This window comes from Bubalus kerabau, chromosome X, assembly GCF_029407905.1.
Source record: "Bubalus kerabau isolate K-KA32 ecotype Philippines breed swamp buffalo chromosome X, PCC_UOA_SB_1v2, whole genome shotgun sequence".
NCBI classification, from domain to species: Eukaryota; Metazoa; Chordata; class Mammalia; order Artiodactyla; family Bovidae; genus Bubalus; species Bubalus kerabau.
In genome coordinates this window covers 61,710,790-61,831,321 of record NC_073647.1, presented here as the reverse complement: position 1 = coordinate 61,831,321, position 120,532 = coordinate 61,710,790, and the positions used below count along the sequence as shown (strand labels likewise).

Genomic DNA, 120,532 nt, shown 5'->3' with positions numbered 1-120,532 from the left:
GGTCTCCCACATTGTAGACGGATTCTTTACCAGCTGAGCCACAAGAGAAACCCAGGAATACTGGAGTGGGTAGCCTATCCCTTCTCTAGGGGATCTTCCTGACCCAGGAATCTAATCTGGGTCTCCTGCACTGCAGGCTGATTCTTTACCAACTGAGCTATCAGAGTTTAATAAGGTCATACCAGAATTGCCTTCCTAGGCCCCATTCAAACTCACTCTGATTCCTCCAGGGATTGATGGCTGGCCTACCTCCCCTGCTTCTCCCACTATGTCCATCCTGAGGGTCCACTTCCCTTCCTCCTATGTATGCTCACTCCTCCATGATAATAGAGGCCTTTACAATAAGTAGATACATCTTACTCAGTTAGCTTTGTATCTGTCTGAAGCTCCGAGATCCAAGCTGAAGGAGCCTTAATCAGATACTCCCTGCTTTTTATAGCCATAGGAGCTATACGTTGTGACAACCAAACAGTGATTTGGAAGCAATGTTCAGTGTTGTCTGTTCTAATTCTGCGAGGTCATGGAGGAGGGATGTTCATGAAGAGGGTGAGCGGTTTGGGGTCATTCACTCTCTCAGCTGAGCATTTCTGTGACAGTGGTGGGCTCCTATGTAAGTTATATTTTCTGATTTTCAGCCAGTGAACATGGTAACAGTCAGTTTAGGGTAATCAGAGAATCTGCTGAGGCTATTCATCTTGATTTTCTCCAATCCTGATCATTTTGCTTGATCCACAGTAGTTGCTTAGATAAACACCCATCTTTAGATTGAAGTAGTAAGTCCAGGGGAGAAGGCAATGGCACCCCACTCCAGTACTCTTGCCTGGAAAATCCCATGGATGGAGGAGCCTGGTGGGCTGCAGTCCATGGGGTCGCTAAGAGTCGGACACGACTGAGCGACTTCACTTTCACTTTTCACTTTCATGCATTGGAGAAGGAAATGGCAACCCACTCCAGTGTTCTTACCTGGAGAATCCCAGGGATGGGGGAGCCTGGTGGGCTGCCGTCTATCGGGTGGCACAGAGTCGGACATGACTGAGGCGACTTAGCAGCAGCAGCAGCAGCAAGTCCAGGATAGAGCAGAATTTTTGGACAGCAGCACCACCCAGTGTCTATGTTGGGGAGAAAAGTGAGGATCTGGTAGTTACTTGCAAGAACTCGGTCTTCAAGGTGATTTTGTGTATATTCACCCAGAACCTTAGAATGTTAAGATAAAATGGAGATAGGACTATATTTTCAGCTTGTACTCCATATTTTCTATATGGCTCTTGTATTGTGGAAGAGATCTACATAGATCATCAATCACTCTCTCCTCAAGCATTTCTTCCACATCTCTTCCACCTCCTCCACATCTCTTCATTTATTTTTCTATGCTCTTGTAGCATGGGGTGCAAACTTGAGAGTTTTGTGTGTTTGTTGGGTGAACTTGTAAAACAGAAAAACAAGCTCATTCAACAAACGACATTCACTGAGTACCTACAATGTCCCATACATTAAATATAATAAACACCAGTGTTTCTGCCACTCTGATTTGGATGTTGTTGATATTTAGGTATATTTACTGTCTTTTTTTTTAAAGGAATAAAAACATTACAGAAAAATTCAGGTTTTCTTAATCTTCACCCCATTTCCACTCCCCTCTCACTTTCCCAGGGGTACTCTTATCCTGAATGTGATATGTAGTTCCTAGCCAAGTTTTCTATCATTACAGATTTATATGATCTGTTTCCAGGAGCAACATGGACAATATTTTCATCCAGTGCTCCAGGTGTAAGACTGAATTTCCACATCTCTTGGGTTGACAGGAAGCCCCAGACAGGCACCTCCCCACTCCTGCCCCAAACTCCAAAGTCTATCTTAAATCTATCCACCTCAAATCCTCAGAATTCCTCTCACATCCACCCTTTCATGTTTCCATACAAATTGTAAAATTTTTCGTGCTTGTTCTGTGGAAAATGTCACTGATAATTTAATTTTAAGTCTGTAGGTTGCTTTGGTAGTGTATTCATTTTTACAATATTTATTCTCAATTTTTCACCATTGAGAATGACGTTTGCTATGGGTTTGTTGTATATGGCCTTTATTGTGTTGAAATAGGTTCCCAAGAATGTTTTAAGAATAAGAAATATAACAGCATGTTCCAGCTGCTGGAAAGGTAACTGATTACAATGAAATAAACATAATGAAATGTTTTTGGTTATGATATATGTGTGTGTGTGTGTGTTTATACACACAGGTTGGCACTGATACAAGTCTGGAATATTATGTACCAAAATATTAGTGGTATTTATCAGTGTTAGGATATAGTATGTGTGTGTGTGTGCCAGTCACTCAGTCATGTCTGATTCTTTGTGACCCCATGGACTATAGCCCAACAGGCTTCTCTGTCCATGGAATTCTCCAGGCAAGAATACTGCAGTAGGTAACCATCCCCTTCTCCAGGGGATCTTCCTGACCCAGGGATCAAATTCAGGTCTCCTGAATTGCAGGCAGATTCTTTACCATTTGAGCCACCAGGGAAGCCCCAGGATATTCTATACTTTTCCTAATAATTTTTCTTATATTTACTATTTTTTCTACTATGAGCATATACAACTTAGGCAATAAAAAATAAGTTAAAGGATTGGGAAAATAAACATTCCCAGAAAGTTCAATAGAAAAAAATTGTGGTAGAAAAGAAGTTGAATTATTTTCAGAACAAAGTACATTTCTAAAGCAACATATGAATTCAGTTAACAGTATGATCATGAGAACTATCTCATTGTTCTTTGTTTCTTCCAATGGAAGGGCCAAAATCTGGGACCACCCTAAAAGAAAAAAGATGCCTAAAAATAGAAAGCTTATCTCCCATAATCATTATTTTCAACAGCTATCATTTCTTCTCTTTAGATGTTTCTTGAGTATCAAGAGTGCTGTTTCACATCATGCTTTTGTGTGGATTCAGATACAGTCTCCTCAATGAAAAGCAACATTATCTGTAATAGTAGTAGCAGTATCTTTACAGCATTTATTATGGATTTACCCAGTAAAATAGATTGTGACTCTCACAGGAGAATGTGTAGTTAAGGGTGTCTTGGAAGCTTGTTCTTCAAATCTGGAGGATAAGCCATCTACCCTCATTAAAGCCATTTCAGAACTGGAAATTGCTAAGCCAACCAATGGGCCTTTTTCACTGTCTTTTACTAACATGGTGGCCCATCTTAGAGTCCAAGTGTGTAAGTCTGAGAAGTTGGAGCATTTCTAAGAATATGTGTTGTGTTTTAAATATCCTCTAAGACAGGCTCATACAAGTAAGTCTCCAAGTCTCTTTCACATCTTTGACTGTCCTCCAAAAGAGATAAGCCACCAACAATGCATAAGAATGCCAGTTTTCCCACCTCTTCTCCATTCCAATGTCTCCAAACTTCTTGTTCTTTGCCAATATGATTGATGAGAAACAGTATATAATTCTAATTATAATTTGCACTTCTGTTATTGTCAGTGAGGTGAAATATTTTCTCGTATATTTGAGAAACATTGTCTTTTGATGAACAATGTTTTACCATTTTTCTACTGGGTTGGTGGTCATTGGTCTTTTCTTTATGAATTCACAGAGGTTTGCTATATATTGAAGACCTTAGTAAGGTACAGTTTCAAGCATGAAAAGAAGACAGAAAAGGATAAAAACCTTTATCAAATGTGTCCCCCCAAATGTTCATTGCAATACATGTTATTAAGATACTCAAGATTTCTTTCCAAAATATATTAAAACAAATTCTTTGCTTCCTTCCTCCACTGAAAATTAGAGAGCATCTTCAGTGTGGCAGACTCTAGGCAAAGCCTTTGGTTTACAGACATCAAAGTGAAAAGTGAAGGTGTTAGTTGCTCAGTCCTGTCGGACTCTGTGATTCCATGGATTGTAGCCCACCAGGCTCATCTGTCCATGGAATTATTCCAGCAAGAATACTGGAGTGGGTAGCCATTCCCTTCTGCAAGGGACCTTCCTGACTCAGGGATCAAATCTGGGTCTCCTGCATTGCAGGCAGGTTCTTTACCATCTGAGCCACCAGGGAAAGACAAAGACAAACCTAGAGACAGGTCTTGATCTGCAAACAGTAGAAGGTACCACGGAATTTTCATGACTAAATGGCCTCTCGCTTGTTTCAACTTGAAAAGAATATATACATTCAGGGAGAATGAGCAATGCATTCATTAGGCAGGACACAGTGGTGAGAGAAGAGGAGGAATCAGGAGAGCAGTTCAAGGATCTGCCATGAGAAGTGAGTGGGTAGTGTCCCTTTTCCTTAGAGAGAACATTGTAAGAGGAGCCAGGACTGCCCCTACATGGTGCCTGACCCCTCGCTGTGGGGTGAGAAACAGGATTGTCTGAGCAGGTGCGGGTCCTGTCAGGGAAAGGTCCTCTTTCCTGGGCAACCGTGCGGACAGTGAAATGGTAAAGTGTGCCACCACAGCGACTGAGAGAACAGCAGTGTGGCAGAAAGAATGACGACACTGGCGCAGACAAGTGGTTTGTCTCCTCAGCCAGAGGTCTATCAGGGGCTGCCTTCCCTTAGAAGAGGGGCAGGGGCTCGGCCGCCACAGGTGCGCCTTTCCACCTTCCCTCCCATGGCCCCAGAAACAATGAAAGCAGAACTGCAGAGGGCTGCCCAGAACCTCTGGGGTGTTCTGGCCTCAAATTGCTTCTCCTCTCCTCCTTTTCTGATATTTCCTCTACCTCACCTGACTTTTTATGCTGGCAATATGGTTGGTGTAAGAAGGCCTTAAGAACATCCAAGAAAAGAAGAGAAGTTAAAGGCAAAGGAGAAAAGTAAAGATATAAGCATCTGAATGCACAGTTCCAAGAAGCAAGGAGAGATAAGAAAGTCTTCTTAACAGAAAAATGCAAAGAAATAGAGGGAAAAAATAGACTGGGAAAGACAAGATATCTCTTCAAGAAAATTAGAGATACCAAGGGAACATTTCATGCAAAGATGAGTGCAATAAAGGACAGAAATGGTATGGGCCTAACAGAAGCAGAAGAGATTAAGAAAGGTGTCAGGAATACACAGAAGAACTGTACAAAAAAGGTCTTAATCACCTGGATAACCAGGATGGTGTGATCACTCACCTACAGCCAGACATCCTGGAGTGTGAAATCAAGTGGGCATCAGGAAGCATCACTAAAAGCAAAGCTAGTGGAGATGATGGAATTCCAGCTGAGCTATTTCAAATCCTAAAAGAGGATGCTGTTAAAGTGCTGCACTCAATATGCCAGCAAATTTGGAAAACTCAGCAGTGGCCACAGGACTGGAAAAGGTCAGTTTTCATTCCAATCCCAGAGAAGGGCAATGCCAAAGAATGTTCAAACTACCTCACAATTTCACTCATTTCACATGCTAGCAAGGTAATGCTCAAAATCCTTCAAGCTAGTCTTCAACAGTACATGAACAGAGAACATACAGATATTCAAGCTGGTTTAGAAAAGGCAGAGGAATCAGAGATCAAATTGCCAACATCCGTTGGAGCATCAAAAAAGCAAGGTAATTCCACAAAAACATCTACTTCTGCTTCATTGACTACACTGAAGTCTTTGACTGTGTGGATCACAACAAACTGAAAAGTTCTTAAAGAGATGGGAATACCAGATAACCTTACATGTCTCCTAACAAACCTGTATGCAGGTCAAGAAGTAACAGTTAGAACCGAACATGAAACAACAGACTGGTTCAAAACTGGGAAAGGAGTATGTCAAGGCTGTATATTGTCACCCTGCTTATTTAACTTATATGCAGAGTACATCATGCAAAATGACAGGCTGGATGAAGTTCAAGCTGAAATCAAGATTGACAGGAGAAATATCAGTAACTTCAGATATGCAGATGACACCATCCTAATGGCAGAAAGCAAAGAGGAACCAAGAGCCTCTTGATGAGGGTGAAAGAGGAGAGTGAAAAAGCTGGCTTAAAACTCAACATTCAAAAAATGAAGATCACAGCATCCGGTCTTATCATTTCATGGCAAATAGATGGGAAAAAATGGAAACAGTGAGAGACTTTATTTTCTTGGGCTCCAAAATCACTGCAGATGGTGACCACAGCCATGAAATTAAAAGACTCTTGCTCCTTGGAAGAAAAGCTATGACAAACCTAGACAGTGTATTAAAAAAGCAGAGACATAACTTTGCTGACAAAGGTCCATATAGTCAAAGCTATGGTTTTTCTAGTAGTCATGTATGGACGTGAGAGCTGGACCATAAAGAAAGCAGAGAACTGAAGAACTGAGGCTTTAGCACTGTGGTGCTGGAGAAGACTCTTGAGAGTCCTTTGGATAGCAAGGAAATAAAATGAGTCAATCCTAAAGGAAATCAATCCTGAATATTCATTGGGAGGACTTATGTTCAAGCTGAAGCTCCAATACTTTGGCCTCTTGATGCGAGCTGACTCATTGGAAAAGACCCTGATGTTGGGAAAGATTGAGGGGCAGGAGGAGTAGGGAGCAACAGAGAATGAAATGGCTGGATAGCATAATCATCAAGTCAATAGACACGAGTTTGAGCAAACTCCAGGAGATGGTGAAGGACAGGGAAGCCTGGAGGTCCTTCAGTTCATGTGGTTGCAAAGATTCTGACAGGACTGAGCAACTGAACAACAATATGTGGTGAGGCATAAAGAGGGGCCCACAACGATATAGTTTGGCATTTAACCCATTCTTATTCAGTGCTGCTTTCTTAACTCTTCCATTTCATATTCCATTTTAGGTGATAAGGAAACCCTGTGGTGGGGGTATGGGAGTGTGTGTGTGTGGGGGGGGGGGAGGGAGGTATTTAAGGGTACAAAGATATCTGAGTACTCATCCTCTTCTATGAGTACAGAATTGTTTTCCACATATCCATAATCAGGCCCTTGCATATTTAGGTGTAGAAAATATTGTGGGCATTCAGAGGGGAGGCAGGGCATAAGAATGGCATATGTACACACCTGCCTAGTATGGTATTAATATGCTTCTCTCCATACATCTGTGCTTTCCCTGTATTCTCTACCCATCTTATCTTCAACTATTTCTGTGCAAGAAATAAAGTAGGCAATAAGGGCCAGAGACTTAGAGAAGAACAAGACCAAGGTGTTTGACATTGATCAGTACATCCGATCAGAGCAGATTTCCAGACTCCCTAACCCATTCACTGGGCAAATGGATTGCTGGGAAGGACGGTTTGGAGGGGCTTGAGAAACCTGTATGCAGGTCAGGAAGCAACAGTTAGAACTGGACATGGAACAACAGACTGGTTCCAAACAGGAAAAGGAGTACGTCAAGGCTGTATATTGTCACCCTGCTTATTTAACTTATATGCAGAGTACATCATGAGAAACGCTGGGCTGGAGGAAGCACAAGCTGGAATCAAGATTGCCGGGAGAAATATCAGTAACCTCAGATATGCAGATGACACCACCCTTATGGCAGAAAGTGAAGAGCAACTAAAGAGCCTCTTGATGAAAGTGAAAGTGGAGAGTGAAAAAGTTGGCTTAAAGCTCCACATTCAGAAAACTAAGATCATGACATCCGGCCTCATCACTTCATGGCAAATAGATGGGGAAACAGAGGAAACAGTGGCTGACTTTATTTTTCTGGGCTCCAAAATCACTGCAGATGGTGAGTGCAGCCATGAAATTAAAAGACACCTGCTCCTTGGAAGGAAAGTTATGAGCAACCTAGACAGCATATTAAAAAGAAGAGACATTACTTTGTCAACAAAAGTCCGTCTAGTCAAGGCTATGGTTTTTCCAGTGGTCATGTATGGATGTGAGAGTTGGACTATACAGAAAGCTGAGCGCCAAAGAATTGATGCTTTTGAACTGTGGTGTTGGAGAAGACTCTTGAGACTCCCTTGGGCTGCAAGGAGATCCAACCAGTCCATGCTAGAGGAGATCAGTCCTGGGTGTTCATTGGAAGGACTGATGTTGAAGCTGAAACTCCAATACTTTGGCCACCGTGCAAAGAGCTGACTCATTTGAGGCTTCCCTTGTAGCTCAGTCAGTAAAGAATCTGCCTGCAGTGCAGGAGACCTAGGTTCAAACCCTGGGTTGGGACGATCCCCTGGAGAAGGAAATGGCAAACCACTCCAGTATCCTTGCCTGGAGAATCTCATGGACAGTGCAGCCTAGTGGGCTGCAGTCCATGGGGTCGCAAAGAGACGGGCACGACTGAACGACTAATACTTGCTGCTGCTAAGTCGCTTCAGTCATGTCCGATTCTGTGCAACCCCACAGACTGCAGCCCACCAGGCTCCCCCGTCCCTGGGATTCTCCAGGCCAGAACACTGGAGTGGGTTGCCATTTCCTTCTCCAATGCGTGAAAGTGAAGTCGCTCAGTAAGTGTCCGACTCTTCATGACCCCATGGACTGCAGCCTACCAGGCTCCTCCGTCCATGGGATTTTCCAGGCAAGAGTACTGGAGTGGGGTGCCATTGCCTTCTCCGGACTAATACTTACTAATATTTACTGATGCTGGGAAAGATTGAGGGCAGAAGGGGACGACAGAGGATAAGATGGCTGGATAGCATCACCGACTCAGTGGACATGGGTTTGGGTGGACTCCGGGTGTTGGTGATGTACAACCTGGCGTGCTGTGGTTCAGGGGGTCGCAAAGAGTCGGACGCGACTGAACTGAACTTTCATGGAAGGGCTTCTCTTATGGAAGGGATGCATAGTTTCAGAACAGACGAGAATTTTCCTTCCTGTGTCAGTCTTGAGCCTGTCGGTCCTGAGCCTCTTTCCCGACCTTTACCCACACCCATAACCCCACCCATAGCTGCGGACCTCGGACTTCGGACAGCGGAATGTGTAAATCTACATTTTGGTACCTGTCTGCCTCATCAGGTCAGAGCTGATTCACTGACGCCACGTCCCGAAACCCGTACACATTTCAGTTCAGGGGAAAAGACTGTAGGTTTGCGGTAGGGGAGCTCTCTAAGAGAAAGGAACTAATACCAGATCCTTTCATTTAGTCGGCTTCTCACCGACCAGCGAGGCTTTCTCTATATCCAAACCTCGCCACCGCCCACTCCAGCAGCGTAAACAGCCGGGCGGGTGGGACCGGGCTCGCCGGAAGAGGAAGTAGCGGCGCTATGCAAAGCGTGGTATCACTCCGCTTCCCTAAAGCCGGATCCTCTTCAACTCCCCTCTAGCAGCTCTGGTTGTCTGTGTTGTTTCTTGGGATGAGGCGAGACAAAGTCTGCGGAGAAAATGGTGGCTGTTAAAGAGTTACTAGGAGCGGGTCCCTGAGGTGTCCTCGGGACAAGAAGAAGGAAATACCAAAAAGTGACAATCGTATGCCAATTGCGGTCTTTCATCTGATAAAGTAGGTATCTCGTCCTGAGTCCCAGGTGCCGGGCCCGTCTCCAAACAGTCGGCGCCATTGTCTCATGTCCTTGAGCTCATCTGACTGTCTGTCCCTCTTTCGTAGGTGTCTGCACCCCTTCGAGGCAAGGAAATGAGAAAGCTACTTCTCGTCCGAGCGGAGCAGGTCAATGAAGAGGTGGGCACTGTTTGGGAGTGTGGATACGGGTGTCAGAGGTGAACGTGGGCGATGTGACTTGGTCCTGGGGCGAACGGGGTTGGTGAGAGGGAAAGAGGGACAGTGGTCATTTGCATGGCATACAATGATAAATGAATTATCTGCTTCTTGCTAGCTTGACTTCCAGACACTGCACCCCGCCACCATGTTTGGGGAGGGAAAGGAGAGTAGTAGCGGCCTCTAGCGGAGGAATGGTGGATTACAGTAATAGGAGGAGGGGCTCCTGCTGTTCGTGAGAGCAGTTGTCTGGAGAGCCCTAGGGAGAGTGTGAAAAGAGGTTGTAAGTGTTTGGCCCTGTATTAGAAGACAGCCTCCTGTCCTGATTACTAGGCTGAGTATTAATAAAGTCTCTCCCTCTGTCTTTTCATTGGGTCGTTGAGTGTGTATCATGCGTTTATTTGTGTAGGTCTGTTTCTACGTTTGTGGTTCTCCATGTTTCTGTAAACATGATCTGTAGGGGGCAGTGAACCGCAAAAGGAGGAATAAGAAAAAGAAAATTGGCATAACCTCTGTAGAGAGGGCAGTGCTTCGGTGTGGTAGGTGGCTAGGACTAGAGCAGGTAGGGATCTAGGGCTAACTCCTTTCTGCTGGCTTTCCAAACCATCCTCCCTTTTCCTATAGTGTTGAAGAAAATGATAGGCTTTGGGGAGAAGAAGCAAACATAAGAACAAGAAAATAATACTTTTCATTGATTTCCAAAACAGTTTCAGTGGTTTGAGCATTCCATCCTTACTACCAGCAGCACAGTCTTGCAGCGATTTTTGAGTTGTCTCTGCAGGGGAATTGTCAGACTGAGAATGGAGCAGAGGAGCTTGGGGCTTGAGGGAGGAGAGGAAGAAAGAAATTTTCGGCAGTCAGGTGCTTGTATCCAGAAAGGATCAGTGTTTTAGGTTCTGATATCTACCAAGGACTCAATCTCCATTGTCTTCTGTATCTGTATTTATTTATTTATCTCTGCACTTGTGAGTCTTTGTGTGTAGATCTGTCTTTAGGTTTGCGGACCTCTCAGTTGTTGTGAAGACTTGTAAATGGGAACTCAGCTTGAAGCTTGGAAATAAGGAGGAAGAGAAATGTGCCCTATGTCTGTTTAGATTGGTGGGAGGGTAGAGTGATTGAGACTAGGGAATTATCTGTCTCTTCTGTTTTGTCAGTTTACTAACCTGTTTGGTCTTCTGCCCGGAGAAGGCGATGGTACCCTACTCCAGTAGTCTTGCCTGGAAAATCCCATGGACGGAGGAGCCTGATGGGCTGCAGTCCATGGGGTCGCGAAGAGTTGGACACAACTGGGTGACTTCACTTTCACTTTTCACTTTCATGCACTGGAGAAGGAAATGGCAACCCACTCCAGTGTTCTTGCCTGGAGAATCCCAGGGACGGGGGAGCCTGGTGGGCTGCCGTCTATGGGGTGGCACAGAGTCGGACACGACTGAAGTGACTTAGCAGTAGCAGTAACAGTTGGTCTTCTGGCAATTTAGGTGGAAGCCTTCCTAAGCTTTAGAGGTATAGAAGGGTAATGCCTGCTTTTGTTACTTCCCACTTGGTTTTCCTCGCCCAGTTCTGAAACAGGGAAATGTTAGGGCAGTCTCTGAAGAGGAATATGATGGGAAACGGGGAGGAGGAGTGGTACTGAATGAAGCAGGGCAATGGGGGAAAGGGACAAGAAGGAGGGAAACACTAGACACACTACAAATGTAGGGACCAGGGACCAAGGTCAGTCTACCAAGAGATCAGTTTTCATATCTTCCTGTTTATTTGTCCATAGATCTGCCTTTTAGGTCTGCTGTGAGTCTTATCATCACTGGAAACAAGGAAAGGAGGAGGAAATTACTGCAGATCAGTGAAGGTTTGTGTGTGTGGAGACTTCCTCAGTAGACCTGTAGGATGAAGTAGTGGAGATCTGCCTGGGTGCAGCAGAGGTAAAGAGTCAGCCTAGGGATTCTTCAGCCTCTCTCACTCCCATCCAACTTTTCCACTCTCAGTGCTCTTGTTTTGTGTCTGGAAAAAAGATTGATTTTACCTGCAATAGTAGGGAACATGAAATGGAGGAAGAGTTTGCTAATTATCTGCCTTTTACACTTAGCCCTGAATTTCCATACTTTTTTGTTTCCATGTTGAGATAATCAACATGGAAAAAAGTTAGAAAAAGACTTAAAGTCCCATTTCCTTCCTCCACTCCTAGGTCCAACTTCAGTGGCAGATCTGGTGGCCTTGGATTGGCTGAAGACCACCACCCTCCACAGGGCTGTGCTCAGGCACACAGCCATCCTTCCCTTCCCTGAGTGAGCTTCCTCTGCACGTTGTTTATATCACTGGCAGAGCCTGTAGTTTGAAAGGGGGCTGAGTGACAACTGGACTTTGTATGAAAACACCAACCTGGGAGAGATCTTCAGTCAAGGCTGAGACAGGGGTGCTGATATATAACTTGGCCTCGCCTGTAACTTGGATCGTGATTGACTTTGGTGCTGAGGCAAGGGCAGAGGAGGGCCTGGGGCTGGCCTGAAAGCTGGCATCCGTGGCCCTGCCAACACTAAAGCCAAGGCTAAGATCCAAGCCAAGGCGGTGGCTGAGGCAGAACTGAAAACAGGACTGGTGACCCAGGCCAAGGCTGGGGATGGAGCAGTGGCCAGGACACAGTGACCTATGCTGAGGCCATGGCTCTGACAAGGCAAGTGAGCAAGATGAATTCTAAGACTAAGACTAGAGTCATGGCTGAGACCAAGGCAATCCCCCTGACAGAACCTAGTGTAGTGTCCCAAACCAAATCAAAGGCCATGCCTATGTCCAGGCTCAGTGCTGTCACCCATTATAAAGTGAAGGCTGGGGCTGGAAGTGAAGCCAGTATCGGTTCCAAAGACAACATTGGGTCCAGGTCCCAGAGAAGGAGCAAGGACAGCATCAAGTTGAAGGCTGGGAACAGAGCTGGTACTGTAACTCGGTTCAGTGATGAGGATGGAGAAAATGTCTGTTCTTGGTTTTGGACTGGAGAAGAGCCTAGTGTAGGATCCTGGTTCTGGCCTAAAGAAGACAACCCATTTCAAGTGTATAAGCCTCCAGCTAAGATCCAGGAAATGCCCAAGCCTACACCCAAACCTGAACTCACTGTAAAGCAAAAAGCAAAAGCATGGTCAAGGGCCAGGTTTTGTGTCCTAGTTCCGGTAAATGGAGGGGAGCAATCCTTACCTCCAGCAGGGAATTGGACTCTGGTTGATACCTTGATTGAAACTCCTCTAGGGATTCGACCTCTGACCAAGATCCCACCGTGTAATGGGCCTTACTTTCAGACTTTAGCTGAGCTCAAAAATCAGGTTAAGTGTAGGGAAAAGTATAGGCCCAGTCCAAAAACCTGTCGCTGCAAATCACATGTTTTTAGTTTAGAGCCTAAAGAGTTTGATAAACTTGTTGCCCTACTTAAATTAACTAGGGATCCTTTCATTCATGAAATAGCTACAATGGTAATGGGTATCAGTCCTGCTTATCCATTTACCCAAGATATAATTCATGATGTAGGTATTACTGTTATGATTGAAAACTTGGTCAATAATCCCAGTGTTAATGAACACCCTAGAACTTTAAATATGGTGGATGACAACTCTGAGTCTTCTGGAGAACCACAAATAGGAGAGTTGTACATAAATCAAGTTTGTAGGGACATAATCTCTTATCCTTTGAACTCCACCATGCAGCTGGATGGACTGAAATTATTAGTGCAGCTGAGTGTAAGGTTTGAGTACCACCATATAATTGTCAATTACATTCTAGATTTCCTCACTTTGTTAAACAAGGGAAGTGTTAAAACCAAGCTTTATGTTTTAAAAGTGTGTTTGCACTTGTCTAAAAATCAAGCCAATACAAGAGAACTGATCAGTGCCAAAGTGTTGTCATCACTGGTTGCACCCTTTAACAAAAAAGAGTCAAAGGCCAATATTCTTAATATCATTGAAATATTTGAGAATATAAATTTCCAATTTAAAAAGAAGGTGAAGCTATTTACCAAGGAAGAGTTCACTAAATATGAACTTATTTCCATATTTGAGGGTGCAAAAGAGTTTGGTCAGAAACTACAAGACTTAGCAGAGCACAGTGATCCTGAGGTGAGAGATAAAGTTATAAGATTAATACTCAAACTCTGAATAGCTGTATGTTCTCACAAAACCTTTAGCAGTTTTTTTGGTATTGTAGCTTGAAACCAATGCAACTTATAAGTTCAGTATTTATGCTATCCGTGCTGATTGAAGGAGCCAATTTTATGGATACCAAATGATCTTGAGAGCTTGAATGTTTGTTGGTTTTCATTGTGCTATATAAGTTCAGATATTTTTAGTATTTTTGCAATATGACCTGATAATGAACCTATTCATTCTGAGTAAGTTATACTTCTGTGCTTTATATTAACATAAGTGTATTCATTTAATATTTCAATTACATGTGAATAAAGTTGCATGCTAAAACTGGTGAAAGCATTGTCCTAGTTCTTCAGTTGAAATCTAGTCAAAGCACAAATAACAGGATTATAAAGAGCACAGTCCATGTCTGTAGCAGGGTACAAACAACAAGTTTATGTTGACAGATCCTTTAGTTTCAACATGTTCAAGAAGGAGAATCACTCTACACAAGAAGACAGGACTGTGCTACTAGCTGCCATCTGGGCAGATCTGGGAAAAGGGGTGAAGACATAGACTTTAGGAGTAAAGGAACACAGATGCTTTCTTTCTTTCTTTTTTTCTTTTTCACAGATGCTTTCATTCCAGTCTGAGTTTCAGAACTTGTGCTTAGCCTTTCACATATGATGTCTCATCAGGAAGATTTATAACCTTCAAGAAAATTCCTGGTTCTCATCCCCAACTAGCAAAGCCATGGTAGTGTGGTTCTAAAAGGACCCAGTCTCATTGTGTCCTCAACATTCAGGTGCTCATCTTTGGGGTACCAAGTTTACTGCTTCATCTGAGGCTCCCTCCCCCTGTATTCCTGGGTCTCAGAGGAGTGCCTTTCTAAGGTCTAACCACAGAAATTGCTTCATGGATAATCTCATTTGCCCCATCTTTATGACTGTTCTCATATTTGCTTTTATTTGCTGCCCAGTGCTTTGGACTTGGTGATTTACACCTATGCTTGATGACAGTACCCTGTTTGTGCTGATCCCTTTTGATCAGAGCTCAGCTCTGTGAGACAGCCACAGCGTACTGAAGTCCTTTAGGAGTGTGTGGTTAGGAAGAAATTAATTCCCCTAATCCCACTATTTCATTTATTTGTACAGTTTACAGAGCTGAAGCCATGTTGTCCATACTACCTCAGCTCCTCCTGTTTATACCTAACAGAACCTAGGTTCTGGTTAAGAGTTTGTGGCATAGAATTCCAGAGTTTAGATTGGGATCTGGGGTCCCCTTTGCCTCTCCTACCTTCTATCTCCTTTGCTGTTATCATCCTCTTTCCTTAACTGCCAGCATTGGAATACTGAGTATTGTAAAATGCAGTGTACAAATACTGGTCTTCCTATTGAATTTTCTCTCTCTCCTTACTTTTTATGTGTTTGAGGGGAAGGCTTAAACTGAAAAATCTCTACAAGATGTCATGCGCCCCTAGTTTTAGCAATTATCTTTAATTTCTATTAAGATCAAATCTGAATCTACTGTATATCTAGGAGTTGAAATGAAGGACAGCCACATATGTGCATTAAGGGTGAAAAAATGCAGGCTGGCTTTTTGCAACATACGGTAGATGATATTTGAAGTTCTTTATAACTTGTTTTTAATCCACAGAACTCCCATAGCATGGGGTTCCATCTGTGGGTGCTGCCTTCAGAATTGGGGATCTTCACAGAACTGTTGGACCAGACCCTTTGGAAGTATTCTGTGTCTCAAATGCCCTATGGAGCACACACTTAAAACAGTTGATAGGTGTAGAATTTTCCATCAGCTAAAGAGAAGGGTGAGTGTAGGGTGTATAGGTGTATCAAAGGAAGAAGCTGATGGTTTCTCCTTGGGTGGGAATTATGGAAGGCAGAATCAGTTTCCCACTTGTTCATTGCTCGTCTCTTGTTTCATCTTTCCTGGAAAAATAATTCAAGCAAACCCATGTAGTATCAGGGCTGATCCAGATATTACTTATCTCATTATGTTGCTGGCTGGGGGTAAAACCCAGTGTAGAATTCTCATCTTCCCTGTCATTAAGTAAAACAAGAACTCTTCCTACAACACAACTGGATCATTAGCATCTACTGACCCTTTGCTGTGCCCTTAATTTTAAAAGAGGAACTTTCAGAGGAAATCCATCTACATATCACCAGATTCCCTAGCAAGGCTTTCAAGGCACAATATCCTTCAGGATCTTGCCATTGTCTGCATTATATGCCACTACGTGACCTGCATTCAACCTACAGGGTACTTCAGGTTCTCTGAAACACCTTAGGTGAGAAATCCTGGTCCACAACTAACAGTTCATCCCTCAGTGAACCAGTGATCAAGCACTAAAAAGCTTTTAGAGAAGAGGCACACTCATCCTTCAGTTTTCATAACAGATTATTTCTTCTGAGTTAAAACCAGTCTGATATGAAAAACAAAAACTTCTGTTGCTGTCATCCCTTGATATATAAATCTCAAGTGGATAAAAAACCAAAGGAAATGACTCAAAGGTTGTACCTTTTCCATTTGAGATTCCTGTTAAAGTGATTTTTCTGGTATACCAAGAACAGTGGTAGGAACTTTTATGATTTACATAAATCCATTATGTTGTTATATATGTAGTAAAGTTTCAAAATATAATATTAAAATTCCCAAAGATAGCCTAGATGAACAACACAGTTAATTCCCTCTTTCTCTTCATTCTGCAAGAAACATGGCTCCATTGTACAGAAAAAAAAGTATTTTCTTTTTGGGGACTGTTGTGGCCACCCCTCAGAGATGAAATACATTATCACTCTAGATTTTGTTCAGATGCTGGTATTGATAATGTCACACATGTATACACACCAAGAGAGTATAAAAAGTTATTACTCAATAATGAGGCTTTCTGGGCAGAGCAGGGTAGCTCCCAGGCAGGTCTGAAAATGGCTTGAGAGAATAGGGCAAGAATATGACCTTTGGGTTTTATGGTAGCTAAGAGATGGGTTCAGATTGAGGGTCCTGCAGATGGTTTGAACTTTTGCCAGTGCCTAAGGAGGGAGCACCTTGGCTTTCTGATCAGCTTGCCCAGATGTGGGGCAGAGGGGGAAGATATCAACTTATTCATATGTGGAGCAGAGGAGAGGGAGGGGTGAGGCTTAAAACCTATCAAGTAGTCAAAAAAATGAAGTCAGCCTTTTTATTATAGGAACTGTCACATATCAGCTTTTTTTTTTTTTTTTACCAGTCATAACTTAAAGCATATACAGATAAGTTTCTATTGTGATTGAAGCAAAAAATCATTTTTGGTTAATCAAACTTCCCTGAAATAGTTTTGTTCTGGCATCTTTGTCCCCAGAGCTCAATCTACCAGAATATCCTAAGAGTTACAATGATTTAGTAAACCAGTGACATGGATATCTTGAGTAACTTAAGTGTTGACTCCACTACATCCGTAACAGGATTTGATGAATAATATAATGAATAAGTATTCTCCTTAAACACTTCTCAGAGCAAAACCATGAAACTTACTCAGTTTGGCTTTAAAATTAGCAACATGCTTCAAATGATGGCATTGGTAAATTAGAAAGACAACTCATAGGATAGGAGAAAATACTTGCAAATCATATATATGATATGGAACTTGTATCCAGAATATATAATGAACTCTTGCCACCCAATAAAGACAAATAAAAAGCAATTAAAATGGCAAAGGATTTGATTAGACATGTTTTCAAAGAAGATATGTAAATGTCCAATAAACACATGAAAATATGCCCAACATCTTTAGAGAATTGCAAATCAAAACCACAGTGAAAGCATTTCACACCCACTGGATGGCTATAATTCTTTAAAAAATGGATAATAGTGTTGGCAAGGATGTAAAAAGTTTGGACCTCTTGAACCTGCTGGTGGAAATGTAAAAAGTTGCAGCCAACATACAAAACAATTTGGCAGTTTCTCTAGTGTGTGTGTTAGTCGCTCAGCCATGTCCGACTGTTTGGGACCCTATGGACTGTAGCGCACCAGGCTCCTCTGTCCATGTCCAGTATTCTCCAGGCAAGAATACTGGAGTGGATTGCAGTTCCCTTCTCCAGGGAATCTTCCCGACCCAAGGATCGAACCCAGGTCTCCTGCATTTCAGGCAGATTCTTTACTGCCTAAGCTACCAGGGAAGCCCAGTGTACCGTGTCTTAATTACGTAACACCCAAGTTTGAATTAATATCAGCTTAGTTTCAAGAGTAAAAGTCTGCCCTTACTGCTCAATTTCCCTCTTTATGTTATTGTCACAAGTTAGATCTTTATACATCATGTCCATTAGTACAGATTTTTAGTTATAGTTTATGCATTTGGCTTTTAAAATACAGTATAAATTTATCCATGTTGTGACAAATGGCACAATTTCATTCTTTTTTTTTAATTAATTTATTTTTTACTGAAGGATAATTGCTTTACAGAATTTTGCTGTTTTCTGTCAATTTCATTCTTTTTTAAGGCTGAGTAATCTGTGTGTGTGTGTGTGTGTGTGTGTGTATCTTCTTTTTCCATTCATCTGTTGATGGACATCTAGGTTGTTTCCACATTTTGGTTAATGTAAATAATGCCTCAGTGAATATAGGGTGCATATATCTTTTAAAGTTAGTGTTGTTGTGTTCTTCAGTTAAATTATCAGAAGTGGGGTTGCTTGATGGTATGCCAGTTCTGTTTTTGATTTTTTGAGCAACTGTTTTCCATAGTGGCTGCACCAGTTTATAGTCCCACCAGCAGGTGCATAAGGGTTCCCTTTTTTCCCACATCCTTGCCAACATGTTACTTCTTGTCTTTTTGATAATAGACATTCTAACAGGTATGAGGTAATATCACGTTGTGGTTTAAATTTGCATTTCCCTGATGATTAGTGATGTTGAGCATCTTTTCATGTGTCTATTGGCCTTTTGTATGTCCTTTAGAGAAATGTCCATTCAGGTTCTGTGCCCATTTTTTAATCTGATTGTTCATTTTTCTTTTCATATTGAATTACGTGATTTTTTAATATTTTGGATATAAACCCCTTATCAGATATATCATTTACAATTATTTTCTCCTATTCCATATCTTGTTCTTTCATTTTGCTGATGGTTTGCTAGGTGAAATAAGTTAAAGAAAGACAAGTACCATATGAGCTCACTTTTATGTGGAGTCTAAAAGATGAAAGAAACAAAACGGAAACAGGGAGTTCTCTGCTACCCTAGTGATTAGGATTCTTGGCTTTCACTGATATGGCCCAGGTTGAATTCCTGGTTGGGAACTGAGATCCCATAATCTGTGCAGATGAAAAACAACAACAACAACAACAAAAACTAGAAAACATAAACAGACTTACAGAGAGCAAACTTATGGTTTCCAGAGGGGAGGAAGGTGGGGGGTATCATGGTGCAGTAGGAGAACAAATCATACAATATTTATTATTTGTGTCTGGCTGCTTCATATATTTTCAAAGTTCATCCTTGTAGCATGTATCAAAATTTTATTTCTTTTTACAACTGAATAATAGTTCGTTGCTGGTATATACCACATTTTGTTTATCCATTCATCTGTCAATGGACATTCTGGTTGTTTCCAATTTTTGGCTGTTGTGAATAATGCTAAGAACATTGGTGGCACAAATATCTGATTCAGTCTTTGCTTTCAGTTATTTTGGTTAAATAACTAGAAGTGGAATTGATACATCATATGGTAATTCTATGTTTAATTTTTTTTGAAGAACTCACATACTGTTTTCCACAGTGGCTACATCATTTTTCATTCTCATCAGCAATGCACATGGGTATCAATTTCTCCACATCCTTGCCAGCATTTGTTATTTTTCTGTATAGTACCCATCTTAATGTGTATGAAGTGGTATCTTGTGGTTTTGCTTTGTATTTCCCTAATGACCAGTGATGTTGTGCATCTTTTCATGTGCTTATTGGATATTTGCATATCTTCTTTGAAAAAAATGTCTATTTGAGGCCTTTGCCCTTAATGAGGGCTTCCTTCATAGCTCAGTTGGTAAAGAATCTGCCTGCAGTGCAGGAGACCCCGGTTTGATTCCTGGGTGGGAAAGATCTGCTGGAGAAGGGATAGGCTACCCAGACCAGTATTCTTGGGCTTCCCTTGTGGCTCGGTTGGTAAAGAGTCCGCCTGCAATGCGGGAGACCTGGGTTTGATCCCTGGGTTGGGAAGATCCCCTGGAGAAGGGAAAGGCTACACACTCCAGTATTCTGGCCTGGAGAATTCCATAGACTGTGTAGTCCACGGGGTTGCAGAGTCGGACATGACTGAGCAACTTTCACTTTCACTTCACTTTGCCCTTAAAAATAAACTCTTAAAAATAGGGATGTTTGGTCTGTTTTGTTATTGTTGACTTTTAGGAGTCCTTTAAATATTCTTGATATTAACCCCTTATTATATATATGACTGGCAAGTATTTTATCCTGTTCTATGGCTTGCCTTTTCACTGTCTCGAAAGGATCTTTTGATACACCTAAGCCTTTAATTTTGACAAAGTCCAGTTTATTTTTTCTTATGTTTTGGTGTTCTATCCAAGAAATCATTGCCAAACTCAATGCCATTAAGTTCTTCCCTATATTTTCTTCTAAGAGTTTCAACGTTTTAGCTCTTGAGTTGGTCATTGATCCACTTTGAATTAATTTTAGTACGTGGTATGGGGCTTCCCTGGTGGCTCAGATGTTGAAGAATCTGCCTGCACTGTGAGAGACCTGGGTTTGATCCCTGGCTCAGGAAGAGCCCCTGGAGAGGGGAATGGCTACCCAGTCCAGTATTCTTGCCTGGAGAATTCCATGGACAGAGGAGCCTGGTGGACAGACATGACTGAGTGCCTAACACTTTCACTCTCACATGTGGTATGAGATAAAGCTCCAAATCCATTCTTTCGCATGTGGATATCCAGTTTTCCCAACACCATTTCTTGAAAAGAATGTTCATTCCCCATTGAATGGTTTTGGTACCCTTGTCAAAACTCATTTGGCCACATATATGCAAGGGATTATTTCTTGGCTCTTTATTCTGTTTCACTGATTTGTTTGTCTATCTTTATGCCAGTACCATACTGTTGAGATTGCTGCAGTTACTGTAGTAAGCTTTGTGTGGTATTGTGATTTATAAGGAATATAATTGGTCATTCAGATGACCAAGATATATTTCTCATATATATTTGGTCTCTATCCACTGTCCCTGGCTCACAGCTCCTGAAACCCTTGAAATTTCCTGAAAAAGAGCAATGAGAACACCTTTTGTGATAATGTTTGGTCTCTTATCCTCAGTTCCTGAAATCCACTTCAGAGCCATTATGGTGAAACACATGTTTTGTTATTCATTTGTTGTTCAGTTGCTAAGTTGTGTCTGACTCTTTGGGACCCCATGGACTGCAGGATGCCAGGCTTCCCTGCCTTTTTCCACCACAACTAGGTTTATGTTAATGAGATGACTTTTGGAAAGCACCAGAGATAGTAACCCATTGCCAGAGGAACCAACCCTGTGATGAGAAGTTGTAATATTCAGTCCAAACCCCTCCTATTACTTCCTGGGAAGGGAGAGAATGTAGAAGTTGAATCAACCACCAGTAGCCAATGATTTAATCAATCATGCCCATGTAATGAAGCCTCGATAAACATCCAAAAGGATCGGGTTTGGAGAGCTTCAGACTTGGAGAACACATGAAGATTCTGGGAGAGTGGAGCACTACGAGAGAGCATGGAAGCTGTGCACCCATTCCCCATACCTTGTCCTGTGTAATCCAGCTGGCTGTTTCTGAATTACATCCTTTGATAATAAACTAGTAATCTGGTAGGTAAAGTATTTCTCTGAATTCTGTAGGTCACTCTAGAAAATTAATTAAAACCAAGGAAGAAGCCACAGGAACCTTTGATTTATAGCCAGTTGGTCATAAGTACAGGTAACAACCTTGGCTTGAAATTGACATTTGAAGTGAAGGCAGTCTTATGGGACTGGGTCCCTAACCTGTGGAATCTGATGCTAGCTCTGGATAGATAGTATCATAATTAAGTTTGCCTTGCTGACATTTGAGAATTACTTGTTGGTATAGGAAACCACCTCCCCCTCCCCACCTTCTGACACATACACGTTGGAAATGGGTTCAGAACTACTTTAGTTAGTATCAGAGAAGTGGGATTTGTTAGAAAGCCCTGGCTCACGTAAACATGTAGTTTGGGAAAAGAAAGGATGAAAAGGTGGGGGATGAGGAACCTTTGATTCATGATCATACATGGTATGGAGCAACAGCTGTGCTACAATCTGATACGAAGGGTAAAAGTTACCAATGGAATTTAGGGATGGATCTGTCGATGAGAAATTAGTAGTCAATCTAAGAAAGGCATGAAAATTTTATTCGAAGCAACCTTATAACTATGGAGGCAGACTTTCAGAAAGTTCTGAGGACTGTCCCATTTGTTAGAGGTCAAAGCACAGTTATATAGTTTTTGAGACAAAGGATTATATGTCAACTGACATATTGATACAATCCAGGTCTGCAAGTACAAAGTGAGTAGTGAGTGGGTCACCATGACTCCTTACAAGGTTAAGAAGGAAGGTTATATCCTAGAGAGATCTGATTAGTGCAGATGCACAATACACACTAAAGGGAAGGGAGGAGGCCCAAATGGTCAGAGAAAAATTTTATGTTTACATTTTCTTGTCTTGCCATAAAATTAGAATTTTATTTCATCAGATCCAACTCCTGGGGAGTTGTCTCACTAGATGAATAAGGAAGTGCAGACTAATAAGAAAAAAGGTAAAGATACAATCTTGGTAATTATCTGTTAATAGCTAAAGTAAAAGAGAGTGTTAGATCAGACCCTGATGTTAGACCAAGCTCAGATTTCAGTGAATCTGATCTTCAGTCACTAGCCTCACAGCTGCCTCCACCCCAAGGTAAAAATTATGCAGAGGCAACAGAAAGTACCTCTAAAACCTCTAGTTACTAGGAAGGTAGTCATTGTAGGGGGAGGGCAAAACCAAAACACTGTTGAAACCAGGGGACATTAGTGTGAAAGAGTTGTTTTATTTTGTAGATCAATATCATCAGTCTCCTGAGGAACCTTTACTGAAAAGTATTGTGAGAGCGACTAATTTAGGAGCTGTGTCTTTGGTTTTGAATGCTGCAGAATGAAAGAGCATGTTTGGGTTGGCACAGGACACACAGACTACTATAGAACAATCACAGATGGCTATATGTGATCCAGACACACAGGAGGTTATTCCTGAAGGAACAACTAGCCTGGTAGATGGGATAAAAGTCACTGTAAGGTCTGTTTACCCTGAGAGGGGGACTGCCCATCTTTCTGTATGAATGGAAACTGGATTACCCCCAGATGAAGCAGCTGATATGCTTTGTATGCAAACCTTGTGGGACTGGCTTTATGAATACCAGGATATTCACCCAATGAATATACTTGTTACCCAGTCTTGGTAGATGCTATGTTAAAGTGCTCCTTTTGTATGGATACTCTATTGTAACCTTACTGCCACAAAACTGAGGGACAGTTCAAAAAGCCTTATGAAATTTACTGTCTCAGCTTCCTCTCATGGTCTTATTGATGCTAGTAAAAATGTTAAGTTATTAACAAGAGAATGGAGAAGGCAGAGAAGAGAATCAAGAGAATGGTTTTATCAGGGGAGAAATCTTAAACAGTTAAGGAATAAGGTGAGTAAAGCTAATGTTGATAGGAGTGGAGCGAAGAAGAAAGAGTCATGGAACTCATCCTAGCAGAATAGAAATCTTTAGATAGTAATTAAGGATTGGAATGACAGAGATTTTAATACAGCACTACCAATGGACTTACTGACCCCCCAGCATTAAATAGCCCCAGATAAGTCAGCTCTGTTTACCACAATTTTGAGAAAATTTGAAAGCCAGAAAACAGAAATTACAATGAGAAATCTGACCAATCACTTAGGGCAATAGTAAGACAATCAATATAAGATGGACAAATCTCATATAAGATTTAAGACATATAACATTTTATATGTCTTATACATAAGACTTTATGACTTATAGAGTCCCTTGGCTCTTGCTAAGGATCTAAAGTCTTTTGCATAAGCTTGGATAAAATAGATGGTGGAGAAAAGATTCCAAGACTCCTTGATACAGGAGTCTACAAACTGGTACCAAAATCCATTGATGAAACCTTGACTCAGGCTGCAGTTAAATTGAGAGAACATATAAGTGTAAGGGTTAATTAAATTATGAAAGTTGGAATGGAAATTATGTCTGACTGGGGGAACGCTTCCCTTACATAGTATTGTAAAACCAAAACCCATTGATGAAGTCCTAATGGAGGCTACAATTATGAATGTAAGGGTTGATGAAGTTAAGGTAAACGTTTGTAGGAGAACTGATATATTTTAACAGGTTTCATGTGAAGTGATTGCATCTTTTTTTCCCCTTTTTACTTGATTGTATTATGGGGATGGACATTGTATCTGACTGATGAATATTTCCCATACCTAGTAGTGTAAAACAGAAGGCAGGTAAATCCACCCTTCAAGCAGTGTTAATTGGTCATGCTAAATGGGAACCAGTAAGATTGCCTGAGCCAAAACAGTGTAGAATAGAGGCTGAGGTGTTGGTAGGCTGTGTGATAGCCCTATATGAGGCATATAAGTTGTGTCTGACACTTTTGCAACCCCATGGACTGTAGTTCACCAGGCTCCTCTGTCCATAGGATTTCCCAGGCAAGAATCCTGGAGTGGGTTGCCATTTCCTTCCTGACTGGGGCTTATAGCAAGAGTCTGTGAGCACCTCACAGTGACAATTACTGGCACTTTGGACTAGAAGATTTCCATTTGAGGGGCATTTTACTACCTTGCAATCAGATGAATTGAAGCTACCCTTATGACTGACTGAAGGGCATAAAGTGATCTTGAAACTTGAAATAGCCATAATGTCTAGGATAATGGGACTGGCAGTACCCAGAAGAGTTCCACAGTAAAATGAAAATGGTTGGTAAAAGAACAAGCTGCATGAGTGATGCAAGGATGAGGTACTCCTGAGAGCAGGGGGCCTCTTTTCATTAAGGGCTGACTCTGAAACTGTGAGGTGCTGCTGGATTCTGTTGTAATGTGTACAGTGCCATAGAAAGAGCCCTTAACTGACCAACAAAGAGCTGCTCAACTTGTGGATGGCCAGTTTCATGGGAAATGGACAATATTTTAGAAGTGTTTGGGAGGCCAGCACTCCTGATTGAAGAAGGCAAAAATAGATCAGCCTGGTGTGCTGAATTGCATGCCGTTTCCCTAGCAGTGCTGGAATTGAGAAATGGCAAAATCCCTTATGTTTGGGTTTTTACCTACACTTGGGCAGTAACCCATGGCCTGGCCATATGGTCAGGTAGATAGGCAATGGAAAACTGGACTATTAAAGGGATGACCATATAGGGCACAGCTCCATGGAAATCACCGGGAATTTAAGGGGGTACATTAAAGTAGGACATATTGATGCTCATCAGAAGAACCCCCTTCCAAGGTTCAGAAGGTGATTGGAACCACCAAGTGGACCTTTTGGTGTGCTTCCTTGAGTTTGCCACCTGGGTCCATGAAATGAGTGGACATGGGGGAAGGGCAGCAAGGCAAAGATGGGCTGAATCCAGATATATTTCTCTTCCACCACCTGAGGCAATGCCGATAAGAACTGCTCTGTATGCCAGCAAAAGAGACAGACTGCAGATGGCTATGTGGCAGATTCCCTGGGGGTAGGGGGAGGCCGTGATTATAGTTGACAGACTAATTATAGTCAGACTAATGCTGGTAGCCCTGGGGGCTACAAATGAGTCTTGATAGAAATGCAGGACTAGATATTGACTCTTTACTGGGTTTTGCCTACCCAGTGGTAGATGGCAAATGCTCAAAGTACTATAAGAAAAGATGTTGCACAAGTTTGGACAGTTGAGCATCACTTCTTTAGATGAAGGAACATAGACTTTACATCACATGATGTCCATCAATGGTAAGAAAAAAAATAACCTCTTTAGAGTCATAGTTTGATAGAGAATTGAAATGGGCTATTAAAATATTGGTTATTTAAAATGTGGGGGTGGGGGCTGGGTAAAGGCATGAAGGGCTGGCTTATGTCCCTTTTCAAGTATGTACTCATTCTCAACTTGAATATGAGTGGGGCTAAAAGAATGTTCCCACAGGATAGATTTGTGTTTTTTTCTGGTGGATCCAGGGAATAAGGAGTGGGGAAAATACTGGTATTCTCTCTTCTCCATATCACCTCACCTTCTTCTTTTCTGCACTACTTGTTACAATGGTTTCAGGACCAGGGCTGCAACTACAAGGGCCTGAAACAGGGAAGATTCCTAAGCAAGAAAATGTTTGCCTTTATGTCAGAATTCCTAAGGATATTAGGAGGATATGCCTTCACCCAATCTAGTAAAATTAGGGTTAACAGTGAATACAGCTATACTGCCTATTGATAGCTCACCTATGTAACTTGTGCTCATGTGTAGCCTTACTTTATCTGACTAAAAGTGAACTGAGGGAGTAGGACTTGCTAGACTAGTATTGCTGCCTACCATTTATACTAGTACAGTGACTGAACCTAACATCCTTTCCAAAGATGGAAAAGTTTGGGTTTCAGTGAAGAAAATGAAAAATATTAGTAACTGAGGGTTAGAAAATGAATAAATTGGTTATGTAATCAGAGAAATTCTGTATTACATGAGCATCTCAAAAGAGGCCCAGAGCAAAAGATCTCTTTTGTCTCTCGGCTCAATTATGCTGAATGCCTGAAATGGTTTACCTATATATTGCTGATACCACTTCTGCTTTTGGAACCTGACAGGATTGAATAGAAGCCTGCAAACCTGAGTAACCTTGCACTGGGAGACATTTTCATAAGATTTGATAATGGACTGGATGGTTATTAGTGATTGAATGAGGTTCTAGTAATATGCTGTATTTTTAAACATTTTTTACTGTTTTTCTATAAAGGATCTGTGATATATTTGTTATTAAGATGATCAAAATCTATTTCTCATGTATATTTGGTCTTCATCCATGGTTCCTAGCTCACAGGTCCCAAAACCCTGGGAATTTCCTGAGTGATAAGAGCAATTGGAGCATCTTTTGTCATAATATTTGGTCTCTTGTCCTCAGTTTGTAAAATCAACTTTAGAGTCATTAAGATACAATGGGTGTCTAATCAGACTTTTTGCCCGTTTTTAAAATGGATGTTTATTTTTTAATTGTTTTAGGAATTTCTTGAATATTTTAGATATCAGTCCTTTATTATATATGTATTTTAAAGAGATTTATTCCCAGTCCCTGCTTTGGTTTATCATTATCTTAAAAAACTTTTTTTCAGGGAAAAGTTTTTAATTTTAATAAAGTCCTACATCACAGGTTTTTCTTTCATGGATCATGCTTTCTATATTTAAGAACTTATTGCTAGAAGTGTTGTTAGCAACATGCACAAATCAGTTCAGTTCTGTTCAGTCACTCAGTCATGTCTGACTCTTTGAGACTCCATGGACTGCAGCAGGCCAGGCTTCCCCGTCCATCACCAACTCCTGGAGCTTGCTCAAACTCATGTCCATCAAGTTGGTGATGCGATCCAACCATCTCATCCTCTGTTGTCCCCTTCTCCTCCTGCTTCAGTCTTACCCAGCATCAGGGTCTTTTCAAATGAGTCAGTTCTTCACATCAGGTGGCCAAAGTATTGGAGCTTCAGCTTCAGCATCAATCCTTCCAATGAATATTCAGGACTGATTTCCTTTAGAGTTGCCTGGTTTGATTTCCTTGCAGTCCAAGGGACTCTCAAGAGTCTTCTGTAACACCACAGTACAAAAGCATCTATTCTTCGGCACTCAGCCTTCTTTATGGTCCAACTCTCACATCCATACATGACGACTGGAAAAACCATAGCTTGACTAGATGGGTTTTTGTCAGCAGAGTAATGTCTCTGCTTTTTAATATGCTGTCTAGGTTTGTGATAGCTTTTCTTCCAAGGAGCAAGCGTCTTTTAATTTCATGGCTGCAGTCACCATCTGCAGTGATTTTAGAGCTCAAGAAAATAAAGTCTGTCAATCTTTCCATTGTTTCCCCATCTATTTGCCATGAAGTGATGGGACTTGATGCCATGATCTTCGTTTTTTGAATGCTGAGTTTTAAGCCAGCTTTTTTACTCTCCTCTTTCACTTTCATCAAGAGGCTCTTCAGTTCCTCTTTGCTTTCTGCCATAAAGGTGGTGGCATCTGCATATCTGAGGTTATTGGTATTACTCCAGGCAGTCTTGTATCCAGCTTGTATTTCATCCAGCCTGGCATTTCTCATGATGTACTCTGCATATCAGTTAAATAAGCAGGGTGACAGTATACAGCTGTGACGTACTCGTTTCCCAATTTGGAACCAGTCTGCTGTTCCATGTCTGGTTCTAACTGTTGCTTCTTGACCTGCATACAGATTTCTCAGGAGGCAGGTAAGGTGGTCTGGTATTCCCATCTCTTTAAAAATTTTCCACAGTTTGTTATGATCTGCACAGTCAAAGGCTTTGACCTAGTCAGTAAAACAGAAGTAGATGTTTTTCTGGAACTCTCTTGCTTTTTTGATGATCCAACAGATGTTGGCAATTTGATCTCTGGTTCTTCGGCCTTTCCAAGAGGTTTCTGCCTTCTAAGAGGTTTCCCTTGTGGCTCAGATGGTAAGTCGTCTTCCTGCAATGCAGACCTGGGTTTGATCCCTGGGTTGGGAAGATTCCCTGGAGAAGAAAGTGGCAACCCACTCCAGTACTCTTGCCTAAAAAATCCCATGGACGGAGGAGCCTGGTAGGCTACAGTCCATGGGGTCACAAAGAGTCTGACATGACTGAGCGACTTCTCTCTCTCTCCTGCCTTTTCTAAACTCAGCTTGGACATCTGGAAGTTCTTGGTTCACGTACTTTGAAGCCTCACTTGGAGAATTTTGAGCATTACTTTGCTAGGGTGTGAGATGAGTGCAGTTGTGTGATAGTTTGAGCATTCTTTGGCATTGCCTTTCTTTGCAATTGGAATAAAAACTGACCTTTTCCAGTCCTGTGGCCACTGGTGAGTTTTCCAGATATTCTGGCATATTGAGTGCAGCACTTTTACAGCATCATCTTTTAGGATTTGAAATAGCTTAGCTGGAATTCTATCACCTCCACTAGCTTTGTTCGTAGTAATGCTTCCTAAGCCCACCTGACTTCACATTCCAGGATGTCTGGCTCTAGGTGAGTGATCACACCATCCTGGTTATCTGGGTCATGGAGATCTTTTTTGTATAGTTCTGCGTATTCTTGACACCTTTCTTAATATCTTCTGCTTCTGTTAGGTCCATACCATTTCTGTCTTTTATTGTGCCCAGCTTTGCATGAAATGTGTCCTTTGTATCTCTAATTTTCTTGAAGAGATCTCTAGTCCTTCCCATTCTATTATTTTCCTCTATTTCTTTGCATTAATCACTGAGGAAGGCTTTCTTATCTCTCCTTGCTATTCTTTGGAACTCTGCATTCAGATCGGTATATCTTTCCTTTTCTCCTTTTAACTTCTCTTCTTTTCTCAGCTATTTGTAAGGCAGTGCCTGAAGAACTATGGATGGAGGTTTGTGACATTGTACAGGAGGCAGTGATCAAGACCATCCCTAAGAAAAAGAAATGCAAAAAGGCAAAATGGACAAGTAAGACATTCTTTGAATATATACCCGGGCTTCCCTTGTGGCTCAGCTGGTAAAGAATCTGCCTGCAATGCAGGAAACCTGGGTTTGATCCCTGGGTTGGGAAGATCCCCTGGAGAAAGGAAAGGCTACCCACTCCAGTATTTTGGCCTGGAGAATTCCATGCACTGTTTAGTCCATGGGGTCGCATAGAGTCAGACACGACTGAGTGACTTTCACTTTCAGTAATAACAATTTAGCATCTATCTACAGACTTGAGTGGGTTTCCCTGGTGACTCAGTGGTAAAGAATCCTGCAATGCAGGAGACATGGGTTAAATCCCTGGGTCAGGAGGATCCCCTGCAGGAGGAAATGGAAACCCACTCCAGTATTCTTGTCAGGAAAATTCTATGGACGGAGCAGCCTGGCGGGTTATAGACCATGAGGTCAAACAGTCAGATGCAACTAGAGTGTCTAAGCACACGGACAAAAGTGCCTTTGTGAGAGCTGTGGGATCCAACACTATATATCACAGGACCTGGATGGAGTCTCACCCACTCATGTCTTAGGTGATACACATACAGATCTCAGTCTTGGCTTCAGACCCTGCAGTGGCCCATGTTCTGGCCCCAGTCCTTTTCATCCATGGTCTAGGAGCCCCTGAAGAACACTGTCAACCATCTGTGGAGGAGATAGTCACCCATTGACATGAAAGCTGTTATGGAATTCAAGGTTTTCAGCAGAGAAGGTCCAGCATGCTGTTGGAGAAAGCAAACACACACACACACACACTGTGTGTGTGTGTGTGTGTGTGTGTGTGTGTGAGTTTGGGTTCATTGGAGAGGGAAAGAATAACATTTTTACTTTACCTGTACCACCGCACCCCCAATTAATACGCCTCAGTTCCAGGAGACACTTTCTTGGCCAGTGATTTCTCCTGCATGGTCCAGGGGTGCAGGGTTAGTGAAAGGGTGTTAAGGAGTGTCTGGCTTCCCCAGCATGTCAGGGACCCATTTCTCTCTCATTCCATTCAGAGTACCGCATTGTGAGCTGCATGACTGGGAGTACAAAGAGGCTGAAAGAGTAACATATAGGACTCTTGGAGGGCACTAATGGGACATAATCCTACTAGCTGCTTCATGGACTCTCTTAAGAAGCCATGAATTTGAGGCAGTTGTAGTGAGGTGGATGAACCTAGAGCCTGTAATACAGAGAGAAGTAAGTCAGAAAGAGAAAAACACATGTTGTATATTAATACATATATATGGACTCTAGGCCTGGAGAAGGAAATGACAACCCACTCCAGTATTCTTGCCTGGAGAATTCCATGGATAGAGGAGTCTGGAGGGCTACAGTCCATAGGGTCACAAAGAGTTGGACACAACTGAGTGAGCATATGGAATCTAGAAAAATGGTACTGGGGAACCTATTTACAAGGTGTGAATAGAGACGTGGATGTAGGGAATGAACTTGTAGACACTGCAAGGGAAGGAGAGGGTGGGACCAACTGAGAGAATAGCTTTGAAACATATATTACTGTATGTAAAATAGATGGCTAGTGGAAAGCTGTTGTATAACACAGGGAGCTCAACCTGGTGCTCTGTGACAACCTAGAGGGGTATGGCAGAAACTAACACAGCATTGTAAAGTAATTGTCCTCCAATTAAAAATAAATTTTTTACATTTTTAAATAAAAATTTTTTAATTTAAAAAGTTTTTTTTTTTTTTTAATTTTTTTGGCCACACTGTGTGGCTTGTAAAACTTCCCTGACCAGGAGGACCAGGGATCAAACCTGTGCGCCCTGCAGTAGAAGTGCGAGTCTTAACCACTGGACCACCGTGGATGTCTGAGTTGTCTGACTTTAAAAAAAAATAATTTATTTAATTGGAGGATAATTACCTTAAAATATTGTGGTGGATTTTGCCACACATCAACATGAAACAGCCACAGGTGCACATGTGTTTCCCCATCCTAAACCCCCTTTCCACCTCACTGCCCACCCCATCCCTCTGGGTTATCCCGGAGCACCGGCTTTGAGTGCCTTGCATCATGCATTAAACTTGCACTGGTCCTCTATTGTACATAAGGTAATATACATGTTTCAAGGCTATTCTCTCAAATCATCCCACCCTCCCCTTCTCCCACACAGTCCAAAAGTCTGTTCTTTACATCTGTGTCTCTTTTGCTGCTTTGCAATAAAGTCATCATTACCATCTTTCTAAATTCTATATATATGCATTAATATACTGCATTGGTATTTCTCTTTCTGACTTACTTCACTGCCGGGGTCCAGCCCCGGCTAATCCAGGGTATTCGAAGCGGGGACGGTGTCGGCGAGGATCAGGATACAATAGCTTCAATTAGATATTAATTAGAGATATAAAGAGTAATAGAATGAGGATAGCTCAGTAGGAAAATTCAGTGGAGAAAAGAGGCTGAGTAGCTTGGTTTATGTGGGAGACCAATAAAACTTCAAGACAAGAAGTTTGCACCACTTACGTAGGCCGCAGGCGTCCTTCCCTTCTCCCGAAGGAGAGGAGACACTGAGGCCTCCCCGGTCGGATCTTAGAAGCCCAGGCATAATTAGTAAGCATGGCGGGTTCCGCGCTCCAGATGGAGACTCAGCCAGAGTTTGAGAGAGAGAGCGACATAGGGAGACCAGTATTTTCCAGAGTCTGTTTTTATACACTGAGATGTTATGCAAAAGTCACGCGGGGACAGCAGTCCTGACTTTTATTAAAGTCAGGTGCTTCACACAAATGTATACAGAGGTCTTAGGGGTGTTACATCATCTTCTGGCTGGGGGGCCTGCTGACAATTTATGACCCTCTCCTTGTGACAGCGGTCAGTCAACACTTATTTCTCCAGGGGTGATTGTTCTTAAAACAGACATCACTCAAATAAAGTTACATTCCTATAGGGTGAGGGTGTAGTGGGTTTTAGTTAAGGAAAGAATTTACTTGACCTAAGGTCTAACGTGATTTATATCAAAGGTTAATACTTACTTCTTCTATATATTCATTAATGTGTATAAGGGCAGGGGATGTGGAGACTTAGCAGTAAACATTGGCTCAACAAATGAAAAACCCTTCACCAATACAATTTCTAATCAGCCCACTATACTTATACTAATAATTTTCTAACTTCTCTAAGGAACCTATTTTTAGAAGGTTTAAAGCATCTTGTGCCTCTCACGGTTGGGAGGCTGTGAGCAATCACATGTGGCCAGACAAGCCTGTCAGGCAGGCTAGAGAACCTTCAGAGGAGTTTTTAGGTTAAAACACTCTTGTCACGCCCAGGAGTTTTTATTAACTGGAGCTCTAAGTTAACTCCTTCTCCGAAAGAGGTGGTGGGGGATAGCCCCCTGTAAAGTCAGAGGTGTAGGTGAGAGCACAAAGTAGCAAAGTAGGCAGGCTCTGGTTATGGGGCTAGATGCTTGAGGATTTCCAGGGGGACTCCTGAGGCTCGATCCCACCTTTGCGTATGTCGAGCCTCCTTCCTCATGACCTTTGCCACGGGCGGGGTGCCTCACGCTGGCCCCCAACACTTCACTCTGTAGAATAGGCTTCAGTTTCATCCACCTCATTAGAACTGATTCAAATGCATTCTTTTTATAGCTGTGTAATATTCCATTGTGTATATGTATCACAACTTCTTATCCATTCATCTGCAAATGGACATCTAGGTTGCTTCCATGTCCTAGCTATTGTAAACAGTGATGCAGTGAACACTGGGGTACTTGTGTCTCTTTTAGTTCTCAGTGTGTATGCCCAGCAGTGGGATTGCTGGGTCATATGACAGTTCTGTTCCCAGTTTTTTAAGGAATCTCCACACTGTTCTCCATAGTGGCTGTACTAGTTTGCATTCCACCAACACTGTAAGAGAGTTCCCTTTTCTCCACACCCTCTCCAGCATTTATTGTTTGTAGACTTTTTGATGGCAGCCGTTCTGACCAGCATGAGGTGATACCTCATTGTACCTTTGATTTGCATTTCTCTAATAATGAGTGATGTTGAGCATCTTTTCATGAGTTTATTAGCCATCTGTAATGTCTTCTTTGGAGAAATGTCTGTTTAGTTCTTTTCCCCACATTTTGTTTGGGTTGTTCGTTTTTCTGGTATTGAGCTGCATGAGCTGCTTGTATATTTTGGAGATTAATTCTTTGTGAGTTGTTTCATTTGCTGTTATTTTCCCATTACAAAGGCTACCTTTTTACCTTGTTTATAGTTTCCTTCATTGTACAAAAGCTTTTAAGTTTCATTAGGTCACATTTGTGTATTTTTTTTTTTTAATATTTCCATTACTCTGGGAGGTGGGTCCTAGAGGATCTTGCTGTGATATATGTCAGAGAGCGTTCTGCCTATATTTTCCTCTAAGAGTTTTATAGTTTATACAAAACTATAGTTTTATAGTTTCCTCTAAGAACTATAAAACTATAGTTTTATAGTTCCTCTAAGAGTTTTATAGTTTTTTATAGTTACATTTAGATCTTTAATCCTTTTTTTTTGAGTTTATTTTTTTGTATGGTGTTAGAAAGTGTTCTAGTTTCATTATTTTGCAATGTGGTTGACCGGTTTTCCAGCACCACTTATTAAAGAGATTGTCTTTTCTCCATTGTATATTTTTGCCTTGTTTGTCAAAGATATGGTATCCATAGGTGCGTGGATTTATCTCTGGGCTTTTTGTTTTGTTCTGTCGATCTATATTACTGTCTTTGTGCCAGTACCATACTGCCTGGATGACTGTAGCTTTGTAGTATAGTCTGAGGTCAAGACGTTTGATTCCTCCAGTTCCATTTTTCTTTCTCAAGATTGCTTTGGCTATTCAAGGCTTTTTGTGTTTCCATACAAATTGTGAAATTATTTTTTCTAGTTCTGTGAAAAATACCATTGGTAGCTGATAGGGATTGCATTGAATCTATAGATTTGCTTTGGGTAGTATACTCATTTTCATTATATTGATTCTTCCAACCCACAAATATGGTATATTTCTCCATTGATCTGTGTCATCTTTGATTTCTTTCATCAATTTTTATAGTTTTCTATATAAAGGTCTTTTTTTTTCTTTAGGTAAATTTATTCCAAAATATTTTAGTCCTTTCATTGCAGTGGTGAATGGGATTGTTTCCTTAGTTTCTCTTTCTGTTTTTTCATTGTTAGTATATAGGAATGCAAGGGATGTCTGTGTATTAATTTTATATCCTGTAATTTTACTACATTCAAGGATTAGCTCTAGTAACTTACTGGTGGTTTCTTTAGGGTTTTCTATGTAGAGGATGATGTCATCTGCAAACAGTGAGAGTCTTACTTCTTCTTTTCCAATCTGGATTCATTTTGTTTCTTTTTCTTCTCTGATGGCTGTGGCTAGGACTTCCAAAACTATGTTGAATAATAGTGTTGAGAGTGGGCACCCTTGTCTTGTTACTGATTTTAGAGGAAATGCTTTCAATTTTTCACCATTGAGGTTAAGGTTTGCTGTGGGTTTGTCATATATGGCTTTTATTATGTTGAGTTATGTTCCTTCTGTGCCTGCTTTCTGGAGAGTTTTCATCATAAATGGGTGTTGAATTTTGTCAGAGGCTTTCTGTGCATCTTTTGAGATAATCATATGGTTTTTATCTTTCAATTTGTTAATATTGGTATATCACATTGATTTGTGAATATTGAAGAATCCTTGCATCCCTGGGATAAAGCCCACTTGGTCATGATGTGTGATCTTTATAATATGTTGTTGGATTCTGTTTGCTAGAATTTTGTTGAGGGTTTTTGGATCTATGTTCATTCATGATATTGGCACATAAATTTCTTTTTTTTTTTTTTTTTGAGGGGCCACAAGAGGCAAAGTATTTTATTCTAGTGTCCCCTAAATTGACTGTGGAAGTAAAAAGTTTCTACATTAAAAAAGTTTATATAAATTATATGAACAGTAATTTTCATAAAAGTCAAAATGAAACGTTCTGCATAGGACAAAAGATATGCCTAAGCAACATACCATATTTGCACAAGGCCACTGAATGTCATGGGCACTGCTAACAAATTAAAAAGCTTAAGTCTACGGCAGACTGAGCGAAGATTTCAGTTTGGTATTCTATAACCCTAAGACTATAAACTACTCTTACTATACAAAAGCTCTAATGACATACAGAGTTTTTTGTAGGAACTCTTGTGCTTCTGGTTGGCACATTTCTACTCTTTAATATGTGAAAGTAACACAGACAGTTGTGAGAGGTTGTGCAAAACTATTGTATTTACAAAAATGGCACAAAAGTGAATTCAACAGTCGATGCACATGCACACTTCATTCACATCTTCAATGACAAAAGGTATTCTGAACACTATAGAACTGAATAAGAATACTAGCTTCAACAGCAGCTGTTAAGCAATAGAGTCACGTAAGTTACACCAGAATGGGCAAATATTGCCCAAGTAAAATTCTGTTGTTAAAGCTGAAACAGATTTAAGGCCGTTCACGTTCAAGCACAGGATACAAATCTTTTGGAGCTCTATTTATTTGTGTTTGAAATATGTGACCTCTCTTCTAACTTGTGGTCTTAAACTTCTGTTTACAAAACCCAAAAGGAAAATCCAGAAGAAACAAACAGTAGAGGTTATATTAAATAAGAGTAACATACAAAGCTATAATTAAGATGAATTAAAGAAAGCCAACATTAAAACTGCAAAACTTGTTAGTTACTTGTTGGATCCAGCCCTACGCTAGGAGTTAGGTAATATATACAATTATTTTCAAGTAGATTACTTTATGTTGCTCTAACATGTTCTTTTCATCAGTGCACTGTTAAACTAATCAAAAACTCTACACATGTATATTCCCTTAAAATAGCAGCACACACTACCGCTACCTGCAAAGCCATCACTCTCAAATGACATAGGGAGTAAAAGGAAATAAAAAGCAGAGGAGTAACATATTAAGGAGAAATAATGGGAATTAGAAGATTCATGAAGTTCAGCTCTTTTTAATCAGCCAGCCAGTTTGCTAGCAACAAGAGATGGTTTCCGTTGAGGAAGGTCCTGTGGAGTGGGAATGTGGTCACCAGTGACCTCTGTCTTATCCGGGGTTGCAGTAGGAAGTTGCTTGTTCTTCATTTTTGCTTTAGCCATGTTGTAATCCCCAGAATCAAAATATTTTTGCCCTTTCTGCAATCGTTTCCTTAAAAAATCGGAACCTCCAGGTTTTTGTCCCAGATGAGGATACCTTGCTTTTAATTTTGCTCCTTCAGCTTTCTCTGGACTAGTCACTTATCTTCCATTTCCTTCTGCTCCTCCGCGGAGGCTGCCTCGGGGACTTCCGCAGACATACTGCTCCCTCTACGGACAAGAGGCCGAGAAGAGAAGCGATTACCGGGTGGCCGAGGCCGCCCGACCACCGCGCCATCGCAGGCCCACCCGCCTCCCGCCTCCCGCCTCCCGCCAGCTCCCCGAGCGCCCGCCCTGGCCGCCTCCGCCCCCCTCCCCATAAATTTCTTTTTTTGCAGATCTTTGTCTGATTTTGGTATTAGGGTGATGTTGGCCTCATGGAATGAGTTGCGGAGTTTACCTTCCTCTGCAATTTCTGGAAGAGTTTGGGTAGGATAGGTGTTAGATCTTCTCTAAATTTTTGGTAGAATTCACCTGTGAAGCCATCTGGTCTTGGGCTTTTGTTTGTTGGAAGATTTTTATTACAGTTTTGATTTCCTTGCTTGTGATGGGTCTGAAGATTTTATATTTCTTCCTGGGTCAGTTTTTGAAGGGTATACTTTTCTAAGAATTTTTCTATTTCTTCCAAGTGTTCAATTTATTGGCATATAATTGCTTATAGTAGTCTCTTATGATCTTTTGTATTTCTTTTTATCTGTTTTGATTTCTCCATTTTCATTTCTAATTTTATCAATTGGGTTCTTCTCTCTTTTCTTGATGAGTCTGGCTGGGGTACGGTCTATTTTATTTATTTTCTTAAAGAACCAGCTTTTAGTTTTGTTGATTTTTGGTATAATCTCCTTCATTTTTTTCAGTTATTTCTGCTCTGGTTTTTATGATTTCTTTCCTTCTAGTAACTTTGGGGTTCTTTTGTTCTTCTTTTTCTAGTTGCTTTAGATGTAAAGTTAGGTTGTTTATTTGATGTTTCTCTTGTTTCTTGAGGTAGGCTTATATTGCTATGGACCTCCCTCTTAGCACTGACTTTACTGAATTCCATAGGTTTTTGCTGTCATGTTTTCATTTTTATTTTTTCCTGTGCATATTTTGACTTCCTTTTTGATTTCTTCCTTGATCTGTTGGTTATTCAGAAGTGTGTTTTAGCCTCCATATGTTTGTGTTTCTTATAGTTTTTTTTCCTGCAGTTGACATCTAATCTTACCATATTGGGATCAGAAAAGATGCTTGAAATGATTTCAGTTTTTCAAAATTTACCAAGGCTAGATTTATGGCCAAAGATGTGATCTATGCTGAGGAATGTTCTGAGTGCTGCTGCTGCTGCTATGTTGCTTCATTCGTGTCCGACTCCGTGTGACCTCATAGACAGCAGCCCACTTGAGAAAAAAGGTGAAACCCATTATTTTGGGATGAAATGCCCTGTAAATATCGATTAGGTCTAACTGGTCCATTGCATCATTTAAAGCTTGTGTTTCCTTGCTAATTTTCTGTTTGGTTGATCTATCCATTGGTGTGAATGGGGTATTAAAGTCCCCCACTATTATTGTTTTACTCTTAATTTCTCCTTTTATACTTGTTAGGATTTGCCTACGTATGGAGGTGCTCCTATGTTGGGTACATATATATTTATAATTGTTATATCTTCTTCTTGAATTGATCCTTTGATCATTATGTAGTGTCCTTCTCTGTCTCTTACCACAGTCTTTATTTCAAAGTCTTATTTTGTCTGATATGAGTATTGCTACTCCTGCTTTCTTTTGGTCTCCATTTACATGAAACATATTTTTCAAGCCCCTCACTTTCAGTCTGCATATGTCTCTAGGTTTGAGGTGGGTCCCTTGTAGACAGCATATATAGCAGTTTTGTTTTTGTATCTATTCAGCCAGTCTTTGTCTTTTGGTTGGAGCATTCACCCTATTTACATTTAAGGTAATTATTGATAAGTACAATCCTGTTACCATTTACTTTGTTGTTTTGGGTTTGTTTATATAAACCTTTTCTGTGTTTCCTGTCTAGAGAAGATCCTTTAGCATTTGTTGAAGAGCTGGTTTGGTAGTGCTGAATTCTCTCAGCCTTTGCTTGTCTGTAAAGCTTTTAATTTCTCCATCATATTTGAACGAAATCCTTGATGGGTAGAATAATCTTGATTGTAGGTATTTCTCTTTCATCACTTTAAGTATGTCCTGTCATTCACTCCTGGCCTGGAGAGTTTTCCTCCAGTTATCAGCTGTTATCCTTATGGGGATCCCCTTGTGCATTATGTGTTGCTTTAACCTGGCTGCTTTTAATATTTGCTCTTTGTTTTTAATATTTGATAGCTTGATTAATATGTGTCTTGGGGTGTTTTGCCTTGGGTTTATCCTGTTTGGGACTCTGGTTTTCTTTAACTTGGGTGGCTGTTTCCTTCCCCATTTAAGGAAGCTTTTGACTATTATCTCCTCAAATATTTTTTCATGCCCTTACTTTTTGTCTTCTTCTGGGACACTTATGATTTGAATGTTGGGGTATTTAACACTGTCCCAGAGGTCTCTGAGTTTGTCCTTATTTAATTTCATTCTTTTTCTTTTTTCTTTCTGCTTCATTTATTTCCACCATTCTATCTTCCAACCACTTGTCCTCTCTTTTGCTTCAGTTATTCTACTGTTGATTTCCTCCAGAGTGCTTTTAATCTCAGTTATTGCATTGTTCATTATTGACTGACTTCTTTATTTCTTCTAGGTCCTTGTTAAACATTTCTTGCATCTTCTCAATCCTTGTCGCTAGTCTTTATCTGTAACTGCATTTTGTTTTCAAGATTTTGGATCATCTTTACTATCATTATTTTGAATTCTCTTTCAGGTAGAATCCCTGTCTCCTCCTCTTTGGCTTTATTTGGTGGGTTTTTATCATGTTCCTTCACCTGCTGAATATTTCTCTGCCTTTTCATTTTGTTTAGATTACTGTGTTTGGGGTGCCCTTTCTGCAGGCTGGAAGTTCGTGCTTCCTCTTGATTGTGGAGTCTGCTCCCTCTGGGTTGGGTTGGACCAGTGGCTTGTCAAGGTATCCTGTTTGGGGGAAGTTGTTTCTGTGTTCTGGTGGCTGTAGCCGGATCTCTTCTCTCTCGAGTGCAGTGAAGTGTCCAGTTATGAGTTTGGGGGTGTCTATAGGTTTGGCATGGCTTTGGGCAGACTCTCTTTTTATGTTTAGGGATGTGTTCCTGTTTTGCTTGGAAATTAGCATGGTGTGTCTTGCATTGGGTCTTGTTGGCTCTTTGGTGGTGCCTCGTTTCAGTGTAGGTTTGGAGACATTTGGGTGAACTCTTGTCTATTAATGTTACCTGGAGTCAGGAGTTCTCTGATGTACTAAGGTTCTAGAATTAAGCCTCCTGCCTCTGGCTTTTGGTCCTTCTCTTACAGTAGCCTGAAGACTTCTCCATCCATACAGCATAGAAGGTAAAACCACTAGGTTAATGGTGAAACAGTTCTCCACAGCCAGGAACACCCAGAGAGATTCACAGAGTTATATAGAGAAGAGAAGAGGGTGTACCGTAATAGAGGTAACCTGGAGGAGAAAAGGGAGGGTCAAAAAGGAGAGAGCAATCAAGCCAGTAATCAAATCTCTAAGTGGAAATGGATACTGAAGATTAGATTCTTAAAGGTACAAAATTGATCGCAAATACCATAAAGCAAAGACTAAAAACCTAGAATACAGGTTAGACTCTCAAAAAATACAATATAAAAATACAAAAAAGTTGATCACAAAAGTTAATAAAATATGTATGGAATTTATTTAAAAATAGGGTTTTTTAAAGGTAATATTAGGCTATAAAATGAAAGTTAAAGGAGTAATAAAGAACTAAAGTTTTTAAAAAATTAAAAAGTATTTAATTTTTAAAATATTTAATTTTTAAAAAATTGAATATCTAGGAATTTCTCTGGAGTTGTGGGCAGTGTGGGGTCAGTTCAGTGTCATAAAGTCCCTTGTTCCAGCTTGTACTTGTTCTCAAGGTCTAAAGTTGCCCCTCAAATGCAGTCTCAGCATTAACTGCAGGGTTTTAATCTGTTGTACCTGTCACTTCCAGAATGCTCTTCCCCCTTCTTTGTTTATTCTGCCTTACTTTGTTTGCAAGTCTCTTTAGTGTCTAATTTCCTCCCTGACATGAGGGGGTGATGGTGGCCCTTTATTTATCCTCACTTGTTCAATTGTGCTGTGGAGAGGGAGGCACACTGCAAACAAATACCACTGGCATGTGTGGGAAGTGCTTGCAGTGGATGGGCCACACTGGGTTGGCCACAGCCCAAGGCAGCGTGTACTTCCCAGGTCCACACTGCTCAGGCTCCAGGGTGCTCTGCAATGGCACTGTTCCACGTGGGCCCTGCAGTTCATGCACTTCTCAGGTCTGAGTTGCTCATGTTCTTGGGTGCTCTGCAGGGGCACAGACCTAGATGGGCTGTGCGTTTGTGCCCTTCCCAGGTCTGAACAGTTCAGGCGACTGGTTGCTTGGTGAATGCACTGTTCCAGGTTGGCCATGCATCTTATGCACCTCCCCCATCCCGGCCACTTGGTTTCCCTGGTGCCCCAAGAGCACAGTCCCAGGTGTGCTGTGTGTCTCCTCTCGGGAGCTGATCTCAGGCTGTGACACTCCTGGCAGATGTGATCCATCCACAATCCCAGGAAGATGTGATTAGCAACTGGCAGCCTGCTCACAGTTTGGTGGAAGATGCGGACTCTGTGACTGAGATTGCAGCAGCCCCTTGCCTTCTCATTCTGGCTGTCACACACCTGCCTCTCTGCTTCAGGGAAGGGAGGACCCTAAATGGCAGCCGGCTTGCTCTCCTTTGGTATTCACTGGGGCACAATCCTTTGTTCTGTTAGCATGCCAGGCATCACCACAGGGCATTAGAGTCTTTGCAGGAAAGGTCTTTTTTTTTTTTTTTTTTTTGGTCTCTCTGGCGATCTCCTGGTTTGGGTTGCTATGTCACATTAGCTCCCTCAGATTGTCCTTAGGGCATTCAAGCCTGGTCCTTACCCTAAGGAAGGACGATGCAGCCTGGGCCTCCCTATCCAGTCCCCACTCAATGGTGGTGGATGTGAGCATCTGAGCCACTTCTCCACTGATAGTTATTATTAGGTGCATATTCTGTGTGTGTGTTTTTTTTTAATGTTGCCCTCTGTGATTCTGAAGCTCCCCACTGACACGCCTGTGAGAGGGTTTCCTATTGTGTGGAAACTTCTCCTTCATGACTCCCTCCCCAGAACAGATCTGCGTCCATAAATCTTTTGTCTTCTGTTTATGTCTTTTATATTTTGTCCTACCTCCTTTAGAAGAGATTGGGCTGCCTTTCTGGGTGTCTGGTGTCCTCTGCCAGCATTCAGAAGTTGTTTTGTGGAGATCGCTCAACATTCAAATGATCTTTTGATGTATTTGTGGGGGAGAAAGTGTTCTCCTTGTCCTATTCCTCTGCCATCTTGGGGCCGCTGCTCTGCCTGGTTTTTTTGATGTTGAGTTGTATGTCCTATTTACATATATTGGATATTAACCCCTTACTGATCATATGATTTACATATATTTTCTCCCATTGTAGGTTACCTTTTTGTTATGTCAGTGGTTACCTTTGCTAGGCAAAATCTTTTATGTTTAATTATGTCCCATTTGTTTATTTTTGCTTTTATGTCCTTTCCTTTAGAAGAGAGATTTTAAAAAATGCTACTACTATTTATAACAATTATTCTGCCTATGTTTTCCTCTAGGAGTTTTATGGTTTCTGGTCTATTCTGTTCATTTTGATTATGAGGCTTTTTTTTTTTTTTTTTTTTAGCAAGTTACACTGTGAAAGATGCATATGAATCTGAGATTCTGGTGATAAACACAGTGTGGAGACTTCTTAACCTCATCACTTTGGTACACTCTGTGTATCAGAGGTCCACAACCACCATATTTATATATTAGTTGGAAATAATTTATCATCATTAATACATTCAGGGAAAGATACCATGAACTGAATGTTTAGGAAATGCTATTATAGTTTGTTATTCACAGGACACTGGTAGTTACAGCATCTTTAAAGACTTTGATAATATCATATATGCTTTTCTGTAACTTTTTGAAAATTACAAATAACTTTTTCCAAGAATAGAGAGGCCAGTCAGGACTTAGGAAAAGAAGGGATGTTGCTACTCCTTTAAGGATTCATTAGACATTAGGGAACATACTAGTTAGTAATCATATACTTGTAGATAATATGTTGAGTTTTCTACCTGCTTTATTTTTATCTGCCACTGTTATCACAAAATCATAATTATGAGTTCACCTTTCCTCACAGAGCAGTAAACAAGTTTGAGATCTTTAAGCCTGAGAATAGGCCTTGGTACTCTTCCCTAAATTCTAAGTAATCCCCTTAAACTCCAGAAAGATCTTCTCAGCTGTTGTCTTAAAGCATTCAGCACTAGGGTTAGGGCAGATTTGATAGAGACTTTGCAGTGTGCTTAATTTCAATATTCTCAACAATTCACCTAGGTAATTCCCTAAAGAAGAATTCTAGTATTTCTCTTCTGCTTAAAATCAGAGGCAACTTTTCTTATAATAGTTTCCTATTGGTCCTGTGAAAATTACTACATATATAATTGCTTAAAACAACATGGATTTATTATCTTAGTACTATGGAGATCAAAAATTCAAAATTAGTCTCGCTTGAATATAGTGAAGATATTGGCAAGGCTGGTTCCTTCTAAAGGCTGTGAAGGGTGAGTCCATTTCCTTGTCTTTTTTCAGCCTCTAGAGTCTGCATACCTTCCTTGATTCATAGTCCTTTTCTTGTATCATTCCAAACTTTGATTCCTTTGTCCCATCTCTTCCTTCTGTGTTTGACCTTCTTGCTTCCCTCTTTTAAGGATCCCGTACTTACATTTGCCCATCTTCATAATCCAGGATAATCTTCCCATATCAAGAACCTTAACTGATTTTTATTAGCATATAAGTTAACATACTGACAAGTTCCAGGGATCAAGATACTGACATCTCTGGAGGGAAAGGGCCTTATTCAGTCTACCATACCACTTACAGTAAAGGCAGTGGTCACAGAAACAGTAAAACAAGTTACAAATGTGTCGATACTGTGGTAAAACAGGCTATTCACATAATTTGAGTTTTGTTATATGGATATCTTTGACAGACATCCATCCAGTCATTATCCATGAATTCACACAAGAGCATATTATGATAAGGTAAAAACAGATGAGTGATAAACCCCTCAGGTTTCCTTACCAAAGTGGGGTTGTGAAATTTTACCATTCTATAAATTTCACCTCAAAATGAACAACTTGGAAAACTGTTCTGTGATGGACTTCCAGTACATATGATAGGGGTTCATTTTAACTTTGTGTTTATCATGATGACCCTCTGTTATAGGCTAAATTGTCCCTCTTTTCCTAAATTAATATGAATTCCTAACCCCTCGTACCTCAAAATGTGATTATATTTGGAGACAGGGCATTAAAAGAGGTGATCAACTTCAAACGAGTCCATTAGACTGGTGTCCTTATAAGAAGTGTAAATTTTATCAGGGACACATCAGACATGCATGTGCACAGAGGAAAGACCACACTAAGGTACAGCAAGAAGGTGATAATCTGAAATCCAAGAGGAGAGGCCTCAAGAGAAACCAAACCTGCCAACACCTTGATCTTGACCTTCTAGCCTATGCACCGGAGAGAAATAAATTTCTATTAATAAATTAAGCCACCCAGTCTGTGCTATTTTTGTTAGGGCAGCCCCAAGAAACTAATACATCCTCAAATTTCTGTTCATTGATTTGGCATCTAACATCCATTTTAGGAGACAGAAGACCCATATTTATGCTTAATATATAGAATTTTGTGCACGTTTCTTCAAAATTCCAAATTTTATAAATCCTAGCAAACCAATAGCCCCCCTTTCAGTATTATATACAATTTCAGTGTAATAATGTATATGCATTAGTTTTTTAATCTGTTTTAGATGGCAGAGTAAAAAAAAAATGTACTGGGTAGAATACTTTTACCTTTACAAACAAAAAATATTATTATCTCCAACAAACTAATGAGTTTAAAGATATTTAATGGGGTGCTTCTTAGTTTGGCCAATGATTTGTTGTTGTTCAATCACTCGTTGTTGTTCAGTCATGTCAGACTCTTTGTGATGCGCATGGACTGCAGCTCTCCAGCCTTCCATGTCCTTCCCTATCTCCCAGAGTTTGCTCAAGCTCATGTCCATTGAGTTGGTAATGCCGTCCAACCATACCATCCTATATTACCCCGTTCTCTCCTGCCCTCAATCTTTCCCAGCCTCAGGGTCTTTACCCTTGAGTCAGCTCTTCACATCAGGTGGCCAAACTATTGGAGCTTCAGCATTAGTGCTTCCAGTGAATATTCAGGGTTGATTTCCTTTAGGACTGACTGGTTAAATCTCCTTGCAGTCCAAGGGATTCTCAAAATGATGTCTCTGCTTTTTAATACACTGTCTAGTTTTGTCATAGCTTTACTTTCAAGGAGCAACTGTCTTTTAATTCCATGGCTCCAGTTACCATCCACAGTGATTTTGGAGCCAAAGAGAAAATAAAGTCTGTCACTGTTTCCATTGTTTCCCCATTTACTTGCCATGAAGTGATGGAACTGGATGCTGTGATCTTCATTTTTTGAATGTTGAGTTTTAAGCCAGCTTTTTCACTCTCCTATATCACCTTCATCAAGAGACTCTTTAGTTCTTCTTCACTTTCTGTCATTAGGGTGGTGTCATCTGCATATCTGAGATTATTTATATTTCTCCTGGTAATCTTGATTCCAGCTTGTGCTTCATCCAGCCTGGCATTTTGCATCATGTGCTCTGCATGGAAGTTAAATAAGCCAGGTGACAATATACAGCCTTGACGTACTCCTTTCCCAATTTGAAACCAGTCCATTGTTCCATACCTGGTTCTAACTGTTGCTTCTTGACCTGCATACACTTTCTCAGGAGGCAGGTAAGGTGGTCTGGTATTCCCGTCTCTTGAAGAATTTTCCACACTTTGTTGTGATCCACACAATCAAAGCCTTTAGTGTAGTCAATGAAGCAGAAGTAGATATTTTTCTGGAATTCTGTTACTTTTCCTATGACCCAACGGATGTTGGCAATTTAATCTCTGTTTCTTCTGCCTTTTCTAAACCCAACTTGTACATCTGGAAGTTCTCGGTTCATGTACTGTTGAAGGCTAACTTGAAGGATTTTGAGCATAACCTCATGAGCGTATGAAATGAGTGCAGTTGTTTGGTAATTTGAACATTATTTGGCATTGACCTTCTTTGGGATTGGAATGAAAACTGACCTTTTCTAATCCTGTGGCCACTCCTCTTTTCCAAATTTGCTGGCATTTTGAGTTCAGCACTTTAACAGCATCATCTTTTAGGATTTGAAATAGCTCAGCTGGAATTCCATCACCTCCCCTATCATTATTCATAGTTGTGCTTCATAAGGCCCACTTGACTTCACACTCCAGGATGTCTGGCTCTAGGTGAGTGACCACACCATAATGGTTATCTTCATTAATGAAAATGAAAAGACCTTTTTTTATATAGCTCTTCTGTGTATTCTGGCTACCTTTTCTTAACCTCTTCTGCTTCTTTTAGGTCCTTGCATTTCTGTCCTTTATTTTGCCCATTTTTGAATGATATGTTCCCTTGAAAGTGAAAGTGAAAGTGAAGTCGCTTAGTCATGTCTGACTCTTTGCGACCCCATGGACTGTAACCTATCAGGCTCTTCTGACCATGGGATTTTCCTGGCAAGAATGCTGGAGTGGGTTGCCATTTCCTTCTCCAGGGGATCTTCCTGACCCAGGGATCGAACCCAGGTCTTCTGTACTCCAGGCAGATGGTTTACCATCTGAGCCACCAGGGGTATCTCTAATTTTCTTGAAGAGATATCTAGTGTTTTCCATTCTGTTGTTTTCCTCTATTTCTTTGAACTGTTCACTTAAGAAGACTTTCTTATCTCTCCTTGCTATTCTTTGGGAACTCTGCATTTGGTTGGGTATATCTTTGTCTTTCTCCTTTGACTTTCAGTTCTCTTTTCTCAGCTATTTGTAAGGCATCCTCACACAATCGTTTTGCCTTGTTGCTTTTCTTTTTCTTGGGGATGGTTTTGGTCACTGCCTCCTTACAGTGTTACAAACCTCCGTCCATAGTTCTTCAGGCACTCGGTCTATCAGATCTAATCCCTTGAATCTATTTATCACTTTTACTATATAATCATAAGGGATTTGGTTTAGGTCATATCTGAATGTTTGAAGTCACTCAGTCGTGTCCGACTCTTTGCGACCCCATGGGCTGTAGCCTACCAGGTTCCTCCATCCATGGGATTTTCCAGGCAAGAATACTGGAGTGGGTTGTCATTTCCTTCTCCAGGAGATCTTCCCAGGGAGATTGAACCCGGGTCTCCCGCATTGTAGGCAGACGCTTTACCATCTGAGCCACCAGGGAAGCTCTACTCCAAGTCCTAACTCTGTAATCAGGCTTTTTCTGATATTCTAATATTGTACAACCAAAAAAAAAAATTAAGATAAAGAATTGGAAGCAGAGGTTGGTGTAAATAAGCAACTGTCCTATTCATTCTAAGTTTCAGAGCACTTAACTGCTTAATAAGTATATCTTATACATCTGAAATAATAAAATTTAGAAGTTTATGTTGTAAATATTGGACTTTGGTGTAGATACCTAAAAAAATAGTTCTGCTGCTGAAACATTTTAAATGATTAGCTAGTCTAAATTCATCATGTTATAGATGAGGAAACTGAGGTGCGAGGAAGGGAGAAGTGGGCTGTGGACAGGGCTGTGATAGGAAGGCACCTCTGACAAGCACATCCTGCCCGAGCCCTGAGAGCAAAGTTTGGCCCCAGGTTAGGCGGGCGCCCTGTTTCTCAGGGGACTGGTAGGCTGCAGCCAGCAGTGTCGCTCCTAGGAGCCACCCGCCTCTTGCTGCAGGACAGAAGCGCAGCTGCCGTGCCCTGGCCTTGCATCATGCTGTCTGAAGCAGCTGTACTTCTGTCCAAACCTGAATAGCCTAGTAGTTTTCTCTACTTTTTTCAATTTAAATCTGAATTTTGCAATAAGGAGCTCATGATCTGAGCCACAGTCAGCTCCTGGTATTTTTTATGATGACTGTGTAGAGCTTCTCCATCTTTGGCTGCAAAGAATATAGCAATCTGAATTGGTATTGACCATTTGGTGATGTCTATGTGTAGAATCTTCTTTTGTGTTGTTGGAAGAGGGTGTTTGATGTGACCAGTGGATTCTCTTGGCAAATCTCTGTTAGCTTTTGCCCTGCTTCATTTTGTACTCCAAGGCCAAACTTCCCTATTTCTCCAGGTAGCTCTTGACTTCAAAGCATGTAAAAGGATAATAACTCTCCTCAGATTTAAAATTATAGTGTAAACTGATACGATTTTTATAATCAACAGAAAAGGTTGATTTTCCCAAGGATTTATTAAGCAATCTATTATATGTCAGGCACTGTTCCTAAGTCCTGGGAATAGAGCATAGAAAAAGATAAATTGTTATCCTCATGGAGCTTACATTTAGGATGAAGTAAAACAGATAGTAAGAAAGTAAATATATAAAATATGTAATACAATATTTAGTAGTGATAAATTCTATGAATAAAAATTGAGAATATGAGGATAAAGGATACTGGAAGTGAGGTACTATTTTTAATGAGATAGAGAAATTCTCTATAAACACATAAATGAATGAAATGAGGGATTGGGGCATGAATCTATCTGCAGAAGAAATATTCTAGGCAGTGGGAACAATAAATGTAGAGCTCCTTGGGTAAAGAAGTGATTAGCTTGTTAAAGAAATAGCAAGGAGGCCAATGTAGCTCAAATAGAGTAAGCAAAGAGGTTGGAAAGACATGTGAATTTGTAGCCAGTGGCTGGATCTTGTGAGATACTGTAGGCCATGGAAAGAAGTTTAGATAGAAGAAGTTTTATGGGAAGCCATTAGATGATTTTGACAAGGGGAGTAGTGTGATACAGCTTACATTTTTTAAGGGATAATTCTGTCTGCTGTGTAAAGAATGGATCTTAGGGGAATAAGAATGGAAAGCAGGGAGACCGATTGGAAGCTGGGAAGTAATTGCAGTGCTCTAGGTCAGATAGTGGCTTGGACTAGGGTGTTACCTATGGAAATGGTGGTAAGTATCCAGCTTTGGCATATATTTTGTAGGTAATGCCAATGGATATTATAGATGGATTGAATGTAAAGAGAGAAGAATTGATGATTCTGATGCTGAGCAACTGAGTGAATAATGGTATCATTTACTGAGATGAATGAAGACTGGGAAGAACAGGTTTTAGGGGGAGGGTCATGAGCTCAGGTTAGGGCATGTTTAGTTTTAGATGCCTTTTATACATATACATGGAGATGAAAAGTAGGCAATTAAGTGAAGAGGAACTAAAAAGCCTCTTGATGAAGGTGAAAGTGGAGAGTGAAAAAGTTGGCTTAAAGCTCAACATTCAGAAAACGAAGATCATGGCATCCGGTCCCATCACTTCATGGGAAATAGATGGGGAAACAGGGGAAACAGTGTCAGACTTTATTTTTCTGGGCTCCAAAACCACTGCAGATGGTGACTGCAGCCATGAAATTAAAAGACGCTTACTCCTTGGAAGGAAAGTTATGACCAACCTAGATAGCATATTCAAAAGCAGAGACATTACTTGGCCAACAAAGGTTTGTCTAGTCAAGGCTGTGGTTTTTCCTGTGGTCATGTATGGATGTGAGAGTTGGACTGTGAAGAAGGCTGAGCGCCGAAGAATTGATGCTTTTGAACTGTGGTGTTGGAGAAGACTCTTGAGAGTCCCTTGGACTGCAAGGAGATCCAACCAGTCCATCCTAAAGGAGATCAGCCCTGGATTTCTTTCGAAGGAATGATGCTAAAGCTGAAACTCCAGTACTTTGGCCACGTCATGTGAAGAGTTGACTCATTGGAAAAGACTCTGATGCTGGGAGGGATTGGGGGCAGGAGGAGAAGGGGACGACAGAGGATGAGACGGCTGGATGGCATCACTGACTCGATGGACATAAGTCTGAGTGAACTCCGGGAGTTGGTGATGGACAGGGAGGCCTGGCGTGCTGCGATTCATGGGGTCGCAAAGAGTCGGACACGACTGAGCGACTGATCTGATCTCATCTGTGGGACTTTTAAACGAGTTCCAGATTAGAGATAGAAATTTGAGAGTCATCAAGATGCTTGCATGCACGTTCAGTTACTCAGTTGTGTCTGACTCTTTGTGAACCCATGGACTGTAGCCTGCCAGGCTCCTCTGTCCATGGAGTTTTCTAGGCAGTAATATAGATGGCAGTTAAAGCCATGAAACTGGGTGAGATCACTAAGGAATATAAATAATGCAGGTAGTAAGGGAAGAAGTCCAGCGGTTGAGCTTCTGGGGCTTTTCAATATTGAGATATAGGAGATGATAATGAACTAGCAAAAGCAAAATTGAAAAAAGAAAGTTAAGAATGTGCAGTCATGAGTTGCCAGTATAATGGGAGAAAAACCCGGAATGTATGGTATCCTGCAAATTAAGATGTTTTTCTTAAGTTTTCAACCCTGCCTAACACTGCTGATAGGTAAGGTGACAGAATACCCCTCCTTTCCCAGGACAGTCCTAATTTATGTCTGTTGTACAGAAATAATTGTCAACAGAATCCTTTTTCACTCTCAGAAATGTTCTGACTTGAATGGTAAATTGTATTGTAACTGGGATTGTAGGTCACAGTGAGGATTGATAACTGATTATTGGATTTACCAACATGGACATCATTAGCAATTTTGACAAGAGTAGTTTCAGTGGTGCAGTGAAACTCCATTGGATGGTGGAGATGAAAGACTAACAGGATTTCAAGAGAAAAGGAGGAGACAGCATTGATACAGTACCTGAAAACCACAGTTTTAAGGAATTTTGTAGCAAAAGGAATCAGAGAAATGAGGTAGTAACTACTGAGTGTAGTTATAGTGTAAAGGGAGAATTTTATTTTGAAGATAGGAGATAGTACAGTATGTTTGAATATTGGTGAGAACATTCCACTAGAGAGGCAAATGTTTATGATAAAAGAGAGAAGAAAATTTTGGAACAATGACCTTGAGTAGAAGAAATAGGATATCATCCAATGGACAAATGAAAAGGCCAGCTTTAGATAACAGGATGAAGAGTTCATTGTGAGAATACCAGAAAAGGCAGAATTTATGGGCACAGATGCAGGTAGATATGGCAGTAGGAGTTTGTGGGAGTTCTCCTCAAATTGCTTTGATTTTTTCAATGCAGGAGTCTTGCCTGGGAAATCCCATGAACAGAGGAGCCTGGCAGGCTACAGTCCATGGGTTTGCAAAGAGTCAGACAACTGAGCAACTGAACGTGCATGCAAGCATCTTGATGACTCTCAAATTTCTATCTCTAATCTGGAACTCGTTTAAAAGTCCCACACATACATCCAATTGCCTACTTTTCATCTCCATGTATATGTATAAAAGGCATCTAAAATTTAACATGCCCTAACCTGAGCTCATGACCCTCCCCCTAAAACCTGTTCTTCCCAGTCTTCATTCATCTCAGTAGTTGCTCAGAATCAGAATCATCTATTCCTCTCTCTTTACATTCAATCCATCTATAATATCCATTGGCATTACCTACAAAATATATGCCAAAGCTGGATACTTATCACCATTTCCATAGGTAACACCCTCCCAATAGTTCAAACTATTATATACAGAATGGATAAACAACAGGGTCCTACTGTATAGCACAGCGAGCTGTATTCAATATCCCCTGATAAACCATAATGGAAAAGAATATGAAAAAGAATGTTGTATATACATGTTTGTGTGTGTGTATCTGAATTACTTTGCTGTACAGAAGAAATTAACACACTGTAAATCAATTATATTTCAAAAAACTAAAATTAAAAAAATATGTATACACACACACACAGTGGAATACTACTCAGCCATAAAAAAGAATGATATTTTGCCATTTGTGACTGACAACATGACTGAACTTGGAGGCTATTATGCTCAATGAAATAAGTCAGATAGAGAAAGACAAATACTACATGTTATTACTTATATGCAGGATCTAAAAAATAAACTAGTGAATATAACAAAAAAGAAACAAACTCACAGATACAGAGAACAAACTAGTAGTTGCCAGTAGGGAGAAGGAAATGGGGAGGAACAAGATAGGCGTAGGAGATTAAGAGGTACAAAGTACTATGTATAAAATAAATAAGCTGCAAGGATATACTGTATGGCACAAGGAATACAGCCAATATTTTATTGTAGTTGTATAACTGGAGTATAATCTTTAAAAATTGTGAAGCACTATGTTGTACACCTGAAGCATATAGTATTGTAAATCAACTATACTTCAATTAAAAAAATACAGAAAAGTTTTTTAATTAATTCATTTAATTGGAGGCTAATTACTTTACAATATCATGGTTGTCTTAGAAGTGATTTCTTGGTTACAGCACGAAACTCATTGACAACAAAAGTAAAAATAGATAAATGAGACTGTATCAAACTAAAACTAAAATGTTTGTGCACAACAAAGGAAATAATCAATGGAATGAAAAGGGAGAAAATATTTGCAAACCATATATCTAAGGGACTCATACCTAAAATATGCAAGGAACTCCTATAACTTCATAGCCAAAAAAGAAGAAAAAAAAAAAGGCAAAGGACTTGAATAGAAATTTCTCCAAAGAAAACATACAAATGGCCAACAAGTATATGAGAAGGTGCTCAATTTCACTAATCATCAGAGAAATGCATCAAGGTTTTCTCTTATGTTATCTTCTAGTTTTATAGTTTTGCATTTCATATTTAGGTCTGTCATCCATTTTAAGTTGATTTTTGTGAAAGATGTAAGGTCTGAGTTTAGATTCAGTTTTTGCATGTGGATGTTCATTTACTCCAACACTATTTGTTGAAAAGACCATCTTTGCTCCATTGTGTTGTCTTTGCCCCTTTGTCAAAGATCAGTTGACTATGTTGGTATATTTCTGGACTCTCTGTTCTGATGATGTTTCATTGATCTGTTTGTCCATTCTTTCACCAATATCACATCATTATGATTACTGTAACTTTATAATAAATCTTGAAGTCAAGTGATGTCAGTCCTCTGACTGTTCCTCTCCTTCAATATTGAGTTGGCTATTCTGGGTCTTTTGCCTCATCATATAAACTTTGATATCTTTTGATATCCACAAAATAGCTTGCTATACTTTGGTTTGGGAAGAGCTGGTTAGGAAGAACTAGTCTCAGTGAGTCTTCCTATCCATGAACATGGACTCTCTCTCCATTTATTTAGTTCCTGTATGATTTCATTAATCAGAGTTTTGTAATTTTCCTCATATAGGTCCTGTACATACTTGTTAGATTTATACCTATGTACTTTATATTTGAGGGTGCTAATATAAAAGGTACTGTGTTATCAAACTTCACTTGCTCATTGCTAGTATGTAGAAAAGCAATTGACTTTTTAATATTAACCTTATCCTGTAACCTTACTAGAGTTGCTTATTAGTTCCAATTTTTAAATATTCTTTCAGATTATCTACATGGACAATCGTGTCATCTACAGACAAAGACAGTTTTATTTCTTCTTCCCAATCTGTATCCCTTTGATATCCTTTTCTGGTCTTAATGCTTTAGCTAGGAATTCCTGTACAATTTTGAAAAGGAGTGGTGACAGAGGACATTCTTGACTTTTCCTTATCTTAATGGTAAAGCCAGTTCCTAACCATTATGTGGGCTTCCCTGGTAACTGTATGTTTCTGTATATTTCTTTATCAAATCAAGGAAGTTCCATTCTATTCCTAGTTTGCTGAAGCAATTTTATTCTTTTGCATGTGGATATCTAATTGTCCCAGCACAGCTTCTGAATGGACAGCACTCTCAATGAATGGTGATTGAATTCCAGTCAATGAAATCTAAGTGTAAATGATGTGGACATTCTTTATTAAGGATTTTAGGAAGCAGGTGGAAAGTTACTTTGACATTCAATTAACTGCCAGTATTCGGTGGCATTGTGGAAATTCAAGATCTCTTCTCCTTGCAAAGTTAATAACCATGAGCTCACCTCACCAGTCCCTTTAGTTCTAGAAATCCTCAAGGGGTATTTCCCATGTCCTGAATTTTGATGGTTTTCACACGATTTTTCCGTATGTGGTTGGCACAGTATGCTTTACTGTCAAGCACTTAAGTCCCTCCAATTGCTCCCTCTAATTTGTCCAACCACTACCCATACCCAGAGTTCTCATGATGTTAGAATTGACTACTATTCTAAACTTTAAAACCATGTTGGAGAACAGACACTTTCTTCTCTTTAGGTTATACTTTATAGGTGGAATCTGCACACCAGAATGTTACAGTTTCTTTTCAGACAGTTATTTTTGGGATAACTTATGAACCTGCCTTTGTTTTGATAGACATACAGTTGAAGATATATGTTACAAGAGGCAAAAACAAGAGTCCTAATACCAGTGCTACCTTTACCAATAGAATAGCTAAACTTCCCTAATGAAAAGGCATTGTTCCTGGGCTGAGGTCATTGTGCCTGGCTTTGTTTTCCCTAAGGATAAATTCTCTTAAAGAAGAACCCACTGTAAATGTAACCTGAAAATATTCTTGGGTCAAGACTCCCCATAAATTCTTTAGATGTGCTTTGTCTCAAGTAGCAGACAGTTTAGAGCTTTCCTAGAGGTTCTGCAGTATCTACTGAAAGTAGACAACTGTTGAGCCAGTTTCATAGTTTACAAGAACCCAACCCAGCCTGGAACTCAGGAACAGGAGAATGGATATATTCTAAGAATACATAGGGTTTGGATCAACCTTGAAAAAAAGGGAGATACCAGAGGGAAAGTTTGTCTGAGGCACATGAAGGACAGAAGAAAGGTAAGTTAAGTAAAATGGGCAAAACTAGGTCCATGACCATGATGATTGAGAGAGGCAGGAGTAGATCACTCAAGCTGCACAGGCAAGGTATACAAGGTATATGTTAGAGTTCACGTGCATGGATATGGGAGGTGGGGTGGGTGTAGTAAGGCAGCACAACTGCTTCTGTACCCCAGGCTTACTGGTTTGGGGATTATTTGGGGGTGTGGGGAGAGAGACAGAGAACATGAAACTGGGGCTCTTGTTTTATGAGGGTCCCAGCATAGGGAGCCTAGGGTTCCTCAGGTTGTCTTTATTTACTAATTTAAAGCACAAGAATAGATAGTAGTCTCAAGAGTGAAAAAATAAGGATCTCTTAAGGACTCAGTTAACTAGGTTAACCAAGGCTTTCTGAAAGAGAGAGCTTCATGAGTGAGAGTGGCCTAGTTCCTTCTCAGATCCATTCTGTAGCTGTCTTACAACCTATATGTTTATTTAAGATGGATGTCTTTTGAAATTGATGCCTTTGCAACTCAAAAGCTTAATGTCAGGCACTTAAAATAAAATCAAAAGGTGTAATGCCCAGCATTTACACCACAGAAATTTAGATTTCAGAGGCTGGTCAGGATTACACAGGTGCCATTGGAGACACTGGAAGGTGGAACTGTGGGTGTTGCATTCACATGAGAATCCATTTTACAAGGAAGTAAATACAGTATTTTTAAATACAGGGAAGTAAATACACTCTTCTGGCCTGGAGAATTCTATGGATTGTATAAACCATGGGGTCGCAAACAGTCGGACACAACTGAGTGACTTTCACAAATACAGTATTTACCTGAAAACGAAGAGGAACTAAAGAGCCTCTTGAAGGTTAAGAAGGAGAGTGGGAGAGCTGGCTTAAAACTAAATATTAAAAAAAAAACAAGAAAAAAAAAAAAAACTAAGATCATGGTATCTGGCCCCATTACTTCATGGCAAACAGAGGGGGGAAAGGTGGAAGTAGTAACAGATTTCCCCTTCTTGGGTTCTAAAATCACTGCGGATGGTAACTGTAGCCATGAAATCAGAAGATGTTTGCTTGTTAGCAGGAAAGCTATGATAAACCTAGACAGTGTGTTGAAAAGCAGAGACATTACTCTGCTGACAAAGATCCATATAGTCAAGGCTATGGTTGTGAGAGCTGGACCGTAAAGAAGGTGGAGCACCAAAGAATTGATGCTTTTGAACTGTGGTGCTGGAGAAGACTCCTGAGAGTCCCTTGAACAGCATGGAGATCAAACCAGTCAATCTTAAGGGAAATCAACCCTGAATACTCATTGGAAGTGTCAGGAGACTGTGTAATTTCCTCGGTTCTGTCTCATCACAACCAAAATTTGAAGTGATTGACGTTAAAGCCCTTGGGGTATCACAGCTCTCGGACAGTTTTACAGCTGAGTTTTATTTAGAAAATAAAGGAAAACACATCCTCAAGGCATGAGAGCATGCTGACCCAAAAGATGCAAAGAGAGAGAGAGAGAGAGTGTGTGCAGGAGAGAGAGAGAGAGACCCCCGGCCCTTTGGCTCCTCTTTTTATATGTTTTTTACTCCCCCTGGGCCTGCCCTGTGTAAATTGGGCTAGCCAGGAGTGCTGTTTGTTCTACCTGAGGTCCTCACTCCGGTCCTCGGACCTTCCTTTGTTCTATTTTCGAGGGCTTTTCCCTTCCTTGTCTTTTAGCCAACACCATTCTGGACTCCTTTTTCCTATTCTAACTACCTAACAGAAGGACTAATACTGAAGGTGAAACTCCAGTATTTTGGTCATCTGATGTGAACAGCTGACTCATTGGAAAAATCCCTGATGTTGGGAAAGATTGAGGACAAAGGAGAAGAGGGCATCAGAGGAGGAAATGGCTGGATGGCATCACCAATGCAATGGACATGAACTTGGGCAAATTTGGGGAGACGGTGAGGAACAGGAAGGCCTGGCGTGCTGCAGTTCACAGGGTCGCAAAGAGTCAGACATGACTGGGTGACTGAACAACAACAAATCAATATTATTTAACAGTCAGACAGACATAGGTCAGCATCCTGTTTAAATCTTTTATTTGCTCTTTGATTTTAAACATGACGGTCTCTCTGATACACACACATATAGAACTAACATAAGAAGCATGAAATAGGACTCCTCTAGTCCAATAAATGTTAACAGCAATAGTGTCTGTTCTGTAAGTGAATTTAGAACAAATTGTCCAAAATATATTTCATAGTCCCACAGTATCCACTCCCCTACCAGTAAATGTTTTGGAGATCAATATCTCAGCATCTGGAAATTACCAGAGAAGTTTGCATTGATATGAACATAAAATTTTAGGTAGGAATCTAAATAAAATAGAAAATACAAGTAAATGTAAACTGAATATACATATATATATGTATATGTATGTATATATATTTTACTGCATGTCTAGTGCCTAGGATAAAGTAGACACTCATATATATCTGTTGATAAATGAAAGGCACCAGACACTTTAACAACAAGAAGAAACAGTTCAGAGAGGCAAAGAGCTTAACACACACCCACAGATCCCAGCAGACCTCAGATACCCTTCTTTAAACCTGGCATTCATCCAAGAGAGTGTAAACTTTAGAACATAGAAAACATAATCCACAATTCAGCTAAGGTAATTGAAAGAGCACAGTGAAAGACTTTCCTATGGAAACTGACATTTGTTTTGTCTAGATACATTATAGAATCATCTCCAGATTTTTTTCCTATCATTGAAATATAGTGCAGTTACAATAAATATCCAATAACAAGTAAAAGCTGATATGAAAATATATGAAAATTTGTGATATGATTTGTTGTTGTTCAGTCGCTCAGTTATATCCAACTGATTGTGACCCCATGGACTGTAAAACACCAGGCTTCCCTGTCTTTCACTGTCTCCCAGAGTCTGCTCAAACTCATGTCCATTGAGTCGAATGATGCTATCCAACCATCTCATCCTCTGCTGTGCTGTGAATAAGGTTCCCTTTCCATCCTGGTAAGCATCAGTGATTTTCAATGAATAGGGACCTTCTCCAAGAGGAACCTCAAAGATGATTGCAAAATTTCTCTTCTTTAGCAAAGAGAGTAGGCGCTTAAGAGGGTAGTTACAGTGGTGAGAGATGAGCCCTCAAATTGATCCTCCTGGGGGCAGAAGTCCAATTCAAGAAAGTGAAGGGGAATGGACTTTATCAGGATGGTGATAGAATTTGGTTCCCATATCACCAGATGGTCAACACCGAAATCAGATTGATTATATTCTTTGCAGCCAAAGATGGAGAAGCTCTATACAGTCAGCAAATCAAGACCGGAAGCTGACTGTGGCTCAGATCATGAACTCATTGCCAAATTCAGACTTAAATTGAAGAAAGTAGGGAAAACCACTAGACCATTCAGGTATGACCTAAGTCAAATCCCTTATGATTATACAGGGGAAGTGAGAAATAGATTTAAGGGACTAGATCTGATAGATAGAGTGCCTGATGAACTATGGATGGAGGTTCGTGACATTGTACAGGAGACAGGGATCAAGACCATCCCCATGGAAAAGAAATGCAAAAAAGCAAAATGGCTGTCTGGGGAGGCCTTACAAATAGCTGTGAAAAGAAGAGAAGCAAAAAGCAAAGGAGAAAAGGAAAGGTATAAGCATCTGAATGCAAAGTTCCAAAGAATAGCAAGGAGAGATAAGAAAGCCTTCCTCAGCTATCAATGCAAAGAAATAGAGGAAAACAACAGAATGGGAGAGACTAGAGACCTCTTCAAGAAAATTAGAGATACCAAGGGAACATTTCATGCAAAGATGGGCTTGATAAAGGACAGAAATGGTATGGACCTAACAGAAGCAGAAGATATTAAGAAGAGGTGGCAAGAATACACAAAAGAACTGTACAAAAAAGAGTTTCACGACCCAGATAATCACGATGGTGTGATCACTCACCTAGAGCCAGACATCCTGGAATGTGAAGTCAAGTGGGCCTTAGAAAGCATCACTACGAACAAAGCAAGTGGAGGTGATGGAATTCCAGTTTAGCTATTTCAAATCCTGGAAGATGATGCTGTGAAAGTGCTGCACTCAATATGCCAGCAAATTTGGAAAACTCGGCAGTGGCCACAGGACTGGAAAAGGTCAGTGTTCATTCTAATCCCAAAGAAAGGCAATGCCAAAGAATGCTCAAACTACCGCACAATTACACTCATCTCACAGGCTAGTAAAGTAATGCTTCAAATTCTCCAAGCCAGGCTTCAGCAATACGTGAACCATGAACTTCCAGATATTCAAGCTGGTTTTAGAAAAGGCGGAGGAACCAGAGACCAAATTGCCAACATCTGCTGGATCATGGAAAAAGGAAGACAGTTCCAGAAAAACATCTACTTCTGCTTTATTGACTATGCCAAAGCCTTTGACTGTGTGGATCACAATAAACTGTGGAAAATTCTGAAAGAGATGGGAATACCAGACCACCTGACCTGCCTCTTGAGAAACCTATATGCAGGTCAGGATGCAACACTTAGAACTGGACGTGGAACAACAGACTGGTTCCAAATAGGACAAGGAGTACGTCAAGGCTGTATATTGTCACCCTGCTTATTTAACTTATATGCAGAGTACATCATGAGAAACGCTGGGCTGGAAGAAGCACAAGCTGGAATCAAGATTGCAGGGAGAAATATCAATAACCTCAGATATGCAGATGACACCACCCTTATGGCAGAAAGTGAAGAGGAACTAAAAAGCCTCTTGATGAAAGTGAAAGAGGAGAGTGAAAAAGTTGGCTTAAAGCTCAACATTCAGAAAACTAAGATCATGGCATCTAGTCCCATCACTTCATGGCACATAGATGGGGAAACAGTGGAAACAGTGTCAGACTTTATTTTTTGGAGCTCCAGAATCACTGCAGATGGTGATTGCAGCCATGAAATTAAAAGATGGTTACTCCTTGGGAGGAAAGTTATGATTAACCTAGATAGCATATTCAAAAGCACATTACTTTGCCAACAAATGTCCGTCTAGTCAAAGCTATGGTTTTTCCTGTGGTCATGTATGGATGTGAAAGTTGGACTGTGAAGAAAGCTGAGCGCCAAAGAATTGATGCTTTTGAACTGTGGTGTTGGAGAAGACTCTTGAGAGTCCCTTGGACTGCAAGGAGATCCAGCCAGTCCATTCTGAAGGAGATCAGCCCTGGGATTTCTTTGGACGGAATGATGCTAAAGCTGAAACTCCAATACTTTGGCCACCTCATGCGAAGAGTTGACTCTTTGGAAAAGACCCTGATGCTGGGAGGGATTGGGGGCAGGAGGAGAAGGGGACGACAGAGGATGCGATGGCTGTATGGCATCACTGACTTGATGGACATGAGTTTGGGTGAACTCTGGGAGTTGGTGATGGACAAGGAGGCCTGGCGTGCTGTAATTTATGGGGTCATAAAGAGTTGGACACGACTGAGGACTGAACTGAACTGCACTACTGTAACAAATTACTGCAATGTTGATGGTTTAAAAAAAAAACACACACAAAACAAAAACAATAAAATAATATCTTACAGTCCTGAAGGTTGCAAATAGGAAAAGGGTCTCTTATGTCTCCTGCATTGGGCAGGTGGGTTCTTTTCCATTAGTGCCACTGGGAAGCCCATGGACATCATTGGGAGATCTTTATTCAGCCTACCACAATGAGGGTGCCATTTAGTTGGGTTTTAAAACGGGCAACAATGCCAACAGGTTTGTGTTCAACCAGAGATGTTCTTAACCATGGTTGCTCTTTGCCCAACGGAGCACAAATGAAGGGGATGGAGAATAAAGGGAGGATGTAGAAGTGCAGGAATCAGAGGATTCAAGAAACAGCAGGTTTCTTTCTTAAGTGTTTGGTGGGGCCTTCTCCAAAGAATGGCTGGGGGAAGTAGACTGGTGTGTATGGCAAGCGTGTGAGATCCCAAATGGTTCTAATCCTTGGCATATTCCTACCCTGCCAAAATGATGAGCCCTTGGAATACCCTGCAAGAGATGACCTGACAGACAGAAGCCAGGAAGAGCCAGGACTGTCCCTACATGGTGCCTGACCCCTCGCTGTGGGGTGAGAAACGGGATTGAGCAGGTGCGGGTCCTGTCAGGGAAAGGTCCTCTTTCCTGGGCAACCGTGCGGACAGTGAAATGGTAAAGTGTGCCACCACAGCGACTGAGAGAACAGCAGTGTGGCAGAAAGAATGACGACACTGGCGCAGACAAGTGGTTTGTCTCCTCAGCCAGAGGTCTATCAGGGGCTGCCTTCCCTTAGAAGAGGGGCAGAGGCTCGGCCTCCACGGGCGTCCCCTTCCCAGTTTCCTCCAGCCCATGGCCCCTGAAGGTGAAAGCAGCCCCCCCAGCCACCCGCGCCCAAGAAGGATGGCCGGCGTGATGGGGGAAGGGAGGGGGCGGACACCGAACACTCTGCAGGTACACACACACACACACACACACACATCCACACATCCACACCCCCCTCCCCTCCCCCCCCCCCCCCCCCCGGCGGTCTGTATCCATCCGCCGCTCCCTGCAGTGCGACCCGTCCCGACCGGTCCGCGCCGCGCCGCCCGTGACCCTTCTATGCTGCAGGACCAGAAGCGTGGCGGGGGGCTCACCCCACGGGGGGGCAGTGGAGGGCTGGCTTGGCGGGCTGGCGTGGCCCCGCCCCTCAGGCAGGCGTTATTCCCAGCCCCGCCCCCTGTGGGTCGGAATTACACTGGGTCTGGCGGGGGTTGGGTGCGGGCGTATCAAGCCCATTCGTGCTGTATCCCTCCACCCCCGCTTTCCGACACCCTCGCCGCGAGCGGTCGGTGCTGCAGTTTACACATCTTCTGCCTGGTTTGGCGCAGGGGGCCAGACGCCTCTTTGCTGTTCTACCCACACGGAGAGCGGTGGGAAGCGAAAGAGGAACTGCGACTGGAGTTGGAGGATGAGCATCGGGACCCTGCGCCTGCGAAGGCAAGTGAGGGTGTCGCGGGGCGACAACCGGCTCACAGCTACCCCTGGCAGCCTGAGGACGGGAAGGCTAGCGGGTCGGAGCGGGAATCCTTAGAGAAGTGCGCAGCGCCAGAGGATCCTTGGCGCTGATACAGCAGCGACTGGCGCGGGCGGGGTGGTGGTGGGAGGGTTCCCTCGGATGCTGGGGAGGCATACGGCGCGGACTAGTCCCCGCCGGGGTTTCCGGGTGCCTGCGCCCCGCCCTCGACCGTGCCTTTGCGGGGAGAGGGCTGTGCGGGAGGCTGTTATGGTTGAAGTGGCAGAGGGAGCCGGGACGGGAGCAGCCCGGGCCATGATTCCGCCAAGGTCCCTGTTGGGCCCCACGTGCCGGGTGCTGTCCCTTCCCACAGGCACCTCTTTGATGCCAAAGTCTCCCGTCTGTGCAGTAGGTCTGGCAATTTCAGGCCATGGGGTGCATCTGTAGAGGAGAGGCTTGAGGAAAACAAGGAATGGGAAAACGACCTGTTTTTCTGAAGGTGTGTGGGGAATGAAGGGTTGAGGGTGGGCAGCAACCATTGACTGAACATCTAAATCAGGGTGGGGTGAGTGCGACCAGCGCAGGTCAGGCATCCAGGAATACTTTCTAAAATTCTTCTATCTACCTGGTTTCTACACACCTCTCTTGCCTTCCTCTCTCTCCTCTATCCAGAATTGGAGGTGGAAAAGCTGGACTGGGAGATAAAGGTACGAGAGAAGTCATAAATACAAATACCACTACACAACCTAGAATATGTGGGTGCTCTTCCCCCAATTTGTTGTGCAGCACAAAGGAGGTGAGCAACAAGTGGTGAATCTTCAGAATTGAAGAAGAGAGTAAGAGGAGGAGTGTGATATGATGTTGAGTGGTTATCCAGAAATCTGATCCAGATGGCCTAAGTTAAAAGGAAATATTCTACCTAATGGGACTCTTAAATGTTAAAAGGCAGGTAACTTGGGAACTCCTATGTTTGTGGTGTTTGTCTGTCCCCCAAGTACTCAGTTGCTGCTATTATTTCTTGACTGCCTTACCTTTTCATCTGTTTTTCCATAGACCTGCTTTAAGTCTGGTCACTTCTGCAAGGAAGAAAAGGCGGAGGAGTCCGGTTCAAATCTCTGGAGGTTTGTGCAAAGAGGGGCAATACAGGAGACAGCTAGAGTAATATGGCAGATATCTTTGATCCAAGTGGTTGCAGGGCCTTCTCTACCTCACCTACTCCATGTCAAATTTGCACACTGCCACAGAAACCCTCGCATTTCCTACAGGGTAAGGAAATGGCAACCCACTCCGGTATTCTTGCCTGGAGAATCCCAGGGATGGGGAAGCCTGGTGGGCTGCCATCTATGGGGTTGCACAGAGTTGGACATGACTGAAGCGACTTAGCAGCAGCAGCAGCATACCAGGAATATTGGAGTAGGTGTGGACTGGGCTGTGAATGGGAGGGAAAGACTTGAGAGTAGAGACCAGGAGACAGAAAATATTAGGCACATTAGACCTTTAAAAGAGTAAGATGTTTGTATCAGGGTCAGGGTTCTTGCTTGTCTTTTTAGCAGTCAGGCTCCATTCTCTCTTATATGTTTACTTGTTCTCAGGATAGCCTATAGGCTGCTGTAGAGTTTGACACCACTGGAATCAAGGAAAGGAGCAGGAAATTGTGCTACATCAGTGCAGGTTGGTATGGGAGTGGGTACAACTTTTGGGTGGGGTAGAGGAGACCAACACAAGTCCAGCAGTGACTAGAGTCTGGCCTTGGGGCTCCTCAGCCTCTCTCATTGCCAAGGTAGTTTTCCACCAACTTCATACCTATTTTATAACAGGCAAAGTAATATGGCAGCTCTGGGGATAAAAACTGTAAACAAAATGAAAGTGATAGACTTTAATAGCCTAACTTTCCCACCAAGCATTTAAGGTGTAGTCTCTCTGTGTGAGTTTTTGCATGAAGTGAGACAGTTGGAAAAGACTCAAACCTCCATGTCATTCTCACTTCCCAGATTGACTTCCAGTGGCAGCTCTGGTGGTGTTGAAATTGCTGCTGAGCACCACCTTCAACAGGTGTGTACCCACCCAGGAACCATCCATCCTCTCCCAGCTTGGTTGTGTTTTCTCTTCACTCTGACTGTAATATTGACTGAGGCTGGGATTGGAAAGGAGGCTTATTGACTGCTGGACTGGTGATTGGCTCTAACTTTTCTTTCCAACTGTATCACCTGAATCATCAAAAAATTAGAGTGTGAAGACACAAAACTGTGAGAAATCTGTGGTAGAAGCTGAGACTGGGATAGTTGTAGTTATTCAGGTCTCCTCTGTAACTGTACTATGACTGGGGCTGAGATTGAGACTGGTGTCCAGGCCAAGCCTGAAAAGAAGCCTGGCAAAGAGGTTGCTGGTGGGACTGAAAGAGAGAATGAAGTCCCAATGGTGGTCAGACCAAAGGTTAGGACCCAGGCCCAGGTAATGCTTGGAGCAAGGCCCAAAACTGAGACCGTGGCAGTAACTGAGACACATCCTAAGAGTGAGGCCAAGGCAATCACTGTAGAAATGTCCATGAATGAAACCTATTCATGGGCCAAGACTGAGTTTGATGCTGAGGTCCTACTGAAGACAGAGGGAGTGTTCCAAAACAATGCTGTAGCCTGGCCGCTGATCAGTACTGAGTCTGGGTCAGTTGCAAAACCTAAGACCTCATCTATGGTTAGGGAACTGGCCAGTATGGATGCTGAGTCCTTTCCTGGCACTAAGGTCAAGTCCCAATCAGGAATCCAGCATTTGCTTGTGTCAGAGGAGGAGACCAATATGGGGTCTTGGTGCCATCCCAGGCCTACATCTAAAAAAGAGACCTTTCACAATTGTGATTTCAGATGGGTGGATAGATCCTTTATGAACTCCTGGTTCTGCAGTAGAGAAGAGGTCAGTACAAGGCTTCATCCTAGAGATAGGGTAAAAGCTAGTACTAGGTCTAGGCACATGACCAAAGAAGAGGCTATGTCTAGGCCCAAAACCAGTTGGGAACTCTATGTTGCCTCCAGTTCTGGTTCTGAAGATGAATCTATCAAGAAATCTTGGTTCTGGGTCAGAGAAAAGACCAGTATCCAGTCTAGGCCTAGGGAAGAGACCAATAGTAGGCCCTGGTTTAGGTCTAAGAAAGAAGTCTCTGAATCCAGTTCTGGGTCTGAATGTGAAGACAATGTCAAATCCTGGTTTTGGGCTGGAGAGGAGGGTAGGTACAAACCCAGAGCCAGGAAGGGGGCCAATGTCAGCGCCAGGCACAGGGCCAAGCAAGAAACTTCCATTGATTTCATGTCTGAGTCTATGGATGTAGTCAAAAAAGAGCCCTGGTTCCTGCCCGGAGAGAAGACTAATAACTTGGCCAAGCCCAAGTCCAAGAAAGAGGTCAGGGCCAGAGCAGTGGCAAAGGAAGAAGCCAAAATCAAGGCCAGAGCCAGGGCCAAGCAAGAAGCCAGGCCAGAAGAAGAGTTCCTCACCGGGGCCTGGTTCTGGGCTGTGGAAGACTCCAGCATAGTTGGTGGGGCCACTGTCAAGTCCGGTTCTCAAGTGGAGGATGAGTCCATTGTTGGCAGTTGGTTCTGGACTGAAGAAGAAACCAGTGATACATTCAGACCACAGGCTGAGCAGGAGCCTATTGGCAGTTCTGTGTTTGGAAGTGGGGAAAAGACCAGTGTGGAAACTGAGGCTGATGCCACTTCCAAATCATTGCTTACAGATGACAAAGAAAAGGTCATTGCCAGTTTTTGCTGGGCTAATGAAGAATCCAACCCAGAGGCTGAAGAAGAGCCCATTTTTGGGTCTTGGTTTTGGGTCAGTGATGAGGCCAGTGTAGAAGCTGGGGTTGGGGCCAACTGTGGGTCCAGGCCAAAGTCTGAGGAAGAAGAGGTCATTGGCCCCTGGTTTTGGGCTGGAGAAGAAATCAGCACAGTGGCTGAGTTCAGAGAAGAGGCCGGGCCAGGAGCTGAAGAGGAGACAATATTTTGGCCCTGGTTTTGGGCTGGAAACCAGGCCCACATGGATTCTGGGGCTGAAGTCAACTGTGATACTATGCCAGGGACTGAGGAGGAGGAACCAATTATTGGGTCATGGTTCTGGCCTGGAGTAGAAGCTTGTGGGAGGGCTAAAGTGAATAATAAGTCTAGCCTGGAGGACAAGGAAAAGAGTATTACATCGTCTTGGTCTGGGACCACTGAAGAGATCCGTATGAAGTATGCTGCTGGTGCCCAGTGTAAATTTATGACAGCTGCTGAAGAGATTAACAGTGAGTCTGGTTTCTGGTCAGGAGAAAGTCCCTGTATGTTTCCTGCCAATGAAGGCAGCTGGAAGTCTAGGCTAGAGGACGAACAAGACATTGTTAATTCATGGTTCTGGTCCATAAAATATACAGGGCCAGAGACCATTGTAGGTCCCTCGTTATGGGCTGTGGAAGAAAGCAGTACAGATGATAGGGCTGAAGAAGAAGCCAAGCCACCTACCAAAGAGGAGACCATGATCACATCCTGGTTCTGGAAAGGGAATAAAGCCATTATAGAGGCTGCAGACAAAGAAGAATCCAGGCTGGATATTGAAGAGGAAGACATTATTGGCTCTTGGTTCTGGGCTAGGGAGGAAGACAGGCTTAAAACAGAAGTGGAGGCTAGAGAAGAGGACAGGCTGGCAGCTGAAGAAGAACTTTTTGTTGGGTCTTGGTTCTGGGCCAGGGAAGAGGCTATTAGGAACGAGGCTAACATTTGTAGCAAATAAAGTCCAAAAGTTGGAGAGGAGGAAGTCATTGTTGAGTCCTGGTTCTGGGCTGAAGAAGAGACCAGTCTGGAGGCAGGGGCTAGTTTTGAGTCCAAGCATGGAGCTGAAAAGGAGGAAATCATTGTTGGGTCCTGGTTCTGGGCTGAAGAAGAGAGTATAGACATTAGACCTCAGGCAGTAGAAGAGACCACATCAAGGTCTGGAGAGGAAACCATTTTTGAATCCTGGTTCTGGGATGCAAAAGAAGTCAATGTAGAAGCCAAAACATGCTGTGCATCTAAGCCAGAGGATGATAAAGAGATGATTGTTGAGTCATGGTTCTTGTCTGGAGAGAAGGACATTAGTGAGACTGAAACTGGGGCCACCTCTGAGTCTAGGCCAGAAAATGAGGAAGGGGCAGTTGTTGGGTCCTGGTTTATGGCTAAAAATGAGGACAATAACAGGACTAGTGTTGGAACCAACTATGAGTCCAGGACAATAGCTGAGGAGGATGAGGCCATTGTGGGGTCCTGGTTTGGGGCAGAAGATGAGACCCATTTTGAATCAGATCCTAGCCCTGTGTACAGGGCCATTTGCAGATCCAGATGTTCAGTTGAGCAGGAGCCTGATGCTTCACACAGGCCCCAGAGCTGGGAGGAGGTTACTGTTCAGTTCAAGCCTGGTCCATGGGGTACGGTTGGCTTCCCATCCCCAAGCCCCTTTAGATTTTCAAAAGAAGCAGCATTTCTGTTCTCTGAAATGTTTGGAGGAAAGCCAAAGTACATGGAACTGAGCCTAGAAGGGGAAGACCAGGAATCTTTGCTTCAGGCTAATCAACCTGACCCCGAGTTCCCATTTCAGTATGATCCATTCTACTGGTCAGTCGTGCAAATTCGGGAGCATCTTAGGACCAAGGAGAGTGCAGAGCCTGAGAGTTGCTCCTGCAGCTGCATACAGAGTGAGCTTAAAATTGGTCCTGAAGAGTTTGAAGAAGAACTATTAATGGACAAAATCCAAGATCCTTTTATTCATGAAATACCTAAAATTGCAATGGGTATGAGAACTACTTTTCAATATACTCATGATTTCATTCACAATTCAGGTGTTGTCTCACTTATTGAAACCTTGCTCAATTATCCCTCCTCCTGAGTTAGGACAAGGCTTCTAGAGAATATGATTCACATGGCTCCACCTTACCCAAATCTGAACATAATTCAGACATATGTATGTCAAGTATGTGAGGAAACTCTTGCTTATAGCTTGGATTCCCCTGAGCAGTTATCTGGAATAAAGATGGTTAGACACCTCACTAGAGCCACTGACTATCACACACTGATTGCCAGGTATATATCTGGATTTCTTTTGTTATTAGCCACAGGCAATACTGAAACAAGGTTTCATGTTTTGAAAATACTGTTGAATTTGTCTGAAAATCCTGTCATGACAAAAGAACTACTCAATGCTAAAGCAGTGTCAGAATTTATGGGCCTTTTTAGCAGGAAAGAGACAAATGATAATATTCAAGTTGTTCTAGCAATGCTTGAGAATATTGGTAATGATATAAAAAAAGAGGCTTTGTTCACTGATGATGATTTCAGTCTTGAGCCATTACTTCTGCATTCCATGAAATTGAAAAATTTGCTAAGGAACTGCAAGGCAAAGTAGATCATAAAAAGGACCCCTAGGCAGACTAAAAAAATTAGTATGATTAGTTACTTGGCTCTGATTATCCTTATGTTCCTGAGTTATGATCCTTGAATAATGTTTTCAAAGTTGGTTCTATGTTGTAATGTACATCCTTAATGCTGATACTAATTTTGCCCAACTTTGTATGAGCTGGGTCTATCTTCTGATGCCAAACAAGTATTAAAACTGAAAGCACATTTGTTGATATTTGTTTTTGTCCAGATTGTGAATTTAGTATTTAAACTTACAGTGAATTGAGCCATCGTAAGTAAGCTACCCTTTTGATTGTTCTGGTGTTACTGATGTCGATTTGAGTCATGTCCTGTTTTCAATAAAGTTCTGTGTTTAAGTAGGCAGAAATCACCCTTCTCCTTGAACTTAAAATATAGATGCCAAGATAACACATGACAACATAGAGATAATTAATGTATGAATAATAATGCTCCTTGAAAAAGCTTACTCTTATATCTGTAAATGCAAATATTACCATGGGTTGATACTCAGGGTATGATTTAGAAAAAAAGCACCCAGTTGATTTGGGCTCTGAAATGTAGGGAAGAGGTTGGATGTTGTGAAGAAAAGCTCACAGTTGGAAAAGTGCTCCTGTGGGAGTGAGTTATCCAGTCTGCCTGGAGTGGCTGTGAGGAGTATTAAGTATTAAGCAATATAAAATGAGGTAAGTGTTGAAGAGCTGAGAAGTTGCATTTTGCAATTCAAAGTATGGGTGTTTCTTTGATAATGCCTAAAGCAGGGGTCCGGGGTGCGGACCAGTACTGGTCTGTGGCCTGTTAGGAAGCAGGCCACACAGCAGGAGGTGAGCAGAAGGTTTCCTCTGAGCTCAGCCCATCCCTTGCATTACTGTCTGAACCATGCCCCCCTGTATTGCTCACATTACCAACTGAACCATCCTTGTCCCCTCCCCACCCCCAGTCTGTGAAGAACTTGTCTTATATGAAAGTGGTCCCTGGTGCCAGAAATGTTGGAGACCACTGGCCCACAAGTTAAAAGGAAAAGACCAGAAAGCACACAAATTTAACTGTCAGGAAGACCATTTCTTCATGGAGAATGTTAAGGTAACAGCATACAGCTACTAAGAGTGATGATATACAGGTTTTTTAATTGGCTAAGAAAAGCTCCTGCCTTCTATATTTGATGAAATAGAAAAGACTGGTAAAATATATGGAAGGATGATACTCCCCAAATGTGTGAAATGGACTGAATTTATGAAATGTATATTATTTGATTATGGAAAATCTTATAACCATTTAAAACATGTCAAAAGAGTAAAGAAGTGTGAGAGACTACAATTTAGGACTGGGTTGCCAAATAAAAATGCATAATTATTTTAAAAGGAGTAAATTGTAAACTTTCTAAAGTTTGACTTTATGGTACACATTTATTTTTTCGGATTCACAAAGGTAGTAATTATCTTCAGACAGGATTAAAAGTCAGGGATTATGTTAATTTGGGGTAGGAGGGAGTCCAGGCTAAAGGAAAATATACAAATTTTTATTCACCTTGGTTTGTCTCAGGATGGAAAAAAAAAATTTTTTTTCTATAAGACTCTAGGCTGTAAGATTTTTGTAAGTAGGGCAAAGTGGCAGATTTCATCCATTCACAAACCAGAAGTGATAACAGAGATCGTCCTGGTGGTGGAAATTCGAGACAGAATGTTTATTTTGCCTATCAGTATTTTCAAGATAGATCTTGCACGTGTTTTAATACATCACCCCAGTCTTATCAGTTCAGTCGCTCAGTCGTGTCCGACTCTTGGCGAGCCCATGGACTGCAGCACGCCAGGCTTCCCCTGTCCATCACCAACTCCCGGAGCCTACTCAAACGAGTTTGATACGGAATATTAAAAGTCAGTTGGTCTCTGAACTCCTCATGGAGCGTTCCTCGCCAGCCCTGTGTTCCTACAGAGCAAAGCCCAGGCCTAGGACTGGAAGCGTTGGCTCCAATCCAGCCTTCCTTTCAGTTCTCTATCTTCACCACCACCGGGAGCTTCAGGTTGTTCTAGCAAGCAGCTAAGCCCCAGAGGCAGAAGACTGTACCTTGCTTGCTACCGCAGGGCAGCGGCAGACATGCCGAATGTGCGGTCACGTGAGGCTGAGGGTGGGTCACATGACGGCGCTCTCACTTGGACCAGCGTAGAGGTGTGTAAGCACTGTAAAGGGTCGGGAAAGACTTGCACCTGACGCTTGACAGTCGGCTGTAAGAGGAGTGGTAGGATGTAACGGTGGGTGGGTGGGTGTCTCTTCATGCTGCACTAGCCTGAAAACGAATTCTTCAGGTGCCCAGGATTACGGTAATTGTTGGCAGAGGACACAATCGCGGGCGTCAGCCGGGGCCTGATTTTTGTCCAGGAGCTCAAGAGGCCGGAAGTCATCCTGAGGGAGGCGTATGTGGAGAGAAGCAGCGGCCGCTGTTGGAGGAGGTGGGTTCGAGGCCGGCCGGGAAATAGCATCCATGGGAGGTGGTAGCAGAGACTAGATCCTCGTGGAGGAAGCGCCTGGGAACTTCGTGCTCCCTCCTGCTTTCTGAATGCCCCTCACCCCACCCAGCGTGGCGCGACTGTTTCTCTGTTTGGGTAGGGGAGGTGGACACGAGGAAGCAGTTGGCTTCAGGGGTGCCTAGAAAGAGGACACGGTGAAGTGACAATATGTGAACACCCAATTTGTGTACACCCATAGTGCTGGCTCTGGAGAGGCAGGGATGGGATCAGATGGGATCTTTGAGGTACTATACCCTTCCCTTCCTCCCATCCAGTTGGCACTCTCTCTTCTGTCAGACAGTGGGGATGACTGGACTCAATATTGCAGGCAAGTTAGTGGTGGGAGTGGGTATGAGGTTGATCAGAGAGTAACGGAGGTGACTTTTGCTCTAAGGTTCCAGGTGCCTGGAGATGCAAGAGAGGCATGAACCTCAACCTGGGCAGCTCTAGTATAGTGGAGAGAGGACACACTCATGAAGAGGGAACCTAGATGCTTTGGGCCCTTCACATAGTGGTTCTCATTGGGATATCTGCAAGCTTTTCAACCCTCAAGAGGATCCCTGGATCTCAACCCAGGCAGCAGCATCCTGGGGATCTGCCCTGGAAATGAGATTCTGAACCCTCAACAGTTCCCATCCAGAGACACAAGGGTCATTGTTCTACCTGCTGCATCTGAGGCTCCCTCCCTTTTCCAGTCTTGGGCCTAGAGGAGGGTCTTTCTGGGAACCACCTACAGGAACTGCTTTATGAATTTTCTCACAGGTTCCCTTCCATTGACTCTTTGCTCTTTTCCTTGTTTTTGTTTTCTGGCCAATGACTCTTGGTGGTTTGCATCTATCCTTAGTGGTACTCCCTTATTTGTGCTAATCCATTTTGATCAGAGCTCAGCTTTATGAGGTATTTCCAGGATACCAAAGTCTTTTTAGGAGAGTATAGTTAGATAAAAATTTGACTAATCCTATTAACCTCTTTATCTGCACATTTTACAGATTTGAAGCCAATTAGTACATAGCATGGAGAAGGCAATGGCACCCCACTCCAGTACTCTTACCTGGAAAATCCATGGATGGAGGAGCCTCGTAGGCTGCAGTCCATGGGGTTGCTAAGAGTCAGACAGGACTGAGCGACTTCACTTTCACTTTTCACTTTCATGCATTGGAGAAGGAAATGGCAACCCACTCCAGTGTTCTTGCCTGGAGAATCCCAGGGACGGGGAAGCCTGGTGGGCTGCCGTCTATGGGGTCGCACAGAGTCAGACACGACTGAAGCGACTTAGCAGCAGCAGCAGCAGTATGTAGCAATCTTTTTTTTTTTTTTCATTTTTTGCAGCTGCATATTCCTCCATTGTGTCACTGCTATGTGTTAATCAGTCATGTCCAACTTTTTGTGATCCCATGAAGTGTATAGCCTGCCAGGTTCCATGGAATTCTCCAGGCCAAAATACTGGAGTGGGTTGCCATTCCCTTCTCTAGTCACTGCTATAATTTGTTCAGTTACTCTCCTGTATATGGGTATTTCTTTCCAATATTTTGCTGTCGCAACAGTGCTGGAAGAATAACCTTGTGCAATTATACTTTTTGTATGGTTAGAGGTAGATTCCTAGAAATGAGGATGTTTGGTCAAATGATAAATACATATGTAGTTTTATTAGATATTCTGAGATATCCCTCCAAAGGGATATTACAAATTTTCATTACCATCAGCAGTTTATGGGTTGTCTGTTTGCCTCCAGCCTTGCCAATAAATTTATTATCCTTTTGATGTTTGTTATCTAGTGATGTCATCTCTCTCATTCTTGATATCAGTGTCTTCTCTTTTGTTTTCCTTTATCATTCTGGCTAGAGGCTGATCAATTTTATTGACCTCAACAAGCTAGTGTTTAATTTTATTGATTTTAAAAATTTTGTGTTTTCTATTTTATATTGGATTTTGCTCTTATTTTTTTCTTTTGTTTACTTTGTGTTTGTTACTATTTTATTTCTAGCTACTTGAAATAGAAGCTGAGGTCAATTAATTTGAGCCCGTTGTTTTTCTAATATAGGCAATTTAGTATTGTAAATTTTCCTCTAATACTGCTTAAGCTGCATCCCACAAATTTTGATATGTTGTGTTTTCATTTTTCAATGGAAATTATATACTAATTTCTTTTTAATTTTCTTCTCTTATCCAACAATTATTTAGAAGTAGGCTATGTAGTTCCTAAATATTTGAGGCTTTTCCAGATATGTTTTGGTTATATATTTCTACAGTACTGACCTGGTCAGGGAACTTACTCTGTATGGTCTGAATCTTTTAAATTTATTGAATGTTCCTTTATGGCCCAGAATATGGTCTATTTTAGTAAATATATCTATTGATATATTTAGTAAATATATCAATAGAAAAAATTGTGTATCTTTCTGTTGTCCTGTGAACTTTTCTATAAATGTCAGTTAGGTCTGCTAAGTCGCTTCAGTCGTGTCCGACTCTGTGCAACCCCATAGACAGTAGCCCACCAGGCTCCCCCGTCCCTGGGATTCTCCAGGCAAGAACAGTGGAGTGGGTTGCCATTTCCTTCTCCAATGCATGAAAGTGAAAAGTGAAAGTGAAGTCGCTCAGTCGTGTCCGACTCTTCGCGACCCCATGGACTGCAGCCCACCAGGCTCCTCCATCCATGGGATTTTCCAGGCAAGAGTACTGGAGTGGGGTGCCATTGCCTTCTCTGCAGTTAGGTCTAGTTAGTTCATAATCTTGTTTAAGTCTTCTATTATATATCTTTACTTATTTTGTCTGTATTTGTGCTAAAATCTGACTGCAGTTATGGTTATGCCTCTCTCCTTGACATTCTATCACAGTATTTTTGTTGCTACTGTTTTTTAATATACTACTAGATTCAACTTGCCAGTTTTTTTCATGTTTTTCATTAATGATACTGACCTATGGTTTTATATTTTAATGCTGTAATTTTCTTATTATAGTTTCAAGGTTATATTCGCTTCATTAAATGAGTTAGGATAGCTTTTGTTCTTTTTCTGGTCTCAGGAAGAGTTTGTATAACAAAGAATATCTGTACCTTGAATATACCTTAGAACATCTTTAAAACCTTTTTAACTAATGCCTTTTAGGGTAGAACATACATTATATAGCATTTTACAGATCACACAAAATAGGCTTTCACAGACATCTTCACCATAGCTTATTCACACAGTTCCTTGCACCTGGAGAGGTCAACTTTCTCATTCACTTGTCCTTTCTCACTCATCATCTCCAGCCCCCTGTAATCTCTGTCAGAGGCCTATCCATTCTTCAAAGATTTTCTAGAAGGCCATCTATCCCCTTCATAGTGACACTGCTGATCCCTTTCACCAGTTCCATGAACTCTCACCTTCAGGTGTCTAGTGCTTATCCATTTGGTCATGCCTTCTCAAGAATCAAGCAAGGACTTCTTCCTTTAGGATGGGGCTGTGGGCTGGGTAATCTGTCTTAGAAACGTATAGTGAACTTAGTAGATACATATGTCTATAAGCCTATCAGCAAAATTTTTAAGCCTTTTACTAATGGAATTGGGGAACATGGTATTGCCTTGTTATTTTGGTATTATTAATGAGGTTAAACCTACTTTCAGATGTTTCAGAGGTTAAACCTAGCCAGTTGGGTTTTCTTTTTGTAAGCAGAGTATTTGTAAGCTTTATCATTTGCCTTTTAGAGGTTCTTGATTTAGAGGTTCTTAGAAGTTCAAGAACTTCTTATTGATTTCTACATACACACAAGCCTGTGAATAGTTCAGGGAATTTTGAAAGAAAAATAATATGGAAGTTGGAAAGTGTTTTTCCCACAAAGAATTTTAAAATTTTTGTCAAATCTCTTGGTAGGGTAGAACTACTTGGGAAAAGTTAAATGGAATACAGACAGAGAGCCCATATGTTTCCACATATATGTGGGTATTTATATTAGGGTGGCAGTTAAAATTCATGGAGAAAAGTGAAAGATTCAGTGTGCCCAGGATCCTCAGCATGTTCAGTGATTCACTAGCAGGATTCACAAGGCTCAGTATACAGTTGTACTCACAGCTATGATTTATTACAAAAGAATGCAAAACCAAATCAGTGAAAGGAAAAAAGTGCATGGGGCAAAGTTCAAAATAAACTCCTGAAAACTTCCAATATTTCTCTCCCAGTGGAGTCCCACAGGATACACTTAATTCCTTCAATAATTTATGACAACATGTGTGAAATATTATTTATCAAGGAGGCTTATTAGATACTCAGTGCCCAAGATTTGAGGGAGGTACCTTTTGCCTAGCATGCACCAAAATTCGAGACTCCCAGAAGGAAAAAAGGTGTTAATATTTAGCACAAACTGTATTGTTCACACAGAGAGTTTAGGCACAGTGAGCCAATCATAATCTGTTTTGGGAATAGTGGACACCTTCTTTAAATCCAAGTTAACAGAATCCAACCAAAGGCCAGCCTTGCAAGTAAGTCTTTATAAAGCTTGCAATCTTACATCTGCTATGCTATTTCTTTCTACACATTTGGTGAATGGTGTTAGAATAATTAGCTAATCATTTGGGAAAACAGGTAATGTTATGTCACAATACATGTAATCAAATTCCAGGAAGATTAGATATCATAAATATTTCAAAAGATGCAGAAGGATAAAGAAAAATAAATACTCATTTACCTAGAATGAATTTTGGCTTGTGATATGTAGAGGGAAATGCAGATGGATTCTTTCCCCATAATACCAGTATGTTTTATTAAATAATATGCCCCTACTCCAACAATTTCCCATGTCTCTTTTATAGTATATGGTTATCTTCAAATATGTTTCTGAGGTAAATTCTCTTTGCTGTTAGAAGCATACAGGCTTACTTATTGCAGTTTATAATAAATATTGTGGGTTATCTGAAATGTAATATCTATAGTTCATACCTGATTACTCTCCAATTAATATTGTCATTTTATCTTATCTTTAATATTATTATATTGATTGAGATAGAGGGTTACTAATATTCTCATATAACTCCTTTGAAATTCTCTTGGCGTTTCAAAAAGGAAAAGTGTGTTGGCCAGGCCAAAGAATATCTCTCTATGTTGCTATGTCAGATAGCATAATTTTTTTCTCATGACTGAATTTTATTTACATATATGAATAAATGTTCGGAGAAGGCGATGGCACCCCACTCCAGTACTCTTGCCTGGAAAATCCCATGGACGGAGGAGCCTGGTGGGCTGCAGTCCATGGGGCCGCTAAGAGTCGGACAGGACTGAGCGACTTCACTTTCACTTTTCACTTTCATGCATTGGAGAAGGAAATGGCAACCCACTCCAGTGTTCTTGCCTGGAGAATCCCAGGGACGGGGGAGCCTGGTGGGCTGCCGTCTATGGGGTCGCACAGAGTCGGACATGACTGAAGCGACTTAGCAGCAGCAGCAGCAGCATAAATGTTACATATATATATATACATATAGTCATATATAACAGGTTCTTTGTCAGTTCATCTGTCAGTGCATATTTAGGTAGTTCCTGTGTCTGTCTATTGTGAATAATGCTGAAATGAACATGGAAGTACAGATATCTCTTAAAGATAGTGACTTCATTTCCTTGGAATATATACACCAAAGTGGGATTACTGGATCATGTGGTGATTTAAAAAAAAGTTTTGAAAAGCCTCCATGCTGCTTTCCATAGTAGCTACACTAATTTACATTCCCACCAAAAGCGTATAAGAGTTTTGCTTTTATTTATATTCTTGTCAACATGTGTTATCCCTTGTATTTTTGATAATCATCATTCTAACTGGTCGAAGTGATACCTCATTGTGATTTGATTTGCATTTCCCTCATGACTAGTAATGTCATCTTTTCATGACATTAGTGATGTCATCTTTTCATGTAACTGTTGGCCATTTATATCTCTTCTGTAGAAAATTATTCAGGTTCTTTACCAATTTTAAAATCAGATTATTAGTTTTACTATTCAATTGTATGATTCCTGATATGTTTTAGATATTAGTGAAAGAGAAACTGTTAATCTCTCGGTCGTGACCGACTCTTTGCAACCCCATGGAATGTAGCCTTCCAGGCTCCACCGTTCATGGAATTCTTCAGGCAAGAATCCTGGAGTGAGTTGCCATTCCCTTCTTCAGGGGATCTTCCTGACCAGGGGTCGAACTTTCATCTCCTGCATTGCAGACAAATTCATTACCACAGAACCACCTGAGAAGCCCTCTGTTAACGTAGTGTATCTCATTTGTTGATTTGTATATGATGAGCCATGCTTTCATTGCAGATATAAATCTCACTTGATCATGGAATATGATCCTTTCAATGTACTATTGAATTCAGTTTGCTACCATTTTGTTTAGAATATTTGCATATAAAATTATTTTCATTGGAGAGTAATTACAATATTGTGATGGTTTTTGCCATACATTGACATGAATCAGCCACAGGTATACATGAGTGCCCACTATCCTTAACTGCCCTCCCACCTTCCTCCCCACCCAATCCCTCTGGATTGTCCCAGACCACTGGCTTTGGGAACCCTCTTCATGCATCAAACTTGCACTGGCATCTGTTCTACATATGGTAATATACATGTTTCAATGCTATTCTCTCAAATTATCCCACCCTTGCCTTCTTCCACTGAGCCCAAAAGTCTGTTCTTTACATCTGTATTATCATTGTTACCGTCTTTCTAAATTCCATATATATGCATTAATATATGGTATTTCGGAGAAGGCAATGGCACCCCACTCCAGTATTCTTGCCTGGAAAATCCCATGGATGGAGGAACCTGGTGAGCTGAAGTCCATGGGGTCGCTAACAGTTGGACATGACTGAGCAACTTCACTTTCACTTTTCACTTTCATGCATTGGAGAAGGAAATGGCAACCCACTCCAGTGTTCTTGCCTGGAGAATCCCAGGGATGGGGGAGCCTGGTGGGCTGCCGTCTATGGGGTCACACAGAATCGGACACGACTGAAGCTATTTAGCAGCAGCATACAGTATTTGTCTTTCTCTCTTACTTCATTCTGTATAATAGGTTCCAGTTTCATCTACCTCATTAGAACTGACTCAAATGTATCAAATGTATTCCTTTTATAGCTGTGTAATATTCCATCCTGTATATGTACCACAACTCCCTTATCCTTTGTTCTGCTGGTGAATATCTCTAGGTTGCTTCCATGTCCTAGCTATTATAAATAGTACTGAAATGAACATTGGGCTACATGTGTCTTTTTCAATTCTGATTTCTTCAGGGTGTATGCCTAGCAGTGGGATTGCTGGGTTGTATGGCAGTTCTATTCCCAGTTTTTTAAGGAATTTCCACACTTGTCCACAATGGCTGTACCAATTTGCATTCCCAACAACAGTGTAAGAGGCTTGCCTTTTCTCCACACTCTCTCCAGCATTTATTGTTTGTAGACATTTTGATGATGGCCATTCTGACTGGTGTAAGATGATACCTCATTGTTGTTTTGATTTGCATTTCTCTAATAATGAGTGATGTTGAGCATCTTTTCATGTGTTTATTAGCCATCTTTATGTCTTCTTTGGATGAATGTCTGTTTAGTTCTTTTGCCTGCTTTTTGATTGGGATGTCTGATATTCTGGTATTGAGCACATGAGTTGCTTGTATATTTTGTATTATTTTTTAATCAATTTATTTTAATTGCAAGATAATTACTTTATAATATCATGATGGTTTTTCCATACATCAACATGAATCAGCCACAGGTGCACATGTGTCCTCCCATCCTGAACCCCGCACCTTCTTCCCTCCCCACCTCATCCCTTTTGGTTGTCCCAGAGCACCAGCTTTGAGTGCCCTGCTTCATGCATCAAACTTGCAGTGGTCATCTGTTTTACATCTGGTAATATACATGTTTCAATGCTATTCTCTCAAATCATCCCACCCTCACCTTCTCCCATATAAGTCCAAAAGTCTGTTCCTTACACATGTGTCTCTTTTGCTGCCTTGTATATAGCATTGTAATTACCATCTTTTTAAATTCCATATATATGGACTAATATACACTATTTTTCTTTCTCTTTCTGATTTACTTCACTCTTTATAATAGGCTCCAGTTTCATCCACCTCATTAGAACTGAGTCAAATGCATTCCTTTTTATTGAGTAATATTCCATTCTGTATATGTACCACAACTTCCTTATCCATTCTCAGCTGATGGACATCTAGGTTGCTTCCACGTCCTAGCTGTTGTAAATAGTGCTGCAGTGCATATTGGGGTACATGTGTCTCTTTCAGTTCTGGTTTCCTCAGTGTGTATGCCGATCAGTGGGACTGCTGGGTCATATGGCAGTTCTATTCCCAGTTTTTTAAGGAATCTCCACATTGTTCTCAATAGTGGCTGTACCAGGTTTCATCCCCACCAACAACGTAAGAGAGTTCCCTTTTCTCCACACCATCTCCAGCACTTATTGTTTGTAGACTTTTTGATGGTGGCCATTCTGACTTGTGTGAGATGATACCTCATTGTAGTTTTGATTTGCATGTCTCTAATAATGAGCGATGTTGAGCATCTTTTCATGTGTTTATTGGCCATCTCTATGTCTCTGAAGAAATATCTGTTCTTTTGCCCACTTTTTGATTGGGTTGTTCATTTTTCTGCTATTGAACTGCATGAGCTGCTTGTGTATTCTGGAGATTAATTCTTTGTTAGTTGCTTCATTTACTATTATTTTCTCCCATTCTGAGGGCTTCATTTTCACCTTGCTTATAGTTTCCACATTGTGTAAAATCAAGTAAGTTTAATTAGGTCCCATTTGTGTATTTTTGTTTTTATTTCCATTACTCTGGGAGGTGGGTCCTAGAGGATCTTGCTGTGATTTATGTCAGAGAGGGTTCTGCCTATGTTTTCCTCTAAGAGTTTTATAGTTTCTGGTCTTACATTTAGATCTTTAATCCATTTTGAGTTTCTTTTTGTGTATGGTGTTAGAAAGTATTCTAGTTGCATTCTTTTAGAGGTGCTTGACCAGTTTATCGAGCACCACTTGTTAAAGAGATTGTTTTTTCTCCATTGTATTGCTTTGCCTCCTTTGTCAAAGATAAGGTGTCCATAGGTGTGTGGATTTATTTCTGGGCTTTCTGTTTTATTACATTGATCTATATTTCTCTCTTTGTGCCAGTCCCATGCTGTCTTGATGACTTTAGCTTTGGAGTATAGTCTGAAGTCACAAGGGTTGATTCCTCCAGTTCCATTCTTCTTTCTAAAGATTGCTTTCGCTATTTGAGGTTTTTAGTGTTTCCATACAAATTGTGAAATTATTTGTTCTAGTTCTGTGAAAAATATCATTGGTAGCTGATAGGGATTGCACTGGATCTATAGATTGCTTTGGGTAGTATACTCATTTTCACTATGTTGATTCTTTCAATCCATGAACATGGTATATTTCTCCATTTATTTGTGTCATCTTTGATTTCTTTCATCAGTGTTTTAGATTTCTATATATAGATCTTTTGTTTCTTTAGGTAAGTTTATTCCTATCTATTCTTTTCGATGCAATGGTAAATGGGATTGCTTCTTTAATTTCTCTTTCTGTTATTTCATTGTTAGTGTATAGGAATGCAAAGGATTTATGTGTATTAACTTTTTATCCTGCAACTTTACTACATTCATTGAAGAGCTCTATTAATTTTCTGTCTGTATCTTTAGGGTTTTCTATGTACAGGATCATGTCTTCTGCAAACAATGAGAGTTTTACTTCTTCTTTTTCAATCTGGATTCTTTTCATGTATTTTTCTTCTATGAATGCTGTGGCTAGGACTTCCAAAACTATGTTGAATAGTAGTGTTGAGTGTGGGCACTGTAGCCTTGTTACTGATTTTAGAGGAAATGCTTACAATTTTTCACCATTGAGGATAATGTTTGCTGTGGGTTTGTTGTATATGGCTTTTATTATGTAGAAGTATGTTACTTCTATGCCTTCTTTCTGGAGAGTTTTTGTCATAAATGGGTGTTGAAATTTGTCAAAGCCTTTCTCTGTATATTTTGAGATAATCATGGTTTTTATCTTTGAATTTATTAACATGGTGGATCACATTGGTTGATTTGCAAATATTGAAGAATCCTTGCATCCCTGGGTCTTGTTCTCATGGGTGGGGCCATGTTCAGTAAATCTTTAATCGAATTTTCTGTTGATGGTTGGAGCTGTGTTCCCTCCTTGCTATTTCAGTTCAGTTCAGTTCAGTTCAGTCTCTTAGTTGTGTCCAACTCTTTGCAACCCCATGGACTGCAGCACACCGGGCCTCCCTGTCCATCACCAACTCCCGGATTTTATGCAAACTCATGTCTGTTGAGTCGGTGATGCCATCCAACCATCTCATCCTCTGTCGTCCCCTGCTCCTCCCGCCTTCAGTCTTTCCTAGAATCAGGGTCTTTTCAAATGAGTCAGCTCTTTGCATCAGATGGCCAAAGTATTGGAGCTTCAGCTTCAACATCAGTCCTTCCAATGAACATTCAGGACTGATTGCTTTTAGGATGGACTGGTTGGATCTCCTTGCAGTCCAAGGGACTCTCAAGAGTCCTTACCAATGCCACAGTTCAAAAGCATCAATTCTACGGCACTTAGCTTCTTTATAGTCCTACTCTCACATCCATACATGGCTACTAGAAAAACCATAGTGTTGACTAGATGGACCTTTGCTGACAAAGTAATGTCTCTGCTTTTTAATATGCTGTCTAGGTTGGTCATAACTTTTCTTCCAAGGAGTAAGTGTCTTTTTATTTCATGGCTGCAGTCACCATCTGCAGTGATTTTGGAGCCCAACAAAATAAAGTCTGACACTGTTTCCACTGTTTCTCCATCTATTTGCCATGAAGCAAGGGGACCAGATGCCATGATCTTAGTTTTCTGAATGTTGAGCTTTAAGCCAACTTTTTCCTCTCTCCTCTTTCACTTTCATCAAGAGGCTCTTCACTTTCTGCCATATGGGTGGTGTCATCTGCATATCTGAGGTTATTGATATTTCTCCTGGCAATCTTGATTCCAGCTTGTGCTTCTTCCAGCCCAGCGTTTCTCATAATGTACTCTGCATATAAGTAAAATGAGCAGGGTGACAATATACAGCCTTGACTTACTCCTTTTTCTATATGGAACCAGTCTGTTGTTCCATGTCCAGTTCTAACTGTTGCTTCCTGACCTGCATACAGATTTCTCAAGAGGCAGGTTAGGTGGTCTGGTATTCCCATCTCTTTCAGAATTTCCCACAGTTTATTGTGATCCACAGAGTCAAAGACTTTGGCATAGTCAATAAAGCAGAAATAGATGTTTTTCTGGGATTCTCTTGCTTTTTCGATGACCAGCAGATGTTGGCAATTTGATATCTGGTTCCTCTGCCTTTTCTAAAACCCGCTTGTACATATGGAAGTTCACAATTCACATATTGTTGAAGCCTGGCTTGGAGAATTTTGAGCATTACTTAACAGCTTGTGAGATGAATGCAACTGTGCAGTAGTTTGAGCATTCTTTGGCATTGCCTTTCTTAGGGATTCGAATGAAAATGGACCTTTTTCCAGTCCTGTGGCCACTGCTGCGTTTTCCAAATTTGCTGGCATATTGAGTGCAGTACTTTCAAAGCATCATCTTTTATGATTTGGAATAGCTCAACTGGAATTCCATCACCTCCACTAGCTTTCTTCATTGTGATGCTTCCTAAGGCCCACTTGACTTCACATTCCAGGATGTCTGGCTCTAGGTGAATGATCACACCATTGTGATCATCTGGGTCATGAAGATCTTTTTTGTATAGTTCTTCTGTGTATTCTTGCCACCTTAGTATCTTCTGCTTCTGTTAGGTCCATACCATTTCTGTCCTTTATTGAGCCCATCTTTGCATGAAATGTTCCCTTGGTATCTCTAATTTTCTTGAAGAGATCTCTAGTCTTTCCCATTCTATTGTTTTCCTCAATTTCTTTGCACTGATTACCAAGGAAGGCTTTCTTATCTCTTCTTGCTATTCTTTGGAACTCTGCATTCAAATGGGTATATCTTTCTTTTTCTCCTTTGCTTTTTGCTTCTCTTCTTTTCACAGCTATTTATAAAGCCTCCTCCCCTGCTATTTACCTGGGGCTAAACTATGGTGGAGGTAATGAAGATAATGGTGACCTCCTTCAAAAGAAGGAGTCCTATTATTATTCTTGCCTTGAGAACCCAGGAACAGTATTAAAAGGCAAAAAGATAGGACAGTGAAAGATGAACTCCCCAAGTCCTTAGGTACCCAATATGCTAGGTAATCCAAGTCTATGCCCCAACCAGTAATGCTGAAGAAGCTGAAGTTGAACAGTTCCATGAAGACCTATAAGACCTTTTAGAACTAACACCCAAAAAAGATGTTCTTTTCATTACAGGGGTGTTAAAAGTTAAAGTGAAGTCACTCAGTCATGTCCGACTCTTTGCAGCCCCATGGACTGTAGCCTACCAGGCTCCTCTGTCCATGGGATTTTCCAGGCAAGAATATTGGAGTGGGTTGCCATTTCCTTCTCCAGGGGATCTTCCCGACCCGGGGATCAAACCCGGGTCTCCTGCATTGCAGGCAGATGCTTTATCCTCTAAGCCAGCAGGGAAGTCCTTCATTAGAGGGGACTATAATGCAAAAGTAGGAAGTCAAGAAACACCTTGGCCTTGGATTACAGAATGAAGCAGGGCAAAGGCTAATAGAGTTTTGCCAAGAGAATACACTGGTCATAGCAAACACCCTCTTCCAACAACACAAAAGAAGACTCTACACGTGGGTATCATCATATGGTCAATATTGATATCAGATTGATTATATTCTTTGCAGCCAAAGATGGAGAATCTCTATACAGTCAGCAGAAAGAAGACAGGGATATGACTGTGGCTCAGATCATCAACTCCTATTCGCAAAATTCAGAGTAAAATTGAAGAAAGTAGGGACAACCACTAGACCATTCCAGTATGACCTAAATCAAATGCCTTACAATTATACAGTGTAAGTAAGAAATAGATTTAAGGGACTAGTTCTAATAGAGTGCCTGATGAACTAAGGATGGAGGTTCATGACATTGTGCAGGAGACAGGGATCAGGACCATCCCCAAGAAAAAGAAATGCAAAAAAGAAAAATGGCTGTCTGAGGAGGCCTTATAAATAGCTGTGAAAAGAAGAGAAGCAAAAAGCAAAGGAGAAAAGGAAAGATATACCCATTTGAATGCAGAGTTCCAAAGAACAGCAAGGAGAGATAAGAAAGCCTTCCTCGGTAATCAGTGCAAAGAAGTAGAGGAAAACAATAGAATGGGAAAGACTAGAGATCTCTTCAAGAAAATTAGAGATAACAAGGGAAAATTTCATGCAAAGATGGGCTCAATAAAGGACAGAAATGGTATAGACCTAACAGAAGCAGAAGATACTAAGAAGAGGTGGCAAGAATACACAGAAGAACTATACAAAAAAGATCTTCATGACCCAGATGATCACAATGATCATTCACCTAGAGCCAGACATCCTGGAATGTGAAGTCAAGTGGGCCTTAGGAAGCACCACAGCGAAGAAAGCTAGTGGAGGTGATGGAATTCCACTTGAGCTATTCCAAATCATAAAAGATGATGCTTTGAAAGTACTGCACTCAATATGCCAGCAAATTTGGAAAACGCAGCAGTGGCCACAGGACTGGAAAAGGTCAGTTTTCATTCAAATCCCTAAGAAAGGCAATGCCAAAGAATGCTCAAACTACCACACCATTGCACTAATCTCACACAGTAGTATGGAGAAGGCAATGGCACCCCACTCCAATACTCTTGCTTGGAAAATCTCATGGACAGAGGAGCCTGGTGGGCTGCAGTCCATGGGGTCGCGAAGAGTTGGACATGACTGAGTGACTTCACTTACACTTTTCACTCCCATGCATTGGAGAAGGAAGTGGCAACCTACTCCAGTGTTCTTGCCTGGAGAATCCTAGGGACAGAGGAGCCTGGTAGGCTGCCGTCTCTGGGATCACACAGAGTCGTATATGACTGAAGCAACTTAGCAGCAGCAGCAGCACACATTAGTAAAGTAATGCTCAAAATTCTCCAACCCAGGCTTCAAGAATATGTGAACCATGAAATTCCAGATGTTCAAGCTGGTTTTAGAAAAGGCAGAGAAACCAGATATCAAATTGCCAACATCTGCTGGATCATTTAAAAAGCAATAGAATTCCAGAAAAACATCTATTTCTGCTTTATTGACTATGCCAAAGTCTTTGACTCTGTGGATCACAATAAACTGTGGGAAATTCTGAAAGAGATGGGAATACCAGACCACCTAACCTGCCTCTTGAGAAATCTGTATGCAGGTCAGGAAGCAACAGTTAGAACTGGACATGGAACAACAGACTGTTTCCATATAGAAAAAGGAGTAAGTCAAGGCTGTATATTGTCACCCTGCTCATTTTACTTATATGCAGAGTACATTATGAGAAACGCTGGGCTGGAAGAAGCACAAGCTGGAATCAAGATTGCTGGGAGAAATATCAATAACTTCAGATATGTAGATGACACCACCCTTATGGCAGAAAGTGAAGAACTAAAGAGCCTCTTGATGAAAGTGAAAGAGGAGAGTGAAAAAGTTGGCTTAAAGCTCAACATTCAGAAAACAAAGATATGGTATCTGGTCCCAAAACTTCATGGGAAATAGATGGAGAAACAGTGGAAACAGTGTCAGACTTTATTTTGTTGGGCTCCGAAATCACTGTGGATGGTGACTGCCACCATGAAATAAAAAGATGCTTACTCCTTGGAAGAAAGGCTATGACCTATGACAGCAGAGACATCACTTCACCCACAAAGATCCATATAGTCAAAGCTATTGCTTTTCCAGTAGTCATGTGCGGATGTCAGTGGGACTATATAGAAGACTGAATGCCAGAGAATTGATGCTTTCTAACTGTGCTGCTGTAGACGACTCTTGAGAGTTCTTTGGACAGCAATGAGATCAAACCAGTCAATTCTAAAGGAAATCAACCCTGAATAGTCATTGGAAGGACTGATGCTGAAGTTGAAGCTCCAATACTTTGGCTACTTGATGTGAAGATGCAACTCAATGGAAAAGACCCTGATGCTGGGAAAGATTGAGGGCAGGAGGAGAAGGTGCCTGAGGATGACATCATTGGATGGCATCATCAACTAACTCAGTTGACATGAGTTTAGGCACAGTGTGGGAGATAGTGAAGGACAGGGAAGCCTTGCATTCTGCAGTCCAGAGAGTTGCAAAGAGTCGGGTATAACTGAATAACTGAAGAACAACAATAACTAGCCTCAGACACATCTTTATTAATCAAAATAGGAACTATGACAGTAAACAAATTTTTGCTGATTAGAAATAAGTTTGTTTATTCATTTAGCATAAAAATTTGTGATTTGGGATTCGACAACATCCTGGAAAGCATATTCTGCATCCTACTGATTGTGGAAGCTTTTTCCCTGCAAAAAGCCTGAAGAAGTAGTAGTCGGTTCATGAGAGGTCAGGTGAATATGGCAGATGAGGCAAAACTTCATAGCCCAATTCATTCAACTTTTGAAGCATTAGTTGTGTGAAGTGTGGTTGGGTGATGTCATGGAGAAGAATTGGGCCCTTTCTGTTGACCAATGCTGGCTGCAGGCATTGCAGTTTTCAGTGCATCTCATCAATTTGCTAAGCATAATTCTGAGATGTAATGGTTTCACCAGGATTCAGAAAGCTGTAGTGGTTCAGACTGCTAGCAGACCACCAAGCAGTGACCATGATCTTTTTTTGGCACAGGTTTGACTTTGGGAAGTGTTTTGGAGTGTCTTCCAACCACTGAGCTGGTCGTCACTGGTTGTTGGGTTGATTTCCTTTAGATCTCCTTGATCTCTTTGCAGTCGAAGGGACTCTCAAGAGTCTTCTCCAACACCACAGTTCAAAAGTGTCAATTTTTTGGTGCTCAGACTTCTTTATGGTCCAACTCTCACATCCACACATGACTACTGGAAAAACCATAGCTTTGACTATATGGACCTTTGCTGGCAAAGTGATGTCTCTGCTTTTCAATACACTGTCTAGATTTGTCATAGCTTGTCTTCCAAGGGGCAAAGAAAGTGAAAGTGAAGTAGCTCAGTCTCGTCGGACTCTTTGAGAGTGGACTATAGCCTACCAGGCTCCTCCCTCCATGGGATTCTCCATGGCAAGAATACCCAGGCTCCTCCCTCCATGGGATTCTCCATGGCAAGAATACTGGAGTGGGTTGCCATTTCCTTCTCCAGGGGATCTCTGACCCATGGATCAAACCCAGGTCTCCCGCATTGCAGGCAGATGCTTTAATCTCTGAGCCACCAGGGAAGTTTAAGGAGCAAGCATCTTCTAACTTCATGGCTGCAGTTGCCACCTGCAGTGATTTTGGCGCCCAAGAAAATAAAGTCTGTCACTGTTTCCATTGTTTCCTCATCTAGTTGCCATGAAGTGATGGGACCGGATGTCATGATCTTAGTTTTCTGAATATTGAGTTTTAAGCCAGGCTTTTTCACTCTCCTCTTTCACCTTCATCAAGAGGCTCTTTAGTTCCTCTTTGCTTTTTGCCATCAGGGTGGTGTCATCTGCATATCTGAGGTTATTGATGTTTCTACCAGGAATCTTGATTCCAGCTTGTGCTTCATCCAGCCTGGCACTTTTCATGATGTACTCTGCATATAAATTAAATAAGCAGGGTGACAATAGACAGCCTTGATGTATTCCTTTCCCAATTTTGAACCAGTCCTTTGTTCCATGTCTGGTGCTTGACCTGCATACCGGTGTCGCAGGAGGCAGGTAAGGTGGTCTGGTATTCCCATCTTTTTAAGAATTTTCCACAGTTTGTTGTGATCCACACAGTCAAGGGCTGTAGCGTAATCAATGAAGCAGACGTAGATGTTTTTCTAGAAATCTCTTGCTTTTTTGATGATCCAACATATCATTTCATTTAGGATGAAATAAATACTGCTTATCAGTCAGACAGATATAGGTCAGCATTCTTTTAATATTTAAAGCTTTTCTTTTTCCCATTGACTTTAAAGATGAAACAATTCATCCAAGCTGGTTTCCTCACATGTAACATGAAGGCAATAGTTTATTTCAATAATAGTTCATACTGTCCAATATTTTTGTGAGTTAATACACAAAATGTTTAAAATAGGACCTTCCTCGGTTCAATAAATGTTAATGAGTTGTACTGTCTGTTCTCTAAATGAATTAACAATAAAATGTCTAACAGACATTTCAAAATCTCACAGTATAATCTGTCAGCTAGTAGTAGATTCACTCCTTTGTCAGTATCTTGAAATGAAGATTTCACTATATCCAGAATTACCACACAGGATTGCTAATATGACTTTGGATAAATATGTAAATTTTTAGAAAAAAATTAATAAGAATGAAACTACAAGTAAAGGTCACCTCCATGGGAGTGGAGATTTCTTTTTTGTTTGTGCCGAGGACAAAGTAGATGCTCATATATATAGTCGTTGAATGAACGCAAGGCACCAGCCACTTGAAGGAGGAGAAAGAACAGTTCAGAGAAGCAAAGAGATTCACATACACCCACAGATCTCGGCAGAGCTCAGACTCCCTTCTTTAAGCCTGGCATTCACCCAAGAGAGAGTATACTTTGGAACAAAGAAAACATAATCCACAATTCAGCTAAGGCCATTGAAAGAGCACAGTGAAAGACTTTCCTGTGACAACTGACATCTGTTGTCTCTAGATACAGTATAGAATTGTCTCTAGATTTTTTCCTGTTATCTAAATATTGTACAGTTATCAGGTCTGACTCTTTGTGACCCCAATAATAAGTATCTAGTAACAAGTAAAAGCTGATAGGTAAATATATGAAAATTCATGGTAAGAATAATGTTCCCTTTTCATTCTGGTAAGCATCAGTGATTTTCAGTAAATAGGGACTTTCTCCAAGATGAACCTCAGAGGATTACAAAATCCCTCTCCTTTAGCAAAGAGAGAAGGTTCTTAAGAGGGTGGTTATAGTGGTGAGTGGTGAGAGATGAGCCCCCAAATTGATCCTCCCAGGGCATGAAGCCCAATTTGAGTGAAGAGGAGTGGACAGTCAGGATGGTGATTTAATTCCATGCCTACTGTTGCTGTAACAAAATTATCACAATATTGCTGGCTTAAAAAAAAAAGGCAAAAAATAAAAATACTGAAGGTTGCACATAGGAAAGGGTTTCACTGGTCTGAAATAAAGGTGATAGGAGGACTTCATTCTTCCAAGAGGTCCTAGAGGAATCTGTCTCCTTGCCTTTTCCACCTTCTGGGTCTGCATGGGCCTTGGCCTCTGGCTTCCTTCTTCAAAACCAGAGACATTCTATCCACTGGTGGCATCTTGCATGCAACTTCACTGTGACACTAAATCTTCTGCCTGCTTCTTCCACATTTAAAGTAGCCTTCCATGGCATTGGCCAAGATAAAGCAGTGTAATCTTCCTTTACATTCAGGTGATTAGCAATTTTAATTCCATCTGTGACCTAAAGTCTCCTGTGCAAGGTGAAAGTGTAAGTGAAGTTGCTCAGTCGTGTCCGACTCTTTGCGACCCCATAGACTGTAGCCTACCAGGCTCCTCTGTCCATGGGATTTTCCAGGCAATAGTTCTGGAGAACAGGACATGGACATTTTGGGGGGACTTTTATTCAGCCTACCAAAGCGAGGGAGCCATTTAGTTGGGTTTTAAAATGGGCAACAATACCAACAGGTTTGTGTTCAACCAGAGATGTTCTTAACCATGGCTGCTCTTTGCCCAACGGAGCACAATGAAGGGGATGGAGACTACAAGGAGGACTTAGAAGTGCAGGAATCAAGAACCAGCAGATTACTGCCTTGGGGAAGTGGGTGTCTGGTGGGGCCGACTCCAAACAATGGCTGGGGGAAGTAGACTGGTGTGTATGGCAAGCGTGTGAGATCCCAATTGGTTCTAATCCTTGGCGTATTCCCACCCTGCCAAAGATGAGGAGCCCTTGGAATCCCCTGCAAGAGATGACCTGACAGGAGCCAGGACTGCCCCTACATGGTGCCTGACCCCTCGCTGTGGGGTGAGAAACAGGATTGTCTGAGCAGGTGCGGGTCCTGTCAGGGAAAGGTCCTCTTTCCTGGGCAACCGTGCGGACAGTGAAATGGTAAAGTGTGCCACCACAGCGACTGAGAGAACAGCAGTGTGGCAGAAAGAATGACGACACTGGCGCAGACAAGTGGTTTGTCTCCTCAGCCAGAGGTCTATCAGGGGCTGCCTTCCCTTAGAAGAGGGGCAGGGGCTTGGCCTCCACGGGCGCCCCTTCCCAGTTTCCTCCAGCCCACGGCCCCTGAAGGTGAAAGCAGCCCCCCAGCCATCCGCGCCCTAGAAGGATGGCCAGCGTGATGGGGGAAGGGAGGGGGTGGACACCAAACACTCTGCAGGTACACACACACACACACTGCGGGGCGGCCTGTATCCATCCGCCGCTCCCTGCAGTGCGACCCTCCCAGCCCCGGCCCGCGACCCCCCTACGCTGCAGGGCCAGAAGCGTGGGGGGGGGGGGGTCACCCCACGGGGGGCAGCGGAGGGCTGGAGTGGCTCCGCCCCTCAGGCTGGCGTTCTTCCCGGCCCCGCCCACTCTGGGTCGGAACTACGGTGGGCCTGCGAGGGGGCGTCGAGCCCATTCGTGCCGTATCCCTCCGCCCCACTTCCCGACACCCTCGCCGCGAGCCGTCGGTGCCGCAGCCTGCGCAGCCCCTACCCGGTTTGGCGCAGCGGCGCGGGAGGTGGGGACGCCTCTTTTCCATTCCGCCCGCACGGCGAGCGGTGGGAAGCGAGAGAAGAGCTGCGACCCTGCGCCTGCGAAGGCAAGTGGGGGTGTCGTGGGGCGACGACCGGCTCACGGCCTGTCCTGGCAGCCTGAAGACGGGGAGGCGAGCGGAGCGGGATCCTTAAAGAGATGCGCAGCGCTGGGGGACCCCTGGCCCTGAGACGACGGCGACCGGCGCGGGCCGGGCCCGGGGTTGTGGGGTCTTGGCTGTAGGGGTTCCCTCGGATGCTGGGGAGGCGTGTGGCGTGGACTAGTCCCTGGCGGGCTTTCCGGGTGCCTGTGCCCCGCCCTCGACTTGCCTGTGCGGGGAGAGGGCTGTGCGGGAAGCTGCTATGGGAGAAATGGCGGAGGGAGCCTGGGTGGGCGCTCCGAGGAGGTCGCCGGAGCTGGGACGGGAGCAGCCCCGGCTATGATTCTGTCAAGGGGCCTGTCGGACCCCTCGTGCCGGGTGCTGTCCTTTCCCACAGGCACCTTTTTGATGCCAAAGTCTACTGTCTGTGCAGTAGGTCTGGCAATTTCAGGCCACGGGGTGCATCTGTAGAGAAGCTTGAGGAAAACCAGGGACAGGGAAAAGACCTGTTTTTCTGAAAGTGTATGGGGGATGGGGGTGGGCAGCAGCCGTTGACTGGACATCTGAATCGGGGTGGGGTGATTGCGACCAGCACAGGTCAGGCATGCAGGAATATTTCATAAATTTCTTGTCTACCAGGTTTTTACACACTTCCCTTGCCTTCCTTCCTCTTCGCAATCCAGAATTGGGGGTGGAAAAGATGAACTGGGAGGTAAAGGTGGGACAGAAATCATAAATTCAGGTACCACTGCACAACCTGTTTTCTAGAATATGTGGGCACCCTTCCCCCAAATTATGCTGCGTAAGGCAAAGGGATGTGGTGCACCTAGTGGTGAATCTTCATAATAGGAGAAGGGAGCAATGCGAAAAATGTGACGTCAAGAGATGCTGTTTGTTATCTTGACTGCTGAAATACAGGACCTAAATAAAATGAGAATATTCTACTAAGAGGACTCTAAATATTGAAAGACAGTATATGAATTCCCATACTCGGTGTTGGTCTGTCCACCAGCCTCTTAGTTGCTACCTTGGTCTTCTGACTGTCTTTTTCATCTTTTGTCCATAGACCTTCTTTAAGGCTGGTTACTTCTGCAAGGAAGGAAAGAAGGAAGAGACTGAAATCTCTGAAGGTTTGTGCAAAGAGGAGCAATGCAGGGGACAGCTACAGAGGAAGATTGACAAGTGTTTTCCATCTAGCTGGGTGTCGCTGATTCACATCTCCTACTCTCTTTTAGATTTGCAGACTGCTGCAGAACCCCTTGACCATTTCCTGTCCTGCAGGAGTGTTAGGATTGTTGGGTAGGTGTGGATTGGGCAGTGAATGGGAGGAGCAGACCAGAGAGCAGGGACCAAGAGAAAGAAAACATAAGACAAATTAGACACTTAAACAAAAAGAGATATTTGTATCCGGGGTCAGGGTGTCTGCCTGTCAACCAAGCAGTCAGACTCCATTTTTACTGTATGTTTACTTATCCATAGGACAGCCTGCTGTTTGCATAAGGCTTAATACCACTGAAACAAAACAAGGAGAGGAAGATTGTGCCACATTAGTGCAGGTATGAGAGTGGGTACAGCTTTTGGGTGAGGTAGAAAAGACAAACAGGTCCATGAATGATTAGGGTCTGGTCTTGGGGCTCCTCAGCCTCTCCCATTGCCAAGATACTTTCACACTATTTATGCATGTGTGTTGTAGCAAGCAAAGCAATGTGGCATCTCTGGAATTAAAGAGTATGTTTGGGTAAAATGAGGATGACAGAGAGACTTTCTAATAGCCTAACTTTCCCACCAAGCTTTTAAAGTCCAGTCTCTCTGTGAGTTTTTGCATGGAGTGACACAGTTGGAAGAGATTCAATGTCCCATGTTATTCTTGCTTCCTAGATTGACTTCCAGTGGCAGCTCTGGTGGTGTTGGAATTGCTGCTGACCATCACCATCGACAGGTCTGCACCCTGCCCTGGGGAACCATCCATCCTCTCCCAGCTTGGTTGGTCTTCTTCTGCACTCTGTGATATTGGCTGGGACTGGTATTGGAAAGGAGGCTGATTGAGTTCTGGACTGGTGATTGACTCTAACTTTTGTTTCCAACTATATTGTCTGAATCATCTAGAGATTACACAGTGTGAGGATTCAGAACTGTGACAGATCTGTGGTAGAGACTGAGACTTGGATTGAGGTATTTAACTAGGTCTGTTCTGTAACTTGTACTATGACTGGGGCTGAAGTTGAGCCTGTTGCCCAGGCCAAGCCTGAAAAGAAGCCTGGAGAAGAGGTTGTGGGTGGGGCTGAGAGAGAGAATGAAGTCCCAATGGTGGTCAGACCTAAGGTTAGGAACCAGGCAACATCTGGGGCAAGGTCCAAAACTGAGTCCAAGGCAATGGCTGGGGCAAGGCCTAAAACTGAGTCACAGACAATGGCTGGAGCAAGGCCCAGAACGGAGTCGCAGCCAATGGCTGGGGCAAGGCCTAAAACTGAATTCCAGGCAATGCCAGGAGCAAGGCCCAAAACTGAGGCCAGGGCAGTAGGCAGGGCACGTCCTAAGACTGAAGCCAAGGCAATCCCTGGAGCAAGACCCAAAGATGAAGCCCAAGTTTGGGCTCAGACTGAGTTTGGGGCTGAGGCAATGTTGCAATCAGAGGGCATGCCCCAAACCAGTGTAGTAGCCTGGCCATTGGTCAATACTGAGTCTGGGTCAGTCACTAAACCTATGGCCCTATCTGTGGATAGGGAACTGGTCAATGTGGACAGTGAGACCTTTCCTAGCTCCCAGGTTCAGACAGGAATCCAACCCTGGTTTGGGTCTGGGGAGGAAACTAGTATGGGGTCTTGGTGCTATCCCAGGGCTAAGGCCAGAGAGGAGGCTTCTAGTGAGTCTGGATTCTGGTCAGCAGATGAGACCTCTACAATGTCTTCTTTTTGGGCTGGGGAAGAGGCCAGTATCAGATCATGGCCTAGGGAAGAGGCCAATACCAGGTCTAGGCACAGGGCCAAACATCAGCCTAATCCCAGATCCAGGCCCAGATCCAAGCAAGATCCCTTTATTGATTCCTGGTCTGGGTCTGAGGAGGAGTCTGGCAACCCATTCTGCTTGTGGGCTGGAGAAAATACCAATAACTTGTTCAGGTCCAGAGTCAGGGATGAGGCAAATATGAGATCCAAGCTCCGGACAAAAAGAGAGGACTTTTTTGAATCTGAGTCTGAAGACGAGTACTATAAGGAATCTTGGTTTTTGCCTGAAGAAGAGGCCAATAGTAGATTCAGACCCAGAGACAAGGAAGCACCTAATACTGTATTGAAGCCCAGGACCCAGAAAGTTGTTAATAACAGTGACAGGGTCAAACAAGAAACCAGGTTTGAGGAGGAAGTCATTATTGGGTCCTGGTTCTGGGCAGAAAAAGAGGCCAGTATGGAGGCTGGAGCTTCAGCCATCTGTGAATCTGAGGCAGGGGCTGAGGAGGGGGCCATTGGTGGATCGTTGTTCTGGACTGAGGAAAATTCCAGTTTGGGAGCTGTGGCCAGAGAAGAGACCAGACCAGAGTCTGAAGAAGAGGCCATATTTGGGTCCTGGTTCTGGGACAGGGATGAGGCCTGCTTTGACTTAAATCCTCGTCCTGTGTACAAGGCTAGTCCCAGGTTCAGAGATGGAGCCGAGGAGGAAGTTAATGTATCATCCAGGCCCAAAACCTGGGAAGAGGTCACTGTCGAATTCAAACCTGGTCCTTGTCATGGGGTTGGCTTCCCATCCCCAAGCCCCTTTAGAATTCCTGAAGAAGCAACAACATCTGTATACACCGAACTATTTGAGGGAAAGCCCAAGAATGTGGAAGTTACCCCAGAAGGGGAAGAGCAGGAATCTTTGCTTCAGTCTGATCAGCCTGACTCTGAGTTCCCATTTCAATATGATCCATCCTACCGGTCAGTCAGGGAAATTCGGGAGCATCTTAGGGCCAAGGAGAGTGCACAGCCTGAGAGTTGGTCCTGCAGCTGCATACAGTGTGAGCTTAAAATTGGTCCTGAAGAGTTTGAAGAACTCCTCTTATTAATGGACAAAATTCGAGATCCTTTTATTCATGAAATATCTAAGATTGCAATGGGTATGAGAACTGCTTCTCAATTTACTCGTGATTTCATTCGCGATTCAGGTGTTGTCTCACTTATTGAAACCTTACTCAATTATCCCTCCTCCCGAGTTAGGACAAGTTTTTTGGAAAATATGATTCACATGGCTCCACCTTACCCAAATCTGAACATGATTGAGACATTTGTGTGTCAAGTGTGTGAGGAAACCCTTGCTCATAGCGTGGGTTCCCCTGAGCAGGTGCTTGGGTTAAGGATGCTTAGACACCTCACCTCAACTACTGACTATCACACACTGGTTTCCAATTATATGTCTGGATTTCTTTCCTTATTAACCACAGGCAATGCAAGAACAAAGTTTCACATTCTGAAAATGCTATTGAATTTGTCTGAAAATCCCATGGTGGCAAAAAAACTGTTCAGTGCCAAGGCTCTATCAATATTTGTGGGTCTCTTTAACATAGAAGAGACAAATGATAACATTCAAATTGTTATTAAAATGTTTCAGAATATCAGTAATATTATCAAAAATGGAACAATGGCCTTAATTGATGATGATTTCAGTCTTGAGCCACTTATTTCTGCATTCCATGAATTTGAGAAGTTGGCTGAGGAACTGCAAGTCCAAATAAACAATCAAAGTGATCCTGAGGTAGGACAGCAAAGCTAATATGACTATCCACCTGCCTCTGATCAGCCTTATGTTCCCAAAGAACCCTGAGTAGTGCTTTGGTTTTCAGTCTGGTTTTTTATTGTAACTTATACTTTAATTCTGATGTTAACTTTGTCCAATTCTTTGTTTGAGCTGGATCATTTTGTGGATGCCAAATGATTATTAGTGCTGAAAAAATTTGTCGATATTTATCTTGCTGTCCAGATTGCTGTATTTTTCAGTATTGAGCTTCTAATGAACTGAGCCGCCTGTGTAAGTTACTCTGCTATTCATTGTTTAAACATATTGTTCTCTATTTGAGTCAGTGTTTTAAATAAAGTTCTGTGTGAAAAGTGGCAGAAGTGACCCTTCTTCAGTTTAAAATCTAAATGTAGATACATCGTGCACAGTGACAGACAATTTGTAGTATGACATACATACCCTCATTGGAAAATCCCATTCCTGGAGCTTAAAGAGGAAGGGATTGCTGTGGGCTGTGGTACTTGAGGAATGCTTCAGAGAAGAGGGACTCAAATTGGTCACTGAATAGTAGGAGGAGACAACCCATTAGGTCATTCTTGGAAGTGAGTAGTGTGGTGTGAAGAAAAGTGTGTACCCAGAAAACTCTATCTGTCTTCCTGGAATAGGTGAGACAAGTTTAATGAGGGATGCAGTTGGAATGAGGCCACTTTGGAAAACTAAGTTGGCCAAATCTGCACATTTTGCAACTCAAAGTAGAGGTGCTGCTCAGTGCCACCTGAAGAGAGAACAAGTAGAGTAGAATAACAGTTAAATGGAGTCAGGAATAAGATTTCCTTTGTGATCCTAATCCAAGGAAATTATTAAGGAAATACCATACAGCTATTAAAAGAGATCTATTTATTGGCATGGAATGACACTGATGCTTTTATATCTGGTGACATAGAGAAGACTGTGACATCATCTGTAGAAAATTATTAATAGATTCCACTTTTAAAACCTGTGTGTAAACAGACACAATTCCTGTACAATTTCAGTAATGACTTTCTAAGAAACTTCACATATTCCATATTCTGGAAGAAAATACTGTGCTAAAGAAGTTTTCAGAGACAGGCATTGGGGAGATACAAAATAAGACAATGGTTTTACCTTTTAATATGCTTATATCTAGTGCTTTAAGTTATAGGTGGACACGTTGGAAGGGATATAGTTATGTAAATGAACATGTGTTAAAATAGTCTTTTAGAGATTAAACTCATTTAGAACAGTTGAAAAGGAATGAGACTTCAGAAAAACTAGCTTATGAAATGTTTTAAAGAAAAGTAAAATGACAAAGGTTGCTGAGTTTCTATTAGTCTCTTGATTGTATGAAGATGGCAGCCTTTTGACATGACCGTTACATACAAAAGATCATCACATTTCCTTTTGTAGTGCACAAAGTGGACAACAAAGTTCCAGAAGCAGATAGTAGTAATGATTGCACAACACTGTGAATGTACTTAATGCCACTGAATTATACACCTTAAGATGGTTAAAATCGTAAGTTTTATGTTATGTGTAGTTTCCACAAAATAAGAAAAATATCATACCATACCTTCAGACAAGAATTGCAGAAGTCAGGGATAGGTTTGGTTTGGAGAGGGAATACAGGTTTGTGGGAAATACCATATGTCTTGTTATTTTTAGACATGGTGAAAATGTTTTGTCTGAGGATGCTGTTAATTTTTGAAATGGTAAATTTATGATTCATAAGTTAGAAATCACTGCAGATGGTGACTGCAGCCATGAAATTACAAGACTCTTTCTCCTTGGAAGAAAAGCTATGACAAACTTAGTGTATTGAAAAGCAGAGACATCACTTTGCCAACAAAGGTCCATATAGTCAAAACTATGGCCCAGTAGTCATCTATGGACATGAGAGTTGGACATAAAGAAGGCTGAGCACCAAAGAATTGATGTTTTTGAACTGTGGTGTTGAGAGTCCCTTGACAGCAAGGAGATCAAACAAGTCAATCTGAAAGGAAATCAACCCTGAATAGTCATTGGAAGGAATGATACTGAAGCTGAAGTTCCAATACTTTGGCCACCTGATGTGAAGAACTGACTCATTGGAAAAGACCCTTATGTTGGGGAAGATTTAAGGTGGGAGGAGAATGGGGTGACAGGATAAGATAGTTGGATGGCATCACCAACTCAATGGACATGAGTTTGAGCAAGCTCTGGGAGGTGTTGAAGGACAGGGAAGCCTGGCGTGCTGCAGTCCATGGGGTTGCAAACAGTCGGATACGACTGATCAACTAAACAACAATAAAATTAGAAATGGACATATGGAAGTTTTTTTCAACACAACAGCCACTAAGATTATGAGAATGGCTGAAGGAGATGTGTATATACAATATACACTATATAATCATAAACAAAACATGTTTAGCTGCTAATTTGAGTCTGCCTCTTTTGAGACACCCATGGACTGTAGCCTGCCAGGCTCCTCTGTCCATGGAATTTCCCAGGGGAGAGTACTGGAGTGGGTTGCCATTTCCTTCTGCAGGGAATCTTCCTAACTCAGGGATCAAACCTGCATCTCCTGCATTGCAGGCGGATTCTTTACTGCTGAGCCACCAGGGAAGCAGACAAAATATATATGTATTAAATTTCATACACATAGAAAGTTAATAAATGTTAGTATAACATTGCTGGATCAGGTACAAAGTTGATTAATATCTTAAGGGTGATAAATCATTTATGTTTTCTATTCCACTGGACATGAATCATTTCCATATCTATTGGACAAAATACCTACAAGTTAATATAGCCTCTCAGGGTTGAAAACTTGCTCAGTCAACAGGAAGTGAATCCCAGCACTGCACTGAACTAGTATCCAGTAACTTATGTTGTCTTTACCCAATTTTTGTATACTTTTTCTGACAGTGCAACACCTCCCATCCAATTTTAGGCTCCAAGGTTTTTGGAAGGGGGGCAAAGTGGCAGTTTTGCCTCCATTCACAAACCAGAAGTGATAACAGAGATCCTCCTGGTGATGGAAATTGGAGACTGAATGTTTGTTTTGCCTATCAGTATTTTCAAGATAGATCTTGCACGTGTTTTAATACATCACCCCAGTCTCATCAGTTCAGTCGCTCAGTCGTGTCTGACTCTGCGAGCCCATGGACTGCAGCACACCAGGCTTCCCTGTCAAACTCCCGGAACCTACTCAAACGAGTTTTATACAGATTATTAAAAGTCAGTTGGTCTCTGAACTCCTCATGGAGTGTTCCTCACCAGCCCTGTGTTCCTACAGAGCAAAGCCCAGGCCTAGGACTGGAAGCGTTGGCTCCAATCCAGCCTTCCTTTCAGTTCTCTATCTTCACCACCACCGGGAGCTTCAGGTTGTTCTAGCAAGCAGCTAAGCCCCAGAGGCAGAAGACTGTACCTTGCTTGCTACTGCAGGGCAGCGGCAGACATGCCGAATGTGTGGTCACGTGAGGCTGAGGGTGGATTCCATGAGGGCACTCTCACTTGGACCAGCGTAGAGGTGTGTAAGCACTGCAAAGGGTCGGGAAAGACTTGCACCTGACGCTTGACAGTCGGCTGTAAGAGGAGTGGTAGGATGTAACGGTGGGTGGGTGGGTGTCTCTTCATGCTGCACTAGCCTGAAAACGAATTCTTCAGGTGCCCAGGATTACAGTAATTGTTGGCAGAGGACACAATCCCTCAGCCAATCCCGAGCGTCAGCCAGGGCCTGATTTTTGTCCAGGAGCTCAAGAGGCTGGAAGTCATCCTGAGGGAGGCATATGTGGAGAGAAGCAGCGGCCGCTGTTGGAGGAGGTGGGTTTGAGGCCGGCCAGGAAATAGCATCCATGGGAGGTGGTGGTAGAGACTAGATCCTCGTGGAGGAAGCGCCTGGGATCTTCGTGCTCCCTCCTGCTCCCTCCTGTTTTCTGAAGGCCCCTCACACCACCCAGCGTGGCGTGACTGTTTCTCTGTTTGGGTAGGGGAGGTGGATACGAGGAAGCAGTTGGCTTCAGAGGTGCCTAGAAAGAGGACATTGTGAAGTGACAGTTCGTGAACACCTGTGGTCTTGCATCAGGAAATGCAGGTGTGAAGATAAGAACTGTTAGCTACACTCCCTTCCTCCCACCTCGTTGGCACTCTACTGTTTTGTCTTTAACCAGCTCGAAATTGGGGCAGGGGGTGGGATATCCAAGGCTGCAGCTGCCTGGAGATGTAAGAGGAATTAACCCCAATCTGGGCAGCTCTGGGGAAGGGGAGATAACAGACTCAGGAGGAGGGAATCTGTTTGTTTGGGGCCCTTCACATAGGAGTTCTCTTTGGGATACTGCCAAGCTTCTCAGTTCCCAAGATGATTCCTGAATCTGTGCCCCAGGTAGCAGCTCCCTCCCATTTAGGAACTCAAAACTGCTACTCCTTGGAGGCTCCCTCCTGCTGCCCCCGTGCTGGGCGTCTGAATAGGGTTTTTCTGGCAACCACCTTATGAAAACTGTTTTATGGATTGTCTCATGTGTGTCTGCTCTGCTGACACTTTGCTCTCTTTGCCTTTTGCTTTCTGCCCACTTCTTCAGGCGTGTTTCTTTGGTCTTACACTAGGTATAAGATCCTTGGTGTATCCTTGCACTAGGTGTAAGGTCCTTGGTCTTACACTAAGTGTAGGTCTGAAAGGTTGTTGCTGAATGAAAAGATGCTGGGATTCTTGGCCTCTGGAGGAGAAGAATTCAATCTGGGGCCAGATATGAGGCTCAGAGCTTTTGTGTAATTAAGTTTTATTAAAGTATAAAGGAGATAGAGAAAGCTTCTGACATAGGCATGAGAAGGGGGCAGAAAGAGTACTCCCCTGCTAGTATTCAGCTGGATGTTATATAGTCGCTGCTGCTGCTGCTAAGTCACTTCAGTCGTGTCCGACTCTGTGTGACCCCATAGACGGCAGCCCACCAGGCTCCCCCATCCCTGGGATTCTCCAGGCAAGAACACTGGAGTGGGTTGCCATTTCCTTCTCCAATGCATGAAAGTGAAAAGTGAGAGTGAAGTTGCTCAGTCGTGTCCGACTCTTCGCGACCCCATGGACTGCAGACTACTAGGCTCCGTCCATGGGATTTTCCAGGCAAGAGTACTGGAGTGGGTTGCCATTGCCTTCTCCGTATATAGTTACTAGCAGTCTACTAATAAAAGAAAGGAATGTCTTAAAACTCAGAATGGCACCAGGCCCCTCATCCATAAGATGCATTTTGGGATAATCTTGGCACCAGATGATCATCCCGGGCCATGAAACGATTGACTTGAATCTTGTAGAAGGGCAGATTACCATATAAATAGTTTCGTTTACATAGATTAGGGGAATAATATCTGAGTATAACATACTGGTTTGTCAAGTAGGTTCTGAGCCATTGACTTGAAGGCAGAGTCTGGGGTAAATGCATAGTACATTAACATAGCTTAAGACAAACATTTCCATAAGAAAAATGCATTGGTTAACTCAAGGTTTGAGAATAGTTAACTTCAGGTGAAACCAGGTGTCATTATGGCAACACAGTATTTTAAGAGAAACCTCCTTTTAAATTTGTATAGAGAAGGAAAAAAATATTGTTAGTTTGTTTCCTCCTGCAGCTTAAGTGAGATAAAAATATCTGACACTTGCAGCCTATTTCCTCCATTTGGAGACCCCTGGCCTTCCTGCCTGTCACCCTCTCAGGTCCTTGGTATATCCCTATCCTCTTTCTAACTAAATATCCCCACTCCACCTACGCACTCCCTCCAACCCCCATATCCACCAGATACCAGGGCAATTTAAGAAAGTGCCACTAGGAAATAATGAATTCTCCTAAGCCCACTCATATCCTTATTTTTATACTCAGTATAGAGTTGAAACTATGCAATAATTCTATTTCAGGTCCTCCTGTTTATATTTAAAAGCTGGAATAGAGTAGTGGGCATGTGGGTAAAATTACAGAGATTGAGTTCTTAGGGCTGCCCCCTCCTCTCTTACCCCCTGCCTCTTTTGTTGTTATCCTCTTCCCTCCATTCTCCAGAATTCTGGTAATATATGTATTGGTACCAACATTTAAGTTGTGGCCTTTCCCCGCAAACTTTGTTGTCTTGTCTGTGTTGTTTTAGAGTTTGACAAAACACCTCAAACATTAAGTGGTATGTGAAAGTCGCTCAGTTGTGTCCGACTCTTTGCGACCCCGTGGACTATATAGTCCATGGAATTCTCCAGGTCAGAATACTGGAGTGGGTAGCCTTTCCCTTCTCCAGGGGATCTCCCCAACCTAGGGATCGAACCCAGGTCTCCTGCATTTCAGGCAGATTCTTTACCAACTGAGCTATCAGGGAAGCCCTTAAGTGGTATAAGAGAGAATACATCTGACCTTTGTCTCTGGATCCTTGCACAGAGCCAGGAATTTCTTGAACCTTGGTAAGATCTATGCTTATGAATGGACTGTGGTTGGTCCTACTTAGCTTCAGGATGTGAGAATGTGGGCTGGTCACTATAATGGGACAACCACATATTTAGAGTTAGAACTTTAGGCCAGCAGGAACTCCTGAGTGGGGAGGAGGCTAGATTTGGGGTTCAATCATGTGACCAGTAATTTACTCAATCATGCCTATGTAATGAAACCCCAGTGAAAACTTCCTGGTTGGTAACCACACTGATTTCCAGGGAGGATGATATTGCCCCAAATCTGTGAAAAGCGGGCATGAAATTTGTCTGTATGTCTGAAACGCGTCCATAACTTGTTCTATGTGTATCCTTTCTATTAAAACTATAACTCTACATATAGCACGTTTAGTGCATTCTTTAAGTTGTTCTAGTAAATTATCAAACCTGAAGGGGGCATTGTTCAGTCACTCATTTGTATCCAACTCTTGGCAGCCCCATGGACTGCAGCACTCCAGGCTTCCCTGTCCTTCACTATTTCCTGGAGTTTGCTCAGATTCATGTCCATTGAGTCAGTGATGCCATCCAACCATCTCATCCTCTGTTACTTCCTTCTCCTCCTGCCCTCAATCTTTCCCAGCATCAGGGTCTTTTCCAACGACTGGGCTCTTCGCGTCAGGTGGCCAAGGTATTGGAGCTTTGGCTTCAGCATCAGTCCTTCCAATGAATATTCAGGGTTCATTTCCTTTAGGATTGACTGGTTTGATCTCATTGCTGTCCAAGAGACTCTCAAGAGTCTTCTCCAGCACCACAATTTGAAAGCATTGGCAGTCAGCCTTCTTTATGGTCCAACTCACATCCATACTGACTACTGGAAAAACCACAGCTTTGACTATATGAACCTTTGTTGGCAAAGTCTGCTCTTTAATATGATGTCTGGGTTTATCATAGCTTTTTTTGAAGAAGCAAGTGTCTTTTAATTTCATGGCTGCAGTCAAAATCCGCAGTGATTTTGCAGCCCAGGAAAATAAAATCTGTCACTGCTTCCACTTTTCCCCCATCTATTTGCCATGAAATGATTAATGGGACCAGATGTCATGACCTTATATTTTGAATTTTGAATTTTAATCTAGCTTTTTCACTCTTCTCTTTCACCCTTATCTGGAGGCTGTTTAGTTCTTCACTTTCTGCCATTAGAGTGGTATCATGTGCATAACTGAGGTTGTTGATATTTCTCCTGGAAATCTTGATTCTAGCTTGTGATTCCTCCAGCTTAGCATTTCGCATTATGTACTCTGCATAGATGTTAAATAAGCAGAGTGACAATATACAGCCTTGGTGTACTCCTTTCCCAATTTTCGATCAGTTCATTGTCATGTCCGAGTCTAACTGTTGCTTCTTGTCCTGCATACAGGTTTCTCAGGAGGCAGGTAAAGTGGTCTGGTATTCCCATCTCTTTAAGAATTTTCCACAGTTTGTTGTGATCCACACACAGACTTTAGCATATATCAATGAAGCAGAAGTAGATGTTTTTCTGGGCTTCCCTTGCTTTTTCTGTCAGATGTTGGCAATTTGATCTCTGGTTTCTCTGCCTTTTCTAAATCCAAGTTGTACATCTGGCCATTCTCGTTTAATGTACCTTTGAAGTCTAGCTTGAAGGATTTTAGGTCTTCCCTGGTGGCTCAGTAAGTAAAGGATCTGCCTGCAATGCAGGTGACCTGGGTTCAATCCCTGGGTCGGGAAGATTCCCTGGAGAAGGAAATGGCTACCCACTCCAGTGTTCTTGCCTGGAGAATTCCATGGACAGAGGAGCCTGGTGGGCTACAGTCTATGGGGTCACAAAGAGTTGAACACAACTGAATGACTAGCACTTTCACTTTGAAGGATTTTGAACACTACCTTGCTAGCATGTGAAGTGAGTGTAATTGTATGGTAGTTTGAACATTCCTTGATGTTGCCCTTCTTTGGGATTTTAATGAAAACTGACTGTTCCCAGTCCCGTGTCCATGGCTGAGTTCTCCAAATTTGCTGGCAAATTGAGTGCAGCATTTTAACAGCATCCTCTTTTAGGATTTGAAATAGCTCAGCTGGAATTCCATCACCTTCACCAGCTTTGTTCATAGTAATGCTTCCTAAGGTCCACTTGACTTCACACTCCAGGATGTTTGGCTGTAGGTGAGTGACCACACCATTGTTGTTATCTGGGTCATTAAGACCTTTTTGAGAGTGTCATGGGAACCTTTGAATTTATTACTGGTCAGTCAAAAGTGTGGGTGGTACTCCAGGACTTGTAACTGGCATCTCAAATGGGGACAGTATTATTGGGGACTGTACTCTTAAACCTGTGGAGTCTGCCTCTAACTCAGGGTAGTTGGTGTCAAAGAACTGATGATGTCAAAAAAAAAAAAAAAGTGTCACACACTCCTATTTTTAGCAGCCAACTCTCAGTTCATATCTATAAACCGATGTTTGATCCTATGCATCATGCATAAACAAGTTAAATTCCATGAAAAAAGCAGCCTATGTTAATAAGCAGCCTATGTTTTTGTGTCATATGTCTACAATTTAGATGATTTTTAAAGATCTTTTTCTATATTTTTTTCTTATCAGAGCGCTCCCTCAGCCTTTATTTTCTATTAGGGAAACTTAACACGGTGCATACGGTGTATTTGTAGTTGGGAAACTTCACAGGGCAGTCCAGCGAGATACCTCTAAGTCCCACATGCATTCTAGTGCAGATACTTAACTAACTCACAACTGTGGATTTTTTTCAATCTCAGCCAAAGGACAAGGAAGTGTGAGGTGTGTGTGTCTATGCATAAAGATGATTACCTCTGTTCTGATCACTCCTTGGGTAGCACTTATAAGGGCTAGATCATCCCTCAGTTTTTTTTTTACTGGGAGTGTAGTTGAAGTAAGTTTGTCAACACATATGTGGCCTTTTTGTTTCTCCCTCCTTTCTGGATAAATATTATGGGTTATCTCATGTAATAAATATCAGGACCCGTTCAGATGTCACTTGATCTACAGTGTTGCTGCCTGGGGATAAAATTAGAGTGGAATTGTCATCTGTCCTATCATGAATGAAAGATATAGGACAGATGACATTCTATGTATCACAACTGATCCTCTGCTCTACCTCGTTTCAAAAATGCAACCTTCAGTGGGATCTCATCTAGAAAATTCTACCAGGCTCCCAATGGAGAGTTTCAGGGCCCTGTGCAATTCTCCCATACAGTTCTACCTTTCCATCTCCATTTCCAACACATTCTTCCAAGTCTGGGCCAGAACTAGAATGAGATAAAGGTATAATTTAAGGAGGCACTCACTCGTGCCTCACCCACTCTAAGCCCTGCTCCACTTTGCCTGTACTCAAGCTGCATGGGACTGTCTGCCATTTCCAACCCAACTGTTCTCTGTACATTACTACTTTTGTGCATTTCCCCAGGCTGTTCTCTCAGTCTTCAATATCCTCATGCTCTTTCTCTGCCTATGGGAAACATAGCCATCCTTTTAGGCTCAGCTCAAATGCTAGGACCTGTTTGAAGTCTTTCTGAAGCTCTCACTCTTACTCTTTGTCCCTTGGTAGGAAGTAATTCCTCCATCCTCTGTACTTACACAGTATCTTATTCACCCCTATTTTAGCATTTGTTTCTTTGTATCATGCACTGGAGCCTTTTTTTATGAATAAGACAGAACTAGTGTTGATGGATAGATAGCATAGAGGAAGAAACTTGGACTCTTTTTTTAATTTATTTTAATTGGAGGCTAATTACTTTACAATACTGTAGTGGTTTTTGCCATACATTGACATGAATCAGCCATGGGTGTACATGTGTTCCCCATCCTGAACCCCCCTCCCTCCTCCCTCCCCATCCCATCCCTCAGGGTCATCCCAGTGCACCAGCTCTGAGTATCCTGTCTCATTCATCAAACCTGGACAGGTGATCTATTTCACATATGATGATATACATGTTTCAATGCTATTCTCTCAAATCATCCCACCTTCGCCTTCTCCCACGGAGTCCAAAAGTCTGTTCTTTACATCTGTGTCTCTTTCTCTATCTCGCATATAGGGTCATATTACCATCATTCTAAATTCCATATATATGCGTTAATATTACTGTATTGATGTTTTTCTTTCTGACTTCACTCTGTATAATAGGCTCCAGTTTCATCCACCTCATTAGAACTGAGTCAAATGCATCCTTTTTAATAGCTGAGTAATATTCCATTGTGTATATGTACCACAACTTTCTTATCCATTCATCTGCTGATGGACATCTAGGTTGCTTCCATGTCCTGGCTATTTTAAACAGTGCTGTGATGAATACTGGGGTACATGTGCCTCTTTCAATTCTGATTTCCTCGGTGTGTATGCCCAGCAGTGGGATTGCTGGGTATTATGGCTTCTATTTCCAGTTTTTTAAGGAATCTCCACACTGTTCTCCATAGTGGCTGACCTAGTTTGCATTCTCACCAACAGTTTAAGAGGCTTGCTGCTGCTGCTGCTAAGTTGCTTCAGTCGTGTCCGACTCTGTGCGACACCATAGATGGAAGCCCACCAGGCTCCCCCGCCCCTGGGATTCTCCAGGCAAGAACACTGGAGTGGGTTGCCATTTCCTTCTCCAATGCATGAAAGTGAAAAGTGAAAAGGAAGTTGCTCAGTTGTGTCCGACTCTTAGCGACCTCATGGACTACAGCCTACCAGGCTCCTCCATCCATGGGATTTTCAAGGCAAGAGTACTGGAGTGGGGTACCATTGCCTTGCTTACCAACAAACAAAGGTCACAAACTGTTACTCATTGAAAGATTATTTTGTGCTTGAGCATAGAGTACATTTAGGGTTGTTCTATGGAACAGGAATTTAACTAAAACTAACTTAATAAGGATATTTATTATTCACTGGTTGGAAGTACTGAGGTACGGCAGTCTTGATGATTGATTCAGCTAAGGACTCAGCTTTTTCCCCATCTCTTTCATCTGCCACTCACAATATCAGCTTCCATCCTAAGGCTGGAAACTTGATGTGTGCAAGGAGTCAAGCAACTTTTGAAGTAAGAAAAGAAGACATCTTTACTGATGGCCTTTTCTTATGAGTGAGGACACTTTCCTCAGAAATTTTTCTGCAATCTTCTCTTCACTTCTCATTGAGCAGAGTTACATCACCACCCATTCCAGAGTACCAAGGGAATGAATTATCCCTAGACCAAGCAGACTCACCTCTGGAATTGGGATCAGTTTCCTTGTGGTACATCACTATAAGGAGGAGGGAGACATATTTATGTAAAAGTGATGTTCTTTTAATATAGTAAAGGATTATGTTAAGCAACACAGAATATACAGAGCACCAACATTACAGTGAGAAAGAGCACAATGGCAATGTCTTAGCAATTGTGACCTCTAAAAGCCACCAAGGAGATCTCATCTACTCTTACTGCTTTCCCAGCCCACCCCATAATATGACTAGATCATAATTTTAAAAGGAACTAGAAAGACTTGATACTTGCAGATATTTCAGAATATCAGATAGCTCCTCAGTTAGTATATACACAAGAATCCTGTAAAGTAATTACCAATCCCCTTGGAAGGATAACTGAGTTATAGAAACATTAAGTACCTTTTTCAAAGTGACACAAATAGTGGTAAAGTCTCTACTTATGCTTTGGACTGTTATAGCTCTGAAGTCTGGCCATGTCCCAGAGTAGAGCCCGCAGGAAAGAGTCCCTACTCTACTATGCAGCCTCCTTTGAGAAAGTGCTTACAGGGCTTTTTGTAATGTTTGAAATGTCAAACATTAGTTATACTTGGAAAGAACTTAAAGAGTAACTGGGTGAGGATATCGATTACAAAGTGAAGTGAATGGTCTTTCTCAAAGGAAAGCACGGTGTTTGCTTTGATATCCCTACTGCATCAGTAACAGAAGTACAGGGAAAGTGGCATGATTCACGGCACTGGCAGCTTTCTCTGGCCACAGAGCAACCAGAGCTACAAGGACCATGGGAAGGATATCACAACTTCTGGGGACAGCAGGAAGGCAGTCACAGTTTCAGGGGACAACACAAGGGCAGCCAAGGTGTCAGGGGACAGTGGGAAAGCAGTAGAAGCTTCAGAGGACAGTGATCAGCAGGTGGCAACAAAAGTAACAGTTTCCAAAATAAAGGCCAGGAGCAGAGTTTTAGTAAAGCATTCAGACAGTAATTTGAAGTAGAGGATTTATGTGGCAAAAACAGAACTATGTTCACCAGCATGGAACTGAACATTATTATTTTTTTTTTAATTTTATTTTATTTTTAAACTTTACATAATTGAATTAGTTTTGCCAAATATCGAAATGAATCTGCCACAGGTATACATGTGTTCCCCATCCTGAACCCTCCTCCCTCCTCCCTCCCCATACCATCCCTCTGGGTCATCCCAGTGCACCAGCCCCAAGCATCCAGTATCGTGCATCGAACCTGGACTGGCAACTCGTTTCATACATGATGTTTTACGTGTTTCAATGCCTTTCTCCCAAATCTTCCCACCCTCTCCCTCTCCCACAGAGTCCATAAGACTGTTCTATACATCAGTGTCTCTTTTGCTGTCTCGTACACAGGGTTATTGTTACCATCTTTCTAAATTCCATATATATGTGTTAGTATACTGTATTGGTGTTTTTCTTTCTGGCTTACTTCACTCTGTATAATAGGCTCCAGTTTCATCCACCTCATTAGAACGGATTCAAATGTATTCTTTTTAATGGCTGAGTAATACTCCATTGTGTATATGTACCACAGCTTTCTTATCCATTCATCTGCTGATGGACATCTAGGTTGCTTCCATGTCCTGGCTATTATAAACAGTGCTGCAATGAACATTGGGGTACACGTGTCTCTTTCCCTTCTGGTTTCCTCAGTGTGTATGCCCAGCAGTGGGATTGCTGGATCATAAGGCAGTTCTATTACCAGTTTTTTAAGGAATCTCCACACTGTTCTCCATAGTGGCTGTACTAATTTGCATTCCCACCAACAGTGGAAGAGGGTTCCCTTTTCTCCACACCCTCTCCAGCATTTATTACTTGTAGACTTTTGGATCGCAGCCATTCTGACTGGTGTGAAATGGTACCTCATAGTGGTTTTGATTTGCATTTCTCTGATAATGAGTGATGTTGAGCATCTTTTCATGTGTTTGTTAGCCATCTGTATGTCTTCTTTGGAGAAATGTCTATTTAGTTCTTTGGCCCATTTTTTGATTGGGTCATTTATTTTTCTGGAGTTGAGCTGTAGGAGTTGCTTGTATATTCTCGAGATTAGTTGTTTGTCAGTTGCTTCATTTGCTATTATCTTCTCCCATTCTGAAGGCTGTCTTTTCACCTTGCTGATAGTTTCCTTTGATGTGCAGAAGCTTTTAATTTTAATTAGGTCCCATTTGTTTATTTTTGCTTTTATTTCCAATATTCTGGGAGGTGGGTCATAGAGGATCCTGCTGTGATGTATGTCAGAGAGTGTTTTGCCTATGTTCTCCTCTAGGAGTTTTATAGTTTCTGGTCTTACGTTTAGATCTTTAATCCATTTTGAGTTTATTTTTGTGTATGGTGTTAGAAAGTGTTCTAGTTTCATTCTTTTACAAGTGGTTGGCCAGATTTCCCAGCACCACTTGTTAAAGAGATTGTCTTTAATCCATTGTATATTCTTGCCTCCTTTGTCAAAGATAAGGTGTCCATATGTGCGTGGATTAATCTCTGGGCTTTCTATTTTGTTCCATTGATCTATATTTCTGTCTTTGTGCCAGTACCATACTGTCTTGATAACTGTGGCTTTGTAGTAGAGCCTGAAGTCAGGTAGGTTGATTCCTCCAGTTCCATTCTTCTTTCTCAAGATCGCTTTGGCTATTCGAGGTTTTTTGTATTTCCATACAAATTGTGAAATTATTTGTTCTAGCTCTGTGAAGAATACTTGAACATTATTTTTCATACAAAGTTAAAAGCACATTCTAGTTCCTTCATGACCACTTGCCCAGTCCCCCTCTCTTCGAGAGAAACCGGCTTCATCTAAATTATTTCATCTGATTGATGGTTGTCATATATAACTTTATTGTTACTTCTGTCTCCAGTATTCCTTTGGAAAAGGTGTATGGATTCATTACATATTCTAACATATTGTCTACAGATTATAAGATAAAGTCAAGGATGTATCTGCTGATACTTTTTAAGATGACCTGTCTTTATACTTAGAAATGTCTCTTTAATAGTAGGCTTCCCTGGTGGCTCAGATGGTAAAGAATCTGCCTGTAATGCAGGAGACCTGTGTTTGATCCCTGAGTCGGGAAGATGCCCTGGAGAAGGAAACAGCAACCCACTCCAATATTCTTGCCTGGAGAATTCCATGGACAGAGGAGCCTGGCAGGCTACAGTCCATGGGGTTGCAAAGAGTTGGACACAACTGAGTGACTATCACTCACTACAGGGCTTAGAAACTGGTAACTCTAATTTACGAAAGCACCTAGTAGTGTAGTGCACCACCTCTTTATGGTGGTGGTGGTAACAGAGATGACTTTTCTCCAGAGGTTAAGTCCCAGTTGTTCGGACCTCACCAGATCTTTAATTCAGGAAGTCTGAATTCTAATCTGCACTCCACATTAAGAATCTGGGGGCTAAGATTTCAAGTTCAGAGAGTCATGTAAATTTTCTATACTTGGGAGAGAAAAGAGCAAATATTCATGGAGCAGCTAGGTTTTCAAGAGCAACTTTATTCCCAGATCTGAAGTTCAGCTGAAAAGAAGAGAATGAAAGCTGTGTTCACTGATCTTTAGTTACCCGGTTAAAATCCCTAGGCTACACTTTCAGTTCTGGCATGCAAAGAGCTTGGAAGCCCTGTACTTACAACAAGAAAAAAGCTGAACAAACTGAGAATCAGTGACTTAGAACCATCATAGAACTGAGGTCACAAGGCAGATGACCACACCAAATTCTGGAGAAAAGACAAATTGGAGAGTCACAGCCTATCTCTCTACATTGAGTAGAAACTGCTAGAGACGTAAACAGGTAAGAACACTTAAGTGGGAATTTTGACAAACTGCTGGAGACTGAGGGTAGAATAGTATGAGAATGAGAAACCCCTAAGGGACCTGCAGTGGACTTTACCTCCAGGAATTCATAGTGAAGACAGCAGAAAGATCTTAGGGCTCTGGCAGTGGGAGGGGAAGTGTACACTCAAGAAAAACACTCCCCAATCTTCTCCATAACAAAAGGCTACCCTCCAGTGGAAAAGACTTTCCCAGAACATTATCCCAGCTAAGGGAAAGGCATTCCTTATATCCAGCCCACTCTAACCTTCCATTCTCCTGTAAGGAGAAGAAAGATGCTAAACAAACACTTGTGAAGGACAGAATCAAGAGGCACAGGCCCACAAAAGACTGGAATTTAACTGTAAGATTATAGAACACTTCCTCTCCTCCACATGCTAACAGGCCTCCAGTACAGTAACAGTGAAGTGCAGCTGAAAGAGTTGCAAATGCAGACTCTCTCTGCAAGATATAATTAGGGAAGCCCAAATTGCAACATCCGCTGGATCATGGAAAAAGGAAGAGAGTTCCAGAAAAACATCTATTTCTGCTTTACTGATTATGCCAAAGCCTTTAACTGTGTGGTTCACAATAAACTGTGGAAAATTCTGAAAGAGATAGGAATAACAGACCACTTGACCTGCCTCTTGAGAAACCTATATGCAGGTCAGGAAGCAACAGTTAGAACTGGACATGGAACAACAGACTGGTTCCAAATAGGAAAAAGAGTACGTCAAGGCTGTATATTGTCACCCTGCTTATTTAACTTATATGCAGAGTACATCATGAGAAATGCTGGGCTGGAGAAAGCACAAGCTGGAATCAAGATTGCTGGGAAAAATATCAATAACCTCAGATATGCAGATGACACCACCCTTATTGCAGAAAGTGAAGAGGAACTAAAAAGCCTCTTGATGAAAGTGAAAGAGGAGAGTTAAAAAGTTGGCTTAAAGCTCAACATTCAGAAAACGAAGATCATGGCATCCGGTCCCATCACTTCATGGCAAATAGATGGGGAAACAGTGGAAACAGTGTCAGACTTTATTTTTTTGGGCTCCAAAATCACTGCAGATGGTGATTGCAGCCATGAAATTAAAAGACGCTTACTCCTTGGAAGGAAAGTTATGACCAAACTAGAGAGCATATTCAAAAGCAGAGATATTACTTTGCCAACAAAGGTCTGTCTAGTCAAGGCTATGGTTTTTCCAGTGGTCATATATGGACGTGAAAGTTGGACTATAAAGAAAGCTGAGTGCCGAAGAATTGATGCTTTTGAACTGTGGTGTTGGAGAAGACTCTCGAGAGTCCCCTGGACTGCAAGGAGATCCAGCCAGTCCATTCTAAAGGAGATAAGTCCTGGGTGTTCTTTGGAAGGACTGATGCTAAAGCTGAAACTCCAATACTTTGGCCACCTCATGCGAAGAGTTGACTCTTTGGAAAAGACCCTGATGCTGGGAGGGATTGGGGTCAGGAGGAGAAGGGGACGACAGAGGATGAGATGGCTGGATGGCATCACCGACTCAATGGGCATGAGTTTGAGTGAACTCCGGGAGTTGGTGATGGACAGGGAGGCCTGGCGTGCTGCAATTCATGGGGTCGCAAAGAATCGGACACGACTGAGCGACTGAACTGAACTGGACTGAAAGTTAAGAGGAGAGACAAAAATAGAGGCTAGAGCAATTTGAAGACTGGCACCTACAGTTACAGCAAACATTATGCACAGCCCAACTGCTACTAAAAGTCTGTTTACCTCAGTTCTTATTACCATCATCCAACTTTCAACACAAAATTATAAGATGTACTAAAAGGCAAGAAAAAGCGTTGTTTAAGGATACAAAGCATCAGAACCAGGCTCAGATATAATGCAGATTGGGGATTATCAAACAGGCAATTTAAAATTAACATCATTAACTTGGTATTTTAATTGAAGGATAATTTCTTTACAATATTGTGGTTGTCTCTGCACTATATCATCACCAATCAGTTATAATTATATATTATATATATATATATATATATATATATATATCCATCCCTTCCCTCTTGAGGCTCCCCCAAATTCACACCTTCCACCCCTCTAGGTCATCACAGAGCACCAGGCTGGGCTCCCTGTGTTTGTTATACAGTAGCTTCCTGCTAGCTATTTATTTTACACATGATATAATGTATATATGTCAATGCTACGTTCTCGATTTGCCCTAGCCTCTCCTTCCCCCACTGCATCCACAAGTCCATTCTCTATGTCTGCATCTCCATTTCTTCTCTTAAATAGGCTCATCAGTACTATTTTTCTGGATTCTCTATGATTAATATGTTAATAGCCATAGTAGATAAAACTAGACTGGTGTGTATGGCAAGTGTGTGAGATCCCAATTGGTTCTAATCCTTGGCGTATTCCCACTCTGCCAAAGATGAGGAGCCCTTGGAATCCCCTGCAAGAGAAGACCTGACAGGAGCCAGGAAGAGGAGCTAGGACTGCCCCTACATGGTGCCTGACCCCTCGCTGTGGGGTGAGAAACGGGATTGTCTGAGCAGGTGCGGGTCCTGTCAGGGAAAGGTCCTCTTTCCTGGGCAACCGTGCGGACAGTGAAATGGTAAAGTGTGCCACCACAGCGACTGAGAGAACAGCAGTGTGGCAGAAAGAATGACGACACTGGCGCAGACAAGTGGTTTGTCTCCTCAGCCAGAGGTCTATCAGGGGCTGCCTTCCCTTAGAAGAGGGGCAGGGGCTCGGCCTCCACGGGCGTCCCCTTCCCAGTTTCCTCCAGCCCACGGCCCCTGAAGGTAAAAGCAGCCCCCCCAGCCACCCGCGCCCAAGAAGGATGGCCGGCGTGATGGGGGAAGGGAGGGGGCGGACACCGAAAAGTCTGTGGGTTCATACACACACACACACACACACAGATACACACACACACAGACACAGACACACACACACACACACACACACACACACACACACACACACACTGCGGGGCGGCCTGTATCCATCCGCTGCTCCCTGCAGTGCGACCCCTCGCGACCCTCCCAGCCCCGGCCCGCGAGCCCGCTGCAGGGCCAGAAGCGTAGGGGTGGTCACCGCAAGGAGGTCGGCACAGGGTGGCGGAAGGCTGGCGAGGCGGGATGGCGTGGCTCCGCCCCTCAGGCTGGCATTCCTCCCGGCCCCGCCCACTCTGGGTCGGAACTACGGTGGGCCAGCGAGGGGGCGTCGAGCCCATTTGTGGCGTATCTCTCCGCCCCCCTTCCTAATATTCTCTCTGCGAGCAGTCGGTACAGCAACTTGTGCAGCCCCTGCGGGGTTTGGCGCGGGGAGAGGGAGCCCTCTTTGCTATTCCGCCCACACGGCGAGCCGTGGGAATTGAGAGAGGAGCTGCGACCGGAGTGGGGAGGCCGACCACCGGAACCTTAAGCCTGCGAAGGCAAGTGGGGGTTTCGCGGGGCGACGACCGGCTCACAGCCTGCCCTTGGCAGCCTGAGGACGGGGAGGCGAGATTGTCGGAGCTGGACCCTTAGAGAGGTCCTTAGCGCCGGGGGACTGGCGCTGAGAAGGCGGCGACCGGCGCGGGCCGGGGCCGGGTCTTGGCTGCAGGGGCTCCCTCGGATGCTGGGGAGGCATATGGCGCGGATAGTCCCTGGCGGGCTTTCCGGGTGGCTGTACCCCGCCCTCGACGGTGCCTGTGCGGGGAGAGGGCTGTGCGGGAAGCTGCTACGGCCGAAATGGCGGAGGGAGCCAGTGTGGGGGCTCTGGGAGGCCGCCGGAGCAGGGACGGGAGCAGCCCGGGCCATGGTTCTGCCAAGGGGCCTGTCGTGCCCCTCTTGCCGGGTGTGGTCCCTTCCCACAGGCACCTCTTTGATGTCAGTCTTCTGTCTGCGCAGTTGATCTGGCGACTTCAATGGAAGGGAAACTGAGCGCGTAGGTTATGAAGACAGACACCAAAATGACAAATCTGTTGCTTCTTAATACAGCTGTTTAGTTGCCTTCCGTATTTAGCTCTTGCATGTGTCAAATGCAAGCAGATGACACAGTGAGGAGTCCGTAGGCTTTCACAGGAAGGATCCATATAAATAAATGATGTATTAATCCACGTTTCTCGTTTGGAACCTGTTTTCTGAACATCCTAGCGCACTTGAATATGTTGAAGTGTGGGAATGGCTCTTCAGAATAGAGAGGAAAATTTTCTGCAGGGTCGGTTTAGAACGCATGAAGTCAGTCTGCCCATTCAGTTTCTGGTTCTGGAAACCCAAACCCATTTTCCTTTCACAGCCACTCTCATTTTGGTGCAGAAACAGTCCCACAGAATTTTGGAGTTACTGGGAAAGGAAAGTGAAGTCGCTCAGTCGTGTCCGACTCTTTGCGACCCCGTGGACTGTAGCCCACCAGGCTCCTCCGTCCATGGGATTCTCCAGGCAAGAATACTGGAGTGGGTTGCCACTTCCTTCTCCAGGGGATCTTCCCCACCCAGGGATCGAACCCAGGTCTCCCACATTGCAGGCAGACGCTTTAACCTCTGAGCCACCAGGGAAGCCCCTGGGAGTTACTGGGAGTGGGTATAAATTTCTAGAAGGTGAGAGATGTTTATTTAGTTATTCCTTGATTCTTCAAAAGGACATTTTAGGAATTCTGGGAATCTGTTCATTAACCTGATACTTTTCTACCATTGTCAGCATACTATTTTGGTGTTTTACTGAATGTCCCTCCCTTTTATGCAGGGTGTGACTCTTCAGCTGGTGGACTGTTTTGTAGTGGTAAAGATAGCATCTCCTGAAACCACCTGCTATGTGGCCTGGCTGGCATAGGTGGTGAATGAGGTCGGAACTATGTATGTGTGGGGAAGGGGAAAAGGCTGCGGCATGCAAAATGATATTGAAATGATAGCCCCCATTATCTTCACTGCCTGCCTTCTAAATACAGTTGCCTACGTTCCACTACTGACTCTTGCATCTCATATTTTTATTCAAGGGAGGATGTGATGCCTCTGCTAGGAAAATGACTGACTTTAGAGTTTGGAGGTATGATTAGACAAGCTGCAGGTCTGTAGCAGGGGAGTGGATGGGATATCACTTGGGAAGAGCAGAGAGATGGGAGACATTTTTCATGGCCTTGAATATACAGAAGTGTGTGTTGTAACACTTGTGATCGGTGTTGGGTCATCTCAGTCTCTTCTGTTTTCTTTCTTATTTTTTTGTCTTTCATAGGTTTGTTCTTTTCAGAATCCTGTAGAAATCTGCAGGTAGCTGTTCTCTTTGAATTTGATTAGGAAAGAAGACGAAAGCTATTCATTCGAATCCAAGGTGAGTGGGAGCATGAGTACCCTCATTGATTGAGAGTGGGAATTGGCTATTGACAAGTAAGACTAGATCATATCTTGAAGCCATTGTATTCCAACTTCCCACACACCTTTGCCCTCACATTTATGTATAGGAAATGGGGATATGATAAGACACAGTTGTGCCTATAGGGTAATTGATAGATACCCAGGAAGTAGAGAAGGATAACATGGAAGAAGATCAAGGAGGCCAGAAACAAAGCTCTAGATTTGGAAAGGCAGGTACTGGGTTTAGAAGCCAGAGTGCATATCTACCAAATGCTTAAAGTTCCAATCCCTTCTGTGTTTTTGTTCGTAGGTCCACCTGTGAGTTGGCTATAGGGCTTGTCAACACCAGAAACAAGAGAAGAGGAGAAAAGTCCACCATATCAGTGCAGGTTGGTGTGAGGCATACCAGGATAGACCTGTGGAGTATAGTGGTATATTCCAAAGGGGCTATACCCCTTAGTCTTGCTCACTTTCACCAAACTTTCTCATCATCTCTGTTCCTATTTGATGCAGAGGAAAGAGAAGTGTCTGGACAGGGCATTGCTGGGTGTTAGTGGGACTATGGTAGGGATAAAATGAGGTAAAACATTTTCTACTATTCTACTATTACCATACAATCCATCTATATTCTTACGTCCTGTGTGACTTTCTGCATAGAAAAATGCAGTTGGAAGAGACTGAAAGCTTGTTTTCTTCTTCCACCTCAGGTCTATCTCCAGTGCTAGCTGTGGTGGCTTTGGAGTGACAGAAGATCATCACCTTCAACCTAGTAAAAGAATATTAGGACACTGACCCAAGACATATTGAGAACCAAGGCCAAGACTGTGTAGTGCTATCTATATAACTAGGCTTCAGCTATGGCTGGAGCTAAGAATAGAAGGAATAGGAATAGAAAGAATGAGAATAAAAAGAAGGCAAAAACTGAAAAAAGGGCTGTTGTAGAAGCTGAAGGAAAAAGGGAGGCCACTGATACAGTCAGATCAGCTGAAGGAAAGAGGGAGGCTACTGGTGCAGCCAAAACCCAGGCCAAAGCAATAAGCAAGGCAGGGCCCCGGGCAGATGCAGTGGCAGTGGTGAAGGCAGCATCTAAGAACAAGATTGTTACTGAGATGAAAGAACATCTGCCAGATGTCCGCCCCAAAGCTGAAGATGAGGCCACTAGAGCAGCTCGATTTTGTTCTGCGGCTCAGGCTACTGCTGAGTCCAGGTTTACGTGTAAAGATAAGACTCGTACTGATACCTGCTTTGGGGCTGGAGAAGAGGCCAATGTTGGTTCCTGGTTCTGGAATGGAGAAGAGATTGGTAAACATTTCAGTGCTAAGGATGAAGGTAAAGCTGATACTGGTCCCCCATCCTGTGCTGAGAAGTTGGAGCCTGTGGCTGGGACCAGCTGTAAGGCTAGGCCAGGAGCTGAGGAGGAGGAGGAGGAGAACGTTATTGGGAGCTGGTTTTGGGATGGAGATGAAACTAGTTTTGACCCTAACCCTAGACCTGTGAGCAGAATAATTAAGCCTCAGCCTGTGGATGAAATTAATGAAAAAGATAGGCCCAAGGACTGGTCTGAGGTAACTATATGGCCCAAAGCTCCTGCTGTAACTCCAGCAGTGTTAGGCTTTAGATCCCAAGTCACATTTGAGAAAAAGCCTCCTTCATATGTTGTCCTGGCTTCTGCTGAGGAAAATACCCGTTCTTCGCCTGTGGCAACAGCAGCAGCACGCCCTTCTAGAAGCACTCCCTCTAGCTCACAGCCTGTCTCTGAGTTCCCATTTGGTTCTGACCCTTGCATCCAGACCATAGAGGAAATTAGGCGCCAAATCAGGATCAGGGAGGTGAATGGGATTAAGCCATTTTCTTGCCCTTGCAAAATGGAATGCTACATGGATTCTGAGGAGTTTGAAAGACTTATTACCTTACTTAAGTCAACTACTGATCCTCTCATTCATAAAATAGCTCAAATTGCAATGGGGATCATTAATGTTCATCCATTTGCTCAAGAGTTCATTAATGAGGTGGGTGTAGTGACACTTATTGAAAGCTTGCTCAGTTTTCCTTCCTCTGAAATGAGAAAAAAGGCTGTCATTACTCTGAATCCCCCCTCTGGGGATGAAAGACAACGCAAGGTTGAATTACATGTTAAGCATATGTGTAAAGAAACCATATCTTTTCCCTTGAATTCACCTGGACAGCAGTCTGGATTAAAGATACTAGGACAACTGACTACTGATTCTAACCATCATCACATTGTTGCCAGTTACTTTTCAGAGCTTTTCCATTTGCTGTCCCTTGGAAATCGTAAAACTAGAAATCTTGTTTTGAAAGTACTTTTGAATATGTCTGAAAATCCAACTGCAGCCAGAGATATGACCAATACAGAATCATTAGCAGCGTTAAAACTCATCTTTAACCAGAAAGAGGCAAAAGCCAATCTCGTTAGTGCTGTGGCCATATTTATTAACATAAAAGAGCATATCAGAAAGGGCTCAATTGTAGTCGTTGATCACTCCAGTTATACTACACTCATGGCCATTTTCCGTGAAGTTAAAGTGATCATTGAAACAATGTAAAATGAGCTAGAAATAAAAGAGAATGCTTTTAACAATCTACACACTTGAATAGGCTGTCTGTTCCCAAAGAGCCATGCATAATGTTTTGGTCATTACAGTGTGCATGTTATGAATTACATCTTTAACACAATATTACCTGTGACAGTCTAGCCTGAGCTAGACCATTTTGGGGTGTCAGTGTTTCATTATGAGTTGAAAACATCTGTCGATTATTATCTTATGTAGATGGAGAGCTTTTTAACATTTTACTTAAGATAATAAACTGCTGCATCGTAAGTAAGCTAAACTTGTTCATTAGTATCTGCTTAAATCCATTTGCAGCTTCAAATGATTAAAAAAGATATATCCTTGAATTTATAATGTAGTTGCATAAACAAGGTATATACACAAAAAGATACCTATGATACACATATATTCATATGTATGTATATACACAAACATATATATATATATACCCCACATGCTCATTGCCAAATGTGCATTCTCAATATACAATGGCAGTGTTGCTTGCTACAGGCTGTTTAATGTAAAAGGAATTACTATTTTTCCCCTATTTTACCTGAATCAGATAACTCATTCTACAACATACAAATGGCCCTGATTCTCAGATAAAATGCAATATTCATTTTTATTTTGATAACTACATTTATAACTCATATTTTGGCTATTTCATTTATGTCAAGTCATACAGATGAGAAAGGAGGTAGGTGTAGAGAGGAAACAATTTCCAGAGTACCTACTGTTAATGTCAGTAACTGTGTTAGCACTACATATTACAGGTTTCCTCTTTTCAACAATGGTTCTCTGAGCTACGTACTGGTATTTTTTTATGATTATAACTCATTATTCTGGATCACCTCCAATGAGAATTAGGGAGGTTAAATCATTTTTCCTAGATTTACATGGCAGACAAGTGACATTGCTGTTTTGTCTGATACCAAACCCACTCTCATTGCCCCACTACCTTATAGCCCTCTTCCATGTTTTTGTGTGGCAGCCTTCAAGGCTCACAGATTGGTTTTAATGATCAAATTTTGCGGTAGATAATGCTTCTGCCAGTCTTGCAATTCTCAACTTCCTCTGAATGCACATGTCCATTAGGCACTTGGCTAAACCTTGCTGGAGTTGGAAGAAAAGTCTAGGATGAACGTGTATGGATTTGAGCTGGTAGTGTCTGGGAAACAGTTGGTGCCCAAAACAGTTGAATGGATAAGATGTAAATTTGGAGTCAAAACAATTGAAATTTGCTATATGACCTTATGGGCGTCAATCTGTATGTACTTTCTCCCTCCAAAAAACTAGAATCATTCTGTACATTGTTTCATACCTTACGTTTTAAAAGATAATTGTTTTCTTCCTCCTTGCAAAGCTACCTTAATTTGTTTACCATTTGTAATTTATTCTCCTGTGAGTCGTGAAAAGATAAAACAGTTCTATCTTTTACTAGTAGGCAAGCCTACTCTCTGTATTTGTACCAGCTAAAACTGTACGGGATAAACTTAATTGGAGAAGTTTAGGCCCAGGCCTAGAACTGCAGCTTTGTCAACACAAAACAGGAAAGCTAGGAGAGAATCTGATGCCTCAGTCTACATGATAGTGATTCTTGAAGGTCTGTGGTCCAGAAAGCATTTCTAGGACTTTTGGACTATAGCTCTGTTTTCTAAAACTCAGAGTAGGAATTAGAACCTCTTATCTGAGTTGAAGTGAATGTCTCGGTATGTACAAATATTGGATTATATACTTTGTTAAGCAGTTAAAATGAAACAGGACCATACTGTAAATACTGTTTGTAACTTGCCTTCTCCCTGTCCTCTACTGTCTCTTGTGACCATCTTTCCATATCAATAAATAGACTTATACAAATATTTTTGAATCTCTTATTTAAAGTTTTTCTTGTGTTAACATTTGGTGCATAGTACTCTATAATCTTCCACTGCATATCCTCTTAATAAAGAATGTGCATAAACTTATTCTCCTATAAAAATAAGACTACAGTATTCTGCAACTTGCCTTTTTGTCCTTTCAGTTATCTTTCCAATTTAGTATTCTGCATATCTACCACATGCTTTTTATTTAATAGCTTAATTGACATATAGTTGACATATATCAAACCCTACATATTTAAAGTATACAATTTGATAAGTTTTAACATATGTATACAGACATGAAACTATCACCATAATCAAGATAGCAAACATATCCATCACCTCCAAAAGTTTTGTCATGCCCCTTTGTAATCTCTCCTTCCCTTTTCTCCCTATGCTGTCCCAGACAACCACTAATCTGTATTTTGACAATATAGAGTCATTTTCATTTTCTGTAGTTTTTCATAAAAGGAATCATGCAACATATATTCTTTTGGAGGGAAGGA

General features: G+C 42.2%; 4 protein-coding genes, 1 non-coding gene and 1 pseudogene across 7 annotated transcripts; 4 read left to right on the top strand and 2 right to left on the bottom strand.

Annotated features, from left to right (window-relative positions):
- Positions 1-9,270: 9,270 nt before the first annotated feature.
- On the top strand, positions 9,271-68,194 carry GPRASP1 (G protein-coupled receptor associated sorting protein 1). The gene is given in 6 exon segments (XM_055565077.1): positions 9,271-9,330; positions 9,436-9,507; positions 61,259-62,504; positions 62,976-63,054; positions 63,375-67,720; positions 67,723-68,194. Coding segments are annotated over 2 exon segments (4,095 nt in total). The 5' UTR covers positions 9,271-9,330; positions 9,436-9,507; positions 61,259-62,504; positions 62,976-63,054; positions 63,375-63,699; the 3' UTR covers positions 67,797-68,194.
- On the top strand, positions 9,447-118,753 carry GPRASP3 (G protein-coupled receptor associated sorting protein family member 3). Of its 3 annotated transcripts, none has more exons than XM_055565079.1 (4): positions 9,447-9,507; positions 115,479-115,574; positions 115,908-115,986; positions 116,305-118,753. In XM_055565079.1, the coding sequence occupies exon 4, from the start codon at positions 116,455-116,457 to the stop codon at positions 118,159-118,161; it is 1,707 nt and encodes a 568-aa protein (XP_055421054.1). In that variant the 5' UTR covers positions 9,447-9,507; positions 115,479-115,574; positions 115,908-115,986; positions 116,305-116,454; the 3' UTR covers positions 118,162-118,753. The 3 variants fall into 3 exon arrangements, with proteins under 3 accessions (XP_055421054.1, XP_055421055.1, XP_055421056.1); XM_055565080.1 differs by lacking the exon at positions 9,447-9,507 and adding an exon at positions 98,371-98,674; XM_055565081.1 differs by lacking the exon at positions 9,447-9,507 and adding an exon at positions 115,022-115,292.
- On the top strand, positions 12,013-14,003 carry ARMCX5 (armadillo repeat containing X-linked 5; the record flags this gene model as incomplete). The annotated part of the gene is given in 2 exon segments (XM_055565083.1): positions 12,013-12,172; positions 12,175-14,003. Coding segments are annotated over 2 exon segments (1,662 nt in total), but the record flags the coding sequence as incomplete, so codon positions are not given.
- LOC129639826 (cAMP-regulated phosphoprotein 19-like) lies at positions 35,144-36,644 on the bottom strand (annotated as a pseudogene).
- GPRASP2 (G protein-coupled receptor associated sorting protein 2) lies at positions 92,351-95,225 on the top strand. Its single transcript, XM_055565078.1, has one exon. The coding sequence runs from the start codon at positions 92,351-92,353 to the stop codon at positions 94,886-94,888; it is 2,538 nt and encodes an 845-aa protein (XP_055421053.1). The 3' UTR covers positions 94,889-95,225.
- Positions 101,122-101,194, bottom strand: TRNAF-GAA (transfer RNA phenylalanine (anticodon GAA)). Its single transcript has one exon. It is a non-coding gene; the product is annotated as a tRNA-Phe (tRNA).
- Positions 118,754-120,532: the final 1,779 nt, after the last annotated feature.

Excerpts from the sequence above, each read along its gene's own strand:
- GPRASP3 (XM_055565079.1), top strand. The coding sequence starts at position 116,455 with ATGGCTGGAGCTAAGAATAGAAGGAATAGGAATAGAAAGAATGAGAAT.
- GPRASP2 (XM_055565078.1), top strand. The coding sequence starts at position 92,351 with ATGACTGGGGCTGAAGTTGAGCCTGTTGCCCAGGCCAAGCCTGAAAAG.